At 38.8% G+C, this 144,179-nt stretch overlaps 3 protein-coding genes across 3 annotated transcripts; all 3 read right to left on the bottom strand.

Moving 5' to 3' along the window:
• Nucleotides 1-26,265: 26,265 nt before the first annotated feature.
• Nucleotides 26,266-105,643, bottom strand: LOC150083670 (uncharacterized). Its single transcript, XM_090377431.1, has 12 exons — nt 105,528-105,643; nt 62,333-62,396; nt 43,039-43,231; nt 42,781-42,927; nt 42,037-42,065; nt 40,437-40,497; nt 39,392-39,505; nt 34,525-34,623; nt 34,245-34,364; nt 34,057-34,140; nt 32,542-32,619; nt 26,266-26,379 (listed from the first exon to the last, which is right to left on the bottom strand). Exons 3-11 carry the CDS (start codon nt 43,217-43,219, stop codon nt 32,564-32,566), a joined length of 891 nt encoding a protein of 296 aa, XP_090233557.1. The 5' UTR covers nt 43,220-43,231; nt 62,333-62,396; nt 105,528-105,643; the 3' UTR covers nt 26,266-26,379; nt 32,542-32,563.
• On the bottom strand, nt 82,409-83,083 carry LOC150083672 (uncharacterized). The gene has a single exon (XM_090378561.1). The coding sequence runs from the start codon at nt 83,081-83,083 to the stop codon at nt 82,409-82,411; it is 675 nt and encodes a 224-aa protein (XP_090234687.1).
• LOC150083671 (zinc finger MYM-type protein 1-like) lies at nt 83,195-84,135 on the bottom strand. The gene is made up of 2 exons (XM_090378560.1): nt 83,988-84,135; nt 83,195-83,889 (listed from the first exon to the last, which is right to left on the bottom strand). The coding sequence occupies exons 1-2, from the start codon at nt 84,133-84,135 to the stop codon at nt 83,195-83,197; spliced, it is 843 nt and encodes a 280-aa protein (XP_090234686.1).
• Nucleotides 105,644-144,179: the final 38,536 nt, after the last annotated feature.

Below are 144,179 nucleotides of genomic sequence, written 5' to 3'. Positions count from 1 at the left end.
CTACACACACACACACACACACACACACACACACACACACACACACACAGCTTTGTGTATCAAGCATGCCTCCTCATTTTGTAATTGTGCTTTATTCCCTAAAAATTAGTAAAATACTTAAAAGGTGTGAAAAGAAAGCATCCTGGTGAAGACACTACAGATTTAGAGAGAAAAAGAAAAGCAGTATCGATAGACAGAGGCAGACTGGGTCAAAAATTCTTACCCGGGAAAATATGTAACGGCCTCATATTAGCTAGCATTTATGGCCAAAATTACACTGGCTTCCATCATCTTCTGGCCTCCGGCCCACCAGGGTTTCCCCGGTAAGACATATGGCCAGTCCACCTCTATCAATAGAGAAAAAATATGAAATTGTGAAAAACTTTGAGCTAAACGAAAGGCCATGTGATATTGCACGTGTTACAGGCCTAAATGAGACAACGCCAAGAATTAGAAAGAATGCAGAGAAAATAAAAACTTTCATAGCAGGAACAACTCAAAGTGTAACGAAATTCATTAGATCAAGACAAAGAATTGGAAGAGATGGAACGTCTGTTTGGATAGAAGATCAAACAAAGAACAAGTTTGCTTACGATAGACGCAAAGGCATTAGCAATATTTTATTATGTAATCATCATCATCAGCCATTTTCAATCCACTGCAGGATGAAGGCCTCTCCAGCAACTTTCCAGTTCCTTCTGTTTTGAGCACTGGCCATCCATTTACTACCCACAAACTCATGAATTTCATCTATCCATCTCTGCCTTTGTCTTCCAGGTTTTCTTCTAGCTTCTCTTGGATACCATTCTGTTATTTTCCTAGTCCATCTGTCATCATGTCTTCGAGCTGTGTCCTGCCCAACACCATTTTAGTTCTTTAGTTTTGATAAGAATGTCCTTTACTTGAGTTTGCTGCCTAATCCATGTGTTTCTCTTCTTATCTAACAGTCTGATTCCCAATATAATTTGTTCCATTCTTCGCTGTGTAGTTCTCAGCTTCTCTTCCGTTCTTTTGGTGAGTGCCCAAGTTTCACTTCCATAAGTCATGGTGGGGAGTATACATTGGTTCATTATTTTACGTTTCAGACAAACTGGGATATTGCCCTTCAGTATGTGACTATATTTCCTGAATGCTATCCATCCAAAATTTATTCTTCTCTTGACTTCCAGCCATTTATCATTATTACAGCTAATAACTTGTCCCAGATAAGTATATGACTCCACCTTTTCAATTACTGCTCCTTCAATCATTATTTCCCTTTCTGTGGCATACTTGTTCATCATTACTTTTGTTTTAGCCATATTCATCTTTAGTCCAAAATCCTTACTAACCGTGCATAACTGCACAATGTCATCTACAAATCGTAAATGGTTTAGGTACTCTCCGTTCACATTGACTCCTTTCTGCGACCAGTCTAATCTTCTGAAAGCTTCTTCAAAGGCAGCAGTAAACAGCTTCGGAGATATTGTGTCTCCTTGTCAAACTCCTTTCTCGATTTTAAATTTCCTACTGTCTTTGTCTAGTCTAATAAAGGAGGTAGCACTGTCATATATTTTCTTCAAAATCATAATACATGGGGTATCCTTGTCTTTGCAGTGCCCGAAACATTTCCTTATGCTGTATGGAGTCAAATGCCTTTTCACAAATGCCAGGCATAATGGTGTTTTATATTCATTTGCTTTCTCCATTAGCTGTGATATTACGTGAAGGTGATCCATAGTTGAGAATCCTGTCCTAAAGCCAGCTTGCTCTTTCGGTTGATTCTCATCAAGTATTCTTTCTAATCTGTTAGTAATGACCCTTGTGAACAACTTGTAGATGTGGGATAACAAGCTAATTGGTCTATAATTTCCAATTTCTGATTTATCTCCTTTCTTATGCAGCAAAACTATGATTGCATTATTCCACTGCTTAGGCGTCACACCTTTTCTAATGCACTTTGTGAAGAGCCTTGCCAGTTTTTGTGTTATGTCTCTTCCTCCCAATTTTAACAACTCTACAGTAACGTCCTCTTCCCCCGGGACTTTCTGATTCTTCTTTTCTTCAATGCCTGTTCTACCTCATCAGGAAGAATATTGGGTATGTCGTATGTGTTGCTACTTTGCAATAACCTTGTATAATTCTCTATAGTAGTCTTCTGCTATTTGAATTATGCCTTCTCTGCTGTTTATAAGTACACCATCGCTATTCTTCAGTTTCAGTATCATTTGTCTTTCTGTATTACTGCTCATGGCTACTGATTTAAATCCTTTGTTTTCCCTTAATGCTTGTTCTACTTTTCTTGTGTTAAATCTTATGTCCTCTCTGAGTCTCTTTCTAATGGCTTTGCATAACTCAGTATACTCAATTTTCTCCCTGTCAGTGTTTTTCTTGCTTTTCATTTGTCGTCTTTGGTTCATCATGACAAGTGTTTCTTAACAAATATTTTCTTCTTTCAATTTCTTTTTCCCTATAAGTTTCTTGAGCTTTATCACTTTCAGAAAGTTGTAATATTCCTCGTTGATATCTTGGTCCTGAGCAGTCTGCAGAAGCTCAAACTTGCTCTTAAGTTCCAGTACATACTGCTTTTTCTCCTCTTCTGTTATCTCAAAGACCTTTGTATTATTTACTCGAGTCAGTTTTTTCCTTTCCTTTCCTACATCTGTATCAAGTGTACATATTACCATTCTGTGATCACTTCCAACATTTACCTTATTCAGGACAGTAACATCATTCACAATATATCTTCTGTTAGTGAGGATGAAGTCGATTTCATTAGTAGTTAATCCATTTGGACTCTTCCATGTGTCCACTTTATGTTCACCCTTTTATTGAAAAAAGTGTTCATTACTGACAGTCCTTGAGATTCTGCAAATTCCACAAGTCTTTCATTTCTTTCACCAATTCCAAAATTTCCTATAGTTCTCCTTTCTGCACTGTTTTGTCTTTTTCCAACCTTAGCATTGAAGTCCCCCATAATAATAGTGTAGTGGGTTTTCTGCTCATCTAGAAGACTCTCAATTTCGGCGTACATTTCTTCAACCTCTTCATCATCATGGCTCGATGTTCGTGCATAAATCATTATAATCTTTAGCTTGTACCTCTTAGAAATCTTGAGTATTAGTCTTGACACCCTTGATGATGTACTTTTGAATTCCAAAATGTTGTTTTTTAAATCTTTATGGACCAGAAACCCAACTCCACCTTCACTCCTTTCACTGTTTCCATTGGTGTACAGCAGATTTCCACTTGATAAACTTATAAGTGATTCATTTCTTCTTCTTGTTTCAGCCAAACCGATGATATTCCAATTCACATTTTCTAATTCCTTTTCCAGCTCTAATATTCTGTCTTCATCGACGAGTGATCTTACATTATAACAGGCCAAGTTCAGTTTCCGTGCATGGCACCCTCTGCTTCCACTCTGATCCTCTCGCTGCCGTAAGAGGGAGAGTGAAAGCTGCTGGGGACTGAGGGCCATTTGTTTTGTCGTGCTGTCATATGCTGGAGGGTTTAGTCTTTTCCTCTTCACGCTGACCAGGCATCTTGAAGAGAACCATTCTACACATTCGTTGCCACCTAAGTGACGTAACAGGGCTTACCATCGAGAAGGTGTGCATGAGTGGATTTTAGGGAGGCAGGCCAACCGGACCTCTCCTAAATCTTCTGTAATAGAGAGATATTGGATCCATCAGTGTTTTAGGCTGAGTGTCTGATAACACACAGGATACCTGTTCCCCTCTAAGCCCCTATTATGTAATAGTTGTAATAAAATACTTATGTATTTTATTACGATTATTTATTGCGTTTGGTAATGTTTTGGTCACAAATTTGTGTTCAATCTTGGGTGGTCAGCACCTACAAGGACTGGCTGTACCATTACATATATGGTTCTACCTTAGTTCATTGGTAGTCTTTCATCCACTAGTGGTTGTTCACTTAGAAAAATACATTATATTTTATATAATATCGGTGTAAATACACCATAGTTAACCCATATATTTGAGCTACGATTGTAGCGTAGAAGGCATCGTTTTAAATGTATCTCATAATGTGGTTGCCTTCACAACAAGATAGCTACTATTGAATTACTTCAAATAAATAACGCTTCTCTAGTAGAGAAGGCTACTGTTATTTATTTTCAGCGGTACCACCACCCAGACGATCGTTTCGAAGCTTTTTGGCTTCGTCATCAGTGGGCGGGTAGGTACCCAGGTAATACAACAAGCCATCTCAGTTGCGAAGTTTTATCCACATTATGAGAGATGCCAGAAGGTTGTGGTGGTAATGTATTTGGAAAATTAAATGCACTAGGCATAATCCTTATGGGTTTTGATAATTAACTATATAATATCGGTGTAAATACACCATAGTTAACCCATATATTTGAGCTACGATTGTAGCGTAGAAGGCATCGTTTTAAATGTATCTCATAATGTGGTTGCCTTCACAACAAGATAGCTACTATTGAATTACTTCAAATAAATAACGCTTCTCTAGTAGAGAAGCGTTATTTATTTTATTTATTTGATAATATTAATTATCAAAACCCATAAGGATTATGCCTAGTGCATTTAATTTTCCAAATACATTACCACCACACCCTTCTGGCATCTCTCATAATGTGGATAAAACTTCGCAACTGAGATGGCTTGTTGTATTACCTGGGTACCTACCCGCCCACTGATGACGAAGCCAAAAAGCTTCGAAACGATCTTCTGGGTGGTGGTACCGCTGAAAATAAATAACAGTAGCCTTCTCTACTAGAGAAGCGTTATTTATTTGAAGTAATTCAATAGTAGCTATCTTGTTGTGAAGGCAACCACATTATGAGATACATTTAAAACGATGCCTTCTACGCTACAATCGTAGCTCAAATATATGGGTTAACTATGGTGTATTTACACCGATATTATATAGTTAATTATCAAAACCCATAAGGATTATGCCTAGTGCATTTAATTTTCCAAATACATTATATTTTATACATAGTTCAGCATACATTCTTTAATGGAAGCCCTTTCGTCAGCTGATGAGAAGACAATAAACTTAGAAAGGGCTGTTCTGGTGTATGATTTTTTAAATGTATGACATTTCAGGTGATAATATACTGTTACAGAGATATTATTTTTCTTCTACTTCCCATAATGTACATACTCAACCATATGTAATTATATGCCCTACACAGGCATTCTGTCTTTCACCAGTAATGTATCGTGCATTGTATTGCATAAGTCAACTTGTTGCCAACACCCTTTGTGACACAACTAACTTGCTTCTTTTTCCAATAATTACCTGAAATAGTGCTAAAAGAAAATTTACTCATAAAATGCTTAATTGCATAAGCCATGTAACAGCAAAACACACAATGGTTAGGACTTTCATATCAAGTAACCACAAAAGCATGCAGGTCCATTGTGAATTTTGATGCTCCCTGTTTAGAATTTATATTTGTGGCAATCAAATAAAATTTTCTTGAACCAAAACTTTTTGAAGGTGACATACAACAAACAAATGAATTTTATTAAACAAAAATATCAGAACCATACTTGTATGTAGCATTTCTTCTCTGCAATAAAGAACTGATTTCAAACATGTGTAACTTAGAAGAATGTTCAAGAACTCATGCTAAATATTAAATGCAGATTCAGCTTCCTACTGTTGCAACACATGCATCTTTGGGGAATGTTTAGAATGCACAAGTACTGCCACTGTAAGACAGGCTGAATTAGCTTGAAGATTCTGTACTTTATGTAAATTTCTTCTTTACAGATTTACACTTCTGGGAATTGAGCAGGAAACTGCATATAGCAGAAACAAGACTTGTTACTTGCAGTTTGAGATGTCTTCCTCTGGAGTGTCTTCAGGCCAGATGTATAGCACAAATCATTGTCCGAAAAATCACAGCTGGTTAGTTTGAGGATCCCTCAGTGCATAAGGATAGGTGGAATTGAGTAATTTCAGTAACTTGACTGAAGAAATTTTCCATTAAAAATCCACTCACCATTAAAGGATGGCTCACCTTTAAACTTGCATAGTGAGTCTTACATCCAGCAACCTTTCCAATAACAGCCAGTAGCTCTCTTCACCATATTACTATCTTGACACTTTTCTAGCATGGCTGATTTCAAACTCCTCTGAAATACCAATCTGCAAATTGCAATAAAAAGTCTTGAGAATACCTCTCACCAAGCATTAATTATGAAGATAACAACCGAGATGTCAACATGTTTACATTATAACAATGATTATTTATTCAATGGAAATGAACTTTTTTGGTGATTGACATATTAGTTTCTTGTAAGATAATATTTATAAAAAAAGAAGATACTGTAGACAAAATATCTGAAATTATACTAATGTGCCAGAATTGTATTTAAAATGTGCTCCTCATTTTTTGCATTAACATTTTAATGATTTGTGGATTGCATATTGATTAAATTGCTAATCAAACTTCACAAATTTTCACTACATTGATCGAAACTTAAACATGGTACACCTTAACAATACAATTTAAAAAGATATTAGTAACTTAGGCAGAACTGTAGATAACAGTATTTGTCTCAAGTTCAAAATAAGCCCAAGAGTTATGGTCAGATACTTGCCCTGCAGTCTTCAGTAGGAGCAAAAAGATCATCAATATGATGAAAATCAAATACAGTAAAGCATATAAATTTTATCTGGCATTGTTTGGTATGAGTTGCTATGCAGTAAATGAATGTATACAACAAAAATAGCTAAAATTGCTATTTGTCATAGTTGATATTTGTAACATTGTTATATGAGACTACATGTGCAATGCATTATGTGAAATATCTCTTCGTATATCAGTTTTCACTAATGGCATTCTGCTATCTATAGGAAACTAGTAAACCCTGGAACAGGCTGTCATAACAGCATCTAATTTTTTAAACAAATGGTGGTAAACCTCTCAGCAATATCATTTGTTTGAATGTACTGAAATATTGCAGCATCTCATCAAAAAGACTGACTTTTGCTTTGTTGTATGAATATGTAGTCCTGTGATTTTTTTTGAAAATCAGGTTTTTTTTTTTTTTTTTTCTTAATCAGTTGGAAAAAAATTCTCTTCTGATTTTTTTTATAAATTGCTATTATTTTAAAGTGAATATATGATCTGAATAAGGGGTTCAAGTTTAAAAAAGCATGAAATTGTTTTTAAATAATATTTTTTCTCTTTATAATTTAAAACATTTTATGTGAACTTTAAAATTTTGGTCCTTTTTGGGACTTACGATGTCAGCCATAAATCCTTGTAGTTCCAGTTTTAATTTGTGTGCGATAAATTTTACTATATACATTTTTGTAATATTTTGGTTTTTTTTAACATGACGGATCATGGGTTTTTATTTTGATAATTCAAGCTGAAGAAAGCAATGCAGTGGATTTTAGTATTATGTTCCTGTTTTGCTTTTATATATCATTTTTCATACATACTTTGATAAATATTTTTTTTCCAATGTAAATGATTTGTCTGCTTGTAATATAATCATTTCAGTTATGTATAATAAGTTGCTATGTGTATTGTAACTAAAAAGCTTTGCCCATATAAGGATGTCTCTTTAAAAGAAAAAAAAAATTAACCATTGTTAATCTGACTGCAAATTCTTCTTTCCCATTCTTGAAGCTGCATCTATCCACAGTCCATAGTCTCCTTGTATTATGTTAAAATATGTACAGCCACACTATATGAAGCATTAGTCATTGGGAAGGAGAGGGTATTTAATACACACAGAAAATTTTTCTACATGTCCTGCACTTGGTGGAGATCAGTTCTAACGGTATAATCAAATATGCACAAATGGCTCCAAAACAGAAACCACAGTAAACCTGTCATCAAAGTTTCTAAGTACAATACAGTTGCAACTATCACCAATATTTCTACAGTTGAACTGTAAGCAGTGCAGTTCACTGTAAACAGAATGTGGCTTGTAGGCTTGTGGGGTAGAATTTTTTTTCAGTATAGTCTGTGCTTGCTAACAGGAGAGTCTGCTTTTACAGGGGTGGGATACACTTAAATAGAAAGGGTGCAGGAATATTTGCTGATGCTATCGAGGCAGTGTTAGATGGGTCAAAAATCTGCTAGCTTGGGGGGATTCACAGACAAATATTAACAGTAGCTGCAGGCAGAAGCAAAGCGATTCTTGCACTGCTTCTATTGTAACAAGCAGCAGCCTAGAGAGAAAGTTGCTGGGGACTTCAAGAGCTGCTGGGAGTCATCATGGAACAAATAAATACATGGGCTGTGTTAGGGTAACTAAGAGTAAGAACAGGTGCATGTATATTTGCATGTACACCAATGCTAGAAGTATAGTAAATAAATTTGAAGTGCTGATCAAGGCATCAAAGGCAGATATTGTTGGGTTATCAGAGACATGGTGTCACACAGATATAAGGAATGCAGTATTGGAATTTGAGGAGTACAATGTGCACAAAAAGGATAGACAGGGTAGGAAGGGAGGAGTTATGTTGTTAGTTAAGAAACACAAAATCTAACAAAGTGCATCCAGTTGACATGGGTGGACAGTGCAATGTTGATACAGTTTGGTATGACATAAACACTGCAAAAGGGAAAATGAGGGTAGGAGTGTGTTATAGGGCTAATGACTTTGTACAATGAACAGTTGTGCAGAGAATATGAGTGGGTCAGGAAATCAGAATATCTTGTAATGGGGGATTTTAACTTCCAGATATTGACTGGAACTTGTGAGTTGGTCACTCACACACTAGCAAGACTTTTGTGGATTTATTGGAGGATTGTTTTCTACAGCAACATGTTCGAGGGGCAACCAGATGGACTAATACCCTTGATCTGATTATCAGCAGTGATCACGCATGCATTAGGCATTTGCAGATAAATGAACCACTAGGTGACAGTGATCAATATCTACTGATGTGGGATTTATTTAAAGATGTAACTACCATCGAGGGTAAAGGGAAGGGTTTTTGTTTTCGTAAAGGTGACTACAGTAGCCTCAGGCAGTTTTTGAATTCTATACAGTGGGATCAACTGATGATGTTAAAAACAGTGAATTCTAAATGGGAGGCCTTCAGGGAATTAATCTTGAAAGCTACTAGGCTTTTCATACCAACTAAGAAATACAGTTCAAGATTTAGGCCTAAATGGATGTCAGATGAACTAATGAGGCTTGTGGCCGAGAAGAAAAATGCGTGAGTTTGCACATAAATTAGCAGGTCACAGAAGTCTATGGCTGATATCAGATAGTCTGTAATCAAGTCACAAAAGAGGTTAGGCAAGTGAAGGATTATGAGAAATTGTTGGCAAAGGATGAAAAGAAAAACAATGAAGACTTCTTTACTTATGTAAACCCTAGAAGGAAGGGGATGAATCAGATTGGTCCACTTGATGTTGGCGGTTCGACTGTTTATGATGATGCTCAGATAGCTGACAAACTGAATGAGTATTTTGCATCTACATTCACATAAGGAATTCTGTAAGGAAAGAGGACAGAAGTTTACCGAACTCTAACAGGGAGCTAAATTATTTTGTTATAACGTAAAGCAAAGTGGAGGAGAAATTGTTCAAGTTAAACATAAAAAAGGCACCAGGGGTAGATGGAATCTATACAGTTATATTGAAGGAGGCAGCGAGGGAAGTAAGCAAACCCTTAGCCATAATTATGAGAGCATCTTTAAATTCAGGGGACGTCCCCATGCACTGGAGATGTGCAAATGTAACCCCAATTCACAAAGGGGGTGCAAAGGGTGATGCAAATAATTATAGACCTGTTAGTTTAACTTCTCTTCCAGGGAAAATAATGGAATCACTGGTTGAAGAAATTATGCAGGATCATCTAAACAAGACTACAGTTATAGTTCAGAGACTGCATGGATTTATTAAGGGGAAGTCTTATCTGACAAATTTGATTGGATACTACGATGTAGTCACAGAGGAATTGGATGCAAAAAAATAATTTTGATATCATATACTTGGATTTGAGGAAAGCTTTTGATACCATTGCACATGGAAGACTGCTGTACAAATTGGAGCGGTATGGCATTTTAGGGGCAAGTTGCTGCAATGGATAAAGGGATGGTTGAGTGGGAGACAGCAGAAAGTGGTAATAAATGGACACTGGACTAATGTTATTAGTGGAGTCCCTCAGGGTTCGGTGCTGAACCCATTGTTGTTTTCTGTATTTATTAATGATATCGATGAAGGTATATCAGGCTTAATGTCCTGATAAATAATATGATAAATAAGTTTGCAGATGATACAAAGGTCGGCAAGGTTGTTAATGATAGTAAAGACAATATGCTACTGCAACAGGATCTAGAAAAGTTAGGTAGATGGGCTGAGAAGTGGCAACTGAAGTTTAATTTTGACAAATGCAAAGTACTTCATATGAGCAGCAGTAAACCAGGGGAAACGTATAAACTGTGTGGTACTACAATCAGGAGTTGGAGAATGAAAAAGACCTGAGGGTAATTGCGCAGTCGGATATGAAGTTTTCTAAGCAGTGCAGATGGGTTGCCAGAGCAGGTCGTGGAGTTTTGTCAATGATGTATAGGAATTTTTGCTAGCAGAGACAACAAGGAGGTGATTATACCTTTGTATAAGGCAATGGTCAGGCCACACCTTGAGTACTGCGTACAGATCTGGAGGCCTCATTTTAGGAGGAATGTAGAGTTGCTAGGATGAGTACAGAGAGGGGAAACAAGATTGGCGAGAGGAACAAAGGGGTTCTCTTACTGGGAGAGTCTTAAATTCTGTAGGTTGCAGCATCTGGAGACTGGGCACCTGCACGGTGTTTTGATTGAGGTGTACAAGGCATTGAATAGTTTGAGCAGGCAGGCTTAATGCTGATGGGATGCTTACACTTGCTAAGATTAAGAACCCGAGGAGCATAGATTCAAATTGAGGAAAGACTTGTAGAATAGATGTGTGGAAGTTTGCCTTTAGCCAGTGGGTAGTTGATTGCTGGAAAAGATTTCCATCTGTTGTGGAGATATGGCTTAAATAAATTTAAGGCTAAACTGAACTGAACTAGACAAACATTTGGAGTAACTGGATGGGTGAAATGGAAACTTTTTTTTTTTTTTTTTTGGCTGATGCCATATAAGTTTGCTTTCTTGCATCATATGCCTCAACTAATGCTAATAGCATTTTTTATGAACTCTCTCAGTGTTACACAACCTTTGCAACAGGGTAATAACAAAATGATTTTCTGGCAATTTTCACAAATATTTTATGATTTTACAAGAACCTTCCTTTTTTTTAAAACAGAATTTTAACATTAGTATTAACAAATTTTCAATTTATCCACTTCCACAACAGTAGGTGGAATTTTATCCTATGTAAATTACACTGATTGAAAGAAGTTCTGCACATCTGTTCTACAACCTTTTTTTTTATTATTTATTTAAATTTATTCCCCTTTTGTCATCTGAGAAAGGGTAAAGGTGCTGTCAGTGTTTTTGCAATCTTTTGAATGCCTTAAACTTCAATTAGGTCATCAAAGATGTCTCGTTTCTAGATGGTGCAATTTACCGAACTCCAGTCTTCCGTAGTACAAATGCCCTTTTTTGCCCTCATCTAATCTAATTGCTCCTACTTTTCCACCTGAATTGCCCCCTTTCTTGGTCAAAATGTGTTTTTCAAATATGCATTTGTTTTGCTCTTGGTATCAACCTATCAACTACTGAATTGATTGACTATATTAAACATTGCTTTGCAGACTGCTGGTTGAAGCAAACTGAAAATAGAATCAGCAGAATGTGACCAACACACAATCCTGTCGAATTAGTTTTGGTTTGGCTCTATTCCTGCTCTATCAATAAATAGTTCTTCTAGATACATCAAGAAAGTTCGAAAAATATTCCTCATTTTGTTCAATACTTTGTAACAGCATGCCTTACAAACTGTGATACATGGATGTCAGATAATGTACGTTCATTTAATTTTCTTCCTCTTCATTGCTGCAAACCAGAACGTTTTCTCTGTTACAGAATATCTTGACCTGAACTTTCTTCTGCAGCATCTAGATTTTGTCTATCTTCTCTCTTTAAAAAATCAGTAATCTAGGTTTGTTTGCTTTTGCTTGATAGATCTTTCTAAATTTCATGGTATGGAGCTAAACATTTTTGAAGTTCCCTTTTGAACTTTGTGCTCCTTTCAGTCGAAGGATCTGTATTCAAAAGATAATATTCTAATTACTCGGCTAAGTTTATGCCTTCCCATATGCTTTTTATTGTAAAATTCGGAACTTTATAATTTTAATCTGCACTATCATCCTCTGAATTATTATTAGCCATATGATGCAAGGAAGCTTGAAGCTTATGCTGCACCAGCCAAAAAAAAATTTGAGTACCCTGAGAGAGAGAGAGGAGTAGGAAAGAATCACCAGAAGAGAGAAGAATGATGATATCCAGCTCAGGACACTGGGTGTGCCAAGCCCATACAAGATGTGAGAATTTATTTGGTTTACCTCCGATGGTATTTCCGCCAAATCCACTTTGCCAGCCTCTTTTTCTACCAGTAATTCTTGAACTTCTTCAGTAGTCGTATCATCATGAAAACCTACCGACTTAGGGCTGGAGTTTAATCCACAACAGAGAAATTATTCTGCTACTGTTCTTAAGGGCAAAGTTTAATACATACCCAGAAAAATTTATAAACAATCACATAAAAACCAAAATAACCTTACAAAAACCTTAAAAGGCGTGAACTGCACATTTCGAAGTCACAATTTTTTATAGTCTCAGGCAAGCACAAACACGGGGATTTTCCAATATATATTTTTTTCTTTTTTGCATAATTACTAGCGAGTCGACAGCAGGAATTCACAAAAAAATGGAACTGTTGAAAAATTACATCCAACATAATAGCAGGGTTTTCCCCACACAAAAGCTCAAAAATACCATGTTATGTGAGGGTAGAGCGAAACCGTGTTATATAAATACTGTGTTGTGTGAGGATTGCCACAATTTATCAATCGTGTTAGAGCGAAACAGCGTAGAAGTATAGTGTTATATGGGGGGTTGCCTGTATATTGGTTTCACCACTTGTCACTAATTTGGAGAGGTGTAGATTCAAATCCTATCACAGTGGAGTGGAGCAAGTTTCCACTTTCTGCATACCTGAAACAGCTGTGGGTTGTCGGTGATGAAACCAACTTCAGTGGTCTGTTTTAACATTCTGAACAGTTCTGCATTGTGAAAATTCTTTGGAGTGTAGCTGTACCTGTATTAACATGACACTGTATCACAAAGGATCAGTAAAATAGTAATTTCTGATGAAATTGCTGTTTCCAGCCTAGTGTCTACATTTAATCATATTTTATATTGAGCACCTTTGAGATGTTTGTAACAATAGCTAAGAGCTAGAATAAGAATGTTTCAAGGAGAAAACTAATGGTTTTCTGCCTTATTAGTGGAGTGGAGCAGAGCAAGAGTCCACTTTCTGCATACCAAAAAGGTATCCAAATTGTGTTAATGCCAAGGTGATCAAACTGATTTGAGGAGGAAAATGTGAAACTGTCATTTCCATCTCAGAGTCAAATCCAACTTGAACACCCTTAAGATGTTTTTTCACAACAATTGAGAACTCGAATGACTTATTAATTCAAGATAAGAACTGGCTGCAGTCTTTCTAGTTCAGAAACTTTCCACGCTACATATCAAACTTAGTGTCTCCAGAGGCGGCTAACTTTTTTTTTTTTTTTATGTAACCCCAAACACGAGAGGTATTAGAACCTATAGTACTTAGTACCGTGCTTGGATTAACTGATGTCATTAAAGCCCATAGAGATTATACGTGATACTCACCCTGCCCCCCTCAATTAGTGTCTCAATAATTTGATAACCATATCCAGAATTGACTAAGTTAACAGTGATTTTTAATGTTGTCTGGCCTGTGGTATTAGTTTATAAACAAAAATGAATGGCATAACTATTAGTGATCCTGTTCAGGTTGCTGACAAACTAAATATTTCATGTCTACATATGATAACAGCAAAAAGTGAAACAGAAATGGTTGAAAATAAAAGTAAATATGGTATGTGGGGCTGATGGGATCTATCTGATTATATTAAAAAAATAAAAATTAAAAAAGCAAATGTATTGGAAGCAAACCTTTAGCCATAATTATGACAACTGCATTCAGAGAGAGAGTCCCCATGAAATAAAGATCTGAAAATCTCTCCAATTCACAAAAAGGATCAAAAGGTGAAGTGAGTAATTAAAAACCCATTAACTTCTTAATCACATGACTTCTGTTCTAGTCTAAATAAAGGAGTTACTGATTAAAGTAATGGAGGACCATCTAGACAGGAATGCAGTTATATAGCAATCAGCACAGATTTCTAAAGTGATCTTGTTTGACCAATCTGATTGTTTATTATGATGCAGTAACAAAGGAACTGGATGCAAAAAAAATCTGACATTTAGATTTCAAAAAAACTTGATACTGCTCCACATGAAAGACTGCTAGAAGCAGTGTGGCAGTAAGGGCGAGCTCTGCTCCGAATAAAAGGATGGTTGAGAAGTGGCAGTTGAAGTTTATGACAACAAATGCAAGCTACTGCATATACACTACTGCCACTTTATTAGGTACACCTACCTAGTAGTGTGTTGAGCCTCCTTTAGCCTTCAAAACAGCCTGAATTCGTCTAGGCATGGATTAAACAAGATGCTAAAAACGCGAAGGAATGGAATACCATGCAGACGTGTGTGTTACGCAGTTCCTTGAGATTACACGGAGGTATGGGCCTGCAGCGAACAGCCCTTTTCAGCTCATCCCAAATATGTTCAATAGGATTGAGATCTGCTGACTGAGCGGACAGCTGCTGCAAAGAAAAGTCATTGTCATGTTCCTGTAACGATTCCAGTGATTCGGGCTTTGTGCACTGGTGCATTATCTTGCTGGAAGTAACCATCTGGCTGAGGATAAACTGTCAGCATGAAAGATGCACTTGGTCAGCAACGATGTTTAGGTACGATGTGGCATTCAGACGTGAATCTGAGTATCAATGGACCCAATGTGTGCCAAGAAAACATTCCCCACACCATAACACTGCCCCCGCCACCTTGCATAGTAGTTGTCAGACATGACAGGTCCATGGATTCACGTTTTCGCCAAATTGTGAGCCTTCCATCGACATGATGCACCAGGAACTTCGACTCGTCAGACCAAGCAACTTTTCCAATCCTCGATAGTCCAGTGCTAGTGTTGCTGTGCACACAGGAGGCGTGCTCTCTTGTTCTTCATTGATAACAAAGGTACGCAATGTGACCGTCGGCTGTTGTAGCCCATTTGCAACTAGTGGTCCGTTGCAATATTTTGTTCTGTGCACCAAGGTTGTATTCTGTGACATTGTGGCCCGTCTGTTTACTTGCACAATTCTACCCATTCTCCTCTGACCTCTCTCTTCAACAAGCGATTTTCTTGGCACAGGAGTGCCATTGAGAAGATGTTTTCTGTTCGTTGCACCATTCTCCATACACCCTTGAAACTGTGGTGCGTGAAAAGTTCAAAACTGTTTCAGAGATGCTTTATCCAGTGTCTACTACCCTGTCACATTCGAAGTCCGTTAGATTCCTTTTCCCCATTCTTGCTACGGTTTGTACACTTAACTGATACTAGAAAAGTTCTGCTGCATTTTTATCCACAACTGTGGTCATGTGACTTGCAACGTTTGGGACTAACCATTTTTGTGCACAGCAGGGGTGTATAAGCCTGCTTTCTTGCCTCGTGCCCTTGCTAATGCTAATAATACAGAAGTGGTTTGTGGAACACATGATATTGCTCATCTTGATTGGCCTCCTAATTTGCCTGACCTTGATCAAATGAAACAGCTGTGGGATGTTTTGGAATGGAAAGTCAGGCATATGAACATACAACCGTCTGTTCAGACAACAGAAAGCCTTGCAGGCAGCATGACTGCAGATAACTGTGGACATCAGATTCCTAGTGGAGTCAATGCTTAGGTAAACAGTGGCTGTTATCTGTGCAAATGGTAGCCCAACATGGTATTATGTAGGCAGTTGTAATGCAGTGATCACTGAGTGTATATCCATAGATGGATAATGTTGACATCTCACGCATCTAAATACTGATAGATTGCCATATTAAATCCAGGGCAAGCCAAAAAAATAAAACATGAAAATCACTATTAAAAAGTGAACCTAGTCAGTGCAACTGCTTTTGTTGACATTCCTGATATCTTTTACATTCCAAAACCGAGATCCTTACATAGGGTGATTTAATATCTTTATATACTGAGAATAGCGTTGCATTAGGAAAACTAAACTAGCTCTTGGCCTGGTTGCATCACGCTTGGCATGCAACGCATCCTGGATATGTCACGGCATAGGCCCTTGTGAGAGGTCAGAGAGCATTAGCATTAGTAGAGGCATTTGATACAAGAAAGCAAGCTTATGCAGCATCAGCCAAAAAAAAAAAAAAAAACCCACTTCCACTTCACCCCTCTGTTCGTTCAAAATACCTGTCCAGCTGAGCCTTAAACTTATTTAGGCTATCAACCTCCACTACAAGGGATGGAAGGCTGTTTCACCAACCAACCACCCGCTGACTAAAGGCAAATTTCCTCACGTCTCTCCTACATCTGTCTTTCCTCAATTTGAATTTATGCCCTCTCAGGTGATTATTCTGAGCTAGAGGAAGAATCCCATCAGCATTGAGCATGCTCAAACCATTCAAGGCTTTATACACCTCTATCAGATCACCTCGCTGGTGCCTAGTCTCCAGACACTGTAATTTGCAAAACTTAAGCCTTTCTTCGTAAGAGCACCCCTTTGTTCCATTCACTAATCTTGTTGCCATTCTCTGTACTCGTTCCAGCAGCTCTACATCCTTCTTGAAATGAGGCCTCCAGACCTGTATACAGTACTCTAAGTGTGGCCTGAGAGAACTGTATACCCAATTACAGAAAACACTGCAAACCGTAACGCCACCCTTCATTTCACAGTCGCCTGATATTTGATGATATTGGATCCAGGCAGTGAAATTTCCATTCTGTGGCATCCTACATATGTTCATTTGGGCTCATATTGGACAGGTTTGACAGTAATGGAATCAAGGAGCCCATTGGAATGCTTGTCAAACCAGTTCAACACTTGCATCCCTGTGACGAGCATTACTTTTCAGACATTATAACCTGTGGTGGTTTAAGATCATGTTTAGTGCACTCATCTGTCCACATGATGTATTTGGAAATCTGTAGTCAGAAAAAACTTCAAAACCATATAGAAAACTAGCCAGCTGACCTTTGAATATCCTCAAGTAGCCATCTTTAATTATCCATGGAAGTATTAACTCGCTGGCTAAATGAAAACTTCCTGTGGTCCAGACCAGATACCTTTCCCTGTAATTTGAATTTCTGCTATGTGATGTGGAATCATAACTTAACTCGCTGGCTAAGGTGTAAGGTATATTGTTGTCATGCGGCACCAGGGGTTTCCCCCATCTCCGCGTTGCTTTCTTTGTGGGTGTACCAGTTTCCTGGGAATGCCAGAGGTTTAAAAGTGTGTGGGTATTGTACCTGTGTAATGTCGTGTACCGTTGTTCATCTGGTCATTTAGCCGCTGGAGCCCAGCGTTGCCCCACCTTCACTCCGTGGAGGCAGACCAGGAAACACCAGTAGACTAAAATTTACTCTGGCAGGTCCTGCCGCTTAATTTCCAGAGATTTCGGCGGCTAGGACCTAAAAAAAAAAAAAAAAAACTTATGTACACATACACATATATGCACATATACACAACAGTGGTATATAATATATACGCATCCATGCAATCGTAATTACTTTGGATGTTTGCATACAGCACGTGTGCATGCATTCATATGGCAGGAGTAGGGCAGTGCGTAGGATAATTAGGCCGAGACTGGGCGAAGATTATTTTTGGGCTATATTAAATTTAGTGTGTAGGGTGCTCGCGTTGTGTATAGATAGAGTTGGGGAGGGGAGGAAGAAGGTTGGGGGGAAAGGCAGAAGTATGGGGGACACAGAAGGGATTCCCCCAGGTGGTCAGTGAGGCATGCCCATGCCTCACCAGAAAGAAAAGTGGGGTAGCAGGGGAACGAGGCGACTGGTCATCTCGTCCTCCTGCCAGGAAGGAGTATTAAAGGAGAGCCAGGTTAGTGCTTGGCTCAGGCCGCCAGAACAGCTGCTATTCATCCTTCATTCAGATTTTTTGTCTATCTTCATGGTTGCTTGGTAGGTCATCTTTGGTGTTATGCACATTTTGGCTTCTAGCCATTATGTGGCTAGTGTGCATTTAGGTCCCGTCTTCTTCTGTACAAGGCTTCAGCGAACTTTGAGAAGGCAATATATTCCTGTCTCCCGTCCAGGGGGTGTTGTTCTCTATCTCTGGGCAAAAAGGTGATCCGGCTGATGAGCTGGCAGCGGAGGTCATCATAAAGCTGGCATTCATGCATAAGGTGGTGCCAGCTCTCCACAGCAGCAAGTAGGGTCATCTGTAATGCCCAGGGCTGTAAGTTTGGCCTTAAAGGCACCATGTCCTGTTAGCATGAAGGTCGTGTGGAGTCCCGGCGTGAACCATGCTGGAGCCATTGGATAGAGTTTGCCAACGTTGGGGAAGAATCGTTTGGTGACTTCTCCCTTTGGGGAATTCTCCCATCTGGTTTGCCAGGTTTGCATGAGATGATTTGTAAGTCTCTTTTTCTCAGTCAAACGGTGTGTGGTAGGACCTGCGTCGAAGCCGACGAAGGTGCAGGCTCTTCCCTTGGAGAGTTCGTATAATACTCCACATTTAGCTACTTCGAGGTCTAAAGGTAGGCTTCCCGCCAGCACCTGCAGCGCGTGGGTGCTAACTGTTCTGCAGGCCGGGTTATAGCAAGCAGCATGGCTCTATGGATAGAGTCGAGGATTCTGCGATTTACAGCCATGGTGACTTTGGGGTACCATGCTCCGGAAGCATAGGTAGCTATCGGCAGGAAGGCGGCTTTGTAAAACAGCTTGAGGGTCTTCTTTTTCAATCCCCAGTCTCTTTTTGCTACTCTGGTAACAAGCGTGTATAGCCCGTATCTTCTTACGGATGTATTTCAAGTGTGCCTGGAAGGAGAGAGTGGGGTCCAGTATTACTCCCAGGTATCTAAGTTCCTTGGACAGTCGTAGTGTGATACCAGCAATCTTAATCTGTGAGGGTCTCCTGTAATCTAGGGCACCCTTGAGGAGAGTGGAGTCCGTTTTGGTTGCAGAAATCCTAAGGAAGTGGATATTGGTCCACTCTTGCAGGATTTCAAAGGCATGATTTGCCTTTCTTTCCAGCTGGATTCTGCTGTTTGCCTCTATCATCAGGATGAGGTCGTCTGCAAACGCTTGTGAAGACAAGCCGTCTAATCTTCCTGTTAGCAATTGGGCTAACGTGAATGTGTTTCTTATGGTGATTGTCTGTTTCTAGGGAGAAATGCTGAGATTGGAAAGTAGGATGGCTCTAGAGATAGTAAATGGGTGGTTCGAGATCCTGTTCAGCCATCTCAAGAGCCAGTATTCAATACTAAGGAACGCTTTCAGGTTGCTCGGTGGGGCAGAGGACCAAATCTGTGACGCATACAGTGGGATGGGAAGTATACATTTCAAGATATACTTTTTAACAAGATCTGGGTTTCTAATGCCAATTAACTCCTGTTTGGCAGCCCAGAGCGCTGCATATGTTTTTGCTTTGATGAATGTTAGTCCCTCCTCCCATTTTAGGCCAAGGTCTACGTGCGATTTAACCATTGGAACTTCGCATCCGCTTACCAGCATAGAGATATTGTTCCTGCTCCTTTTCTTTGTAATTGTCATCTGGGCGGATTTGCTTGAGTTTAAACATAGTCCAATACAAACGAGGTAATGCTCCAGTTCATTTATTGTATTATTGGCTTGTTGATTCGTTTGCTTAACTTGTGAGGAAAAACACCTCCCTGTGGCACTCCCTGCGAAATGGAGTAATGGGCAATAAAATCGTCATTACGGATTATGAGACGTCTTTCCTTCAAGAATGCTACATAAAATCTTCAGGAGATTGCCTTGTATTTTGAAGTAGAAAGATAAAATTTGTTCCAGAGCCGTTATCGAAATATTGTCAAAAGCTGCGGATATGTCTAGAAAGATAATATCGAGCTGTTCCTTGTTGTTGAGAGCTTTCTGCATCGGAAAAGAGTCTCAAGGAGATTTTTGATGGTTGATCTTCCAGATAAGATGGAGTGTAGGTGCAGAGGACGATGCCCGAAGCAGTGTTGGGTGAGGGCTGAGAGAAGGGTCTTCTCAAAAATTTTCAAGATGGTGCAACTAATGGCTATGGGTCTATAGTCTTTGGCGTTTTTTGGTTTCTTAATTTTGGGAATGGGCCTGACTATGTAGCTGTTTCGTATACAGGGGAGAGTACCTTTTTGAATGATTTGATTGAAAGTGTGATGCAACACCTCAATAATGTAAGGGCTACTGATTTTTGCCATGAAAAGAGGGAAGTTATCAGGACCAACAGTTGCTTTATTAGGAAGTTCATTTATGGCTTTCATGTGGTTTTCTTTGGTAATTGTGATGGTTGTTAGAGGTGTCTTTCTTAGTAAGTTTGAAACGGATTCTTCTTTTTCTACGATTAGGTGAAGGAGATCAGTTATTCTCTTCCTGTTTTCTTCTGTTGCTAATTGGTTGGGCGCGGGCGGTTGTCCAAATACCTTCTTGGACCATTCGGTAAATACCTCGGCAGTCATGAGACCCTTTTTTCTGTTATCCCAAACGATCCTTTTTTCTTGTTTGATCTTTGATAGTACATCTGCGTAATGTGCTTGTCTTTTCAGCTTTATAAAGTGAGCACTCTCTTTTTTGTACAGAATGTGGTCATTAGGATGTCCTGTTTTCAGCCACTTCCTGTAAAGTCTTTGCTTTTTACGAAAGACATATTTTATCTGTGGATTAAACCAGTTTTTGGATTTCCCGGTTATCTTTATGACCTTCGATGCTCCTTCATAGGCAATTTTTGTGAGCTTTAAGGCCAGTAGCTGGAGAGCTTCCTCTGCCGGCTTCGTGCTTAGTTCTTGCCATTTGTATTCTCGAAGTTCTTTGAGAATGATGTTTGGCTTGATGTATTTTAAAGAACAGGTCGTTCTGTGCATGTCGTTAAAATTTCCGCGATCCCTCTGATTGGTTCCAGCAACATTGAGTGTGGTCTCTACAGCTATGGGACTGTGGTCTGACTTAAAGCAAAACAAGTGATGTGCTAATCTAATGCTGAGTGTATTGTAATAGGCAACATCTAACCGCTGAGTCCTTCTAGTTGCTGGAGTAACCAGCTGTTTCAGATTTAGTTGTGCAAGAATAGAGTCAAGATTTCTTTTTGAGTCGGTATGTTTTGGAATTGGCATGTTAACATCTAGAAGAATCGTATCTACAGCTTGATTGAGGTTAATGGTAAGCCATGCAAGTAGTTCATTTCTTGAATCTCTGGTGTGTTCAGGAGGCAGGTATATAAGGCAGATTTGTAATTTTATTTTCCCATTGAAAAAGGTAGCACAAGTGGCTTCAAAATTATCTGATTTGGAGAGGTGTTCCTTTGAAGACTGATATTCATCTTTATACAGGATCATGGTTCCTTCACCCCGTTTTTCAGTTCTTCCAGTGCCAATACATTTGAATCCAAGCGGATTAGAGAGAATGTTTAGTTGTCCGTTTCAACAAGGCAAATGTAGTCAAAGTCAGCCATCATCATGCAGGTTTGTAGCGCGGGAAGCTTGTTGGAAATGCTTCGAACCTTCTGGAAAAACACCGCAGGCTGCCAGTCACCTGGCTAAGAGAACGGGGAGGATTTGGTTGCTACTGTGACGTTTCAGAAGGCCTATTTTATCTTATCATCCATCTATCCCTGTATGGTTTGACCAGTGACCCTGTCGGCCAGTCCTGAAAATTCAGTAGCAACGAGGACTGTCCCATCGGGCACGTAACAACAAATGAGGCGTAAGCAGGATGCCTCGTCTTTAATTGTTTAACTTCCACTGTTAATCCAAACTCAGTTTTACACATGTCTTTAATGTTACTGGGCTGCGTTGCAGGGCCTAATCTGGAGATAAAGATCTTCTCTCGTGTAGGAACAGCTGTAATATTATATTTGGCCAGCCTATTCAAATCTCGGTTGGATGTGCTACGAACGTCAGTACCGCGACCTTTGCGATTAGAAAAGCAAAGTGCTGTACACTGCCAGACATTATTACCAGTAGTGTGGGTCCCATTCGAGGTGTTGCCACTTGTTTCTGGCAAAGGCGAATGCATAATACTATTGGAACTGGGGTCGTGCAGTCTGTAGGATACTTCTGCTGTCCTGTTTTTTTTTCCTTAAGTTTTCGCTGATGATTTGCTCAACAGTGATTGAAATGAAAGCAGGTTGAGGAGGATATGATGATGGGACATGAGAGGGACGGAGCCTTTGAGGCAGCCGAGCTCTGACAGTTGTCCGCTCCATCTTCCTGTATATTCCGAGTGGCACTTGCCAAACCGCTGGACTGACAACTTTCTTTATCTGTGGCGCGTTGTGGTATCTGCGCGGTGAAATTCTGAATTGCGGATTTCTCCTTATACAAATTTCGGTAGCCTAACCTTAATATAATATTTGTGTGCAGTTAGGTTATGGAAATTTGCTAAAGTATGAAATGTAAATAAACCGAAGTTGGCTAAATACGTGCAGCTCACTGCCGATGCATTCACCGTGTAGTCACTGCAAACCATACTGCAGCAACCATATTTTGCAATTCTGCAACCATACTTTGGCTAAGTCCTGTAGCCACAGGACTTAGCCAAAAGATCAATAACAGTCTATTTACCTAGGTAACCAGTGTCAGTGTTGAGATCGTTTTGGTACTACCATGGACGTCTATGCGAGTTGACTATTAATATCTACTATTATTTAATATTAATTAATATTAATTTTAATATTAATAACGTGCCTCACTCTCAGCTCATTGCACTTATCCGTTGTATTTAAATCAGTTGAAAAAGAGACTCGTTAGTCTTGAAAGCTACTGCTACTTATTATATATTTTATTATATTATATTAAACTGGGTTATCATCGTATGTATATATTTTTTCTTAACCATGGACCCCAGTACAGCAGGCCCATTCGTTACAATTGACTATTAATCTGTGGGTTACATTGATTCATCCTGTTTTCATCATATTCTGGCGTCCACAATATAAAATTTGATATTCAATTCACTTTAATAATAAGTTCGTTAGAAAACGAAAGAAAAGTCAATTTCTCAATGGGTTATTAATCTTTTTACAGGGTAGCAATAATCACAGCCTCTAACAAATTAGCTCATGTTATAAAATAATTATGACTCCAGATATCATGCCACTCCAAACATTTTGGAGTGGCATGATATGCTTTATTTTTAATACAGTAATAACTGAATTATAAAATGGGACCATGGAACTGTTAAAACATTTTCATTTTCTGTCTGTCATTAAGGTAATCTAGCCCTTTAGAAAATATTCTATAGGTGCAAAAACAGAATATGTATTCAATACATTCTGCAATTGCTTGATAATCGAAACACATTTCACATCATAGTTGTTGCATTTTCTTTTTCACATGAATGATTATAATTTTCATTTTAATTCCATACTAATTAAAACCATAGCTTTTTATGTCCATACTTTTTTTTTATTTGAATAGTATCTCACAAAATGAAAAGCGATTAAGTAATAAAGATATCTTGCTATTTGAAAACAGGAAGAAAAAACAAAATTTTATTTCTTTATACAAAACAAAATACATTAATTTGTAATGCATCATTATTGGTTTCGATGACTAATTACAACGAATAATTTTAATAAATGTCAATATGACTCATATACACTATAAAGTAGATTTCATCCTATAGTAACAGAATCCTAATCATGACTTCAAAAGAGTTCTTCAAATAGGCCTCTGGGGTTGGCTATACTCATACTATGATTTTTAGTGTTTTCCACCAACCATGGAATAAAACGAAAGACGAAAAAAACCCAAATTTTTAAAATATTTAATATTTACAATAAATTATTTACGAACAAAATATTACTGATAGTAATTTTAAAATAAAACAACTGTGATATACAGGATAATAATAAAATGCCGAATTTAAAATGCAATAAAATATACTAGGTTAAAAGCGCTAAAATACTAACTGAAGCTTTCAAAGGCTTCTGCCTTCTTTCTCAACAGTGTAATTTCTGTTCTGCGGTGCATCATTAAATACCAGCAGGTTCACGGTGCATCTCACGTGAACGTGTACTGTTCCCGTCAGAACCGGAAGTGGCTCGGGAGCGTTTCAGGCAAAAACGTTCATCCCCTCCAAGGATTACCGCCTCAAAGAGGGGATGAATGCGTGTGCCCCTATCTCTATTTATATTTTTCTCAGTAGAACTAATTCGCAAGCTCTCGAGCCACTTGCGGTCCCAAAATCTATGCGCCCGATCAGTGATGACCGCTTCATCTGGGGAGATTTGATGTTGCTTCTCCCAGAAATATTCAGCTACGGCGGATTTGCCATAGTCTGCATTTCTTATCGCATTTGTGTGCTCCCCCAGACGATCTTTGAGACGCCGTTTTGTTTCTCCCACATAACACTCCCCACATTCCGGGCATTTAATACTGTATACGACCCCACTTATATTTTCATTTAAGACAGGGTCCTTCACCTGTGACACGATTGTGTGCAGCTTCCTGCCTGGGAGCTGCACACAACGTGTCTGGTAATTCCTTAATACGCGAGCTAAACGCTCGGATAAACCCGGATAGTAGGGAATGTATGCGGTGGCTATTGGCGTGAAGGACTCACTTCTACTCTGCCCTCCACTAATGTATTTCTCTATGATCCTCCGGGGGTAGCCACACTTCAAAAGATCCGCCGTAACACGTTCATACTCCAAGTTTCTATCCTCTGAGGTACTACAATGGGATTTTGCCCTATCCACTAATGCTCTTTACTACACTGTTCCTGTGATAATTAGTCTGCGCTGAGTTGTAAAGTGAATATTGGCCCCTGCACATAGATTTTCTAAATACTTTTGTTTTCAAATGCTGGCCTTCTCTACAAATCAGCACATCCAGGAACGGCAAAACCCCTCCTTCCTCTACCTCAGAGGTGAATTGTATGAACGGGGAGACGCTATTAAGAAAATTCAACGTATCATCCTCACTCCCTTCCCGAATAACTGAAAACGTATCATCAACATACCTTTTCCACGGACGCATAGGGAGAACTGTAGTGTTAAATAGTCTGGACTCGAACTCCTCCATCGCTAAATTAGCTACGTGTTACGGCGGATCTTTTGAAGTGTGGCTACCCCCGGAGGATCATAGAGAAATACATTAGTGGAGGGCAGAGTAGAAGTGAGTCCTTCACGCCAATAGCCACCGCATACATTCCCTACTATCCGGGTTTATCCGAGCGTTTAGCTCGCGTATTAAGGAATTACCAGACACGTTGTGTGCAGCTCCCAGGCAGGAAGCTGCACACAATCGTGTCACAGGTGAAGGATCCTGTCTTAAATGAAAATATAAGTGGGGTCGTATACAGTATTAAATGCCCGGAATGTGGGGAGTGTTATGTGGGAGAAACAAAACGGCGTCTCAAAGATCGTCTGGGGGAGCACACAAATGCGATAAGAAATGCAGACTATGGCAAATCCGCCGTAGCTGAACATTTCTGGGAGAAGCAACATCAAATCTCCCCAGATGAAGCGGTCATCACTGATCGGGCGCATAGATTTTGGGACCGCAAGTGGCTCGAGAGCTTGCGAATTAGTTCTACTGAGAAAAATATAAATAGAGATAGGGGCACACGCATTCATCCCCTCTTTGAGGCGGTAATCCTTGGAGGGGATGAACGTTTTTGCCTGAAACGCTCCCGAGCCACTTCCGGTTCTGACGGGAACAGTACACGTTCACGTGAGATGCACCGTGAACCTGCTGGTATTTAATGATGCACCGCAGAACAGAAATTACACTGTTGCGAAAGAAGGCAGAAGCCTTTGAAAGCTTCAGTTAGTATTTTAGCGCTTTTAACCTAGTATATTTTATTGCATTTTAAATTCGGCATTTTATTATTATCCTGTATATCACAGTTGTTTTATTTTAAAATTACTATCAGTAATATTTTGTTCGTAAATAATTTATTATAAATATTAAATATTTAAAAAATTTGGGTTTTTTCGTCTTTCGTTTTATTCCATGGTTGGTGGAAAACACTAAAAATCATAGTTTAAAAGAGTTGTTTCCTACGCAGGTCATTTCCATTAAGAGAACCACCGATTGATGTACTGTACATTGAAATTATTACCTTTATTAACAGTATTACGTTTTGGAACTTCTGTCATTCCACTGGTAACATGCACTACTTCTACCAATGATCAGGATGTCTAGGAAATAAAGGGAAAGGAGATAACATCATTAAACAACAATTGATCCCTGAATGGTCAATAAGAGTAAACAAATAATCCCATTCTACCCTATGAAAATTCTCATCTAATTATATATACTGTACATTTCGATTTTAATTCCTTTCTTTTTTATTTTTATAAATTTATGCTCTGTTGCGTTCATAATGCATCTGGTTTCCTCACTTCCCACATTTCTATTTACCGTCATATCTAAATTTTCTTATATACCGGGTGGTTATAAAATAAGTTTCCCTATTCAGGAGACCCTAGTGTCAAAACGATTAGAGATAGCGCTGTGAAAATCGGTGGATATGTCATTTAGGATATGGGGAAGCGATCTGTAGAAGAAAAAAAATTAGTTAAAATTTACGCCACCAGGAGAGAAATTGGCACTGTAAACATGAGATGGAATACTTAACTTGGAATTAAATTTTAATATCAGAACTTAGAAATCTACAGATATTGTTCTATGTGCTTTCCTTCACTTGAGATGACATTCTGAAAACGGAGGATTGCGTTTGACAGTTTCGCGTAGCATCTCATTGAGGACGTTGGCTACATGTTGCTTAATGCTTGCTTTCAAATCGATAAGCGTCTGTATGCCGCTACAGTAAACTCTGTCTTTCAGGTATCTTTCCATAGCCAGAAATCACAGGGATTGGGATCTGCTGATCAGGCTGGCCAGAACTGTGGAAAGTCTCTAGATGCGATCATTTCCGAATGTTGAACGGAACAATTCCTTCACTTGTCGACCAACGTGTGGAGGGGCACCATCTGGCAAGAAAACTACCCATTGCCTTTCTTGCAGGGCGGGAATAATATGATCTCTTAGAAGAGCGCAGTACTGTGCACTAGTTACGGGACCATGAGGTGTAGACTCTTCAAATAAAAATGATCTCATTATAAACCCTGCTGTGAATCCACAACATACTGTAATGTATGGACTTTGTAGTGGTCTTTTATGCACAGCAGATGGACGAGAAGTTCCCCATATTCGGCAGTTTTGCACATTTACAGCCCCATGAAGAGTGAAATGTGCCTCATCAGACCACCAGATCATTCGAGCACATGTATCGTCAAGTTCCATACGAGCCACAAATCATAGAGCAGAAGTCTATTTGTTGTTGCTGATCACAAGACTTTAGTTCTTGCACTACGTGAATCTTGTACGGGAACCAGCGTAAAATTATTCGAAGCACTTTATGTACAGTAGACCAAGGAAGGTTCAAGTCTCTTGACAGCCCTCTGGCACTACTGGTAGTGTTTCCCATTCTGACTATGGTAACCGCACTTCATCTACTATCTCCATTCCGATACGTGGTCGTCCCCTGCCTGAAATTACACCTTACTCCCCGGTCGGTCCCTTCAAATTTCTTTATTAGTTTTTTTAAGCCGCAATGATGTCCAAGATGCAATCTTTAAGTTTCCAATATTCACATAGTGCTGCATTAGCGTTACTATTATTTTGGTAAAACATTTTTACTAAAAGAGCACATTCTTTTTTGTAACAGCCATAATGGTATTGATGGTGGCTTTAGCCTTTCTGCTTTTATCTAATAGGATGTCATTTGCGTAAGCAGCGTGTCTTGAAGTAAATGAGAACTTTTACATATGTGCAGCGCCGTTTCCCCTGGTGGCGGAAATTTAAACTATTTTTTTTTCTTCTACAAACTGCTTCCCCATACCCTAAATGACATACCCACCGATTTTCATAGCGCTAACTCTAACCGTTTTGACACTAGGATCTCCTGAAAAGGAAAACTTATTTTATAACCACCCTGTGCCTATTCTCCAGCCGCTGCAATTTGCAGAACTTAAGCTTCTCTTGGTAATAGGATCCCTTCATTCCCCTCACTAATCTTGTTGCCCTTCTCTGTACACCCTTAAACAAATCTACATCCTTCCTAAAATGAGGCCTCCAGACCTGTACACAGTACTAAAGGCGTGGCCTGACCATTGCCTTATACAGAGGGACAATCACCTCCTTTTCGCTGCTAGCAAAATTCCTGTATATCATTGACAAAACCCCATGACCTGCCCTGGCAGCCTGTCTGCATTGCTCAGAAAACTTCATATCTGACTGCACAATTACTCCCAGGTCTTTTTCATTTTCCACACAGTTGGTTCGTTTCTCTTTGATTACTTCTACCCATATGCAGTACTTTGCATTTATCAATGTTAAACTTCAGTTTCCACTTCTCAGCCCATCTGCCCAAATTTCCTAGATCCTGTTGCAGTAGCACACTGCCATTACTGTCATTAACAACCTGCCAACCTTTGTACCATCTGCAAACTTCGATACCAAATATATACCTTCATGAATATCATTCATGAATGTATATCAGATACAAAACACAGTGGACCCAACACTGAATCCTGTGGGACTCCACTAATAACATTAGTCCACGAAGAGCAGCACCCATTGATTACCACCCTTTGTCTTCTCCCACTCAACCATCCTTTTATCCATTGTAGCAACTTACCCTTAATACCATCTCTGCTCCAATACAGTAGTCTTCCATACGCAACAGTGTCAAAAGCTAAGGATAAATGGGCCTGTTGTACTGGAATCCATAGGATAACAAATAATTAGGCGTATGACCAGTAAAATAAAATATCTTTAATCACAAATAGATAATTGTAGCTTTCGAGGCTGAATGTGCCTCTTTGTCAACTGAGGAAAAAAAAAAAAAAAAAACAGTAAAATAAAAGATATTTTATTTTACTGGTTATACGCCTAATTATTTGTTAGTGTCAAAAGCTTTCCTGAAATGCAAGTATATGATATCAAAATTATTTTTTCATCCAGTTCCTTTGTAACCACATCATAATATCCTATCAAATTTGTCAGACAAGACTTTCCCTTAACAAACCCATGCTGTGTCTGAATTATTACTGCAGTCTTGTCTAGATGATCCTGCAATGCATCTTTAACCAGTGACTCCATTATTTTACCCGGAACAGAAGTTCAACTAACTGGTCTGTAATTACTCGTGTCACCCTTCGATCCCCCTTTGTGAATTGGGGATACATTTGCACATCTCAAATCCATAGGGACCTCCCCTGAGTCCAAGGATGCTGTCATCATTATGGCTAAAGTTTGCTTACTTCCTTTGTCACCCCCTTTAATATAACTGGATAGATCCCACGTACCCCATGTGCCTTTCTTTTGTTTAACTTCAACAATTTCTCCTCCGCTTTGCTCTCAGTTATTACAAAATCATTAAGCACCCTGGTACAATTTGATAACCTTCTGCCATTTTCAAACCTTAATAACTCCTCATGTGTGAATGTAGATGCAAAATACTCATTCAGTTTATTTGCTATCTGAGCAGGGTCATCAGTCTCTATTGGAAACAGCTGGTGATTAAAAGGTTATTTTATTATGATTATTTCCTTTGATAAGTCCCAACAGTGTAAATAGTTATTTCCTATTTTGCAACACATTTGAATAACATAATAAAACTGAGAAAAATTATCATTGAAAAATGCGTGTGTAACATAAAATTTTCATTAAACTTTAAATAAAATGGCACTATTTAATAAACAAGATAGTTAATGAACGCAATGCTTTACTGTTCAGGAACATTCGATAAATAAAATAGCTGCATTTTTTCTGTGATAATAGCGAAAAGTAAACAAGTAATTATCTTATTAATAATTAATTAGTAATTAATTGTTAACAAGACATGACATTCGCAATGTCATGCGCACTTCCTTATTTTACCTGTCTCATTGACAACTCTGCTCGTGGCTTCCCTTTAATTTTTTTAAAATCCAATTATTCTACTCTGCACGATATTATATTTGTATGTGCTGCAAATTTAAATTTACATTGCATTAACATTTTTTAGCCCTCTTGCAATTATTAAGTTTGTGTATTGCCAGAGGGCTAAAAAATATATTTTTTAATTTAAAATGCAGCTACAAAAAATCTTATTATATTTTGTAGCTGAATTATTATTATTATTATTATTATTATTATTAAGAAAGAGAAGAATGATGATATCCAGCTCAGTTTTAAGGTGCATACACGTTTTCTCTTTTGTAGCCGAAATAAATAAATAAATAATAATAACAACAACAACAACAACAACAACAATAATAATAAAGCGCTGTGCTCTACACGATACTTGTCATAATCTGACCATAAATCTTTTAATCCTTCTTCATTCGTGCTTTATCATAGGATATCAGTTTATTTAATAGATATCATATTTACCCATTAGAATGCCCTATGGTTCGCATTGATAACAGTAATATTAAGACACGCCCTTACCGATAAAATACATAAGTAGAAAAATAAATGCTCTTCAAGATCTTTGATACGTTTTAACCGTTAGTCATCTTTATCACATGTTCCATAAATAGCCAATAAGATTTTTAACTGATTGGCTATTTATGGTATATGTAATGAAGATAGGAAACTTTGGCGCAACTTTTATCTTAAAAGTTTTGTAAATATTAAATTTAGTTTTGTTTTTGAGGTCGGGTGTTTGACCTAATTTCGTTTGATAGGAAGTGTAGGAAGAAACTGTAGGAAGATTAAAACTCAATAAATAAATAAAACGAAACATATAACACAAATTCGAAAGCTTTTCAACATTACATAAAATGCATTCTATGCAGGACCAGCTTTAGCGGGCTTTTGTAATGGAAGCACGGTTATTTTGATGTTAAAAGTTTTAGAGCAGAATACAAAATATACAAGAAGGTTTCTGGTGAAACAATTTACGTTGACATAATTATACTTAATCCTATATTTAAAATAATTCTTTTTAATGATACTAAACTCAGTATTCATATGCAATTCTGGTTTTGATAAATAATAATAATAATAATAAATGCTGGATAACCACCGAGAATCAAAAAAACCTCTGGAAAGGTTAAAGAACTCCAGAAATAGGGGAGGGGGAGAATCAAAGATCCTAGAGTTAAAAATTTTGTATCCAAACATTGCTTTTTGCCATTTATTGGCAATGAAGTGGCACAATCTGACAGTTGTTTCGATTCTGCTACCATCTCATCAGAAATGAACAACCATCAAATCAGTGCAGACCTGCCAAAATAGGATTGAAAATTTTTTTGGTGTCATTATGATTAATATAGCCATAAATTTCCTAGGCAAATCACCATCGAAAGGGAAGCATTTTCACTTCCCTGGATTTGAGATAACTTTAAATGTTTGTCCTCTTAGACCTTTGCGTCCTACCTATCGACATAGAAAATGGACACAAAAAACATCCTTCAACCGCCTTAGAAGTGACTCAAGTGAGAGGGGTGCACCATCTTGTTAGAAGAGCACATTGTTGTCGGGATCATCCTGAGTAATTTGCGGGACTTCATACATGGAACCGGCGATTGTTCTTTCTGTGAAGAACCGGCGGAAACCATTCTGCAACTTGCAGTACAAAGGCACGTTAACTTTGGAACTGTCTCGGACGTGTTTCAACGATGTGTTTTTCACGACCCCACACTTTTGCGCTGTGAGAGTTTACCCTGCCTGTGTACTCGCCACTAAAAACAAAGCGTTTATCTCTTCAACTTCTACCAACTTAGTAAACATATCCATACAAAATGTCTATCTGATCTAGTCGTCGGGCGTAATAGAATATACCTCTGCAACTTGTATGGTTTAAGATGCAACTTCTTAAGCAACACTCTCAACGCTGGTTTTTGTGGTACCTCAAATCTGTGCTTGCCCGATGAAACTCCTCCTTTCCTCAACGATTTCTTTTCTTACCAAAGGGCTGCCTGTCTGCTGTGGCACAGAGAATATCCGTAGCTATACCAATCATAGATCGAATGTCTGTTAGATGGAACTTCACCAAACCTTGTTCGAAATTTCCGCTTAACATGCGTCGTAGATTTCTTTCATCCAAAAAAATGCTTTGTGCTCTTCCTGCACCAGTGTATGTAACCATTTCTGTTTACATTACAGCAGTGCTGAGATGGCTGCTTCAGTAATCAATAACAAACGCTCCGACTTTATATATTTTTACCACTGTCAGCACACGTTGACTGTGGTGAATCCATTCACAAACCTCTTTTAAGTTGTAAAACTACTTTTGTCTTACTCTGTATAACAATAGATACAAGTTTAAAATTACTTTACATGTGAAATGCTGCAAAAATCCTTACCATTATTGTACCTGATGGAGCCTTACAGAATAGACCAACTCGTTCGTTCGTTGTAAAATGGGACTTCCTGGTCTGATTCTATATATATATAAAAAAATAAAATAAATAAAAATAAAGAATAAGAAAAAAAAAACAGTTGCTGATATTTTAAATACAGACGAAGAGAACATCACTGAATACAAATTATTGATATTATATGAAAAGTACGTAAATAGTAAGGATTTAACTGCTCTCCAAACGAGTGAAAAGTGGTGAAACCACTATAATGTCACGGAGGACGACTGTCATCTATAAAGTTATTCATACTGTTGCATTTCTAGAAAGATCTTATCACGTAAAAATAGTGTCAATTTTAAAGGCGAACACCCTCGCTATCGTCAGAACGTTGATGTGTCAGGATGCCAGTTAGGGACGGTTCTTAGCACTACCACTAAACGAAAAGTATCATCTTGCATGCATTCAAACTTGCGCCGGCCCTCTGTAAAATTACATGATAGTGCTGACCAGTGTAGATTTGTTTAGAAATTTCGCTGATATCTTAAGACCACGAGGAATCAGTATATCATGTCTGTACGCTGCGTGTAGTCCGCACTCGGTTTCCCTGTTATTATTAGCTATATGGTGCAATGAAACCTGAGGCTTATGCTGCACCAGCCAAAAAAAAAAAAAAAAAAAATTCCCAAGTTACCCTGAGTTTTCCGGGAAGAAAAAAAAAACATGCAATCCTAGTCCGAGATACACCAATTCGACCACGGTGTGGACAATTCCATATCAGCTGCCAATGGGAATCAAATCGTGGACATTTCCACACTGCATCTGGATGCATTTAGAGCATGTCCTATTACACAACCTCCCAAGAAAGGCAGGAATCCCAGTTTTTAGAATGTGGCGTATATTCATAGTTTATTAAGCTTCTCGGTCGAATAAACAAGTATATCCTATAAAATTTTAAAAATTCTAACTTTCAGGATTTAATATCTTATCATAAGGGTAGCAGTAATCCTAGAATAACATACTAACTGTGCCGTACCACACTCAAGGTAGTAAAAAGTAGAGAATGCGGTGAATAGTTGAGTAAGGATTGTTGCAGGATAGATGTGTGGAAATTTCTTTTCTGCCAGTGGGTAGCTGATGGTTGGAAAAAAATTTCCATCTGGTGTTGTAGAATTGGGTAGTTTGAATAAATTCATTTTAACTTCTTTTTTTTTTTACGGGAAACTCATTAAGGAATGACAGCGATTTAAGTTGAAAGCTTCAGAGAATATTCCAAAGCCATAATGTTTTCCACTTCCATTGATAGAAGTTAATATTCTATCCCAATTCTACTTCTACCATCCATTTTAGCCATAATCTTTCACGTGTAGTGCACTGCCTTTCATCTAAAGAGACAACTGTTAAAAGTGATAACGTTTTCTAAATGAAAACACACCACCATTTTGTACTATCATTATCCCTCTGATGGTGAGTTTTGTGGTTAATATAATGTTGCATAATACTATTAAATAAATATCTTACCGATGGAACTTTTCTGAAATTGTTGTAGTTGCGGAAACAATCGCGGAGAAGCGAAAAAACTGTTGTCAAAACATGTTAACAGATCTGAAAATGAAAAAGAATCAATGAGAAAATAGAAAACATTCCGTATAATGAAATGTCTGTTACAATGAGGGAAACAAAAGAATGCTGTCATCAAAAGAGCTCACCATTATTCGGTTCGGCAGTATCCATGATAGACAATGCTTCTAGCGTTGGCGACAAAGTTTCGGGGTCAGTGTTAAGACAGTATGGATCTTCAAATGCTTTTAGAAGCGACAAGTCCTTATCTGTAAAAATTAACATGGATTGGTCCATTACATGAATTGCACATTCCATTCTATTGACCAATATAACTTTTCACTTGGCCCTTTTAGTTCAAGTTAAATGTATTTACTCGAACTAAAAGGTTCTTAGTAAACTATATTTACTCAAGTTAGATTTATTTACCTTTCCACTCTTGAAGATCATCCACTGTGGATTCCGGTGGAGTTGGTGAGTAGGGTGTCAAAATGGAAAAACAGTCTCCGAATGAGGGCAAATCACCACCTGGATTTTTAAAAACAATACAAAATGACCATAGAATTTAAAGAACATTTAACAAAGGCAAAAAAGCATTTCACATAGAAACTAGATTAAAATAACATCAAAAATGAAAGGGAAAAATAAAACTGTATTGATTTATAGAATTTAATCACAAAATTATGTTCTTAGTACATCAATTTATTACTGTTATGGTAGTTTTCTTAAAGTCACATTCTTTGAAAAAACTCTTATCGTATTCAACAGATTTATTATATTTTAATTTTTCTTTTAGGAGAAGCGCATTAGATATTAAAGAAAAAGAAAATTCAACCTAATCAACATCGAGAAGTAATAATTTCACTAATCTGAGAACTACATTACTGTTAGTTAACAATAATTAATTAGTATTTTGTGTTCATATATATAACTTTTTACACAGTGATTGAAACTCCATTTAACTGTCCCACGAAACATTTCATACGCCAAATAAAACTGCGTATTTAATTTCTGTGTGGAATATTTCACAACAGCTATTACAGCAACAGTAAACTGGTAACTCTGTAAAACTTTTAAAATCAAGTTTTCATGCTTCCATAAACAGTACTGCGTGATTGACAGGAGACTGCCTTTTGTGTGCATAGATAAACATAAAACGAAAGCAGAACGATTGTTAACTGACAAAGGATTTTCTGAGAAGCAAACCATCTGTCGCATTTTGTATTCTACAAGATATTTATGAGATAAAACATGTATATCTGTTCCATTCTTGAATTGTCGCAATATATTAATACCAATTAAGTTCAAACGTTTCCACATTTATCCAGGGAAGGGTCAAGATTTACTACTTTGCAACTATTAAAAACTAAATCTAAACTGGATTTCCTCAATTCATAACTCATATCAACATAACGTACAACGCGTGCTTTTTGAGAACAGAGAAAAAATAGGCAGAGTAAACAAATGAAATAGGCAGATTAAACAAATACTTATGGGAGACCGCCTCACTGAGCGCTGTCGCTCGTATTTTTTTTGAATACATTATTGAAAATGGGCTCACATCTGGTTAGTATGGGCTTAGCACACCCAGGGTCTGAGCTGTATATCATCATTTTTCTCTTTCTTGGTGATTCCTTTCCACCTCTGTCTCTCTCAGGGTAACTCGGGAATTTTTTTTGGCCGGTGCAGCATAAGCCTCAGGCTTCCTTGCACCATGTGGCCAATAATAATAATAATATATGAAAGTTGTGGGGACAGTGGAAGCTGTTAAACTCATTTATGGGTTAAATCTGCTCATACATATGACCAGATCGCGAGGATAACGCACCAGAAGCTAGTGCAAAAATACCAGTTAGTCAAGGAAAGTGTACCATATTACAAGTACGAACCCCAGGTTGTACTAAAGATATCCCTACCTGCAAACTATACTTGGTCGCGTCATAATAACAGGCAAGACGATCCCGCGTAACTAACCAGACATAACCCTTATCGACAAGAAGGAAATGGCTACCTACCTGATCGACATAGCGGTGCCCAAAACCAGCCATCTCCAGAAAACTACGAGAAAAAGATAAGAAAGTACACAGACCTAAGGCTGGAAGCCAAGGAAATTCTGCCATATGGAACAAGTAATGACCATCCCAATCACTGACTAAACCACCAGAATGGGTGCCAGAGAACCTAGCAGCAATAGGCCTCGCAGAGAACAATTACATAGAATTCGAGAAAGCCGCGATCCTGTACACCTGTAGGAAAATCAGAGAGTTCCTCGACCAATAATGGTAACGGTAACCGAATATAACCACCCCACGCATCCGGAACCAGTACCGTGGTGGGGGGAACCCATTAGGAGAAGAAAGGAAGAAATAATAATAAAAAAAAAAACACTGCTCTTCGTGGACTAATATTATTAGTGGAGTCCCTAAGGGTTCGGTGTTGGGCCCATTGTTGTTTTGTATATTTTTGTCAATGATATTGATGAAGATATATCAGGCTTAATGTCCAAGTTTGCAGATGATACAAAGGTCGGCAGGTTTATTAATGACAGTAATGGCATTAACAAACATTAGCATACTATCCCTCCGAAATTTTTCGGGGAGATAGTATGCTATTGCAACAGGATCTAGAAAGTTGGGCAGAGAAGTGATAACTGAAATTTAACATTGACAAATACCAAGTGCTGCATATAGGTAGCAGTAACCGCAGAGAAATGTACCAACTGCGTGGTACTACACTCAGGGTGGTAGAAAATGAAAAAGACTCGGGAGTTACTGTGCAGTCGGATATGAAGTTTTCTGAGCAGTGCAGACAAGTTGCCAGGGCAGGCATAGGGTGTTGTCAATGATATACAGGATTTTTGCTAGTAGTGAAAAGGAAGTAATTATCCCTTTGTATAAGGCAGTGGTTTTCAACCTTTTTTTAATAACGGCACCCCTAAGTAATTTATTTTATTTTGTGGCACCCCCTACTCAATTTTCTGCCTGTTAGATCCGATTCACTCTCTGTATATATATAAGGCAATGGTCAGGCCACGCTTAGAGTACTGGGTACAAGTCTGGAGGCCTCATTTTAGTATCTATAACGAGTACAGAGAAGAGCAACAAGATTGGTGAGGGAACGAAGGGGTTTTCTTACATAGAACGGCTTAATTTCTGCAAATTGCAGTGTCTGGAAACTAGGCACCTGCGAGGTAAGCTGCTTGAGGTATATAAGGCCTTGAATGGTTTTAGCAGGCTCAATACTGATGGGTTCTTCCTCTTGCTCAGGTTACGAAAATGAGGGGGCATAAATTCAAATTGAGGAAAGACAGTTATAGAATAGATGTGCGGAAATTTGCCTTTAGCCAGCGGGTAGTTGATTGCTGGAACAAATTTCCATCCGTCGTTGTGGAAGTTGATAGCTTAAATAAATTCAAGGAAGAACTGTACAAATTTTAGAGCAAATGGATGGTGAAATAGGAAGGGAAATGGGTTTTTTTTTCATATTTTTTGGCTGATGCTGTATAAACTTGCATATATACCATCAGCCAAAAACGCTAATGTTAAGAATTTTTTGGTCAAAACAAACCCCTTACTAGGCATCGGGGCTAGTAAGGATAACAGTTACAAAAAATTGTTGTGTTATATACAGAGATATTTACAGATCTATACAGAATTATATGCATTCTCGTAGTTATATACAAAGTTAATAGAGTATTAAGGTATTATTTTGATTAGATTACAAATATAATCAAAATAAATCTATTTTGATTAGATTTGTAATTTGGTTTGTTATTTTGATTTCGATGGATTTGTAATTTGTAATAACAAATCTATGAAAACTGAGATTAGATTACAAATCTATGCAAATGAGAATAAATCCTGATACAGTATATTGTGTTGATTAAAAAATACAAGGACCAACACTATCTAATTGGACCAGTGCGTTATGTCGCATATAAGTTAGATAGTTGGTCTCTGTATTTTTAACCAACAGACACAGCATATCAGGATCTTTTCTGTTGTTATAGATAGCCATAATTTCATTGGAAAATATAATTTTGGTCTATCAAGCCTATTGAGTTTGCAGCACAGTGGGATGAGTACTTGCTTATCCAGATCTCTCATGCTCCTAGAACATTTCTTAATATGTTTAATATTGGGTGCGTTCAGTCAGCTGATTAATTGCAAGAACACCTTTAAATTTTGGGTCGTACTGAGATTCTTCTAAGATGGTAAGCATAAAGGCTTTGAAATGGTAATGTAAACCAGCCACCGTGTCGAGAGAATGAAGAATCCAATACTTCAGCCTAAGATATTTGTCTGTATACGTGTGAGGTGCAGCAGACTCAATTATAGAGGAAAATTAATATGACTTTCTGTATAATTTTTAACTTTCCTATTTGTTCTTGTCATTTGTGCCGTATTGGTGGGATTTACTGTGGCCCTTTTGCTTTCAGATATATTTTCATTTCAAGGATTTGTTCATTGGCCAGTGAATTAATTTTGTGGGTATGCTCATGAAGGTTAGACGTTATAAAAATTATGTCACAGACAGACAGATAGAGAGAGAGAGAGAACTGTATTTAAGTAGCATACTTCGTTGCCCTCGTGTGAAGTACAGTTGGTAGAATCGCCGGACTTCTCACACCTGTGAAAAAGACGTGAGAAATTTTATGGTCCTTTTTCACAATGTGACTGAGTTAGTCGGTCTCAAGCGAAGGTCGCATGGTCTATTCTTCCCGAAAATCCCCTCAGGCACCTGCGAGGTGATCTGACTGAGGTGTGTAAATCCTTGAATGGTTTGAGCATGCTCAATGCTGATGGGATTCTTGCTCTTGCTCAGAATAATCGCCCGAGAAAGCATAAATTCAAATTGAGGAAAGACCGTTGTAGGATAGATGTGCGGAAATTTGCCTTTAGCCAGTGTGTGGTTGATTGCTGGAACAAACTTCCATCTGCCGTTGTAGAAGTTGATAACTTTAATAGATTCAAGGTAGAACTAGACAAACATTTGGAACAAGTGGATGGGTAAAATTACAAGATTTGTTTTTTTGGCTAATGCTATATAAGCTTGCTTTCTTGCATCATGTACTTTTACTAATGCTAATGTTAAAGCAGCGCACTTCCCTTTTGCATTACCTTTCTTGGAATCAGGCTAAACAGTACGACATTGGAAATACACACCAGCTTGGAAAGAGCTTTAGCACGATATGATAATGATATATTAATGAAAATAAAATAATTTATCGGTCTACTTCTTTTGAAACAACAAAAAGGCAAAAAAAAATCTGAAATTATATTATGCCTTTACTTACAATTCCAATTCCTTATATTCTGTAATGAGTCTGCATCTTGACAGGGTGGAATATATTCAGGGCTGGTATTAGCCAACTGTCTCACTGGTTCTGGAATAAGTGTTTCCTCGTGGCCTGTAATCAAAATTTCCTTAATTATCTTCATGAAAATGTCGTATTAAATCTCTTCATCAGATGAACAGTTTTAATATCCCAATTCATTCAATAAATTTATTAAATTGATTAATACATATTTCTGCTAGATATCTGTAAGAAACTTAGTTGTAGAAACTGTAAGAAACTTGGAAGTAAATATTTTATTTGCATTTAACGATTTATTTTTCTAATAATTTTTGATTATTTCTACTTATCATAGAAAACATGCCTCTAATTCGTACACCGATATAGGAAATTAAATCCAAATATATATATTTTTATATATACAGTACTACATTAAAAACTATTAAATTCAGTTAGAAATATTACTGCGATCAGTGTGTGCGTAATACGTACTAAGTTAAACATTTTCTGATACTGATTTTTCTTTTTTTTTTCTTTTTTTTTTGTATGCTACAAATTTTGGTTGGTGTACTACGCATTTATTTATTTTTTTTATTTCTTAAAAAAAATGGTGCCCTCTGTTCTTTAAATCTTGCACTAATATCACGTGATAGTATATTTTTTACATATCTGGTACAGCGCAGACGATACAGTATTGTTTTCATGTTGTGTGATTAGTTGCCGTTGTGCTTCTTCTACTTTGTGAAGTTGTATATTCGGGAGAATTATTTATGTATATTATTTGCAATCAGGATTATTAAAATATATATATGTATATATAAATAAGAAACGCAAAGTGAATTTTTATATTGTGATTGGTGACTTTCATTAATGGCAACCAAGGCAAGCGATTAATCGACATTACCGCAAAGGCTTTCATAAGGTGTATTGAGGTAATCTGCCTAATTTTATAAAATGTTGATATTGAATAAGTTGATGGTTCCTAAATATCAGTATAGAAATATCATATAAAAAATCTCTGAAAATTTTTAAAAATAGAACTTACAATCCATTAAAGAAGTTAAAAATTCTTCTGCTTTTTTTTCTTTGGAACTTACTGCCGGACACTAGATAAATAAACCATGGAATCAGTTATATTTTACTGTAATGCTTTATATATATATATTAAATGAGTAATATGATAGTTGATAATTATTAATATACTGAATTTATGGGCTAGTGCCATTACAGTGACAATAGATACACTATGTCCATAATGTAATATATATACCGTATTATTAGTTTATCGGGAAGATTATCGTAAGAGATATACCCAGATAAATCTATGGAGAACGCGTAAGTGAAGTATGTTACATATACACAAAGGATCATATACAAAAACTTATCACTGTATACCTACAATTTGGGTGACTTCTCGGGTCCACCACCCAAACGAAAAGGAAAAAAAAAAAAAAAAAAAACGATAAGGGGTTCTGTTTCTGTAATGATCAATATGCACTAAGGCAAAACCAATTATGAGGTTATATAATAAATAATAGAATTTAGGATAATATAAAATATAATAGAAATTTTCAGGTTATGTAACAAATAATAGAATTTTGAATTTCGAAATTATATAATACATAGTACACATTGATTATCGTTAACCCGACAGAAAATGAAGGATATAAAGCTAAAATTTTTGTATATTATCCTTTGTGTATATGTATTCACTTATGCGTTCTCCATAGATTTATCTGGGTATATCTACAAGTTACTTGTAATATCTAATGAAATCTAGAGAGGTACACTAGATATTAATTGAATAATTGCATATTCATAAATATTCAATTAATATCTGGATAATATCCTATCCCGCCGTTTTTCTCACTTTGAAATTTAACCTTGACATTTAGAATTAATAAAAGGCGATACGAATTTGATGTTTTGCTTTCCAATAGTTTTAATAAAAAAAAAATTGCACTGAATTTGGAAAATGGTAAATATTAAACTTAATGTTCATTTTGAAAAGTTGGGTTCAAAATTTTAAAAAAAATTAAAAACCAAAATTATTATACCGACTTTTCTTATGAACAGTCTATATCGTATTAGAATACGAAAATTACATAAAAAAATTTAAATCATAATTAATATAATACTGGGTAATAGAAAATTAATTTTATAACTTTCGTGGCTTATAAATTCACTAGTGAAATAAAATTTGCTAGTGAAAGACACAAAACAACAAATATTACTGCAGTTGAGTCGCATATTTTACGACTTAATTTTTTTTTAAATTATCTTATTTAAGTTTATTTAGTTAAATAAAATTAAGAAAGTTTGAAATAAGCGCCTACACAGCCGTTTCGGCGCTTATTTCCGCTTTTGAAAAAAAAGCGCCGAAACGGCTGTATGGGTAATATAAACACATTTAAAATAAATAGCATACTTTTCTTTAGGGAGCAAGATTTAAAAAATAAATTATTATTTTTTAATTATTTTTAATGATATCTAGGAAATTTTTAAGCAGTTATAGAAATAAATGAAATTTAGCTCCAAGACTGTTGAATTGCTAAAACATTTTGAAATTTGTGTACGTCTATATGTTATATATTAAAAAAAAAAGAAAAAGTGAAATCGTAATACACTTCTGAAGTAGAACTTACTTTTTCATTCTTTTTTCCAGTTGTGGTTTCTATAACATAAGAGGAAAAGAAGTTAGAAATTTGAAATCAACCTTATGTCATTGTAAAATTAAAAATATAAGTACAAATTGCCAATTGAATCAACTTTTAAGAGTTTGTCCTTCTTTTGATGGAAAGATTTTTTTTATTTTTATTTTAAGAATAGTTTAAACGAATCAATAATATGGCAATAGCCTAGTTTCCATATAAGACCTACTATAATTTTTTTTCATTGAATATTTTAAACATAAAAAAATATGGAGATTTCCAATCAGACCTGCAAAAATAGCCTATTGCCCAAACTTGTTCAGTATAACGGTCACTCAGTATTGCCATCTGCTAATACTTACTCAAAGGGACATAAATTTAAATTGAAAAATAACGTTTGTAGGATAGATATGTAGAAATTTGCTTTTAGCTAGAGTCATTGATTGTAGGAATAAACTACTACCTGATGTGGTGGAAAACTGAGTAGTTTGGAGAAATTTAAAAGATTGAACAAATTATTAGAAGGGATGGCAAATGATATGCGTTGTCTTTTTTTTCTTTTTTTTTTTTTTTTAGCCGATACCGTGCAACATTTTGCCACTATTAATACTAATACTCCGAAACGTTTTAAAAAGCTACCGCTATTCCTAACCCTACTCCAACACACGGACGCACCCACGTACACACGAAATGAACATTAAAATATTACAAAACAAAAAAATCAAATTACAGACTTACTTTCTTTTTTTGCCATATCCAATTTCCACACCCTGTAAGTTTTGGTTCGCCTTTTTTTTACCTCTGATAGTTCACGGCGACTATTAAGTGCGCATCTGTATGTCGCTTTGAGCTTCTTATAGTCCTTTTCCCTGCTTTCTAGTTTACCTGCGAAAAAAACGATAGTTTTAGATATTATGAACATGGTTTTTTTTTTTTTTTTTTTTTAAACCAGAATTATCAATTTCGCTTCTACAGTTACAATAAAATTATATTTACCCTTGTGCTGGGCCCACATTTTGAATAGAATTGTATCTTGTTCTTGCCAGCGACCGCTAGCCGCATGGGGCCAAGGAACCCTAAATAGACCTTCCTTCTTGTCAATCCAGGACAGACCAGGAATATCCTTTTCATCCAGGTGTTTCAGATGCCATTGTATGATGGTTAATTTCTTCCTCATCTTAATGTTTTCCTAGAAAATAATAAAAAACAAAAAAATTTAAAAAAAAATAAACACAAAAGATAGGAGTTGAAGGGAAAACTTCTGCACGCGATGTAAGAAGTGTAAAAAACAAAAGACTAAACTGAATCAATTTAGAAATAATTTGAAGGCCGTAACGTACGGTAATCCTTCCCCGTGAAGAATACAGATATATGTGCTATTTATGGCATGGATACACTCATGAGCCAAAACATTATGACCACCCCTCTGTCCATGGACGCATCCCACATAGCCTACTAGTTACCAAATCAAGATTGATTTCTTGATTCACGGAATCAATATGAGCCCAATAGTTTGGAATTCCTTGAAAGACTCGTGGCCCAAGGAATATTAAGGCAATACAATTTCGATGTTTACAATTTACGATTGAGAAAGGATGCATGCTCTTTTCCAGATCTGCTAAAGAAAATAAAAAAAATACTAACGCATGAAGTACTTTTTTTTTTTTTATAAAGGGAAAAAAATTAATTTCAGTTTAACGAAGTCACTAATAGGTAAAGGAAAACTTTCACTGGCACGATATTTCGGCTTACATTATAAACTTCGAATTAAGTAATGGAGAGTGAAATCTAAAACCTGAGCTAGACAGTTTTGATATCCAAAGCTTGACAGTGAAAGTTTATTTTTACCTATTGGTGACTGAAATGAATTTTTTCCCTTTATAAAAGGAAAAAAAAAAAAAAACTTCGTGTATTAACATTTTATTTTCTTTAGGTAGATCTGGAAAACAGCATCCTTTTTTTAATTGTAAATTGTAAACGTCGAAATGTCTTAATATTCCATAATCCAGACAAATCTTTCAAGTAATGCCTACTATTGCCGCCATCTTGATTTCGTGTCGCTGCCTGTAGTTGAGTAGGCTATAACAGCGCCTAGGCGTGACATCAGCGACTGGCGAAGAATATAGTCATGGCATGTGTAGTGCCAGTCAGTTCGTCAGTACGAAGCCCGTGCAATGGGGAGAGCTTAAGAGAATTTGAACGGGGAATAAGTTGCGGTGCTAAGAAGGCGGGGGCAAAATTTTATCAGCAACTGCAAGCATTGTCGGCTGTTCGAGAGCCGCTGTAGTGGAGGTGTGTGGGAATGATCCAAAGAGGGTCACACAATCTCCCAACGTGCTGGGACGGGCAGACCACCACTTGTTGACAGTCGAGGTGAGCTGCGGTTGGCATGTACTGTCCGGGCAACAGGCGACTCACAACCAGGGCCCACAGAGAAACGTTTCGGACACACTATCCAGCTGATGTTGGATAGTGTCATCAGAAAATAGTCACCTGATCTAATGAATCAAGGTTCCAGCTCCATCATGCTAATGGACGGGCGCAAATTTGACGGCAAGCAGGTGAACAGCTGCAACCAGACTATTTGTACCATTGGTACGAAAACAACGCGGCGGCCGTAGTATCATGGTTTGTGGATGTTTTCATGAGCATTACTGGTTCATCGTCTCATTCCCATTCAACATCATGAACATGCCTTCACCTCCATATCCTAACTCGGCATTGTTTTGGACCAAGTTTTGCCTTATATGGTGACTGTGTATCTAGATGGCACTGGACTCTTACATAAGGACAACGCCCAGTGTCACAAGGCCCACTTTGTACAGGAATGGTTTGAGGATAATGTCTAAGCATTTTGTTTGCTCCTGTGGCTGCCAAATTCTCCCGGTATCAATCCCATCGAACGTATGTGTAGCTGAAACACTGGATATTGTTTGTTGTTATGCCCAGGTTGGAGGAATAAATAGGCAAATAGCGGATGTGCAGAAATGAATATTTCTCGGTTCGTGCAAGTCCTTATTTTTACTCTCCCTTTATTTTGCACTGTTTCCACTAATTTTACTGAAAAAAATTAACGCATTTACCTTTAAGAAACAAAACTGTCGCTTGAATATAATAAAATCGCCATTCCATTGATATAAAGCGTTATGTATGAAGTAAAGAAGAGTAAATTCCATCCATGTAGAATATTAATATTATTAATATTAATTGTAGAATATTAACTACACTGATATGATGCCCAAAAACTGCACTATGAAAAAAAAGGGGGGGTATTCGCCATTACATAAAACCATGTAAGTAGCAAATTTCTATCGCTAAAGGAATGTGGCTTAATTAAGGTAGATACGTAGATTTTCACATTTCGACAGAAAACAAAATAGTTTTGTCATTAAATATTCATCCGAATCAGATAGAAATTAAAAATGAAGAGGGACATTATGATGAATATACACCAACAAGTTTATATTCATCATAACGCTGAGTAAGCATTTAAAGCCGTTAAGAACAGTCTTTCCCAACCAAATGTGTTTGAAGAAAACAGAATTCTGTTTTCTTCAAACACATTTTGCGGCGGAAAAGACTGATACCTTTAGAGCAAAAAACACTGGCAATTATTTTAAATCTGTGTATGCATGTCACTACACAAAGTGTAAATAGTAAGTGCAAATTGCTGTAATTTTTCTTCATTTATTTTTTTCTTGCTGTGTGAAACATATGTGTATGCAAGTTTCAGGTTTTCAGGGCATCCCTTGAACGTTGGCGCCCGGGTGCAGTGCACCCATTCACCCTCGGGATGCCCCCCCCCCCCGATAATATGTATCCTTCGCTTCGGGGTTTTTTTTTACCTGTTCGAATAGTAGCTATCAAATTCCAAGAATTCTTTTTAAAAATGTTTTACAGTCAATTATTTATTAAGAGATGCATGCTGATTTACTCAGCAGTCTCAGTCAGATCATCACGCAGCTCTGTAACTTGTAGAAATTAAGTCTCTCTCTCCCAGTAGAAAATTCCTATGTCTTTGCGCTCTCCAATCGCAAGAGGACGACGACGTCTCCTTAACAATAATTGTAGAGCAAGTAAAATTTTATTTGCTTGGAGACATTTTCTATCTATGCGCACATATTGGAGAATCTGTATTTCAGTTATGTCTATTTATCTATCTGTTCTCTTACCTGAGGACGATGGACGTTCTTATCAACGCATAAAGCATGAATCTTGCGTAAAGCTCGACAAACACTGTAATACCCTATGCAGTTGCCAAACAGCGTGGTAACATTTCGTACTTATCATGTTCTGTGACCTTTGTCTCTATCCTGAGAGATTCCACCACTTATGCTTGCTTTGTTATCAGCCACTCCCACAGATTCGTAACATTGGGGGTGGAGATTATAACCAATCCGAACAGTAATCACGATAAATGTTATGGAAATAAGCGCCAGAATAACAAAATCATTTAAAATTAAAACAGAATGGACGCTGGAACGCCACTGCTTCATTATATGCATCGGCATGTATTACTTTGACAACTTTCCGTTTCGTACAATTTCTGTTGCGAGTCCTCATTTTCAGTAGACCACAGTCGTCTTAAAATCTAAGCTCAAAATGGAATGTAAAATTTTTTCGTTGCTGTTCACACAGGCTGAAAAACTGCTGAATCATGAATGAAAAGACTCTAATAAGCATTTTTAGTGAGAGCTACTGAATCTGGTTTCGATGCGGGAGGGAAATAGAATTTTCTGTAAGGAATTGCCTTCTAAGGTTTAATTGCTGATGGCCCTGCTCAGGTTTCTGACAAACTGAGTAGGTGATTTGCATTTACATCCACACAGGAGGCATTTTTTTAGGGAATGGGATGGAAGTTTATCAAACTGTAACCGGGAGCTAAATGATTTTGTGACAACTGAGAAGAAAGTAGAAGAAAAATTTTTAAAGCTAAACATAAAAAAGGCACCTGAGATGGATGGGATCTATTCAGTTATATTAAGGGAGGCAGCAAAGGAGGTAAGCAAACCCTTAGCTATAATTATGAGAACATCTCTGGACTCAGGGGAAGGTCCTGTTAGACTGCACATGTGCGAATGTATCCCTAATTCAAAAGGGAAATCAAACGGTGACATAAGTAATTACAGACTGCATAGCCTAACTTCTGTTCCAGGGAAAATAATGGAGTCACTGGTTAAAGAAGTAACGCAGTACCATTTAGACGCAAATGCAGTTATACTGCAATCACAGCGTGAATTTTTTCAGGGGCGATCTTGTCTGACCAATTTGATTGGATACTACGATGCAGTAATAAAGGAACTAAATGTAAAAAATAATTTTCATATCATATGAAAATTATGTACTTCGATCTCGGAATTTTTTTACTGTTATGTGCAACAGTATAAAAAACTTATACTGTTGCACATAAAAGACTGCTGTACAAATTGGGGCAGTGTGGCATTAAGGGCAAGTTACTGCAATAGATAAAGAAATGATTGAGTGGGAGAAGACAGAGAGTGATTACTAATGGACACTGATCTTCTTGGACTTCTAATGTTATTGGCGGAGTCCCCCAGGGTTCAGTGCTGCGATAATAGTTGTTTTCTACAGTATATTTGTTGATGATATAAGTAGTAGTAGTAACGGAGGCATGTGATGCAAGAAAGCAAGCGCATGAGCTTCTGGAGCATCCGCCAAAAAAAAAAAAAAAAAAAAACCAACAATTTCATACATCCATTCCTTCTAAAACTTTGTCCAGTCCCTCGAATTTATTTAAACTATCAACTTCACAATAATAGATGGAAGTTTGTTCCAGCAATTAACCACCTGCTGGCTAAAACCAAATTTCCGCACATCTATTCTATAACTGTCTTTCCTCAGTTTGAATTTATGCCCCCTCAGCTTCGTAATCCGACCATGCGGAAGAATCCCATCAGAATTCAGCGTACTCAACCCATTCGAGGTAGTATACACCTCAATCAGATAACCTCGCAGGTGCTTAGTTTCCAGCCGCTGCAATTTGCAGAACTTAAGCCTTTCTTGGTAAGAGAATCCCTTCGTTCACCTCACCAATCTTGTTGTCCCTCTCTGTACACGCTCAAGCAACTCTACATCCTTCCTAAAATCAGGCCTCCAGACCTGTACGTGCAGTACCCAAGACGTGGCCTGACCATTGCCTTATACAAAGGGATAATTACCTCATTTTCCCTACTAGCAAAATTCCTGTATATCATTGACAATACCCCATGATCTGCTCTGGCAGCCTTTCTGCATTTCTCAGAAAACTTCATATCTGATTGCACAATTATTCCTAGATCTTTTTAGATCTTTTTTCATTTTCTACCACCTAAGTGTAGTACCACATAGTTGGTACATTACTCTGGGGTTACTTTTACCCATATGCAGTACTTTGCATTTGTCAACGTTAAACTTCAGTTGCCACTTCTCAGCCCATCTGCCCAAATTGTCCAGATCTTGTTGCAGTAGTACAATGCCATTACTGTCATTAACAACCCTGCCAAACTTTTGTATCATCTGCAAACTTCGACACTAAGCCTGTATCAAATATCTTTTATCAATATCATTGATAAATATAGAAAACAACAATGGGCCCAACAACGAACCCTGTGGGACTCCACTAATAACATTAGTCCACGAAGAGCAGCATCCATTGATTAACACTCTCTGTCTTCTCCCACTCAACCACCCTTTTATCCATTGTAGCAACTTACCCTCAATACCACATTGTTCCAATTTGTACAGTAGTCTTCCATGCGCAACACTGTCAAAAACTTTCCTGAAACCAAGTATATGATATCAAAATTATTTTTTGCATCTAGTTCCTTTGTAACCACATAGTATCTATTTTATACGAATTTGTCAGACAAGACTTTCGCTTAACAAACCCATGCTGTGTCTGAATTATTACTGCAGTCGTGTCTAGATGATCCTACAATGCATCTTTAACAAGTGACTCCATATTTTCTCTGGAACAGAAGTTAAGCTAACTGGTCTGTAATTACTCGTGTCACCCTTAGATTCCCCTTTGTGAAAACGGGATACATTTGCACATCCCCAGTCCGTGGGGACTTCCCTTGAGTCCAAGAATGCTCTCATAATTATGACTAATGGTTGCTAACTTCCTTTACCTCCTCCTTTAATATAACTGGATAGATCCCATCCACCCCAGGTACCTTTCTTATGTTTAATTTCAACAATTTCTCCTCCACTTTGCTCTCAGTCATTAAGCACCCTGTTACAGTTTGATAAACTTCTGGCATTTTTCTCCCTTAATAACTCCTCATGTGTGAATATGAGGAGTTAATAAGGGGGGAAAATGCAAAATACACATTCAGATTTTATCAGCTATCTGAACAGGATCATCAACAGTCGAACCATCGATATCAAGTGGACCAATCTGATTCATCCCCTTCCTTCTAGAGTTTATATAAGTAAAGAAGTCCTTGCTGATTTTCTTAGCATCCTTTCGCAAAGATTTCTCTTAATCTGCTTTCGGTTGCCTAACCTCCTTTGTGACTTGATTACAGACTAGCTTATATCTGCCTATGGCAGATATAAGCTAGTCTGTAATCTGTAAGCTAGTCTATAAGCTAGCCTATATCTGCCTATGGCAGATATAAGCTAGTTCTGTGTTGTGTGATAATTTATATGCATCCCGTGCATTTTTCTTCTCTGCCACGGGTCTCATTAGTTCATCTGACATCTATTTAGGCCTAAACTTTGAACAATATTTCTTAATCGGTATGAAAAGTCTAGCAGCTTCCACGATTTCATTGAATGCTTCCCACTTAGAATTTGCTATTGATGACATGATCAGTTGGTCCCACTGTACAGAATTTAAAAACTGTCTGAGTCCACTGTAGTCACCTTTACGGAAGCAAAACCCTTCCCTTTACCCGTGATGGTAATTATATTTTTAAGTAAATCCCACATCAGTACACTGTGATCACTGCCACCTAGTGGTTACTTTATCTCTAAATTGTTTATACACGAATAATCACTACTGATAACCAGATCAAGAGTATTACCCTCTCTAACATACTGCTGCAGAAAACAATCATCCAATAACTCCAGAAAAGGCTTGCTAGTGTGCGAGTGACCAATCCACAAGTTCCAGTCAAATTCTGGGAAGTTAAAATCCCCATTATAACACAATCTGATTTACTGGCCCATTCTATTTCTTTGTACAATTGTTCGTTGTACTCGTTAGAGTCATTAGGCTTATAACACACTCCTACCCTCATTTTACTTTCCCAGTGCTTATGTCACACCAAACTGACTCAACATTGCACTGTCCATCTATGTCAACTAGATGCACTGCCTTAGATTTTATGTTCTTCTTAATTAACAGCATAACCCTCCTCCCTTCCTATCCTGTCTGTACACATTGTACTCCCCAAATTCCAATTCCGCACTGCTTATATCTGTGTGACACCATACTGATAAAGGTATATCAGGTTTAATGTGTCCAGGTATGCAGATGATATATTAGGCTGGCAGGGTGGTTAATCTAGTACATCAAGGTATGCTACTTGAACAATACTAGAAAAAAAATTAGGCAGATGGACTGAGAAATTTCAATTGAAGTTTAACATTGACAAGTGCAAGGTACTGCATATTGGTAGCAATAATCCCAGATTAACGTACCGACTGTGTGGTACTACACTTAGGGTAGTGGAAAATGAAAAAGATCTGGATTGGGCAGTCAGATATGAAGTTATCTGAGCAATGCAGACAGGCTGCCAGGATAGCTGATGAGGTTTTGCCAATGATATGCAGGAATTTTACTAACAGCGATATGGAATTGATTATCTCATTGTACAAGGCACTGCTCAGACTTCATCTTGGCGTACAGGTCTGGAGGCATCAATTTAGGAAGTATGTAAATATGCTGGAAGGGGTGTTGAGAAGAGCAACGAGATTGATGCGCGGAACAAAGGGGTGGTCTTACCAACAAAGGCGGCTCTGCTTACTGCAGCATTTGGAGACTAGACTCGTGCTCTGAGTCTGAACACCTCAATCAGATCACTAAGTGATCTGATTGAGGTGTTTTAAGGCTTTGAACGTTTGAGCATTTATTGAGCAAGCTCAATGTTGATGCCGCGCTTTCTCTCGCTCAGAGTACAATACTCACAATATAGCCAAAAATTCAAATTGAGGACGGTTAGTTGGTTGCAGGATAGATGTGCAGAAGTTTTCTTTCAGGCAGCAGGTGGTTGGTTGTTGGAACAAACTTCTATCTATTTGAATCGTTTGAAAAAATCCAAGGAGGAACTAGACAAACTCTGTGGGAGTGGGCAGGTGATGCAGGATTTTTTTTTTTTTTTTGGCTAATGCTGGATAACCTTGTTTTCTTGCATCATTTGCCCCTAATAATACTGATAATAATAGTAATGCCAGATCTGTAGTCAAATCTTAAATAACTCTGGAATCAACTGATTCTACTTTAAAACTAAATTTCGTATTATGTGTAAAAAATAAATTTAAGAACCAAAATAAACTTATCTTCAATTTTCATGTATGAATATGTTAAGATTGAAGATAAGAATACTGTATTCTGAATGTATGTTTCATCACGCGATACTGAAATTTCTTAAGATACGTTTATATCCAGATACATGTATCAAAACTTGTGTCGGCACATTCTCGCAACTTGTATAAATGTAAGAGGTATGTCACCTGTTTACATTTATATATACCAAATAAAATAAATTTTCTGTTTATACTCCGGGACGACCAAATGGTCAGAGGAGTTCCAAGATAGCCAGAATACAAGAAACAGCACCGTATTCAGCAGTCACGGGGTAGAACCCCGGTCACTCAAGGCACGTGTACTTATGCACCCGCGCGCTTGACCACTAGGCTACGGCGGCCTCTCTGCTGAAAGCAAAAAAAATTCACGAAGCAAGTGATAAATGGCAACTTAGTTTGCATTAAAAAAAAAAAAAAAAAAGTATATGGCGAGAACGATACTTTTAAGGTTCTAAATGTTGTCTTTGTTTAGTTATATTAATTAATAATATTGTTTTTAGATACTTTAGCATATATACACAACACATATCCACACACTTTTAAATCTCTGGCTTCGACAGCGTACTGTCCTCGATACAATGAACATACGCGGAGATGGGAGAAGCCCTGGTGCTGTTAGACCCGAAAAATACTTCATACTTCATATGCATAATGCGTCTATTGTCCTCACCATGTCCGTCCGTCCGTCCGCATGTAAAAACTCAACTCCTAATGGATGTATTGTCATGAAATTTTATATTTGGCTCGTTTAGAACGTTTAATTTTTTTGTATACATATCGGATAGGCTATTCCTTTTACTGTATCTAAAGCAGGATATCATGTTTGTTTCCATGTGCTGGCTGGAGAAATGAATTCGCAATATGTCGGTACGTATAAATGAAATTTTCTATAAATGAATTAAAATTATTCAGCACATTAAGAATTTAACGAGGTTTGCGATCTATTGCGGTTAAAAAAAATTCGCGAATTTCACATAAAATTTTATGATATGGAAATGAGCTACGTAGGAAGTTAAGTTTTTATGACGCTCCTAAATAGGAAAATGTCGTTGAAACTTATAATACTCTAGTATTGTGGATGAACTGAAGGTTGGAAAGCTGGAGGAAGCCTATCTTATAATAGAACAAGGGAATATTAAACAGAATTTCCTTCTTTTACCAAAATATAGTTCATAATTACCTGGACATGTCCCTTTTAAAAACTTTGCCCATTAAGCAGTGCTACTGGTCCATTTCCTTGCTCTCACCTTTTCTGCTTATGAAGGTGTTGGGTAAGCAGTGGTTATCCAGTTATCTGTACTGGCTTGATGGGTTATCAGAGACATTGATACCACGCTTTAGACCCTCCCACATATACGGAGAAACAGCAGCGAGTGGCCAATGAAGAGATTGCCAACCTGCATTCTCTTCGCTGTTTATCAAAACTAAGTAGCTCTCCTACGCAATTTGAGCAAATTCTGATTCTAGGTAATTTTATTACCTGAGGGAGGACCAAGTTTGTTGTGATACTGTTGAAGGAAACGAGACGAAGCGAATAAATTATATTAAATGAACAGAAAGTATAAAATAAAAAAATAAAAAAAAAGAATAAATAAATCAGTCCAGTCAGTTATAGCTGAACACTATACACATTGATCTAAAATGAGCGAAAGATATTTAACATCCACGTGTTCTGTTGAAGAATCTCAATTCTTGTGTCGGAATTGTACTTTTATATGTGAGATCGATACTTTATCTAATGACCTAATATAACGAAACCATTTATATGATGAAAATAAATATGAGGACATTTAATTTTCGCTTACTTGGGATCCCTTGTTTATTTTATTAATCAGAAACACAGAATTACATTAAGAATCTGCAGATAAAGTAACCACAAAGTGGCAGTGATCACAGTGTGCTGATGTGGGATTTATTCAGAGGTAACTACCATCGGGGTAAAGGGAAGGGTTTTTGCTTTCGTAACGATGACTGCGGTGGTCTGAGACAGTTTTTAAATTCTGTACAGTGGGATCAACTGATGATGTTACCAACAGAAAATTCTAAATGGGAAGCAGTCAAAGAATTAATCTTGGGAACCACTAGGCTTTTCATACCAACTAAGAAATATCAAGGTTTAGGCTTAAATGGATATCAGATGAACTAATGAGAAATGTGGCAGAGAATAAAAATGCATGGGATACGGATAAATTAACAGGTAACACAGAAGCCTATGGTAGATATAAGCTGGTCTGTAATTAAGTCACAAAGGACGACAGGTAGGCAAAGGCAGATTACGAGAAATCTTTGGCAAAGGATGCAAAGAAAAACAGCAAAGAGTTCTTTACTTATGTAAACTGTAGAAGGAAGGAGATGAATCAGATTGGTCCACTTGATATCCATGGTTCAACTGTTGATAATCCTGCTCAGGTAGCTAACAAACTGAGTGAGTATTTTCCATCAACATTTACACATGAGGAGTTATTCAGGGAGGGGAATGCCAGAGGTGTATTAAACTCTGGCAGTGAGCTAAATGATTTTGTAAAAATTGATAGCAAAGTGAAAAAATTGTTGAAGTTAAACATAAGAAAGGCACCTGGGGTGGATGGGATCTATCCAGTTATATTAAAGGAGGCAGCAAAGGAAGTAAGCAAACCCTCGGCCATAATTATGAGAGCTTCCTTGGACTCAGGGGAGGTACCCGTGTACTAGAGATGTGCAGATGTGACCCTAATTCACAAAGGAGGATCAAAGGGTAACACAAGTAATTACAGACCTGTTAGTTTAACTTCTGTTCCTTGGAAATTACTGGAGCCACTGGTTAAAGAAGCACTGCAGGATCCTCCAGATAAGACTTCAGTTATAGTTCGACACAGCATGGGTTTGTTGAGGGGAAGTGTTGTCTGACCAAATTGATTGGATACTATGATGTGGTCACATAGGAACTGGATGCAAAGAATAATTTTGAAATCTATTCTTGTTCTTAGTAAGACTTTTGATACTGTTGCACATGGCAGACTGTTGTGTAAATTGGAGCAGTGTGGCATTAAGGGCAAGTTGCTGCTATAGATAAAGGGATAGTTGTGTGGGAGAAGACAGAGTGGTAATCAATGGACACTGCTCTTCGTGGACTAATGTTATTAGTGGAGTACCCCAAGGTTCAGTGTTGTTGTTTTCTGTATTTATTAATGATATTGATGATGGTATATCAAGCTGAATGTCTAAGTTTTCAGACGATACGAAGGTTAGCAGAGTCGTGAATTACACTAATGACAGTACGCTACTGCAGCAGGACTTAGAAAAGTTGAGCAGATGGACTGAGAGGTGGCAACTGAAGTTAAACATTGACAATTGTAAAGTACTGCTTGGTATCAGTAACCGGGAGTAAAGGGGGGTATCAGTAACCGGGAGTAATTTCCCCCCTTTACTCCCAATTACGTATAAGGGGGGAAATTAAGGAGGAAGTCTTTGATTCTTATTTTGTTGATTATTAATTAAATATTCTTTATTTTGTTCCCTATTATTTATATAGACCTCTTTTTTCTTATACCCCCACTTACACATCTGACTTAGACTTCACAGGAGAATTCCAGATTCAAGGGAACTTCTCAATTACGTATAATTCTCTTCGGAAAGGCTGAATGTTCAAAAAGCACACGTTAATTTATAACATAACATAGTTTATTTACATATATATATACAACATGATAAAGCGATCAAAACTTAGGCACATACTAATATTATCCAAATTTGCCTATGTAGCATCAGATATATATACAATTAAGTATTGGTTTTGCACTAGAAGGGTTATTTCTTTCTACACAACATAATCAATATCCTTACAAAAACTGCTATAGTTTCTTCTTTCTACACACATGAATAATAATTGCTTAAGAGGTTTAGTTAACACCCTTTATATACAACCTATGCAAATCAAATTCTTACCTTATAAATTGATTTAGGAATTTCACTCTTAACTTCTGATTTAATTAATGCCCCTTTTTGTCTTGGGGAATATGATATCACAAATTTTCTCTAATCAAGATGAATCGTACATTTAACATCAATTTCTGGACTAATGCTTGTCCCAAAGGGTTAGCTACATTCAGAAGTTCTTTTTTTTTCTGTATTTCTCTACGCTTCCCTTCCAAAATATATCATACATGTATGTTAGACAATAACTAATAACAAATATCCAATTTCCTTCCCTTACCTTTCTTACACGTGTCTAATTATACATTACTCAAAACCCAAAACTGTCATCTGACTTATCTCTATATTTATGTATATTTATTTATACCTTTGTACAACCTTCCCTTAACATCTTTCTAAATTTCTACTAATCTGATATTAGAGTTCCAACAGTCCTTTATAGGTAAGTGAGAATACCTTATAACTAGTCACTTACTTAATTTTACGAATCGGATTTCTCCGTTTTGGGGCCTTCAGCCCCTTGTCTGGCAGTGGCATCATCGTTTGCCAAGGGCATTCATCTCAGGACTTCTAGTTTCTCAATGGGCTGTAGTGTACGTCTGGATAGGGCATCACTGTGTCTCTTAGGAATTTATGGGCTCGTCTTCGATACTACTACTTAGCCTATGGTTCAGCTATTCTGGAGGACTCGGGATTACAACTTTACCTTCTCAGCTCACTTATCTGCGCCTTGCCTTTATCACTGCTTTCAGATGATGGACTAGGGTTATTTCTTTCCTTGGCCTTTATCACTGCCTTCAGATGATGGACAAGGTTTATTTCTCCATACACTTCAGTCGTTTGCATACGGGCCACTACCCTTGCCTTTCGACGACGGACAGGCTTATTCTCCTTACACTTCACTCATTTGCATACGGGCCACTACCCTTTCCTTCCTATACGGACTAGGCTTATTCCTCCATACACTTCATTCATCTGCATACGGGCCACTACCCTTGCCTTCCAACGACGGACTAGACTTATTTGCATACGGGCCACTACCCTTGCCTTCCGATGACGGACTAGACTTATTTGTATACGGGCTACTACCCTTGCCTTCCGATGACGGACTAGACTTATTTGTATACGGGCTACTACCCTTGCCTTCCGATGACGGACTAGACTTACAGTGCACTCCCGCTAATCCGAACCCCGGTAATCCGAACGTCCGCCTAATCCGAACACGTTTCGGTCAGCGGAGAGGAAATTTTTTAGTTCGCAAAATATATGTTAAATACGTTAAATTTAAATGGTATTAATGGTACAAAGACATTTCGAATTCCACAAAAAATTGTATTTTATTGTAGTACTGTCCTAATACAAAATTAATAAATCAGTGTTTGACATGGCCTATTAAAACTACAGATCAATACTTATACACCAAAACAGGAACAAAAGCCATTTTTCAGAAGTAACAAACTCTGTTAATTTCTTTTGACGTAACGACGAAAATCGATTAGAAGATGCTATGTTTTGCCACCGGTTACACTCTCCCACAGCTCAGCAACCCAATATACAACATCTTTTAAGTTCACTTGTTTCATTTTCTCATGTAAAGAAAGTGAATTGGTGTTATCTTCTATCAAGGACCTCAGATATTTCTTTCTGTATGCAAGCTTGATAGACTGTAACACCCCCTGGTCCATGGGCTGTAATAACGGTGTTACATTAGGCGGTAAGAAAGGTGCCTTTATATCCCCTGATGTAAACTCGGAAACGTCTGGGTGGGATGGCGCATTGTCTATGAGGAGAATGGCGCGAGGTGACAAATCATTTTCATTGCTGAAACGTTTCACTGCTGAGACAAATTGATTATGAAACCACTCAATGAAAAGCTGTCCGTTCATCCAAGCTTTTTTTTGCCATTTGTAATGAACTGGAAGATTGTTAATGTTCATATTTTTAAAAGCGCTCTCGGCTTCGCTGATTTAATGATCATCATCAAAGGTAGCTTGGGATTTCCTGAAGCATTACTTCAAGCTATCAACGTCACTCACTCCTTATTCATTTTAAAATCTGGGGTACGTTATTCGGCTAATCCGAAATTCTGCTAATCCGAACAGGGCTCGGTCCCAATTAGTTCGGACTAGCGGGAGTCCAGTGTATTTGTATACCCTTGCCTTCCGATGACGGACTAGACTTATTTGCATACGGGCTACTACCCTTGCCTTCCGATGACGGACTACTCGACTGTTCTCTTCTATCATGAAACTCCTCTAACTTTTCTTAACTTACTGACTGTACTTAAACTTATCTAACCCTTCACTACTCCATCTTAACTTTGTCAGATCTTTCCCAACTGGCTGACAGGACAGGACAGGACTTATCTAACCCTACACAACTTATTACTCCATCTTAACTTTGTCAGGACTTTCTCAACTGCTGACCTCAGTCGTTATCTAACCCTACACACTTATTACTTCATCTTAACTTTGTCAGATTTTTCTCAACTACTGACCTGAGTGCTTATCTAACCCTACACAACTTATTAACTCATTTTCCCACTAACACCGACAAAAACTCAACTCTGTCTTTCCTAACTCATCTTCACAAAACACCAACAAAAACTCAACTCAGTGTCTGTAACTCATTTCCATAAACACCCACATAAACTCAACTCTGTGTTCTTTTTAACCCATTTTCACAAAACACTAACAAAAACTCAACTCAGTGACTTTTTGGCTGCGCGCACTCTCATTTTGTTTTCCGAATTTGTGTACCGCCCTTTTGGGTTGGCCCACCTTCGCTCAGAAATTTAACCACTCGTACATCAATATTTAAATTTACATCCCGACTATTCGCTAGTGTGGGTTTCTCATGCTATCTCCATCCCTGCTAGTTTAAACCTCCCATTTTAATATCACTATTCCTTTCCCAGGCCGTCTGTTCTCTTTTGAAGAAGGCCGACATAGATGGTGTTACTACATTCACACCTACTCTAAATTTCTGCGGGTCAAGCTGTCGCAGACTACTAGGTGCTAGCCCTATTGTCTTGGACAAGGTATTAGTCGGGTACTCACTTCCTGTTTGTCTCCGATCAAAGGGATGTTCCGACTAATTCGGCTCAACTTTCTATTGTTTTCGAACGACCTTACCCTTTTCGTCGCATATTTACTGATGGCTCTGCTACCCGTTTTAGACCTTCAGATTTGTTTACGGACTTATAGCTGAGTGTTTATCCATCTGTTGGTAGAAATTTAGTGCAGTAATTCTCACGACTCTCCCTTCCCTTCGATTAGCCCCTTCCTTAATTTAATCTCCCCCATATTTTTAACGATACACTTTGTTCAATTTATTTGATTTGTTATATTTTATTTAACAATATAACTATTCCTAACGTATCCTTTCTTATTAAATTTCTCAGTTTGGGAACGACGATCTGTTATCTTTATATACAATTTACTTGTAATATTTTACATCTTACAGTTCTCTCGTTATGAAAAGGACCTGGGGTTAATTGTGCAGTCAGCTGTGAAATTTTCTGAGCAGTGCAGACGATTTGCAGAAGTAGTTCACAGTGTCTTGTCAATGATATACAGGAATTTTTCTAGCAGGGATAAGGAGGTGATTATCACCTTGTAAAAGGCAATTGTCAGCCCCACCTTGCGTACTGCATATAGGTCTGGAGGCCTCATTTTAGGAAAGATGCAGAGATGCTCCAACGAGTACAGAGAAGAGCAACAAGATTTTGAATGGAACAAAGGGTTACTCTTGCGATAAAAAGGCTTACGTTTTGCAAATTACAGTGTCTGGAGACAAGGCACCTGCGAGGTGATCTGCTTGGATGTTTTGAGCAAGCTCAGTACTGATGTGATTCTTCCTCTTCCCCATATAAATCGCCTGAGAGGACATAAATTCAAATTGAGGAAAGACAGTTGTAGAATAGATGTGCGGAAATTTGCCTTTAGCCAGTGGGTGCTTGATTGCCGGAACAAACTTCCATCTGTCGTTGTAGAAGTTGACAGCTTAAATAAATTCAAAGTAGAACTAGACAAACATTTGGAGCGAATGGATGGGTGAAATGGGAAGGGTTTTTTTTTTTTTTTGGATGACGCTGTATAAGCTTGCTTCTTGCATCATATGCCTCTACTAATGATAATGCTAATTGTTGCATTCGGGATGAAAAACACGTGAATTTAAAACTTCCTTATAACTCATTCCGGGTTCGTACGATAAAGTAGGATTTTTTTTTTATCTGCTATTTTTCTATTCTTTCTAACAGCAGTGATAGGAACCCTTCACCCCGACGGCATGTGCTTGCCAAAGGATTTCCCTGAACCTGTGGCCATCATTTGTTTTCATTATAATTTTTCTTTTCTTTTCTTGTATTTCCGAATAACAAGAAAAGAATACAATAACATTACGTTATTTTGGTATTTGCGCTTACGCATTATAAACAACGTCGGTGTATATATTTTTCTTTTTTTGCATTTTTATTTTGAAATGTAGCATTTTATATAAAATGAATGTGAATGAGAGTTCACAGTAAGCAGTCTGTTATATTTTTAAGTTTCGCCTGAGTATACATGATTGGTTAAATGCAAAATACTGCAAAGTATTTCTGATTATAGTATTAATTAAGATTTTCAGCTAAATCTTATAATTCAAGCTAACACTTTTACTTTATTATTTAGCTTTTAGAAAGAAAAAAAAATAGAGTAAAATGGAAGGACTTTATATTAAACGTGTTACGTAATATACGCCTTGTTTTTCCAAATTGCAGTATATTATTTTATCATCAAATACGGTGGGACCTCGATTGGGACCGAAACTGGCTTTGATAACAGAAATATTGGGTAATGAAAATCCAACTTTTTCGTTAAGTATTTATTACAGTATTTATTACTTACAGTAATTGCAATAAAACGTAAGTATGGAGCAATCTTAAAAGATTTTATTAAACAAAATACAGTACAGTAGTGTTTGTAAATTGTGCATTATATGTAGTATGCTATTTGAAATTGTATTCTCTCTCTCTTTTGGCATTTAATAAAACTATTTAAAAACATAAAGTTCTTAATTCGTCTGCTGATAAGTTTACTTTTTTATATTAAACTGTTGTGGTTATTATTTATATAACAAATTAGCATCGAATATTGTGAATGTTATATTATGCGCAAAGCGTTTCCGGTTGTTATACTTCTGAGATAAGTTTTCTAAACGATTAAAATAGTCATTGTCGATTACAAGTTTTAGTAGATGTACTTCGGTTAATAAAAACTCGGATAATCGAGATCCTTCTGTAATAATCAGGGATTAAATGTATGTGCAGTGTACTTCTTAACGGGAGGTTTAATAACCGAAGTACTTGCCTCAGATGCAAGGCTGTAAGGGGTACAAAAATTAATGGAATATATGATTTAGTTAGTTTGCGAGTTGACCGTAGGTCTGAATAGTTGCTCGGCCGCAGAAATACCTCATCCAAAAATCCTTCGAAGGATCAAAATATATGCCGAGAAGAAAAAGTCCATCCGACTTTTCCTTCTCGTATAATGGCCACTTGGAGAAGGAAAATGTTCTATCCGCCGTCATAATTGTCTTGTTATTGTGCTACTCCAAAGAAGTGACGTGTCGTGTCCTGGCATGTTAATAAAAGTAAATTTTTACTTTCGTTTATATATACAGTCGAACCTATCAAACCCGACATCCTTGGGGTCTAGTCCTTGCCGGACCTTGTAATTTTCCGTATTTCTGGAGGTCATGTTACACTCATGAAAAAAGCCGCGAAAAATATTGCATTTCTATACTGCAACTTGCCCTCCGTCGCGGCTTAGTCGTCACAATTACATCGCCTACGGCCACTCGTTTGGAGAGGTCGGGTTCGATTCCGGTCTGCGACTGGAGGAATTTTTTAGGCCTCTTTGGTGGGACTATAGTTAACTAATCTCAGACGGAGGAGGCAGGGTTTTCCTGTTAGTTATTCCCGATTTTTCTGCCCGCAGCATACGAACCGTGAACATACACACAAGTTGTATATACCAAAAGGCACAGGGCGGGTATTAGATTTAATCGCCCATTATGGGAGGAGGAGGAGGAGGGGATAAGGATGCGATCCGCTACGGAAAGGAAGCGAATTATTTTCTTACCGATAGCTGCAGTTGCGTGGTTAATTATGTCATGTCGTACTGCAACTTATTGTATATAGCTGTACAATGCAGCTTCCATTTCTTGGAAAAGAGTAAAAGTGCATGGAAAAGTACAGTAAAATTAAAATTATTATCCCTTCCGATAATATGCAGTGCAGACTTCTACGAAACTGCTGTGTAAACATTTCAAAAGGTATATACAACAGTGTTTCATCGAAGGCCTAATGTCCAGCGTCTGTGACTGTACAGTACAGACAGTGGCCTGTGTATGCTTTTGAAAGTCTACTTCCTTTAAACTAGAATCTTTCAACACAATTTAATTCTTAAGTCTGAAAGAAAATATAAGAATGTGAAGGATGCCTGATGACATCTTAATCTAATAAGGCCACTAAGGAAATAAAATGTTATTTTGAAATCGGTACATCTGTCCGAAACATTTTTAAATGAAATGTAAATTGTGCAGTTCCAATTTCGATAAATTGGTGGATGAGATGGAAGATTTCACTTCAGTACACCGAGGATTTATTTTGAATTATGTTTTTATTATTAATTTGAATTTAAATGCTGTGTGTGAAAGGCATACATGGAATATCCTAGATCACTAAATCTGAATTGCAAAGTAATTGACATTTAGCCTAAAATTTGTGAAATTTATTGGATTCCGCCCGATTTATTAAACTTTAATAGTAATGAATAAACGAAGTGGGCTCTATACTCACCTTGCTGACTATCTTTCTCCAAATGACGGCGTTTTGAACTCAACTTTGGAATTCTTTATCGAGTCTAGAAGAAAAAAAGAGAAGTAAGGAATTAAAATCATTTTATCACGTGGAGTTAAGTGTTTTCATTACTTTAAAGTTGAGTTAATTTTTATTTTGTATTTGGAAAAGTCTTAAAATGTTTTATAAATACATTTTTTGATATTTAAGATTCATATATGTACCCGCTTTTGATTTTAGTAGTGCAGATGCCCTCTTACGCAATATATAAACTTTGCTGATCAGTTTTTAATTATCTTTCTTTTCATTTCGTGGTCAGCATACTTTAAAACTTTTTAGTTAATTAATTTTATCTGTATGGAATTAGTTTAAAATAGAGATTAAATGGTATTGATTCAAATTTATTTAAGCTAGAGTGATTATAACAATTTGTGTAACATTAGTAATTCGATGCAGTGCATTTACCAAAAAAAAAGAAAAAATCCGAGTCCTGTATTAGATTGGTATTACCACTGAAGGAAAGAAAGGAGGAAGGAAGGAAGGAAGGAAATATAGGTTTTAAAAAATCAAGAAACAAATATAAGAGATTTTCCATCTCGTGCTTGTCGTTTAGAATGGGTTTATCCCGGAAGTCACACGAGGGTACAATCTTTTTGAGGGCGGGAATCGCTAAAAAAGTCTACACCCTCTTAAATGACCTCACATTAGAGATGGTTTAGCATTGATGACATGTGCAGAAAGCTCACCATAAGAGATAATGCACGAGTGGCAAAGTTTCCCAGTGGAAAAACCCTATATGACCTCTGCCTGACACAGACTCATTCATTACCGGGAAATAAAACTCTACAAAATGTGCCACCAGTCATTACCGGGATTTAAACTTCATTTTCCTTTATTAACAAAAATACCAGTGTAACTTTGAAAATGTATATGCATATACAAAGCAAAGCCTTGCTTGTTTAATATCAGCAAGCAAAAATTAAGAAGGATTTGGCATAAGTTTAATTGTGCGATATCTGACAATCCATCCCATTAGTGATATACTCTTTTTTTAATATCGAAAATAACTTAGATAGACTCGCTCGGTCATTGTTAGCAACATATAATAAAAAGTTATGCTGTCTAAACTTCAAACATCGCAAAGTTTTCTAATTGGCTACAGTTACCAAAACTTGCTTAACCAGATGCACTGAGATGTTCGGTTCTTTTATTCCAACTACTCGTATAAACTTATAGTTTGTTATCGCGAATGAAGAAAAGTTCAGTAGTTATGTTGTGCAGAATGGTTATTCTGTATAGTCATTTTGTGCATATTGATGTTACTAGTACAATTTGGTCATAAAGTAACTTAATTTGGGGCAGTAATTTAATTGGCTATAAATATTGCTCAAAATGTCGGCCCTCTGAATCACTGACAGCTCCGATTCGAGTAATAAAATTATGGTATCGGGACATATGCATTATCTCTATTTCTATCGCCCTCTTGTTGTACCATGTCTTTTGGGTCATCTTTCTGGACGTAACCCTTTAGTAAACTTATAACCAATAAGAAACAGTTAAAATCTGGAAAGCGAGATGGCTCTCCAGATTTGAACCATTTCAAAACTTTTATTTCAAAAGTTCAATGGGTATTTCTTCTACAGAAATATTCTCTTAGTAATACAGTAACTCCTTGTCTTCGCGTGCAGTAGCACAGTGGTTATAATCACCGGATGGAAAAGGTCCTAGTTCAAATCTGTTAATGACATGAGTTGATGGGTTGCTTTTTTTCTCTCCGTGGCTGAGTTAGTTGGTCTCAGGCGTAGATAGCAAGGGTTCTTCTTTCCCCGGAAAATCTCGAGTTTCCGTTAGAGTTTAACGGCTTTGGTTATTATTTTTATACAGATGTCTTAGATATTTTTAAACGTCTGTACACCAGCCCTTCCCTCTTGCATTGCATCCACCGAAAAGTGAAGTTGGGGATAATTCATTTATTCGGTTAATCTCAGGTGGTCTCTACCAAATATCGAGGGACGGCCGTTTTTTGTTTTTCATTAGTAACGCATCCAGTTTAAACTTCGATATCAGTGCCTTCAAGGATATCAGAAATTCGATATCAGTGCCTTCAAGGATATCAGAAATTCGATATCAGTGCTTTTAGGGAGGCTGTAGAATTATTACCGTTTTGATACTAACAAAATAACGACGGACAAATGAAATGTGCTGTTTCAAAGCGAGCATATAATATATTTAGGGCAGGACGTTATGTGGTTGTTTTGCATGAATATTAAATTACTATATTTAATAACCACTCTTATACCAAGTGAAATTAATAATATAGCTTATTAAGCTTATAGCCCAAACCACTATACATTTGAGATGACGTTGCAGGTATCTTACCAATGCCCGTCATCAGACCATACTGCTCACAGTCTCCTGCTGTACATCAGAAGCATGCACATCGGGTTCTGGTAGCATCGACAAGGAGGAGTTTGTCAGCAGCATGGTCTGATGATGGACATTGGTAAGACACCTGCAACGCATCTCAAATATATAGTGGTTTGGGCTATAAGCTTAATAAACTATGTTATTAATTTCACGTGGTATAAGACATGTAGACATGTAGACATGTATAGTATCTTATGTAGGACGGCACCTGAACGTCAATTCATCTCCGCCTTCGTACACTGTGATGATTACAGAAAGCACTGTAAAAGGCCAGAAATGTGTGTAAAATTATGTTCGTGCAGTGTGTGTGTTGTTGTGTTGTTTAGTTGTTTCTGGCCGTTTTGTCACCAGGCAGGCGATCACCTGGAAAGCCTGCCCAGTGTCCGTCTACACCACGGGGAGGTAGGCCACAACTACGCATGTATTGCGACCGCCCTCTAAACGCTCTGGTTTACCAGCTCTTACTGCCCTAGTATCAGGGCAAAAACAATAAAAATAAAAAAAAAAAAAAAAAAAAAAATAAATAAAATAATAATAATAAAAAAATAAAATAATAAATAATAATAAAAAAATAAAATAATAAATAATAATAATAAAGTACTTATATGTAAGAAAATAATAAAAACTAGATAATAAAATCTGTCCATCGGGCAGCCCAAACCCAGGGAACCAGCAAAAATAAATAAGTAAATAAATACAAATAAAATGTGAAAAAAAAAAAAAAAAAAAAAAAAAAATATATGTATATATATATATAATAAATTTTTAAAAAAAATAAATAAAAATAGAAATAATAATAATTAAAAAAATTAGAAAACTATTTTTGGTAGAAAAAAAATTAAATAAATTAATTAATAAAAAAAATAAATAAAAATTAGAAAACTATTTTTGGTAGAAAAAATTAAATAAATTAATTAATAAAAAAAAATAAATAAATAAAATATAAAATTGAAAAAAAAAAAAAAAAAAAAAAAAGAGAGGGAAAAAGTATAGATATATATCTGATCCCGCACTGGCCAACGTGGTATTAAGGTAATCACGTGGTATAAGGTAAAATGCAGCCATTATCAATCCACTGCAGGATGGAAGCCTCCTCAACAATTCATGTTGAAGGAAATTGACCATAATCTGCCACGCCGGTCCAGTGCGTGCTGGCAGATCGACCGTATTTAGCAGTCAGGGGCTTGAACCGCGGTCTACTCAAAGAGCGTGTGCTACTGCACTCCCACTCCTGATTACTCGGCTACGGAGGCCTCGTAGTATAAGAGTGGTTATTAAATATTGTAATTAATCTTCATACAAAGCGAGCATCATTTTGCAAACTGCGAATTGTACTGCTTTATACTATTCCTTACATGCGAATTGTAGCATGCGCTGTTTACCTTTGACGAAGTGTTTTAGAAACATACAAACAAGTTAATTTGCATAACATTGGTTGATTTGTTCGGGTTTTTTTACATATTTTCTTTTGAAGCCTGGCAATTATTATGTTAGTTATTATGTTATCTTGTATGTCGATTAATATGTTTACATCAAATCATTAACATTTTTAAAGTTAAATTACTGTATAATCGCCCTGTATAACAGTTGATAGTTTATCAATCTCTGAATTTGGATTATTGAGCATCAGAAGTTGGGAAAACGTGCATGTTGCAGACCTTTGAAAACCAGAAACAGTGGTTGCCATCAGGACGGCAGAACGAAATTGGAAACAGAGTCCTTTCTGCCTGCTAGATGCGATCGCACTGCTTAGGGCAACGCTGTTGAAAATGTTGAAGGTTAGTTCCTTGCAACGTGAAATCAGTTGCACGCGACCCGCATGAACACCTCTGCCATAATACTAGTACCTTGATCTCTCTCTCGCTCTCTCTACTTACATTTTACCTGCACACAAATAAAAAAGAATGAATGTTTGTGAGTGAGTGAACGGTCTTAGTCTAAAACAGAAGAATGGAACCCACCCCACTAACCCTGCTCCTGCCCTTGCTTGCTTGCTGCTGTCTTGGCTGGTTCATCCCTTGCCACACCCCTTTTAAAAATTTGTAAATTTAAGTTAAAATTACACACAGTATCTGGAAAATAAATTATTTTAGGCCTATGATATATATCCAGTGTACAGTGATGTTTGATTAAGCCCAAGGGCATGAGGCATCACTATGTTCCTTGTAAATTTATTGTATTGAGTGGTCAGGGGCGCGCCGTCCACGTGTACAATGTGTAAAGTGTAAAGTGTGTTTAGGGTCGAACGGCACCAGGGGTTTCCCCCATCTCCGCGTAGTTTACATTGTGGTGTGATACAGTTCACTGTAAAGGCCAGAGATTTAAAAGTATATGGATCTTGAGGTGTGTGATATCGTGTACCGTTGTACAATGTGTGCGACTCACACAGGCGCCAGGAGGCTAAAGGTAAAATTCGTTGAATTTTAGAATATATAAATATGCCTTTTTCTTAAACCTTCTATGCATTTAGGAAATATGCCTTTATAATAAATATTCTTCCTTAAGAAGACAGGTTAAGATGACATTAAAACAGGACTACAACAAATACTTGGGCTTGCTTATTAAAGAGTCTTTGAGGCAAAAGATATGAAGCGTATATTCAGCTATTTTAAGGGAAAAAATCAAAAATGCGGCTGTAAACACGCTAGATATTGCCAATGGCTTGTCATCTTTGTCTGAGGCTGACTATCTTGCTAGCAGCTTTGAATAAATTTACAAAACAGATACAGACGACGACGGGATGGAAGGTAACGAAACTTTTCCTCTCAACTACATTGATACACTAAGAGTACAGTATTTGAAATCAACCAAGCAGAATTGTCGAGCACAATCCACAGTATGAAAAAGGACCTCGCACGAAGTCCAGATGGTATCTTTACCGTTTAATGGAAAATATGTGGAACAACACTGGTAAAGCCATTACTTCACTTAATAAAATTGTTCTTTGAAAGTGGAATCTATCCAGCTCAACTAAAAAAAGGCTTTTGTTACCTCTATTTACAAAAATGGAGACCCATCCTCACCAAACAACTACAGACCAGTTTGTCAATTAAACACACTCTCAAAGATAATTGAATCCATTGTAATGAAGCAGCTGTTCAAATTTATGAAATTAATCTGTCGGACTATTCTCACGGATTTATCAAGGGTCGTTCCACCTACACAGATATGATTTCGTATGTCTCGAATATATCCCAGGTGCTTGACGAAGGAGAACAAGTCGACTCCATTTTCCTTGACTTAAGCAAAGCCTTCAACAATGTAATTCAACAGAAACTACTGTAATTAATAAACTGGATCATTATGGTCTCAGAGGACAGACACTAAACTGGATTGCAAACTACTTGGAAGGTAGAGAAATGTCGGTAATATTTAAAGGTAAAATCTCATATCCTTTTAAACCTGACATTCGTGTCCCACAGGGCTCATCCTTAGGCCCACTGTTATTTCTTATCTACATCAACGACTTGCCAAGTACCCTTGGAGACTAACAAATAAAAATTAACATATTTGCAGACGACATAAAAATTTATAAAGCAATTCGCAATACCAGTGACTGCATCATCCTAAACGAATAGCTCTTCAACGAATTATTCAGTGGCTGAGGGAGAACAAAATGGTAGTCAATGAAAAACAAGGCAATCAAAAAAGTTAGTACAGCCAAAAATTTAGGTATCTTTATTAAAGAATTACTTTCCTTTGATATTCATGTCTCAAATTTTGTAAAGGCAGCTAGCAAAAAACTAGGCTGCCTTAAAAGAATTAACCGAGACTTTAATCAATTGGCACTTTTCATCTTTCTCTAAAAAATTTATGTGAGGCCAGCCCTAGAATTTGCCTTTCAGGTCTGGTCCCCACATGCAGCTTACCAAAAATTAGAAATTGAAAATATTGAAAAAAGAGCAATACAGTACGTTTGTTTTAAAAGTGGCTATATCCAGTATCTTTTGGCGTCTCCGTAGCCAGGTGGGTAGGAGCAGCAGTGCGTAGCACACGCTTCTTGATTAGACCGGGGTTTGAGCCCGTGACCACCAAATACAGAGGATGCGGAAAGGTCAGGGAATGACCACCGCATATCCCCGGAGCAATATGGCTTTAGTTGCTAATGCTCCTAAAAATCAAACAACGACGACCAGTACCTTTGTCTTCCATTTCAATGTCATTACTTTCCTGGCTCTTTTCGCACATTAACTTTTGGTGTTTATTGAAGGTAGAATAAATGTTTACAACAAATGGTAATCTTCAGAGTACAAAAACAAATCCAAAATACGTCCAGAAAAAGTAAATACATACATTGGTGTTCAAAGAAAGTGCATCACTTCTTAAAATTGTAATTGTCGTCCGAATAACGTACGTATATGGCAATATTTCTTACAGATTGCATCAGATAAGATTGACACGCGTAGGTGATGACGTAATATTGCATCAGCTGTTACTTTCCGCTATATATGCACGCACTGTAAGAACTGCGGTCATTTCTTGCTTGTGTCAGGATGGCGAGTTACGTGCAGTTGACGCCACGAAGAAAGAGTGCTATTGTTGCTTTACGTTAGGAAGGATGTTCTTCTTGCAATATTGGTTATAGAGTGTCTTGTAATCAGTCGACAGTGGATAGATTTCTTTCCAAACTCACGAATACTTGTTCTGCTGATAGGAAAAAAGGAACCGGACGCAAACGAGCCTCTACGCCAAAACAGGACCGCCTTATGCCTTAAAAACCGTAAAGCTTCGTCTGAACTGAAAAGAGAATGGGGAGAACATACAGGAATGGTAGCAAGTGAAGTAACAGTCAGAAGACGCCTCTTCAAAAATGGACTTGTAGCTTCATCCTAAGAAGAAGCCCCTCCTCGCACAAAAAATGAAAAAGGTCCGATTAATTTGGTGTAAGGAGCATGTCAAATGGATCCCGAGCAGTGGAAGTCAGTTATTTTCTCGATTGAGAAAAAATTCAACCTGCATGGCTCTAATGGGAGACAAACGATTCGCTGTAGACGTGGTGAAGAATACCATCCAGACTGTATGGTGTCTACAGTGAAATTCCCTACCAGCCAAATGATATGGAGGTGCATTTCGTATCGCGTAGTAGGTCACCTGCAGTTTATAAAAGGTCCCGTAAATGCCAATGGATACGTGGCTATAATGGAAGGCATATATTGCTGCCAACCATTAGAGACCATTTCAACCTGCCAAGTAACTGTATCTTTCAGGACGACTCTGCTCCTCTTCATCGAGCGAAAAGTGTAAGTAGGCACTCCTGTAGTTACTTTAGCTTCATTTCTACATTAGATGTTCGACAGTAATGTGTTTACATTTGTTACAGGTGAAAAAATGGTTGGAAGAACGGTTGAATGGTTGGAAGAACTTAGCTGGCCAGGAAACAGCCTGGACCTGAATCCTATACAGAACTGTTGGCATCGTGTGGAATCTGCAGTTGCCAGAAAGAAACCAAAGACCCTTCGTGCACTTTAGGAAGCCATAATTCGTGTTTGGAACCACGAACTATCAGTTGATTATCTTCAGAAATTGATCTTGCCAATGCCTTGACGGTGTACTGCTGTCATCAGGGCCAGAGGTGATTCAACTAAATATTAGTTTGCACCTGGTGAACGTTTCATTTTGTTTTCCATTTAAAATGATAAACTGAAGAAAATTGAGGGCTTTTGATAACATTTCAGCCATAATTGTTGTGTTTACCAAAACTGTTGTATAAAGTTGGTTTATCAAAACTGTTTTTGGTAAACAGCAGGATTTCAAAGGTTATTTAGTATATTATAAAGTTTATATATATAAGGGTTTATAATAATAATCAAAAAAAATATGATATAAAAAAATCAAACTATCCTCTAATAGTTTGATTTTTTTTTAATATTATAAATATAATTATTTGAAAGTTTGTTTTATTAATACTGTAATTAGTAAATTTCATAATTGTTATTACAAGATCTGCCTTGAAAACTACGTCAGAGGGTACCATGACTCACACGGAAATAGCCGATGGCGATTCCCGGATGAGTCATGATTTTATCCCTTGAAGAACCTGTGGCATGTATTCCAAGGTCGACGTAGTAGATAATCCTAGCTCACTTGGAGATTCTTTTCTTTGTCACCGTTGTAAGAGTGCGCCGATCTTAAGTTACAATTTGAGTCACTGAAAAAACGGGTGCTTGCCCTCGAAAATAATGTAACTGGGAGCTCGTCAGGGACTCAAAACTCTAGCAACATACCAAGTGAGGCACTCCCGATTCGGGCCCCAGAACAGAATAACCAGGTGCGAACTACTCTGGTTCAAAAGGACTTTGTTCTGTTAGGAGACTCCATTGTCAGGTAAACGGGAAATATTTTTTGTAATAAGGATAGGTGGACTAGAACCAGGGTATGTTTGCCGGGAGCAACTATTAATGATGTCACCAATAGATTGTCAGATTTTAAGAATATTATTATTCATGTGGGGACTAATGACATTAAGCATACACGATCTGACGATTTGTTAGACAAATATAGGACCATGCTGAAGAAATGCCGCGAGTTAGGGTCACAATGTATATGTGTCTGCAATTCTGCCCAGGCAAGATAAGAGGAATTATATGCTAAAAGCCTTGTGGATTAACTAAAGACTTGAAGGACTCTGCAAGGCTTTTGGGGGGGGGGAAATTTCTATCAGCTTTGCAATATGGCTTTAGTTGCTAATGCTCCTAAAAATCAAACAACGACGACCAGTACCTTTGTCTTCCATTTCAATATCATTACTTTCCTGGCTCTTTTCGCACATTAACTTTTGGTGTTTATTGAAGGTAGAATAAATGTTTACAAAATGTTTACATGATATTAGGTAGAAGGAATCTGTTTTGTAGAGACGGGATACATTTAAACAAAGGTGGTGCAAGAGTTTTTGCCAGTATTATTGAGGATTTTTATTACAAATAATTCAACGAGAAAAATTTGCAAATTTATAGCGAATGATCAGTGATTGGCAAAAGTGCCGGGTGTCTTGGAAGAAACTGCGTATAAATATTCAATCTCTCTGACAGTTGGCGCGTCCGTAGCCAGGTGGGAAGGAGTAGCAGTGCGTAGCACATGCTTCTTGATTAGACCGGGGTTCGAGCCCGTCACCACCAAATACGGAGGATGCGGAAAGGTCAGGGAATGACCACCGCATATTCCCGGAGCAATATGGCCTTAGTTGCTAATGCTCCTAAAAACCAAATAACAAACAAACAAACAAACTCTCTGACAGGATTTCACAGAGGATGCAGAATTATAGCCTATTATTTATTCATTTAAGTAATTAATTGTTCTGAGAAGATGGGGACATTGTAATATGCTGCGAGTACTTCAATCAGTTAAACTCGTTTCATGTACAAGTTAGTTCAATTCATCATTTCTGTGCGTAGCCCACTACTTAAGTAGTTATAAATTGGCATCATTAAGTATATCTCATATTGTGAATACCTTCACAACGAGTTGCCATGATATTGCACTACGTGGAATAAGTAACGCTTCACCATAGGAGAAGACTATTGTCATTTCATGTGTAAAAAGTTTTTTTTTTAATGTTAAATACGTTTTTACTGGCATTATTCCAAAAATTTTGTAACGAAAAACCGAAAAGCGTTACGGAAGTTACGTCATCTTAAGCTTCCGCCAGAAGCGAATTATTGTAATTTGTATTGTTGCAATCATACTTGTATGATGACAACAATAATTTATCTTCTTTTTTTTTTTTTTGTCTCGCTTTTTTCCATTATATATGGGATCAGCGTTTTTATTGTTTTGGCGTGCAATTTTTACGGCCGGATACCCTTCCTGACGCCAACCCTCATCCTTTATCCGGGCTGTGGATATGCGGTGGTCATTCCCTGACCTTCCGCATCACTCCGTATTTGGTGGTCACGGGCTCGACCCCGTTCTAATCAAGAAGCGCGTGCTACGCACTACTGCTCCTGCCCACCTGGCTACGGAGGCGCCAACAATAATGTATCTTCTACTGGACCAAATTTAATGAAATTTTGCACGGAGCTTCATCTTAGCTCTATACTAGAGGAAAAACTTTCAAACGTCTGAAAATTGCAGTAGTTTTTCCAGGATAGTGGAAAATATGAACATCTGATCAAGGAAATTTTCTCACGTAATAAACGAGATAATGTGGACGAATAGCACATCGTTGGAAAGCTAAGAAATTTAGAAACAGAAATATTAAGGTTTTAAGATACAAATAAAACTTTCGGAAACTGGGAAATGCGTTAATTCGAAAACGCATCTGGTTTCAAGTCACCTGGTGCTTTCAGATTGAATGTAATTTTTTTTATTTACAATTAAACTCTGAGGCTGGAAAAGAGTTCTGCACATTTATGAAAATATTCTTCAACTTGGACATGTCATCAGATTTTTCGATAAATACTACAAGTAATGGAACAACTGTAGATGGTGTATTTAGTCGTGAACTAAAAATCTCTTCAGTGTAAAAATTATATATCCTACTTTAGTCATCACAGACCAATACTTTCAGTAACCGATATGTAATTATTATTAATAAAATAAAAACATCGTTATATTATTATCCACGAATTTTATTAATATCTGAAAATTAAAACGTTTTAACGCCTGCCGATGACTCTTAAATGTAAAACACATTAAATATGTTAGCGCCAGGACACATTATGTACGAGGTACAGAATTTTTAATTTTATACTTCATTAAGATACCTTCCTGACGCCAACCGTCATCCTTTATCAGGGCTGTGGATATGCGGTGGTCATTCCCTGACCTTCCTGACGCCAACCCTCAGAAAGATTCCATAACATTGTTATATCAATAGGAGAAGGAAAAAAATATTTTTTTTAAAGTTTTATTTTTCATTGTGATAGATCTTTCCCAGCGAAATGAAGTCTAGAAAACTGGACAATTCATTAATTGTTCAGTTTAATTCTGTTAATCAATTCTGTTCATCTAGTTATTTTGGATGAGCGGAATTAATGAAGAAATTCAATACTCTCATGGCAGAATATGTGCGTAAAATTAAAAAGTCAGAACTATCGGTAACCATTCTAAGGAAATAAATGTCATATTCATTTGTAACAAAGTCATTCTTAACTTGATTGTTCAGTATTTCAGCTACATTGAGTACTTTTTGGATACGAACAGAGATTGCACGTGATTTTCCATTTTTCTGTCATTGTGAAATACTGTGGTAACGTGTTTCTTTGGAAGTGTTGTGAACGTGCAACTTACTAGCTAAGGTACCAGCCTTCATATTCTTTAAAGAGATGCGAACAAAGTTAAAATGCCGTTTCAGTTAGAAAAAAGATTCAGAGCAGAATAGTCCTCGTGGACAGCACAGTTGGTATAATCACTGTCTTCTCCCACACCAGGTGGAAAAGACCTCAGTTTGAATCCCGTCAATGACGCGAGAAATTTCTGTGTGTTTTTTTCACAACGTCGGCCTTGCCTGTGACCGACTGAATTAGTCGGTCTCAGGCGAGGGCAGTAAGGTTTTGCTTCCAGAAAATCGATCACAGAACACACGCAGTTTACAAACATTATATACGGTACAATATGGCCTAAATTGCAGATGTGCCTAAAACCCTACGACAACAACAACCAGCCAGTCGAAGAAAGCCTATAATGCTTTGGATGAAAATCTGCAATGCACGAAGGTACAATCCTAATGACGTTTTTCCAGCTGCTAAGCTATAAGCTTGTGGATCGAGCCTATGTACAATGAAATTCAAGAAACATGGAGAGTATGTGGGTCATAATCAGTTTTATTTCAACTGGTGGAGCTTATGTTTCCAGTTGGAAGACACATTGGCTGAATGCTATATCTGTTAATGATATCTACTGTAATATGGAGCGGATGAAGATTTCAAGGATCACTTATGTAGGTGGCCTAAAGATGAAGAAGCTCTTACCCTGAAGACGGCATATATTGAGTACAAATATTGATGGATGCTCAGTAATGTCAATATTTTACATGCACATATTAAAAATTCTTTCTTATATTATCAGTATAATGTCACTATGATTAGGGGAAATCTTTTGTAATACTTTAAATGAGATTATCGAAAAAGCAGCATCTTTATTAATTTTTTGTAACATTTTAAGAATATTTTAAAATGTATCGTTTATAATTAAATTATAAGGCTAATTTAATTATAATTAAATTAAAGTTTCTTGCGACGCCCGACTAACTGGTTAAAATAAATTTATTAAAATAAAAATGATATATATACATAAGATAAAACAGAAATAAAATAAGATAAAAGCGTTAAAATACAACAAGATAAGAGAGTTAAAGAATATATAATAAAAGCGTTAAAATAAAGTAAAAAATAGTAGCTTTCGAAGCGGAGTGCCTCTTCATAAGCTGATGAAGAGGCACTCCGCTTCAAAAGCTACTATCCATGTATTTTAACGCTTTTATTATATATATTTTAACTCTCTTATCTTGTTGTATTTTAACGCTTTTATCTTATTTTATTTCTGTTTTATCTTATGTATATATCACTTTTATTTTAATAAATTTATTTTAACCAGTTAGTCGGTCGTCGCAAGAAACTTTCATGATACTTACTGCCTTATTTCTTAATGCGTATTTACTGCATTCTTAAACAAAGAGATCAAAAATATATGAAGTAATTTAATTAGACATATTTGATATAAACAGCAATTAATTTTTATATACATATTTTAATTATATACAATCTTTGACTTTCCGTTTGGCCAATGCATCAGTCTTTCTAAATAAGTTCATCAGCATGGTACACTATATCAGACGTTGCAGCTTCGATGGTCTGTTCATTCACTATATTGGCGTTATCAGTTTTTTGAACAGTTCACGATTTTCGATTTAAACAAGTCACCATACCTGCATTCATTTTTCAATAAATTACACTTCTTCTAGGCTTCTTCAGATAAAACATCGAATGACACACGTTACAAGAGCGTCGATATCTGAAAGCATGGCCGCTATTTTGAAAAGTGATTATTAGTTTGCATGTTGCCAATTTTATATGAGCAGACATAGTAATAAGTGCGTAATTGGTTCTTATATCTATGAAAATGAAAATTCAAATTATTTATGGACTCTCCTTAACAATAAACATTATGTGGCTACATATGGTCCCCCATGATTATCTCTTTCTGTATCTTAGTTTTGGTTTTGGTTTCGTATCTGTTTTTTTTTTTTTTTTTTCCTGTTTACTTATACTTCTTGGATAATTTCCTTTGTGAAGGTTAAGCTCTTACATTTAATTCACAATGTTTCCTGGCCAATTTGCTATTATGAAATGTCTTCCTTTTAGTTGCTGGAGTTTGTACGAAAAGTAATGGAGGCCTGCGCTTTACTTATCGGTTGATGTATGTATGTTCAGTACTGGTGTTGCTGTTTTTATAAGGGTTAAATATAAGAAGGAACGGGTGATAATGAGAATATGATGCAGAATGGAGGTGAGCTTTCTTTGATTACGAACGATGAGTGCACGACGACACCAGACGCCTGTACAAATTATATTATATTAGGGTCATCCGTATATGAGTTTATTACATATACTCATATATGTATTTTGTCTGTAAATTGCGTGTGTTCTCTGGCCGATTTGCCTGTTTTGCTGGACGAAAAATCCGTGTTCCAGGGGGAAAAAAACCTTCCTATCTACGCCTGAAACCGACTAATTCAACCACGGAGTGGAAAAAGCCCATTAAAGTTCCTCGTATCATCGATGGGATTCGAACCAGGGCCTTTTCCACCCGGTGTGGGGAGGACGGTGACGATACCACTGTGCCACCAGCGTAGACCAGACGCCTGTACACTAGGTAATAGTGGGAATGAATACAGCTTTGTATAGCGTTTGCAGTGAGCGGCGATTGAGGCCTCAATCGCCGCTCAGACCTACTGATCCTGAGACCGACTAACTCAGCCACGGAGTGAAAAGTGCCCATAAAAGTTCCTCGCGTCATTGACGGGTTTCGAACCCGAGCCTTTTCCACCCGGTGTGGGAAGGAGGTCTGAATAATGAAAAATAATTCACAAACGATGGTGGATGATGTTACCCGATAAAAAAGAAATTGATCAGTTCAATATGGTTCGTTCATTTCAAAATATAACCATTTAATAATACATGTGACGAGTGCGTCAGATTTCATATCATAGGCTCATTTTCATATATGAGGTAATTCAAAAAATAAGTTACACATGACCATTGTAGCCCAAGAGACATTTATTGAGGTATTTAACATTATGCAATAGAAAGCACATACTTTGCACTACTTTTCCACATAGTTCGATTTCATGATGATAGAAATCCACTCCTTGGTCATTCAGCCACGGTCGAACTGCTGTTTGGACCTTCTCATCGTTTGCAAATCGTTGTCCCCCCCCCCCCCAGATGTTCTTTTAGCTTGCCGAAGATGCAGTCACAAGGCGAAAGATCGGAACTGTACAGCAGATGTTTCCATACCTTCCATCCAAAACTTTGGAGCAAGTGTCGTATTGTGCGTGCATTGTGTGACGTGGCGTTGTCCTGAATGTGAACAACACCTTTGCTTAACTTTTCAGGCCTCTTGTTTTTCATGGCTGTTCGCAAAGACCTTAATGTTTGGCAGCATTGTTGTGCCTTTTGCCATAAATACCGTGTAAACAACTCCTTCACAGTCGAAAAACACAGTGGCCACGGCCTTTCTTGCTGATGGTGCAACTTTGAATTTCTTCAGCACAGGCGATATTGTGTGTCTCCATTCCATAGACGCTCTCTTCGTTTCTGGGGTGAAATGATGCACTCACGTTTCATCGCCAGTGATGATGCGGCGCAAGAAGTCATGGCCTTCCACAGAATAGCGTTTAAGGAAGACTAGAGAAGCCAAAAAACGTTGACCTTTGTGTTCGTCTGTCAGTGAACAGTGAACCCATCGTAAACAAAATTTGCGATAGTCAAGATGTTCATGGACGATGGAATGAACACTGCCTATTGAATATCCAAATTCCTTTGCCGTTTCTGCGACTGTCAGTCTTCGATTATTACGAATCATTTCATCAACCTGCATCACGTTGTCTGCAGTGGTTGACGTTGATGGCCATCCTTTTCGATCAGCATCTGTCAATTCTGTGCGACCACTTTCAAACTGCTGGCACCACTTCACTATATTTGGACGTGACATTGCATTTTCCCATACACCGCTGTTATTTCACGATGAATCTCAAACAATTGAGACTTTTCGCCCACAAAAATCGTACTATTCCGCGTACCTCGAACTTGGAGTAACATTCTAGCAGCCATGCCATTATGAATGCTTGCTCCTACACAACTGTTACCGCTCCGTCAACGAAACTCACCTACCAGGGGGCACACGATATGAACTCTATTCCGCGAAGGCGCCACATTTGTTGCGCAATTATACCAAGAGATGGTGGCAGGTGTAACTTATTTTTTGAATGCCCCTCGTATGTAGATATGGGAACTCTACACCACTTCGTCAGTCCACGTGTTTTCGCGAACATTAGACAGTACAGATGAAAATAATTCAACAGTTCACTTGACATCACAAAACGAACTGAGCAATTCCTTGTATATTTCTCAAGTCGAAATCGATTTGGTTGGTGTGCTTCTCCCGAAGCATACTAAGTTTCTGCTTTGGGAGAGGATGGCTAGGTTGTTCCTTCAGAAATTAGTTTTCCTACCCATTTATTATAAGATATAATGATCCCTTATAGTCAGTGCTCTGCGTTTCTAAATATTTGGCTGTGGAAGTTTCAAAATACCTGCAATGTATTGTATCTGTAGACTGCATGTGTTTTTTCTCTGCTCGGTTTGCCGGATGATAAACCCGAGGTTCTGTCCAGACCGATTAACTCAGCTACGGTGGGAAAAAAAAAAGGGGGGGGGGGATGGAAATTCCTCACGTGATTTGAACTTGAGCCCTTTTCTACACGAAAAAAAAAAACCCACAAAGGATGTGATGACGGTGTGGAAGAACGATGATTATTACTACTGTACTTAACCGTGAGAGCGGTGCTTCTAAACAACTAATTCATTAGTTGATATGGACACCCAGGCACATCTCCATGTTTTCGGTATCTCTCCCCCAATTCTGTTTGGGGGAGAGATACCGAAAACGGGGACCACCATCATCAAGCAAAAAGGTGCTGATGAAATCTTAAATCTTTTTTTCAGTTTTCAGACTTTATAAGCACACTACTCAGTCTTCCTGAGACCGACTAACTTGGTCACTGTGGGAGAGAAAAAAAAAAGGCCATAAAAGTTATTCCTGTGAGAGATGGAATTCAAAACCATGGCTTTTTCATCCGCATTTGAAAGATAGTGAACATAGTTATTACGTTACACATGACGGCGGAAAAACTCAAAAAGAGACATCTTTTGTCCGAAACACTCGGTTCACTCAATTTCTGACTTGATAATTATTTCTAGATGAAAAATCATGATGAAGTCCTGTTCATGTTATAGGATGAGCTCTGAATTGTTTATGCCCTTGAAAATCGTTTCTGTCATTTTAACTCTACTTCGGGTTGTTCCAGTAATTTTGGGTCATTGCTAACTTTTCACTCGACGTCTTTAAGCATCATGTAGCACGAATTACTCCTTAAATGTTTATTACTGTAATATTCCCAGACCTGTGACTAATAACTTCCTCTTGCTGCAGTCTTGCACAGCAAGATGGCTAGCACACATACCTGAACTAGCTAACCTTGATCAGAACCTCCTCCCACGGAGAAATAATTTAACGATTATACTTCATTGCATAGGCAATACGTAAATCAACTAAAACTTCATAATTGCCTCTGTAGAAGTCTGTCTATTGAAAGAAATAGACAATCTAGTGTTCCCATTTGCTCAGTATCCCATCTGATTACAGACGGTTAAAACCAAGCAGGATCTGAATGAAACTTATGGCCATTTCATGACATATAATTTAAATGGAACGTGATGCAGTGAATACTTTTTTTTTTTTTATCCTATGATGTGAGCAATACCCGAAGGAACCAGCTTTTTTTCTTTTTTCCTGCTTCCTTCGTGTATCGTAGCTGTGAGGTCCAACCGGAGAGTACAGCACCATCGTAATATCCAAGTCCGAGACGGGATTCGAACCCGCGACCTTTGGGTTGCTAGGCAGGCACTTTACCCATCCGGCTAGCCCGGTCAGCAATGAATACTAAATAACGGCAAAATAAAATGCTTTTTTAAAGAGTTTTTTTTCCCGAAATTTTTAATTGTTGAAAATAAATTTATTATGCATAATAGCTCGAATAATAAAAAAATAAATAAATAATTATTCAAGCTAATTATCTAAGCATCCATGTGGTAGCGAATTCAAGTGACTTTAAAGGTGGACAGGCGGTGGATACCATGGCACAAGATAGAGTTTGGAACCTAACATTCCGAAAACTGGGACATCGCATACAAGTGGAAGGCAATTAGTCGTTCCGAGATTCAACATTGAAGAGGAAAATTACGTATTTTTAAAATACTGCTTCCGTACGCTAAAGGTAGCGTCCCAATCTTTTCATCACTAAAGTTGATACACATCGATGACGTTACGTTACAAAAAAGTAGCCTCCAGAAGAATGAAAAAAAAAAAAAAAAAAGAAGATCCTATATTCTCTTTTCATGAAATGAAAGAACTTGAGTATGGCACTAATTCAGACAACGTTTTGAAAAGGACTGCAATGTCCAAAATGTGGATAGTCTGATGATTCGGGCGCTGTTTCGTGTGGTCTGGATAGAATAAAATAAAATAAATTCTAGAATAAAATAAGTATATACAAATAAAATCAAATCAAATCCAGAAATTAAGAGAGGTAAAAGAGAAACATCAAATTAAAACTATTAAAAAATAAAATCATATAATAGCTGATAAAATGGATTATTAAAAGAGACAAAACAGGCATAGGAGGAGCCTGCAAATCGTAGTGCTTCTTTATCGACCTAACATTAGTACAGCGTCTAAGGGAAGGCTTGAAATAAATATCAGGTCATCATGCGACAGCCCTACATCAGTAAAAAAAAAACATGGAAAAAATTGTTGAAGAATATAAAGAGGAGTGAAAGAAGGAAAATAAGGCAAAATTTAGTAGGGTCAACGTGGAAAATTCCTTTTTATTGGCTGTTTTGGGAAAGGTTTACATGACTTACTGTCTGGAAACTTTGGGTTCTTTCATTTCCCAAAACGTAAATTGGCCACCTTTATATTCAATTTGAAGACAAGATAGAATAATGTCTCTTAACCTATGCTGCCTTGTCTGTTACTTTAATCAACCCGTCTCGTGTTATTTCTTGAATAGGTAGTAGAAGCAGAGCGACCCTTCGTGGACTAACAACAACAGAATCCATATGCTGTCGTCAAGGGTATATTTGTATATCATTTTTGTGTACAATAAATACAGTACAATATTACATTTATTATTGTCAGTCCACAAAGTTATCAGTTTTTACTGATGGATTCCTCCATTTAAAAGCAACAAAGGTTGTTAATGTTTATCTCCAGTTTTGCAACAGACTGGGTATAGGCAAATGCCCAAACTTGAGTACAAGTGAAATTGCATGAGTGAGTATACAAAAGCAAAAAAGGACGAGTTAATTTTGGAGCACTGGTTTTATGAAAAGAAACTGAGTACCATCAGGATAAGAATACTTTCTAGTATCAATATTTTTATCAATTTCTGACAAAAAAAAGCCATAAAAGGAAGCAATTAATAGGATACGTTTGGTAGAGTAGTAAGAGGTTTTCAAGGGTTTTAAAATACTGAAAAACTTGGAGAGGGTTAGTTGTTTACTTTTTGTGTCAAAGCAACTAAAGATCATGAGGCACCGACATATCATGTCTATAAAGTGAATGTATTCTGTTTTATATGAAACATTTAAAATATACCATAAGATAAAAGCGCTAAAACTAGATTGTAGCTTTCGGAAGCATCCGCTTCCTTTCTCAACAGTTTTTCTGTTTTGTTTTAGTTATTCTGTTTTAGTTTGTTTTTCAGAATGATGATAGACTCGTGGTTCCAGGATCAGAAACCATGCAACCCTCCCTATTAATTTGACCACGGTCCGAAAAACGTCCATAAAAATACAGATTATTTGAGCAGAAAGCAAGTTTTATACTTCTGACGGCTTCTAAACTAATTTTATTTTGTAAATAAGCTGCTTATACTTATTTTGTGTCTTTGCATTAGTAGAAAAAGAATAAGCCTACTGGTTAAAAGGTGTTCCATCTATCCAAAATTTAGTTGTATCCTTTAAGATTGATCACTGAGGAGTGGCAAATTATTTATTCTGAATTATCACATGAAGATTATTGAAATTTGTTTTCAAAGCGATTGCATCAGTAGCTACAACATGCTTTCAGCCGAAGAAAATAGTAAAATATTGAGTTTTGAGCAGAGCCGGCCCCAAAATTTGCGGGATCCTGTTTAAGAATTACTTGCGGGGCCCTAGGGTCAGGGCCGGCCTTACAGTTTTGGAGGCCCTATGCAAAAATTATTTTTGGGCCCTAGACAAAATATTTTTCTATGAGATCTATGAGTTGTAACATTTTTTTTATATTTTCACTTATTGTATAAAATAAATAATATAGTTAGGATTGAATTTGTTGAAAAGTTTTATAAAAAACAATTCTATAATGTAAATGTCAATATAATTAATTTTAAATAGACAGCTTTCTTGCTTTTTTGTTTGCAAATTCTGCTATTATTTCACTATAGTCTAAAGATTGACAAATTTCACTTTCAATTGAAATGACTGATAGGTCTACCAGTCTTTCTTGAGTCATTGTAGACATCAGAACTGATTTTATTAATTTTAACTTAGAAAAACTACGCTCACCAGAAGCTACTGTCATAGGAATGGTCAATAGAATTCGTAGAGCGATAGAGGTATTTGGCAATACCTCATTCAATCTATTGCTATGTATGTATTTCAGTACCTCTAAAGATGATAATTGTGAAGGTAAAACATTTGACAGGGTCCTAAGCTCAGTAAGAATATTTTGGCCATCCAAGTCACTCTCAGCTCCGTTTTCTGGATTAGACAGAAACAATTGCAAATGATTACAAAACTTTAGCAGTTCTTCGTCGCTTAAAACTTTTAAACTATGAATATCAAATAAAAATCCGAATGATTCTTTAAATTTTTCCAGCTCTTGAAATCGTTCAGTAATTGACATTATTGCTTGATCTAACAGTACATTAAAGAATTCTACCCGAAACCGTTTTTTAGGATCACAGATTATTTCATCTTCTGCCTCAAAAGAGAATTGCTTTTTTATACGTCTACATCGGACTGACTCGGCAGAAGGGAAAACAGCTTCTTCAGGAGACATTTCTAATTCATTAGCTAATTGTTTGGCTATTCTCTGCGAAGTTTGAAACCCATTTTCCTTATAACATATTAAAAAGTTCTTTGTCCTTTCCAAAAGTACCAACACTGTCTCTCATTGCACGTGCTCCCCTTGAAAAACTTTGCTCACAAGATTCACCTGAGTTAGAATATCATACCAAATGCATAGCATCACGAGAAATTTAAAACTTTTAAGTTCTCTTGCCAGGGAAAGAGTTTCTGTTCGATATTTGAAATCGACGGTTGTTTCAGAAACATCAATTAGTGCGTCATAAATGTCACATATTTGGAATCTAAGAGCTTTGACACTTTCAACCCTGCATTCCCATCTTGTTTCCGATAGTTCATTTATTGTAAGATGTTTTACCTGTACCTTTAAAAGATTCCATCTTTGTGTAGATGCGGAAACTAATACGTAGATTTGTTGTATAACACCAAATAATGACTTCGCAGAATTTGATGACCCAACCATGTCACATAAAATCAAATTCAAATTGTGGCATCCACAAGAAACATAAAATGCCCTCCGATTGATTTTTATTACTCTTGCTTGTACCCCTTTGTTACAACCTTTCATATTATAACCATTATCATAACCTTGACCGCGACAATCGGAAATTGGTAAACCTAGTTTTTTCAACTTTTCCAAGAAAACAGATCCCGTTGTCTCATTAACAGGTAAAAATCCTACAAACCGTTCAACAATTTCTACAGGTTTCCCATTTATTTCAACGAAACGTATTACTACAGTCATCTGCTCTTGATGGCTAACATCATCCGGAGTGCAGTCTAAAATCACGGAGTAATTGATTTATTTATACTAGCTGTTATTTTTTCTAAGACGTTCTTGCTAATTAGATAAATAAATTCATTTTGCATTCTTTTACCTAAGTAATGATCATGAATTTCAGAATTGATGATTCTCCGAATGTGTTCACCTAAAACTGGATCAAACTTCGCAACTAATTCCACCAGTCCCAAAAAATTCCCGTTGTTACGAGCATGCAGCTTTTCCTCGCTACCACGGAAAGCCATGTTTTTCTGTGCCAGAAACTGTACGATAGCTAAAATACGTTCTAGTACACCGCTCCAATGTAATTTTTCTTTCGCGATCGATTTTTGCAATTCCTTATCAAGTGTTTGATTTTTGTTTAAACGATTTTCAAACTCAATCCATTTCCTTTGTGACTCTATGTGTTTCGTTGAAAATTCATGTTCTCTTATTAGTGCAGAAAGGTTCTTCCAGTCTTTAAATCCAATACTTGAAAATTTGTTTTTTTGAATCAGAAAACAACTTGCAACAGAAGCAAAAAACACAGTCAAGATTTTTAGAATAAACCAGCCAACGACGGTCCATTAATTCACCATTTAAAAGTTTCCGAGTGTAGTATGACACAGAAAAGTGCCTATTATTCTCATCCAGAGGAAAATCAAAGTTAATAACCCTATTTGGACCTTTATCAATCAAAAAGACTAGTTGACTATTATTCAGAAGTACTGGCCACATAACAATATCACTCCAGTCAAGTGCACATGATTCTGATTTTTCAAACTGAGTTTCTGTTAAGGATGTAGATGGAACTAATATCATTACTGGTGGGTTTGTAAGTGGAGTTGTTTTCAAGCGTTCTTCAAATCGTGACGCTTCAGTGGTGTTTTTTTCGGATCCAGTATCTTCTGTTGTTGGGGGCAAATACTCCAAAATAGCGCCTTTTGAAATCAATGCTTCCTGCAACATTTTTCTCTTTCGTTTCTGTGCACCTGATTCAAACTTTCTTTCTCCGATGTAAGACATTTAAGGGTGTGTTAAATCAAATCAATTAAAGGAATCCTGCAAAGAAAGCATGTTTAATCTAATAAAATTAAAATATACTCTTGTTAAAATTTATATAATAAAAGCATTTCATCAAATACCAATGTTTACTTGCAAGAAGACTTGTTTATAATTATTTTATCCCCATTTTTTATTAAATATTATTGAATTATTTCTTTACTTTTCCTTGCTAATAAACTTAATTCATTTCAAAATCCAGTAAAATTGTTTTAAAACAGGATGTTATACGTATATGTTGAATTCCTAACCTTTTTCCGTAGTTATTGATTTTATAAGAATATAAATGCAAAATATTCACGTCCAAAAAATTGTAATACGATTTTTTTAAAAGAAATTAGTGATTTCTAGGTAATAATAAACTTGGGAGAAATTTCATTATTAATTAGAAGTTATTTTTATTCAAAATAACATTACGAGGTATTTTATAAATATTTTATAAGTTTAGTTTCTTCAAACTGTTCATCGACACCTAGGTAGGTGTTCATTTCTCCTGAAGGACTTTATTATTAATAAGGAAATTAAATTGATATTCGGACCTTCCCTTAAACTACAAATTGATCTTTCGAGGAGTATCTCGCCACTGATAAATGCGGATTTGCGATTGAAATGTAATTCGATTTATTTAAAAAATTGTGTCTCAAAAAGAAGACCGAAACATTAATTTTATTTTAACCATACGAATAGCTCGTCATTCCTGGATAATTGTATCATCTCGAATTACCAACAGAGCCACATTTACCGTAAGGCGCAAGCTGGGGTCCTCACTCTCGCGGGGCCTCGCTTTAAAGCGCTCAATAACTTCTTTATGAAAAACAGTCTAGTTACCAGTGGCGTAACTATCGTTGTGCAGGGGGTACAATGTACCCGGGCCTATTAACGGTCACCATTTTTGTGAATTTGGAAAGGAGGCAGTAAAACAAACGAGGGAACGTGAGAGAAAAGAAACGTTAGGATTTTTGTGAAAAGAAAGTGTGGCAGAGTTAACAGTAATTCCATTCATCCGAACACTGTTTATTACTCGGTCATCATTATTTAACCCATTTGCCTCTGTAACTGGGGGCCCCCCTTGAATTGGAGGCCCTAGGCAGCTGGCCTATGCCTAAGGCCGGGCCTGCCTAGGGTCCTGTGCAAAACTTATGCAGGGTGTTTTTGTAATAGTGATTTTTTTAATTTTTCAAAATTTTAACTAAGACATAATTAAATAATTTTATATGATACTGAACAAAAATTTTAAATACGAATAAAATTTAATACATTAATCAACAATATTGTTTTGAGCGTGGGCCCTGTTCGACAGAACCGGTTGAACATGTTTGTGGCCGGCACTGGTTCTGAGATTGGGTTGCGTTTTCAATAGCAAGCACCATGGAATGTCAATATGTCATGTCTGTAAGTTGAATTTATTGTCGTTTGGGAAAAAGGTCCATAAAACTGCTTGTTGAGATTAGATTATGAGCTAGGTCATTGTATACAGTATGGAAGAACAGGGTTCAAAACTGGTTCTGAGATTGGGTTGCGTTTTCAATAGCAAGCACCATGGAATGTCAATATGTCATGTCTGTAAGTTGAATTTATTGTCGTTTGGGAAAAAGGTCCATAAAACTGCTTGTTGAGATTAGATTATGAGCTAGGTCATTGTATACAGTATGGAAGAACAGGGTTCAAAGCTACTATATTATCCAAAAGGGATAAGAAGTGATGAGATAATATGATGAGTTTTGGAATATTTAAGGATGAAGGCTTCAAAAGAAGCAATCTTTGTGAAAATTTTCAAGCTTTCATTGGCACGCACTGGTAAACAAACTGTTTTCCCAAGTAAATAAAGTCGAGTTGACATATATTATCAAAAATATGTGTCCGTTTATAATCAACCTGTTTTCATACAAATGAATATCTACAAAACCTTCATGATAATGGAACTTGCATCCTGATTCAGTTATGAAGTGATATGATTGGTTCTTATCGAGACCATTGCTGGAAAATCATGAGGTATGTAAGATACTGATGTTTCACGCGCTATTGGCAAATCGTCAGCACCTAGAGACTGAAAAACGCTCAAACGAATTTTTAATATTGTACGGACAAAAAAAACAATGACAATGAGAAATCTTAATGACAGTGTGTCTCACGGCTCTCTAAATTAACGAGGTGTGTAATTTATATACCATTGTTGCTAGAACAGTCACCACAACCGTTATTGGAACTCGGTTTTTCATCCCAGAAATGAACAAACAGGAAATACACGTTCAATATACACAGGTCATTTCAGGAAGATAATGGGTAAAAATAGTGGTTTAATCAAAGGTTTCTTTCCCCAACTGCCCAATGATTATCTTTATTCTATTTCCTCATTGTCTTGGTGTTTTTATTATTATTATTAGGCGCCTCCGTAGCCAGGTGGGCACGAGCAGCAGTGCGTAGCAAACGCTTCTTGATTAGACCGGGGTTCGAGCCCGTGAGCCACCAAATATGGAGGATGCGGAAAGGTCAGGGAATGACCACCGCATATCCCCGGAGCAATATGGCCTTAGTTGCTAATGCTCCTAAAAAAAAAAAAAAATTATTATTATTAGCCATATGGAGCCAGGAAGCCTGAGGCTTATGCTGCACTAGCAAAAAAAAAAAAAAAAAAAAAATCCCGAGTTACCTCCATCCATACTCATACAAGACGTTACCGGATTGTATGAACAAATTTATATTTCAAAACTATTAAAAGGTAAACTATTACACACCTGAGATAGCAAAGGGCACATCGGCACTACGTTCTCAGATTTTGAAAATGGCCTACATTCGATTCCGTTTCCAAATGTTACTAATATTTGAATATTACTATGTTACCAAAAAATCGAGACAAAGAAAAAAAGATAAACGTTTACCAATCAGATTTTAATACTTTGTAGAACACCTTCTTTGTCCTAAAGTATACAGCACATAGTCTTTGCGGAACTCGTTTAATCAGCGACTTTGGCCATATTTGCGCCGTATATATAATGTCGGTAAATTGCGTATGTATGGGTCGATTTGTCTGTTTGCTGGACGAGAAAGTTTCCGTGAAAAAAAAAAAAAAACGATGTTTCCCTCGCCTGAGACCAACTAAGCCACGTTATGAAAAAGACCCATAAAAATTTCCCCTATTAGCGACGGGGTTCGAACTTAGGTCTTTTCCACGCGCTGGGGGGGGGGGGTTACGTTGATTCTATAAACAGTGACGCGAGAGCTCGAACTTAGGCGTTTTTCACACGCTCTGAAAGAACAATAATCGCAGTACATAAATGCTATATAAAAGATTTATTACATACCACACGATTGCTTTCAATATTTCAAAGGCTTTTGTTGGCGTATGACAAAAGTTGTCTCCAAGCCTTCGACTGTGGGTGTCTGCGTTAGCGCCAAAGCAACTAAAGTTCTGAGGCATCATTATATTATAGTGGAGATGGGGGAAATTCCTGGTGCCGTTTGACACTAAACACACACTATGTCTGTAAAGAGATGGGGGAAACCCATGGTGCCGTTAGACAACTGACACAACACTATGTCTGTAAATTGCGGGTATTCTGTATTCGATTTGCCTGTTTGCTGGGCGAAAAACCCGAATTTCTGGGGGAAAAAACCATGCTTGAGACAAAAAAAGTCTATCCAAGTTCTGAAACAAAGTCCATAAAAATTACTCGAGCCATTGACGAGATTAGAACTCAGGCCTGCCTTTTCCATCCAGTGTGAAGAGAACGGTGATTATGTCCACATGCTACCTGCAAGGGTTTCACTCTTTGGCGATGGTTAAGATCGCTGGTTATCCACACTGTGAGAAAGTCTAGATTCCAGTCCCTGTGTACGGGAAGGTTACTCTGCGTGTAGCACAGTTGTTATAATTACCCTCCCATTCACACAGTGTGGAAAAGGCGTGGATTCGAATACCGTCAATAACGCAAAAAAAAACTTTTGCATGTTGCAAAAGCAAAAATTTTTGCCATATTTTTCGCTCCTTGGGCAAGAACTATATGTTTTCGGGTTTTTTGTTTTTTTTTTTTTCCATAAAGAGGCAAGTTTATCATAGAATATACAATTTACAAATGCTGTATATATTGAGACTTCATTATTTCAGTTGTCTTTCCAGGAAATCAAAAGCAATTATTTAATCTATTTTTGACATTTGGCTGACAACCTCTTTACTTCATTCTGTCAAATTTATTTTCTGCCTTTAGGCCTGACGCAGACGAGTGGTGAGCAATGAGAGTACAATATCATACCCTTCGAGTGGACCGTCGTTCAAACCCATGACTGCTAAATACAATTAACAATTGTATTCGTGATTTATTGTAAACTCGGACCTGGTGATCGCAAGAAAATCACTCTTCCCACTTACTTCACATTAGATTTTCGGACTTATTTTAATCTGCTGAAATCTACACTTTCTCAATGTAACATTCAAAAGAGGAAACCATTTTTCTTGGTGGTATGCCAGTTTCAGTAATTACAGCTGCAGTGGCATGTTTGTGCACAGGAACATGCTTAGGGTTCCAGATATTTAGGACCACAAAAGGTTTAAATATACATTCGAACACAGAAATTTTCTTACAGTAATGGCCCTGGAATTCTCATAACTTCTTGGGCGGGCAAGGGGGGTGGAGAATTGATCTAAACGCATTATTGTACAACTAGTTTCCCCCTTTCGACCCATCTAGTAGAGATAGCAGCATTCGTTATCGCTAATGACCATATTGTTCGCTTTAACTGCAATAAATAAAGAAATGAAGGACACTCATTTGATATCACAGTCCTGAGCCCCTGTAATTTTCCCCTTAACAACAACCATTTAAAGCTGATGTATATGTTATCTTTCTTCTGGGTACCTTGAATCAAATGATCAAAACTTAGTGAAATCTTTTCACAAAGGTTTGATCCATCTTTGAGCAACCTTGCCCACTATTGAGCCATCTTCTCTCGCCATCGCGTTATTTTGCTGCATATACAAATGTAAAATGAAAAAGATCGCGATTTTCTGTTCTTGTTTTCCTTGATTAAACTACTATATTCTTAAAACTTGCCTTGCCAAAATTATTTTCATGTAAATGAGATCCTTGTATTCTGCATTCCACTTTGAACTCATCTTTTATTAAAACTTGGGGTTCCAGCAGGTGTGCTATGGCCTTTAAGAATAAAGTACGGTATATCAAAATCTACCTTACATCAAAATTCTTAATACTTCTTCTGTCCATATGAAAGCTTCCAATAGTTCCAAACAAATAAATCTAAATTTGATTTTGATAAATGTAGGGCTTGCTTTACCCAGCTATCAATCACACGTTATGGTCCCTTGCTGAAACTACTTGCGCCATATTCTATCCATTATTTTATCGACTCAGTTTTTTTCCCGAGACCGACTAACTCGACCGAATTAGTCGCTCTTGGGTGAGGACTGCTTAATTATCAGAAACAGTGGTTTTCATCCAACATGACAGGCAAACTGACCATAAAACAGACTGTTTTTTGATTGACAAATTCGAGTTGTCAACCAAATCCTTTAACTGTTCGCTGCTAGAATGAACTTGATTATCACTAGCGCTCATGAGTATCATGTCTGCATGTATTGTATGGTTGATTGGCCTGTTTGGAGAGATGAAAAAATCATCGTTTCTACGATCAAATAACAGGCAAACTGCTAAATGATTTCATAAAATACATTCAGCTTTATAGGTTTATTGGAACAATATTAGAATTTGTATTGAACATTTGGCAGCCAACAAAGTAGTACACTCTTAACCAGGGGTGGGCAACAGCCGCCGTCGCGGGCCACATCCGGCCCGCGACGACGTTGAATCCGGCCCCCTCGGTAAATGTATAAATATAGAAAATCCATACCTGACTACACTCGCCGTAAACGTTCGGCTTAATTCTGTTCAATCGGGAATCGCGGCCAGTACAACAGTAACCAAGTGATTCTACGCAGCGTCAAAGAGTTATTTCCTAATTATTATTGTAGCATCGATCGAACGAAGTTCCTTTGGGTTTGACTTCTTATTGAAAAAAATAATATTGGTGCGAGATATTTTATGTTTTATGCCTTTCTAATTATTACAATTTTTAATTTAATATAATTTATAGCCCATAAAATGAGCCAATTAAAAAAAAAAAGAAAAATTGATGCCGAATGCCGCATTTTCAATGATAATTGGACATTCAGATATATTTTTTTTAAAATACATTAATAATTTGGTAATTCAAGTAATATAACATTTTTTAGGTTCTGATTTTTTTTATTAAATCGTTCAATCTATTCCGGCCCGCATAATGATGCGAAAATTTCATTCGGCCCGCATCATGATACGAAAATTTCATTCGGCCCGCTGACGAAAAAAGTTGCCCACCCCTGCTCTTAACAATGAACTAACTTTTTTTTGTGTGAACGCGTATGTACATGAACTCCTAACAAGCGTACTGGCTGCCATGTACTTGTTATTTAGTCATATGGCCCAGAATAATTTTATTATTGTTATTTATTAAAGAATTTATTTTTTATTTATGAATAATATGTATATTTCTCTTCAACTACTGACACTTGCAAAAATGGATATCCTCACCTCTGGCCACCCTGCTTCCATCTATTGTCGGTATTTTGAACTATGTTATCACATACAATACATAATACTGTGCTTGCTTTTATTATCATTAAATTAGTTTTAGTATTGGTAAAATGATGCAAGGGAGCAAACTTATATAGCACAAACCAAGAAAAATAAAATACATGTATAATAAATTATTATTATAATGTGTCCAGTCCTTTAAATATATTCAAACTTTCTACTTGTGTATTAGAAAAGTTTTATGTTCTGTGATTCTTGTAGTGACTCAATTACAGTGGTATATACCAGAACTTAATACAGTTCCTACTTCTGTAAGGGGCCACCTCCGTAGCCAGGTGGGAAGGAGCAGCAGTGCGTAGCACACGCTTCTTGATTAGACCGGGGTTCGAGCCCATCACCACCGGATGCGGAAAGGACAGGGAACGATCACCGCATATCCTGTAGCAATATGGCCTTAGTTGCTAATGCTCCTAAAAACTAAATAACAACAACAACTTCTGTAAGACTAGTGGAAATTTATAACAATAATCAGTTACTCGATGGCTAAAGAAAAATTACCACACCTTTAACCTGTAACCGTTCTTTCTCAATTTAAAGTTGTTTCCTCTCGTGGATGCTCTCGAGGAGCAGCAAATTGCCATCAGCAATTTGCTGCACCATTACTTTACTGAGCTCTTTCAAAGCTTTGAACACTTCAATTAGACCTCCACGCAGTTGTGTAATTTCCACGTGTTGATTTATTTATAGAACTGAAGCCTTTTTTGTTATGAATACCTCTTTGTGTCCCAACTTTTCTTTGTACTCGATCTAACAGATATACATCCTTCCTAAACTAGGCCCTCGTGGGTAGCACAGTTGGTATAATCACCGTCCTTCCTCAATGTGGCTGCGTTGGTTGCTCTCAGGCGTGAGTAGCATTCATTTTTTCTCCCGGAAACTCGTGTCCGTGCTGGCAGTATTCCCGTGTTTCATTGCCAGAACCCCATAAACTATTCTGGCAGCCTGCCTGCACTGCTCAAAGAACTCCATATCGGACTGTACAGTTACCCCTAGGTCTTTTTTCATTATCAACTACCTTCAGTTTTCAATTGCCCAAACACGGTCTTATGTTATCTTAGAATTATTAATGCTACCTAAATGCCCTCGGGGATAGAATAGTTGATATAATCACTGTTTTCTCCCACACCTGTTGGAAAAGCCTGAGTTCAAATCTCATCAATGAAGCGAAGTATTTTTATGGGTCTGTTTCTCAACGTAACTGAGTTAGCTAGTCTCAGGCGAAAATGTACAGTTTTCTTCTGGAAATTGAAGTTTTTCGTCCAGCAAACGGGCAAATCGACCACAGGACGCAAGCAATTTACGTACATAATGTAAACGGTACGATATGGTCTTGTCGCTGTGCGCCTAAAACCCTACTACAACGACAGCTGCACTACTTTCATTTATCAATATTATACTTTAAATGCCATTTCTAAGCTCATCCGATTAGCTCTTGTTGAAGTTATATACCCCGATTAACATCATTAAGCAAAAACAAACCGTGTATCATTATCAAAGTTAGCCATTAAACTTGAAATACTTATATCAAGCACCGAATCCTGTGTGATCGCCACCCATAATATTTATTCATCATTCTGTTTCTTACTACTTACCACCTCTCTCTCTCTCTCTCTCTCTCTCTCTCTCTCTCTTGATACATTTAAAAGCTCTGGAACCTTAGCTTGCAGTAGCTATCTACTACTTCAAATTACCAAACGTATACATTGCATTCTACAAAAAAAGCGAAAACCTATCCAAGAAATGCATTTTACTCATTAGATTATAAGTAAGGTGCTGTTGTATTATATAATTTTATACTCCACATGATTTGAATTTTCTGAAGCTTGAAATCGTGTTTTGAGGTCATATTTGGATTGACAATGTTATATCAAGAAATTTTCAGTAAAAATTTAAGCAATAATGTTGAAAAAATAAAAAAGCTTCGTTGTATCGTAACGTTTGGACACCAGACATGTAGAATCCAAAGAGGCAAAACAAGTTCAAATATATAGGTCACAGGGAACCACTGTCGTCACGAGTTGCAAAACAGGTAAGCAGCATTTTCTTTGAAAGTTACAATTACCATTTATTTATAATCAAATCACATCAGTAGCATGTAACAGATTTATCCGTTCCTTTTCTTTAAAAAATAAGTGCAAACCATTTAAATCATAACAGGATATTACGGGAACGATCGTATTTAGTAAGCTAGGTTGGTTCAGGCTCCTGGAAATCTTATTACTATATGATTTTAAATTTATTATGCAAGTCTTTAATTAGTACGACTTTACAGGTTGTTGTTGTTCTTAGTATTTTTCTCTCCTTCCCATCCACACAATTGTCACGCCAGAGCTGAAAATTGAGAATTACATGTATAAACTGTTAATAATTCAAGCCTGCTGAGAGACAGGTACAAATGAAGCAAACTGTAGGACTGATAGTTGTATAGATCACAAAGATGTGGGAAACCAGTAGGATACCATATACTATGTCGAAGCCTATCAGAGGTCTGTGAAATCTTATTGGTTGTACTGTCAATATGACCATCAAAGTCCTGTTCGACTTCAAGAAATCACAACAGAAAATTGCCAGCGCAGCTTCCAAAAATGCGACGGCCGGTTTCGGTATGCTCATGTATCAAATAACTCTATCTGATTCATTCGAACTTTCTCTCCTGACTTCTCGTGAATTGTAAGATACCAGTCTCTAAATGAAAAGGACTTGGGAGTAGCTATATGCTCTAATATGAATTTTTTCAACAGTGTATAGGACAGGCTGATAGGACAGCCAATAGGATTCTGTCAGTAATATATATAGGAATTTTTCCAGTAGAGATAACGAAGTGGCTATTCCATAAGCCATAGTTTTATTCTATCCGTATCTTTTGATAATCTCACCGAAATATAATAACGTACTGATTACCACTTCCCTCTTTCAGAAAAAAAAAAGTGTCCAGGCGAAGGTATACACCGGACAGTTGGCAACTGTAAACACTAGGCAGTTAGACAGAAGCTCAGAGATGAGCAGCTCATATCACTCCAAAAAGCGCTCATCTCATTTAATGCCAGAATTTGGTTTTCATTTCTTTTTTTTTTTTTCTTTTTTAAATCAGACAGCTGAGATAAGGAATAGTTTGTTCGAGCTTAGCTTAATCTTACACTAGAATGCTGAATATTGCTGATTAGTGAATGAAACAAAGGGTTGCTCTTACGAAGAAAGGCTTAAGTTTTTCAAATTACAGTGTTTGGAGACTAGGCACATGAGAGGTGATCTGATTGAGGTGTTTAAAGCCCTGAATAGTTTGAGCACGCTCAGTGCTGATGGGATTCTTCCTCTTGCTCAGAATAATCGCCTGAGAGGGCATAAATTCAAATTGAGGAAAGACGGTTGTAGGATAGATGTGCGGAAATTTGCCTTTAGCCAGCGGGTGGTTGATTGCTGGAATAAACTTCCATCTATCGTTGTAGAAGTTGATAGCTTAAATAGATTCAAAGCAGAATTTGAGAGACATTTGGAGCGAGTGGATGGGTGAAATAAGGGTTTTTTTTTGGCTCGTGCTATATAAGATTGCTTTCTTGCATCATGTGCCTTTGCTACCTCCGATGTTCATGTAATAATATAAATACATGCGTCAAGCACATATTAATATGATATTCATTGTTTATTTACGATATTATGTTTTTATTCTTACTGTACATTGAGCAGTTACTTTTATAGGTACATATACCATACTGCCTTCCTCCTTTAGTCTGGATTCGTAGCGGCATGGATTGAACGGGGTAGCGAAAGCTTTCTGGTCCATGTTAACCCAGTTGCTTCGACATTACCATAGCCACTAGGTCCATTTCCAACAAAGTTTCTGGCTGGCACGTTAACGAGACATGGACCACCTCGGACCACAGGGCTATTACATACCATCTTTTGCACTCCTTGGATCCAACACCCATAAGTAGGTACAATATTAATCGATCTTCGATAAATAGTGTAAACTGGGAACTCTTTGCCAGTCCTCTATACAAGAGACAAGACACAGTTAACCTCTGTAACCTAGATGTCGATGAACACCAGAGGAGACAGTTAAGTTCGGAACCCAACTCAAACATCTGGGTGTTATTCTAGATTCTAAACTTTCATTTTAACTGCACCTGCAATATCTACAGACAAAAGTAAGAAAATACACTGCCCTTGTTGCTCGAGTGAACCGGCGTGACTGGGGCTTCAAATGGCGCACCCTCTCACTCCTATATAAAGCTATACTGTATTCTTGCCTGTGATCACTTATGCTGCAGGGGTTTGGTTTCCCCAGGCAGTCATCAATCGAAACCTAAGAAAACTGGATACCATCCAAAGAAGCATCTTTTTAACAATTACCCATGCCTGCTGTACAGAGAAGGCTAACCTAACCTGGTCCTCCACGTTCTTGTGGCCGTTCTTTCCCCCCCTCCTGGATCTGGAGATTATTCGTCATGGTCTTCACTTTTGTGTCTCCAGGAGCTTCCCTGCCACCTATTTGGGCTTCACTATAGATCTCACCGTTGATTTCAAGCTTGAGAAAAAGCGCCTTGCTGCATTTCTGCTTCAGACTTGGCAGACTAGATAGATTGATTCACGTAATGGTCCTATCACGAAAAAGGTTTTTCCCAGCATTACTCAAGTCTTTCCTTAGCCTTCTGCCTGATTTTCTTCTGGCCTTCACACCACCTTTCTTCTAATGGGGCATGGCTCTATCAACAGTAAACTGTTCTCCCTGAGTATCTCAGAGAATCCGCACTGTCACTACGGTGGCATTGAAGATTGGGACCTTGTGTATTAATGGTCCTCATATAAAGACCTAAGATCTATCCTTTATACTACTATTCAGGAAATACCCGCGGGCAGGAACATCTCTTCTTAAACGACGAGAACTATTACAAAGCCTTCTCACGATTTATCCAAGATCTATTCGTACGAAGATCAATAATCCCATGTCCTGGGTCACTGGAAGCCAGTGACTCCTAGTTCAAAGGCTCCCTCCGCTGACCTTCCTGGGCACACACACATTGATTCTCCAACCTAGACTACCACTTCCTGTACCTGTCCTAATCTGGAACAGGCTATTCTTCCTGGATCGTCTCACTGGAAATAATACTCTTGCAGCCGACTTCACTTCCTGGACTTGTCCAACAACAGACAACCCTGACTAGACCACTGTCGACCTAAACCTAATTCTAACTAGCCTGACCAAAACAATCACATGACCAGTTAACTCTCCATGAGGATAGGATCACGTTAACCTAACCTATGGTAGGGTATGATTATCAACTGAACAAGCTATTCCTGTCTTCCAGGGTAGGATTACAAACCCTGACACCAATCCTGTGTACACTGGATAGGATGATCTTGGTATCCCAGCCACATGGCTGGGTATGAATTCATGACTGCTAATTGGTTAAGCTAATTCCTTGGGTAAGATCCGATCGGGACTGCTAATTCCTTGGGTAAGATCCGATCGGCGACTTCACTCAGCACTCTCTTGGGTATCTTTTCCTCCTCCTATCTTGGGTTCCCCATGTACTTTTCACTGGCGAGTCCAAGGCTGTATTCTCCAGAGAAAATGGTACAGACCGACGCTGAGCTCCTCAACCAGACGGGTTTGGAGGAACTGAATTACTATCGACATCAGCTGTCTGCGTGGGTAGCACAGTGGTACCGCCACCGTCCTCCCCACACCGGGTGGAAAAGGCCCGGGTTCGAATCCCGTCGATGACGGGAGGAACTTTTGTGGGCTTTTTTCACTCCGTGGCTGAGTTAGTCGGTCTCAGGCGTAGATAGCAAGGTTTTTCCCCTCAGAAACTGAGGTTTTTTCGTCCAGCAAAACAGGCAAATCGATCAGAGAACACACGCAATTTACAGACACGAATACGGGTTAATGTAATTTCATTTACGGGTAACCCTAATACAGTAATTTTTTTTTATCGACATCAGCTAAGGTTTCATATAGTAACATCATAAAGCCACAGGAAAAGAAGTAGATATTGTTATGAATTACTGGGATAAGATGGCTGACGCTGTTCAAACGTTGACGCTTGAGAATAAGCAACTAAAGGCTAAGCTAGAAATTTTAACGGAAGATAGAGTTTATAAGCCAAAAACGTATGCGGACGCTGTGGGTTCCCAAGAAACAAAAACCAAGACAAGAACAAAAATTTTAAAGGCTAAGTTATACAAGTATAAATCGAGTGACCATGACAAGTTTGAACTGGTGAGCCGAGTTGCCCGGTTCTAACTAATGTGAAGGTGATTTTAGTGATGATCCAGTTCTTAGTGTCCTTATTTATAACCTTTGAAACCGACCAAACAATGGTACTCGACTGGAAAAGAGATCTACTAACACCACACGAACTGAAGTTACGCTCGTACATCTCAGACAGGAAATCTTTCTCGACATCTGGATCTACATCGTAGATGATGAGACGTTTGCCGGGCTTCTTGGGGACCTCGGTCTTATAGTTCTCATACGTTGAACATTTACGCTCTTCAGAACAGGCTTCACAGACTGCAAAACAACTTGTTTCACGGCCTCACTGGTCTTTAGAGTATCTGAGTCAGACTTTATCAGAACGGCGTTCACAACCGACTTCTTAGGAATTGAGCTCTTCTGGCTTCGCACGACATCCGCGTACGACGTTGACAGAGGACTGGCTCTTCAACATTGCCTTTAGCGACTGGTTCTCGGCGTATACTTCGATAGCCTTGGCTTCCAGCTTGTCCCACATTCCCAAAATGGCGCACATAGCCGCTCTGTTGACTTTGTTCGAGTGGTTGAACATGTAGTCATGGAGTCGCTGACGCACAACTTTCATGTCTTTGAAGTTTTTCTGTGGATCTCCTTCCTCATCGGAGGAGTCCTGTCTGAGCCGCTTCGCGGCAGTTCTCTGAAATGAATCGACAGCCGTCGAGTGGAAGAATCTCCTTCCATCAAGTCTTCTTGGTCTGCAACAAGTCGCTCAAGCACTACATGTGCCGTACCTGGCATTTCGGTCCTTGCTCTGCCATCCGCAGTGGCAGAACCGCCAGTAACAACAACGTCCATCACCTCACTGTCCAATGCCTTAAGAGAAAGCTTATTCTGGTAGACATGGTTGTATTATACAATTTATGCAACAGTACTTTTATTGATTACAATGGCTATATGGAAACAATGTTCATATCCAGAATAGTCCCACACTACACAAGTCACTTTTGAACGACAAAGTCCGTCGATCAAGGCCTACTTAGCCGACCAGGAGTCCTCTGGTCGCCCACCCCGGACTGCGTGGAAGTGCGGCCAACCACTGAGTGTTCCAATAAGAGACTTCTTATTAACTGCACAGGTTAATAAGAAGTCTCTTATTGGAACACTGAGATCACTCTAATAAACGCTAGATCAAAGCAATAAGAACACTGTGCACCCAGATGGCTAAAATGGTACTGGGGCGCTTGGAGAGGGTCAGAGTGTGTTTAGTGTCAAACGGCACCAGGAGTTTCCCCCATCTCCGCGTAGTATACATTGTGGGTGTGGAACAGAACACTGTAAATGCCAGAGGTTTAAAAGTTTATGGGTTTTGTATATGTGTAGTGTCGTGTACCGTTGTTCCTCTGGTCATTTAACCGCTGGGCCCCTAATGGGTTCCAACGTTCACACTCTGCCCCGTGGAGGCAGACCAGGTACACCAGTATTATAGTTATTTACTCTGGCAGGTCCTGCCACCTAATTTCCTGAGATTTCAGTGGCTAGGACCTTAAAAAAAAAAAAAAAAAGAACGCTGCAGATAGGGGTCAGCCAAAAGGATTACTGTTTATGCAACTGATGTTGTTATTAAGTTTTTGGGTGTGGGGCTCAGGCAATTAGAGATGGTTCAGACGCTGGTTATAAGTTAGAGAAGGGGAGGGAGACTGAAGGCTGGGGGGAAAAGACAGAGATAAAGGGTCCATAGAGAAGATGACTCCCAAATCAGTGGAGCAGGCCCATTCCCCACTAGAGGGAAAAGAGGGATGGCGAGAGGGCAGGCGACCAAGGGTAATCTCCCCCCTGCCTGGGTGGTGGAGAAAAACAATCACGCAAGGGAGCATGGCAAAGAAAGCTTAATGGCAGCAGCTGAGCTGTGCTTTGGAGTGTTACAGCTGAGACGAAGGTCCCATCCCATCTTATCTTCTTTTTCAGAGTCTGGCAAGGCTGTCACACTTGGGACTGTACGTAATGTATCCCACCCGATGTATACTTGTCATTACGAGTTCGGAGCTTTCAGGTCTGGTCGTCAAGCGTGTCGTTATCACTAGACTGTGTCACTAGTACGGATCTCACCGCGGATTTGTCCTTTTGTTAAGTTAAAATGGAGAGGGTCAACTGAACATTCACACATCCGAAGGATGCTGATATCTATTCAAAGGTTTGCTCTCCTATGCATTATTAGAGCATGCAGGACCGCGGCCATGGATGCGTTGTGCGTCTTTGCTGGGAATATGCCGGCAGACTTGGTATGGCGCAGTATGCCTGTACTATGCTCTCCGAAGAGAAATCTCCAGAAAAATATTGGCGTTAGGTCGTTCCCGGTGGGGCAGGCTGCCGAATTGCTGGATTTGACACACGAACGAAGGTGGATTAATGATGAATTGGAGGCCATCTGGGAAATGGAGTGAACCAATTCTGAGAAAGGTAGGTACTTGTATGCCTTTATACCTTCAGTTCTTACTGTGAACCGGGGACGACGTTCCTGTCTCCAGTTCGGTCTGGCAGTTGTTCTGTTCTCACTGGACATGGCCTGAAGTCAAGGCTGTTCCGGCTGGGGCTGTCTCCAATGGAGCTATGTGCTTGCGGGGGTGCTGTAGAGAGGCTTCCACATGGTGCTTGAATGTCCACTATATAATGATATTAGAGTGAGATTGGAGCGAGGGACGCTTGCTCTCTCTCTCTCTCTCTCTCTCCTTTTAATTTAAAGGAATTGTTTGAAAATCGGTATAGATATTTTGTTACTTTGCAGAATTTGCTAAAATCGCGTATCAGAGAAGTAGGGCGATGCCCAGCTAGAAGTAGCGACGTACCTCCTGGTGGTGGGGACGATAAGTTGTGGTGTGGATGTGATAGTCCCGTCCCTAGGCCAAATGGTCGAAACTAGTTGATTAACTAATGTCTTGTTTTTTGTGTTGACCAGTTGGTCTTTGTGTGTTGAAATAATCCTACTAAATTGGTAGACAAAAATGCACGAAAGAGAACGAAGTCCACATATGGGTGAAAACCCGGGTGGCGACTTCGGATGGAAGCTCACTCAAATGACAAATGTCCTTTTTACCTGGCGGAATTAATGTTCCACTGATAACCGGGTAAGACAAGCCTAATGCTCACCAGAAATCTACAACAGTGTCATCAGTTATTTCACTGGAAGGAAAATCACTATCAAGGTCCTCTTTCATTGCATAAACAGGTCCACATCTAGAGGCTGCCCTCAAGGTTCCATCTTAGGCCCGGTTTTATGGAATATGCTGCTGGATGAATGACTCTGCAACACCTTCCAGCTTAACGCCATGTTCGCGTACACGGGCGATCTGGCCATTCTCGTCGAGGGTACCACCCAGGTCGTCCTTGAGTTGTGGGTAAATGACGTCCTATCTGTTCTTGCACAGTGGACAGAACTACATAAGCAATCTTTACCACCAAAACGACAATATTCCTCATCAAGGGAATTCTGTACATACGTAGACCTCCAGTTATTATATTCAGGGAGCGTACTTCAAATCCTGAGGCACAATAAAATATGTCAGAGTCATATGGGACCATAAATGAACGTATGTATGTTCATTTATGAAGAGATGTAGATTTAGATTTAGAAGTATGTAGAGATACTCAGTAGGGTAACCTGCAAGGACTGGGGATTCAAAGGCAGAACCCCCAATCTTATGTGTGCTGCTGTTTTCCCTCCAGATAACAACTTATGGTGCTCCCATCTGGTTTCGCAGAGTAGACAGAATAACATTTGCAAACAAAATCAACCAAATCGAGTGGCTCTTCTTATTACGTATGACCATGGCTTGCAGAACCACATCCACTCCAGCTCTCCAAGTGATCTCCCTCTAGATCACCACATTGCCTTCTGTGGCCTCCTACATGCAGCAAGATCTAACATTCAAACTAACTTTTTCACTATATCCACCCTTGCAGAGGACAATCATGTTTTGGATAAGAAGTGTTTGTGGTCAAAATTTACCAATTTATGGCAGATCAGCTGGTCCTCTGGATGAGAAGTCACCTATAAATTCATTCCTGACATTAGCTACTTAAACAAACATAACTTGGCCTGGTTTACTCCAAACCTGGACACCACTTTTATGTTGACCTGTCACAGTTCCATTAAAGTTCGTCTCAAACAGCTTGGCCTTGCTGAAGATGGCATCTGCGTGTGCAGTGAGGGGGGAAGACGGGACCCACCTCCTTCAGACTGCATAGTTTACCTTGACCTCAGACAGCTGATTCTCCTCCAGCCGTTGATCCACCTTATTCCCTAACTGGCAACAAGGAAGCAATCAATGCCTTCATACAATTTTTATCGTTGTTTTCAAGCATAGAAGAAATCTTTGGGCCACTGCTCCCACTCTTGCAGTCCTACCAGCCCTAGAATAGACCACCTTTGCCTGAACCCTGTTCTGTTCTCTCAGGCGCTGAACCTCAACCTCATACTAATCCTTCGGGGTTGAAACCCTTTCTTATGACACTATTCTAGCGTGGGATTTCTCCATGTAGGCACCTCCTTGTGCCTGCGCCCCTCTTTGGGGAAGGGGTGCCTTTCTCTGTTATCTTTTTGCACTCACTCCTGTCTCTGTCATGTACTGTTTCTGTCCTCACTCACCTGTCTGAATGTTCTCCCACTAGTGGCCTCTGATTTCCTACTCGCCTGAGGGATCCCTCCTTGTGGTTGTCCCCGCAACGCTTTCTTCCCCTTCCCATTTCCCCAACTTCTTTTCTTGGCTCCTCTCCCTCCTTCCTAGGCAGGAGGGGTTGCAAATATGGACGAAGTCCCCCTTCAATTTGATGTCCCAAGTAACATAACTGTTGATAAGACGGGGGTGAAAACTGTAACTGTGAAGACAAGTGGACATGAAAAGAGCCATTATACAGTTGTTTAGCTTGTTGTACCGACGGAACCAAGCTGTCTGCTATGCTGATTTTCAAACGCAAAACAATGCCAAAAGAAGACATTCCTCGAGGAGTGATTGTCCACGTTCATGACAAGGGTTGGATGGGATGAAGATCCGGTTTGAGAAAGTTTGGAGCAGGAGACCAGGTGGGCTCTTACGCAAACCCCCTATTGGTGCTTGATCAGTTCAGGGCACACATAACAAAAAATACAAAGAAGAAGATTGCTGCAGAGCAAAAAACGAAACTTGCCATCATACCTGGAGGCTTGACATCCCAGCTCCAACCACTTGATGTCAACATTAACAAACCCTTCAAAGCTGCCATGAGAGACGAATGGAACCAATGGATGAAGTCTTCTGGGGACAGTTTGACACCAGCAGGAAGAGTGAAGAAACCAACTATAGGAGAAGTTTGTACTTGGGTGAAAAGATCCTGGGATAATATCAAGATTGATATCGTTGTCAAGTCATTTAAGAAGTTTGGCATTTCAAATGCTATAGATGGAACTGAGGATGAGGCAATATATGAAGACAGTGATTCGTCATCATACACAGATGAAGACAAGCTAATAGATGGGAGTTTTGACAGTGATGAGTTGTATGAATTTTATGATGAATAAAACTTGAGTTCAATAACTTTATGTAATACATTTTTTTTCAAATTTCAGGCCCCAAAATTAAGGTGCGTCTTATACATGGGGAAATACGATATGCCTTGTCACTGAAATCCTTGGAAATGAGGTGGCAGGGCCTGCCAGAGTACTTAATCTACTGGGTGCCTGACCTGCCTCCTCGTGGCAAAGTGTGGGCAACGGTGGGTCCGAATAGGGGCTCAACGGCTAAATGGTCAGAGAAACAACAGAACATAACACTACACGACGTTCCACACTCTTTTTAAATCTCTGGCCTCCACAGAGTTCTGTGTCACAAAAACAGAGTACACAATGCGGAGATGAAGGAAACCCCTGGTGCCGTCAGACAATTAACAGACTTTACACTGTACTTTGTCACGACGTTCTGTTGCCCTTCACAAGTCTTCTCAGTCTCTGTTGCCTCTCGTATCAACCAGCTGTTTCCAATAACAGTATCTCCTTGACTGGAGGTTATTGGACCAGTCTCGATACATTCGAGACATAGTCGCACGTAAAAATCCCAGCAGGGTTACAGTTTCCGAGATGCTCATACCAGTGTGTCTGGCAATGATTACCATGCTACGTTCAAAATCATTTAAATCTTTCGTATTGCCCATGCTCGTACAGAATTTCGCACATACAGCATCCCTACTTATCTGCCACATGCTTTATACTCACGGTTCGAACACGTTATTCTATTACTGAACGAGCGCTCCATTTCATAAAAAAGATCGGTGTACCTAATAAATTGGCCAGTCACTATATATATTATAATTATATAAATAAAGGTTCTTTTTGTTATGAAAGTTAATACAAGAGCTACTTTGATATACAATTTAAGAATACCGAGATAAAGACAAATAATTACTTTTTAAAAAAATTATAAAGTCTGGATACAATTAAGAAATATCAGATTTAAATAAATTAGGATATTAAAAACGAAATTTCCATCTCATATATATATATAAGATATATTACGATAATAATAGTGTATTAAAACCAGGAAAGGTAAAAATAAAATAAACGGATAAGGCAAATATAAATACTAATTTAATTTCAGGTTATCTCTTTTACCTTGCCGGCATTCTCAATTTTTTCCATGATAATTACAATTTACAGGTCAGCACCCCAACCCAACACACTGAAAATAAATATTACATATATATATATATACACCATAATAAAATTTATATACAACAAAAATACAGTTACATATAAACATATACAATGAAATGATAATAACCTCAGATGTCTTATATACACTTTAGTTACAATAAATACTAGGTTCAATAACCTAATTTCACTGAACAGTGTTTTCCAATCGTATCCATCGGTCGGTTTAGTATAATGACGTGTCCATAATTTTCTCGACCAAATGACTATTTTATGTTTCAGCACGTTGGGACATAAAAAAATCATATTACATTGTATTTTAAAAAAATCCGACTCAAGGATGTTAACCTCTCTCCTAATTTTTCTCCCTATTATTCAATAGTAGTCTCACCAAAGCAGGCCATTACAGAAATCACTATAATGTGAGAATTCTGGATACATGGGTACTTAAGGTTATTTGGGTAAAATGTTAAAGAAGCAAGAACTGTCACAATATAATATAAATAATGTAGAGAAATTTAACTAATATCTTTGTGGGCGACTAAAATAAAATTTAATGAATGAGGTCAAATTCCGAGTGGCCTTGATTATTATAACTGGATAACAGTTAATGATGTTTTCAGAAAATTAGGCAGAATTTTGCATGATTTCTGTGACCCTGACATTTGACCTTCGCCAAAGAACTCATCCCCATGTACATTGGCTCTCGATATTCGAAAATAATTTACGATTGAAGAGAATGTTTAAGAAAAGGTCTCTGGGATTAAAGGTACAAACCTCTTATCCTCCTTTGCTGATACTCAATTATCTTTATTTTTACAATTTTGGTTAACGTAAAGTCGTGATACTTTATTATCTACTGAAAAGTAAGGTCCCAAGTAATAAAACAGATGTTACATTAATTAATAATTAATGACACACGCACTATAAACGATGAATACTATTTGTATTTACATTCTACATTGACATTCTGTTCCATTCTAACATTAATATATAAATATTGAAATGTTTGTTGCTTGCCAGTTCATATACAATATAATATTATATCTAATATCAACATTATTTAAATTAATTACGTACCCGAAGACTTTTAAGTAGATAAACTTCAGTACACAACACAACCTTTCATCACATATAATCTCACTATGCGGCCTTCACTGCCACAGAAGTTTTATCTTTTGAGCACTTTAACAAACCCTTTTATTTTGGATTTTCCGCTGCAGCATCTCTTCCTATCCTCATCGCTTTCCTCTAGGTGGCGTTCCCCGTTCTCCTTCCCTCCCTCCCCCAAAGTTAGGCACTGTACAAGGAAGTACTCTGGGAATTTCTCAGAAGCTAGCAACTACCTTCGTCTCATTGGCTGTTATAAAGATGATGTAATTTCTTCCTTGTAGACATTCTGACCAATGAGAAGCAGATTGGAACGCCAGTTGCATCGCTTACAAACACTACAACTTGTAAATTAGATTAGTACGGTTACTGTTTGTATTAAATATTATATATATATATATATAAAAAAAAGATAACTATCACTGCTGTATATCTGGTATTGAAGTTTGATACACGTTAAACATCGAGTTCATTTTAACTTAGCATTCACGTTTACCCTTTACCTGCGTTGCCATGGAAACGAAATAGCGTGCGCCACGAACTTTGAAAGGCAAAAATAATAATAATAAAATAATTAAATTAAATAGGTAAATAAATAAATAAATAAAATGACATAAATACATAAATAAATAAAAATTCAATAAGTACATAAATAATAATAATAATAAATTGCTCATAAACCGCAAAAAAATCTAAGAAATGTAATATTTTTATAAAAAAAATGCAAAAAATACATTTGTAAAATATTTTCGATTGTAAGAAAAAGTAATAAATACATTGGTAACAAACTGTGATGAATAAGTTGTTATAAACAGTAATATCTATTTGGCCCGCGCAGTAGTAGCACAGTTGGTATAATCGCCATTTTCTCCACAACGGATGAAAAATACCGGTTTGAATCCCGTCAATAACACTAGGAATTTTTATGGGCATTTTTCACAACGTGGCTGAGTTAGTCGGTTTCAGAGAAGGGTAACATGATTTTCTTCCTGGAAACTCGGGTTTTTCTTCCAGCAAATCGCAATTTACAGACATATTATATATGGGGCAATATGGCCTAAGTTGCTGATGCTTCTTAAAAAACAAACAAAACAACAACAAATATATGAATGTTGATTGGTGAATAATTACGCTGCCACTGTTTAAATGTTGCCATGTACTTGTAATTATCTGAGAACCAAAAGATACCTGGAATGATATAATAAAATATTGCAGATGCTATTTTTATCACGATCTCGTAGAAATTTAGTTATACTTTTATATTTAAATACGAGGAACATTAAATGCTAAATGCTGTGATGTGGATTTTTTCCAATGGCGATTCTAAATTTCATGTTTAGCATGAAGGTTTATCGATTTCTCTCCGTGGCTGAGTTAGTGGGTATCAGGCGTAGATAGCAAGGTTTTCCCCCCAGAAACTGGGTTTTTTTTCTGCAGAAAATCAGGCAAATCGACCAGAGAACACATGCAATTTACAGACATAATACATATACGAGTATATGTAACAAATTACGAGTGGCCCTAATATAATGATTTGAAGGTTTATCGAAATCAATAATACTTTGGTTCTGTGGATGGAATTAGGTTTGAAAAATTTTTCCATCGAACAGAACTAGAGGGAATACACGCAAAAGAACAAGAAAAAAAAAAAATCAGAAGGAAACAGTTTGGAATTGAATGGCTGCTAGCTGGCTGATGCACCTGTTCGGACTGAAATTACAGTAGTGCCCATGGAAATATCTGTGGAAAAGTCATTTAATAGAGACTGTAACTAATTCAGAGTAAAAGGAATTTGTGAAGGAGGGAACTCTATTGCTTTCTTTTGAACAAATTATGGAGAAAACCTTACTTCGATGAGGCTAATTACAATCGATGTTAGGCTATAATTAGCCTGAGATTGGCTAATTACAGCCACAGTCGAAGAAGAAGCTTTAAGAATCCTGAGCAGGGAGTGGACCGAGAACATTTCATGGATGAGCTTTGAACCCGAAACCTCAGTGATTCTGGGGTGGCAGAGGAACAGTTCCGAATGAACTTTGAACCCGAAACCTCAGTGATTCTGGGGTGGCAGAGGAACAGTTCCGGATGAGCTTTGAACCCGAAACCTCAATGATTCTGGGGTGGAAGAGGAACAGTTCCGGATGAGCTTTGAACCCGAAACCTCGGTGATTCTGGGGTGGCAGAGGAACAGTTCCAGATGGAGACTGTGATTTTGACTAGAAATAAAGCCAGGGGTAGACCTGGCTTTAATTTTATTGTTCAGACTTCCGGTGAGATCAGGAGAATCTTGATCTCCTGGGCCAGAATTTTTGTGAATTGGAGCCCCTACAGGGTGAGGGACCGCACCACTCCGACATAGTGTTTTTAGTGCATAGCCTTTGACCATGTTACGAAGCACTGTAGGAGTGAGTCATTCTGTGGTTACTATTCAAAGAAGGGACACTCATATAGAGACTGTGAGAATCGTGGTGGTTCTCCTAAATGCGTCAACTGCTGGAGGAGGAAACTTCCCTCTGACCATGCTTCAGCTGATAAGATGTGTCCAGCGTTTTCTCGGTCGTTAGACATCGTAAAGCGTCGAACAGATTATGGAGATTAAGAAGGCATGTTCCATAATGTAGATAAAAGGTCAGAGGGCTATGAATGTGGCCTCGCAGTTGGCGCAGCTTATTGATGAGAGGCGAGTCGACTTGGTGTTGTTGCAGGAGCCGTATGTACTTCAGAATAGGGTTGTTGGATACCCTAAGAGATATCGAGTGGTGGCTGCTTCTCAATCCCCATCTTCAGCTATTATTATAGCGGACCCAGACCTGACGGTTACTGTGGTTTCTTCACTATGTGCAGAACATGGTGTGTGTGCTGAAGTTATTATGGGGATAGGAAAGATATATTTGTTATCTTTATATTGTCGGCCATCTGAGTACATGAAGGTGTTTGTGCAATACCTCGAGCAGGCGATTCACACACTACGTCAGACTCGATTGATAGTGGGTATGGATGCAAATGCTGGATCTACTCTCTGAGGTGCCCAGGGCTCTGATGAAAATCTGGAAGAGTTTTTAGCTACTTCTGGAATGGTGGTTATCAATGATCCAGAGCAACAGCCTACCTTCTCATCAGTAGTGGGGGAGTCGTACATTGATGTCACGATGTGCTCTAAATCTATTTTAATATCTGTTAAATGGTGGACAGTGCATGAGCATTTAACGACCAGTGATCACAGAGCGATCACCTACAGTGTAACAATTGATTTTCGAATGAGATGTTGGAATGAGACCGGAAGGTTTCGGACGCAGATTGCAGATTGGGTGAGGTTTTTCGCCCAGTGGCGGTCCTCAATAAATGAATGGTGTCAGTGGAATAACCTGTCTGCGACAGGAAAGGCGAACGGATTACAAATGTTTTAAAATACGTGAGTGGTGTTTTGTCCCCCAAAGAAGAGTCGGCCTTGGAGGTCAGTTCCGTGGTGGACGGCTGAGCTGACGAGTCTGAGGCATGTTATGCAAAGTGATCGAAAAAAGTTTCAGAGGGAGAGAAGAATTTCTCTTTTTGACTTGTGAATGAGTTAAAGAGACAATACCAGGACAAAAGGAATAATTATACCAAGACAAGAAAAATTTACAGTGTAAGAAGGCATCATGGCAGGCTCCATCTATAAGCGTATTACCCACAAAATCTATGATGGTGACATGATGTCCACTATGGTGATATCTGAGAGGGAGACTGTGGGATGGGCGGATTCCATCTCATGTGTCCTTGATGATTTGTTTATGCAAAATGCTATAGATAATGTACAGCAAGCTGAAATGGTAAATTGTAATGAAAATTATGATACAGAAGAGAGCGAGCCTCACTTCTCTCCCGTTGAGCTAGGGATTGCTTTACAGCCGACCAAGGATTGAAGGCTCCGGGATTGGACCAAATTGAAACTGTTGTTGTTAAGCAGGTGTGTCGAGGGAGTCCCGACACAACGTTGGAATTGTTTAATTCTTGCCTTTTAGAAGGGGTTTTTCCTTCTGTCTAGAAGAGGGTGGTATTGAGGATAATCCTCAAAAGTCCTGAGAGGCCCATGAATGAGCCTGGTTCATATCGTCCTATTGCACGTGTTGGGTAAATTGCTGGAGGGGCTGGTCCTTGGGCGCCTGGTAGCCCGCTATGGTGCTCAGGGGCTGGCGGTCACCAATTTGGATTTAAAGTGGGGTCCTCTTCGGAGGACGCCATTAGTCAGTTAATGAAATAGAGAGGGATCTCTAGGGCGATTTTTGGTGTCAGGTCGTCAGCTGAACAGCCTGGTCGATATGCCCTAGGCTTGTTCTTGGGCTTTAAGAGGGCGTTCGATGCTCTGTGTTGGGACAGTGTTCTGTGCAGAGCTAGAGCGTCCCTCTGTCCAGGAAATCTTTACCGCCTTCTGAAGGACTATTTTCAGGATAGGCAAGTGATGGTTAGAACTTCTTTCACCGTGTGTGAAAAAGAAGTTTATAGAGGTTGTCCTCAAGATTCAGTCCTGGGGCCAACTCTTTGGAACTGGTTACTCGACGAGTATCTAAATTTGCATCGTGTGGATGACATGAACACTGTAGCTTATGCGGACGATTTAGTCATCCTGGTGAGTGGAGATTAATGCCGGGTGCTGGAAGAGCAAGTTGAAACTTCATTGTCCCAGTTGCTTAGCTGGGCTGATCTGCATAAGCTACAAGTTTCTGAGGATAAATCCGTTGCCGTTCTGCTGAGGGGACGCCTCAGCTCGAACAAGTTGCCTGTTTGTCGCTCTGGAGGTTTCTCTCTGAGAGTGGCGAAAAGAACAACGTACCTAGGTATTTGCTTGGGAGAGAGTGTGATCTTTGTAGCACATGCTACTTATGTTAGAGACAAAGTAAAACGGTTGTATGCCAAGCTCCAGCGAGTGACTCGCGTAGATTGGGGCATAGAGGGGGACACCCTCCACCTCCTTTATGATAACAGCTTTATCCCAATCTTGACTTACACGGTTGGGGCTTTGGGGAGGGTCAATTGAACATTCACATATCCGAAGGATTTTATCTTCTGCACAAAGGTTTGCTCATCACTATAGCCTGTAGGACTGTGGCCACTGATGCATTGTGCGTGCTCATCGGGAAGATGTCGGCTGAGCTGGTGGTGGCGCAGTATTCCTTGCGGTTTGCCCTGAAAAGAGGGATCTCTAGGGCGATTGATTTTTGTGTCGGGTCGTCGTGCCCGGTGGGGCAGGCGGCGGCTGTGATGCTTGATTTGCGAACTGAACGAAGGCGAATCAGTGATGAATTGGATGCCATCTGCCAAATGCAGTGGACCAATTCTGAGAAGGGTCGGCACTTGTACACCTTTATGCCTTCGGTTCGTGTAGTGAGCCGGGAACGACGTTCCTGGTTCCGATTCGGGCTCTCGGCTTGTTTTGTTCTCACCGTACATGGCCTGAGGTCCAGGCTGTTTCGTTTGGGGTTGTCTCTGGTGGAGCAATGTGCTTGCGGAGAGCCAGAAACTGGCCTCCACATGATGCTAGATTGTACATGTTATGAGGACATTAGAGTACAGCTGGAGCTAGGGATGCTCGCTCTTACTGAAAATAATTTAAAGGAATAGTTTTGGGTATTTTCTGCAATTTGCTTAAGTTGCATATTTAAGAAGTAAGGCGATGCCTAGTGAGAAGTAGAGACCTACCTCCTCGCGGTGGGGACGGTAACTCGTGATGTGAGCCTGATTGCCCATCCCCACTGCGAGGCCAAATGGTCGATAAATTAACTTGTTTTTTGTTTTTGAGTTGACGAATTGGTCTTTGTGTTTCACATAATAACCTACTAAACTGGTAGTTGAAGAAATACGAATGAGAACTAAGTCGCATATGGGTGAGAACCCAGGTGGCGACTTAGGATGCAAGCTCACTCAAGTGACCAATTCTCTAAAGGGATTTAAACCCAGACCTCTCCAAACAGGTAACAAGTAGTGTAATCACTATACTGTCACGAAGGAGGTAGAAGAAGCAGTAATATGCTTAGACCAGTGGTTCTCAAAATTTAACTCACACTGCACTCGGACATTTCTCTTATTGAAGATCCTCACTCATTCATTCAGAATTACACTTGTGTGCAAAATTTAAGGACCAGTCAAGTTTTCTCCTGTAGCTTCTCATAGGAGTGGCCTGGAGATATGACCACCCCCTAATGTCGATGCAGGCTTTGCACCGCCTGTCCATACTTAGAACAATGTTGTTGATAGGTTCTTGCGATAACATCATCCATTCCTCTGTTAGCGCCATCCTCAGCTAGTGAATATTTTCTGGTGGGTGTGGACGTGCCATTAGGCATCTCCCCAGAGGGTCCCATATGTGTTCGATGGGTGAAACGGGCAGGCCAATCCATACGAACAATGTTCTCACTTTCCAAAAGCATGTCAACAGCTGCAGTGCGATGGGGCATGGCGTTATCATTCATAGACACGAACTCGGGGCCAATGGCACCTCGGAACAGACGCACATGGGGAAGGATACTTCAGTACAGTAGCGTGCACCGGTTACAATACTGCCTTCCAGTATCTGGAGTTATGTACGTCCATCGAAGGTAACGCCTCCCCAGACGAGAACACCTCGACCGTCATATGGATCCCTTTCAGTGATGTTTGCGGGGTGATACCGTGTGCCAACCTCTCGCCAGATTAGCTAATGTCCAGAATCGCTGCTGAGACTGAATCTACTCTCTTCAGTAAAGAGTACCTTAAGTAAAGATTTTTTGGTTGTAACCTTTAGAAATAGTGTTGGTCTTTAATAAGATAGGCTATAAGGCATGTCGCAGAACGAATATTGATGGTAATATTAAAGTGTTGTTATAACAAAATGTTAAAAGTGAATTGTATTAAGGTATTAACTGATTGTATTAACTTGTAGCATAGAGAGCAAGAAATTATACCCATCACAGTCCTATTATACACTGAGTGATCAATAAATTATGACCACCTACGTAATACTTCGTAGGTTCTACTTTTGCCCTCAGTACAGCAGCTATGCGACGTGGCATTGATTCAACAAGATGTCGGGAGCGTTCGGGAGGTATGGCCAACCAGGCTGTGTGTAATGCGGTCAGAAATGCAGGTATAGAGGTGATTGGTATATCCAGACGCCTGATATGCCTTTTCATAGTGTCCCACAAGTGCTTAATGGGATTGATATCGGGGTTCAGTGGTCAATCGATATTCTGGATGTCAGAACTGTGTTCCTCAAACCGTTCCTGAACAAGTGCCCGATGGCTTGGCGCATTGTCATCTTGGAAGACACCATCGCCATTCGAGAAAAAGTGTAACATAGCGGGGTGTACACAGTCAGCAAGCAGTTGACAATAGCGGAGACCAGAGATACGTTCTTCCACATGCATCAGGGGTCCAAGTTCCTGCCAGTGAAACATACCCCACACCATACAACCGCCTCCACCGGCCTGCACTTTTGATACCATGCATGATGGCTCAAGAGCCTCATGTTGTTGACGCCAAATCCATACACGACCATCGACGTTCTGGAGTAAATAACGTGACTCATACGACCAGCACACAGTCTTCTAACGTCCAACTTGCATGCTCTTTGCACTAGGCGAGTCTTTTACGCCGATGAACCTTGGTTAGGAGAGGATGCTGTAGGGGTCGTCTGCTGGTATAGCCCATACGTCCGAGCGTGCGACGCATGGTCATGCCAGATATTGTTCCGGGTTGGCCCATGTTATATTGGGTAGTCAACTCTTGAACAGTATTGCGCCTGTTCGCCTGTACGAGTCGTCGGACCCGTCGCTTACCTCTAACATCAACCTTTCGTTAATCTTTGTTGTCGGATCGTTGTTTGACCATTTTGACGCCAGTCCTGGTACACTTTAACTACGGCGGCTCTCGAACACCCCACCAGTTCATCCGTTTGGGAAATCGAGGCACCAGCTCTGTCCTTTATCAAAGTCCGATGAATCCTTCCTTTTACCCATCACGTTAACTCTAAATTGTTCTCATTCGGATTAAGTAACACTCCTCTCTGCAGTTGTGGTGCTCAAGAAACTGTTGAGCACCTCGTCTTTTATTGTCCTCTGTATGATGATTTAAGACTGGACTTTCAACTTCTCACAAATGTATTCAATTGCTCTGAAATGCCAAGACTAGTTACCTGTCCTGAGTATTATGCTGCCTTCTCCACCTATGCGGAGAAAATGTTTAAACGGAGGAAAAGAATTCTTACTCCTGAGGTTCAGTGAAATACTAACCTAATGTTAATTGATAGAAAAATACCGCCGTCTGTCGGTTAGTTGGAAAGATTTTACTGGGGTTTTTTTTGTTTTTTTTTTAACTTTAGATGGAAGGGTTTAGGGCCCTTTTTATTGTTTTGGAAACCAGAAATTGTAACTATTATTTTGAAGTATAAATCTTTGTAACGATCGGCTGGTTGTTGTTGACTGATAACTTTGGCTTGTTTGTAAACTGTTTCCGTTTTTGGATTCTCTTACCTAATGTACTAATCAGTCTGCTGGACTCCAAAGTCCAGTGTTTATTTTGTATCATTATCATTACCATTGTAAATAGCCTTTATGTATTAAATAAATTTACAGTGATGATGCGCGAAATTTACTGCATACTGCTGCCAGAAAAGGTTGGCGAATGGGCAGGTAAGCCCTTCCCCAACCCTTCCATCTAAAGTAAAAAATAAAAAAAAACAGTAAAATCCTTCAAACTAACCGACATCTCACTTATCGCCATCTCATCCACCGCAGCGTGCGTCATTTGGTAAGGCAACTACCCAATCCGAAGGGGTTGTAGCGCTACTAACAAGTGATGGCGTAGAGCTATTAGGAAGCCCACAGAACTGCTGCTCTTTAGCCGCCATGGCAGAAATCCGTCAACTTGGCCTGTCCATCGCAGATAAAAGCCCTGATCTTACTCAGAATGAAATTAAAGACGACGGGAATATCCTGCCTAACTATAAAACAACTGAAACGCCATCATATATCATAGTGATATATGATGATATATATATCATATATATATATATATCATCATATGATATATATATCATAGACACTAGTGACTCGGAAAATGAAGACCCCTCCCCACAGCCTGCTAGCATCCACACGCCAGCGGGGCAGGACGGAAAACTGAAATACTCCTAGCTCAAATTTTAGGCTGTAATACAAGCCCGGAACAATGTGAACATAAGAAAACAAGTGACGACCCTCAGGATATTAGTAACATTTTAGACCACATTATGGAAGGGAGCTGTAATGAATCTCATAGAGAAAATAAAAACGAAGCGAATCACAACCAACTAGCCCACGACATACGGAAACAGGAAGACTCGCTTGAAGAACTCCTTCTCTCCATTTTCAAAACCCTCCAGGTAATCCAAAAGGAAAATCACGAACTTAGAGAACAAAACATGAAACTAATTGCCAATCAGAAAGTAATGGATAAGAAACTGGACACCGTCCTAGCACAGCTACAAGATATTAATAGACCAGATAACCAGACATCTGAACACTTACGAGCTGGCCCTGCTACCTATCCTAAAGAAGCAAAGAAAGAGCATGATACTCGCCTCAGGACTACCTTCCCGGGTGAAGCAAAAACAGTATTGCTTGTAGGTGATCCCTGCAGAGAACAGACGCCCTAAAATTATGGAAAGTACAAAAAACTACTTTCCGAACATTACAAATCCAGACTGCAGAACAGAAAACAGAGCAGAGACAACTGTCGCTAGCACTGCGTTACCAGAAAACCAACCCTGCATAGATATGAATCACTGCCCCAACATAGAACCATATGCACCGAAACAAACTATCAACGCACAGATGGTTACTCTCCCGTCAAAACTGGCTTACCAAAATACCTCGTGCCTACATTCAAGCATAAGTTGTGACACCAATGAAAAACCCACTTATGCTGATATTGTCTCCCAGCAGCCACTCTTACAACAATCGCGACCTAAATCCCCTTTGGAAGTGACATTAATGAAGGCCGCCGTAGCCTAGTGGTCAGGCGCGCGGGTGCATAAGTACACGTGCCTTGAGTGACCGTGGTTCAAGCCCTTGACTGCTGAATACGGTGCTGTTTCTTGTATTCTGTCTATCTTGTGAACTCCCCTGACCGTTTGGTCGTCCCGGAGTATAAACAGAAAATTTAATTTTAATGGCCAATGATCCAACTTCTCACCAATATAGCTCTGTAAATAGAACGGTTACCCAGAGGGCTAGGCCCATTCAAGGAGCAACCCCAGCATGGCCCAACAAAGCCATACCAGTCGACCAATCGAACATATTGGAGACTATATACAATATAACATCCATCCAAAGAAAATCTAAAATCTTCATATCGAGACTCGGGCCTTCAACAACCGGTGCCAATATATCTAAGTTCTTTGGGGAGCAAATAGGGATCAAGGTCGCTGTGAAACCTTTGAAAACAAGGTATCCCACCTATGCTTCATTCATTATTACTTGTGACAAACATGATGTACTAAAAGTACTGGATAATAGCACCTGGCCACCGGGAACTCTAATAAAAATGTATAAAGAACGGACCTCTTCCTCACCCTACCACATGAGATCGAATACAACAGAGGGATAGCAACCAACGTCAACTCCATGCCAACTTGTCCTAATACTTCCCCTTAAATGCTTCTACCAAAACGTACGCAGTATCAGCAATAAACTACACCCTCTGCAAACAATCATGTAGGCAACTGGATGTAATAGGCCAGCCTCTCGATTATCTCAGCCTCCATAATTTAAAGGATAACAGACGCGGCGGAGGTGTTGCATTGCTGTATTTATCTAGTTTTAAACAATTGAGATTTCTGGTGACCAAATCAGATAACTTCGAAGCCCTATGTGCCACATTTAGAAAGGATGCCCTACTACTACAAATTTGTCTGGTATACCTACCCCCCGATCATACAGAAGATTCCCGGAGTGAACTACAAGCATGGATAGCAGCCAACCTAGCCCCCAATACCCCAACCTTCATTATATGCGATTTTAACATGTCTACGCCTAGACATGATGAAGCCACTGAAGATCTCAGAACAGTTGGTGGTACATTTGGCTTAGTTCATCAAACCACACCTTCTACCAGGGGAAACCAGACACTGGATCAGTTATTCCACAATCTCCCGCACCTTAATCTGACCACTGAACATTACAGCTTCCCTTCTGATCACTCTCCCATCACGTTTGAGTTCAACGTTACTAACTACTCAAACGCTGGCGAAGCATTCGGGAATGAAGTGCTGACCATCAAATACTTAAACCCAGAGATCATCTTGGCACGTCTCACAGAAATAAACTGGAAGGATCTACGGAAAGAACCAATGGACATCGCAATATCTAGCCTTGCTAACCAGCTAGTTGAAATTGCCACCCAAGGAGCATCCAAGCAAATAAAATTATCTGACAGATCCAATGCATGGTTCAATGCTGAAGTCAGAAAAGCATTCAAGAGGAAACAAAAAACTTTCAGAAAATGGAAAAGTTTCAATACTCAGCTGACTACCAGATGTACAAGAAAGAGCGGGCAACCTTCCTTAAATACAAAAGAAAAGCAATCCGGCAGCTGGTACTCAACAGAATAAATCACTCCAAACGTATTGCATCCAAATGCAACAAAGTTTTCCATATGGAAGAGAAGATATTTCAGGAATGGGTATCTTTGACTTTCAACGAGGTGCCATCAGACCCAAAAACCCCAAAACTGGGCGATTTCCTCATACACTCCAGCCAGCCCCTTTCAACTATATCTCTAACGAAGCAACACCTTATAAATACCATCAGTAGGCTTCCCAATAAAACTACAATTGGTCATGACGGTTTTCCTCTATTCATAGTTAAAGTGTGCAGTACCTTCATTGTGGAGCCCCTTCTGTCAATCTTTAATCAGATATTAAATTCCGGATAAATCCCGACAATATGGAATCACTACAGGGTACAACCCATACCCAAACGAAGAAACCATAAGGACTTCAGACCGATCTCGGTGGGCTGCACTCTATTAAAAGTGTTTGAGAAAACTATCTTATCAGCACATCGAACAATGCTTCTCTCATAGACCCCAAACATCTGCAACAGCGATCCTCAAAAGATCTACATATACAAACTTACTAGACACCCTGTTTAAAATTCAAACTGCTCTTAACAGTAAATCTCAGCTGGACGTCATCTTCCTTGATATTTCATCTGCTTATGATAAGCTCTCATCTACATTCTGGAAAAATACTTTGGCATTACAGGAAGCCTGTTAAAAGCCATCAACCTCATCCTTACGCCAAGACAACTCTTTTTTTTTTTTTTTTTTTTTTTTTTGGTAGTTGTTAGCGCATCGGCTTCTGTGGCCATAGTGCACCTCCCAAGGTTTTTTGTAGTACTTTGATCCAAGCCCGAGGCGGGATTCGAGCCCGCGACCTTTGGGTTGCCAGGCAGGCACTTTACCCACCTGGCTAGCCCGGTCGGCTCACAACTCATCATCAGCCATAAATCCTTCAAACAGGAGCGCGTTATAACGTGGGGAGTACCGCACGGAGGTGTCCTGTTCGGTTTGTGGTTCGCCCCGGCCCTTGAACCTTTCCTCGCAAGGTACATTGATTTCTCATCATATGCAGATGACCTCAAATTATATATAAAATCAAATGACCCTGAACAAACCACCTGATAAATTAGCGAGCTGCCGTCCTGATCAACAGCCTTGTAACCTATCTACTGCAGATAGGTCTGGAGCTAAAGATATCTAAATCATCCCAAATCACATTTACAAAAAAGATAATCAAAAATGACATCACAGCCTATCACAACGGAGTGCAGATAAGGAAAGTGAAGTCTCACACCGACCTCGGCTTGACTTGGGACGAGGGCCTCACTTTTCAAAAACATTTTTCGACCATGAAAACTAAGACTTTTTCGGCAATGTGGGCAATTCGACAAGAGCTGACGGGATTACTCCACGTCGATGTAGTCGGAGGACACGTCCAGCGGTCCCTACAACCAATCGCACTATATGCATCACCAATCTGGTCTTCTGCACCGACCTCGTACATAAACAGATTCCTGGCAGTCGAGTACTGGGTAATGCGACGGATGAACAGAGTCACGGGCAGCGCATTCACCATCCCCAGGGATGTTTTATATGCCAACTTAAATATCGCTCCCTGGAGAGTTCACATTGCATCCAGGAATATTCTTCTGTCTCAGATGCTAACTGGTGTGATTGATGCCCCCCAGTCTTCACGGAGTTATCGCTACTGCACGTGCTGGACGCAGTAATGACAATCCCTACTTATCGTTGCATTCTACACTATCCAACCTGTGCTGTCTGAAGAACTTCTTTCCGAACAACGCAGTCCCCCTTTTCAATACATTGGCAATAGATCCTGTGAAATACTGTGAAGGCAAGCAGTACAGAGTGAAGAGCCTGTCTGAAGCTTACAGCTTGCTTGAACTATAGAAGTATGAAGAAGAAGCTTGAACTAGAAAAAGCTAGGAATTTGAACTTTATAAATAGGAAGGAATGACCAAAATATAAAATAACTGTTGGACATCTACTTTTAAATGGTACTGTGAATAATTTCCTCTTCTAAAGTTGTCGATAATTACATTCTGTAAATAATACTGTAAATGATTCGCACTTCTGTAAATATTGTAAACATGATTTGTAAATATTGCATTGTAAAAATTGCCATTCTTGCATTTTTGTACACCCTTCTAGCCGGTCGGCTGTGTATAAGGGGTGAAAGCAATCACTTGCTATAATAATAAACGGATTTAATAATAATAATAAATAGCCTTTATGTATCATCGTCATTGTCTATACTGTTACCTTGTAGCGGCGGATAGGGGAAACCCTGGAGCCCGCAAAACTTTAATAAAATACTTTGAATACTTTTACCCATCACGCTCGGAATTTTACTACCTACTGAACCACTGACACCTTATCTGTGCTCAACGGGTCGCATTCAGTTTTCATAGGGGTAGTCATGATCACTCAGTGTATACTTCAACTCTTATTTGTATTTTCCCAGTTCTTGTGTCGCGCCAAACTGATTCTACATTGCACTGACCATCTACATCAACTAGGTGCAGTGCCTTAGATTTCATGTGCTTCTTAATCAAGAGTTAAGAAGCACATGTACGGAAGTGGACAGGATGAGGTATTTTATTCTCTTATCTGGATCTCCACCACATTTGTACAATAACTGGTTGTGCAAAGCAGTTCATGATAGTGATTGTAATGCGACCTATGTAGCAGCATTCGAAGTTCATGTTACTTCCTGATTCAATACAAAACCAAGATGGAGGCTTATGGCACTGCCTCATTGAACCAAGATGGAGGCTTATGGTACTGCCTCATTGAACCCAGATGGTAGCTCCTGATCCTGGATGGCAGGTACTTAAGCTGCTTTAGCGGCTAATTTTAGATGGCTCTACGCGCTAAGGCAGTATAATGAGTCAACTACAGACCAGTGCCGGATTTACATGTAAGCTAACCAAGCTACAGCTTAGGGCCTCACATTACAAGGGGTCTGTCTCTATCTTAAAAAAAATCCTTTTTTTTTTAATATTGTCACAGGTGAATAGTAAGAGAGAAGGGCCTCATAGATGTTATAGCTTATGGTCACAACAAGTTTAAATCCGACCCTGCTACAGTCGCTCGTTGCTCTGCTTAGTGACCGTTTCTAAACTACCTTAGCGACTTACCTCAGACTGAGTGTCATCGTGCCGCCTTAGTAACTAATTCCAAATAGTGGATCATTGCTGCCTTTACTAGCAGATCCAAGATGGTAGCGCACTGTACTGCCTCAATGACTTATTTCAGATGGCTCTTGCTCTTTCTGCTGTCTAAGTTGTTGTTGTTGTTCGGTTTTAGGAGCATCGGCGACTAAGGTCATGTTGTTCCGTGTATATTGTCTGTAAATTGTGTGTGTTCTGAGGTTGATTTTCTGTTTGCTGGACGAAAAAACCATGCTATCCTCGCCTGAGACCGACAAACTCAGCCACGTTATGAAAAAGATCCACAAAAATTCCTCTTGTGATCGACAGGATTCGAACTCAGGTCTTTTCCATCCCGGGTGGGGAGGATGGCGATCCTTCCAACTTTTCTACTGACGAGGGCATCTGCTACCTAAGAGACTTCCTTTAAGACCCTGCGGGCGTGGATTACAGAGATACACTGATATATATGATCTTGGAAAGAACAGTGTGCTATTTTAAAGGATTGCCAAAATAGTTCTGACCCATCTCCACGCGGATAGGACGGAAACCAGGTGGTTTCCGTTACACGCTGCAATCCCCTGGCCAAACACAACACAAAGAACACAATTCAACATTAATTAAGATGACCACTATACTGATTGATCTTCATCTGTACTATGTCTTCACGTATTACACGGCGGAATTGCCAAAAATTGTATGGGACCGCCTACACGCAAGAAATAAATAAAAAAAAAAAACCCAGCCCTTTCTGTAAATACTGCGCTCCCCATATTCAAATTCTGCATCCCCTACATCTGAGTGGCACCATGTTTTTGATATTCTTATAATGTCCCATTTCATGACTTCAAATTCGTCGGATATATTTATTACATTCCTAGCATTAGTACAAGCAAGTAACGTGTGCCTGTTTTTGCTTTTAGTGCGATAACCCACCCCGTATATTTTCTTGTCACATAAGTATCGCCAACAGGCCTGGGTAGAACTGCAGACACTTTCAGATTTAATCCTAACTCGTGGGTCGCAGCTTTTATTGACTTGTACTTTTTTAGTAAATCCTCATATCGGCTATGCCGATTTCATGAGTGAGTTCTCATGCGAATAAAAAGTGTTTTCAACATCTGTTGTTATACATCTGTTATCATTTTGAGCAGGTTTTGGTGAATCATCACGAGTTTAGGTTTTAGTGTAACATTTATTGACCCACAAGGTATTTTTTTTTTTTTTTCTTTTCTTTTTGGGCCTAGTGTGGCGTTTCATTCTATTTATTCAGCTTAATCACCTGCACCATAGCATGATACGCCACTGCTCACTCGTTTGCTCATAGTTTTAAAACCACTAGCTTGGACTATACCAAAGCGATTTGTTTTTGTGAAACTAAGATGGGATTGGGTTTTAGGATTGAAATTTAGGAGATTATCCAACTGCCCTCGTCACAGGGAAATGATTTGGTGATTAGCACATAAATAAATAATGCAGGTTATTTGAAACGTTGTAGTTTCTTTGTAAAGTAAAGTTTCTTCTTTTCTTGTAAAGTTTTCTATATTTATCAATGATATTGATGAAGGTCTATCAGGCGTAATGTCCAAGTTTGCAGACGATACGAAAGTTGACAGAGTTGTTAATGCAATACGCTACTGCAACAGGATCTAGAAAAGTTGGGCAAATGGGCTGAGAGACGGAAACTGAAGTTTAACATTGACAAAGAGCAAAATATTCCATATGAGTTTTTTTTTTTTAGTTGTTTCCGCATCGGCTTCTGTGGTCATAATGCACCTACCAAAGTTTTTGCATTTTACACTGATCCAAGCCCGAGGCGGGATTCAAACCCACGACCTTTGGGTTGCCAGGAAAGCACTTTACCCACCTGGCTAGCCCTGGTCGGCGCATATGAGTAGAAATAACCCCAGAGTAGCATACCAACTATGCGGTAGTGAAGAATGAAAAGACCTGGGATAATTGTGCAATCAGGCATGAAATTCCGTGAGCAGTGCAGACATGCTGCCAGAGCAGCTTATGGGATCCTAGTCAATGATATACAGGTATTTTGCTAGCAGAGATAAGGAGGTGATAATCTCTTTATATAAGTCCATGGTCAGACCACACCTTGAGTATTGCGTACAGGTCTGGAGGCCTCATTTTAAGAATGATGAAGAGTTACAGGAACGAATACAGGGAGCAACAAGATTGGTAACAGGAACGAAGGGGTGTTCTCACGAAGAAAGGCTTAAATTCTGCAAATTACAGCGTCTGGAGACTAGGCACCTGCGAGGTGATCTGATTGAGGTATATAAGGCCTTGAATGGCTTGAGCAAGCTCAACTTTTCCTCTTGTTCAGATTACGCAACTGAGGTGCCATAAATTCAAATTGAGGAAAGACAGTTGTAGAATAGATGTTCGAAATTTTCTTTAGCCAGCGGTTGGTTGCTGGAACAAACTTCCATCAGTCGTTGTGGAAGTTGATAGCTTAAATGAATTCAAAGACAAACTTTTGGAGCGAATGGATGGGTGAAATGTGGAAGGTTTTTTTTTTTTTTTTTTTTTGGTAAAACTGGAAAGTTTCCAATTTGACAAAATTGAAAGTGCATTGTGTAATGCATTATTATTCAGAAACTTCGTGAAAGAACAGACTCTTAAGGTATAATTAATCAATAAGTTATTCTAAAGCAATTCATTATTACCACTCGAGCCGATCAGCCAGTCTTTCCCACACCGGTGGAAAAGACCTGAGTTCGAGTGCCGTCGACGAAAGGACGAATTTTTATGGGCCTTTTTCCAGAATGTGACTGAATTAGTCGGTTTCAGGTGTGGCTGGCATGTTTTTTTTTTTCTCCCGGAAACGTTTTCGTCCAGCAAAACAAAATCGAACACAGAACATGCGATTTACAGGCAGTATACACGGAGCAATAAGGTCTTAGTTACCGAAGCTCCTAAAAACCAGTTACCACAGCAACGATCAGCCAGAGAAAGAGAGGTGGGCCGTGAAAGGTCACTCAGTTACAAAGGTCAGAAGATAGAACGTACAATGGCGGATAAAAAAACTGCATCAATTGTGAATTTTGCAAATAATGTGTTTTGCGCTGTATTGTGGGTTTCAGAAATGTTCGAAATGCATTTGTTAGATGGGATATATATCTCTGTGATTGAAATCCAATAAAAAGACACCACCTAATTGCCATGAATATGTTCCCAAAGGGTAAAATGCATAATTAATGAAAATATGAGAAATCATGCAAATTGCAATCATGACAACCAAACATACATTTTATTTCATTTACGTGTACAAACTGAAATGACATGTTAATATAATAGTATTATGTACTGTAAATCAGCAAAATAAGTCCTGAATATTTTGTTGTTCCTCCTCGAGCTGTAGTTATAGCCTTGCAACCATCTGGCATAGAGTTAATCAACTTCTGGATATACTGTTGCCCAATTACGTGGTACCACACCCTTATAATGCTCTCCTGCAGCTGAATCTTACTTGTTGGCTTCTTCTGAGCAATTTTAGACGACATTGTGTACCAGAAATTTTCAATAGGGTTGAAATGTGAACTGTACCCGGGCCAGTCCAACACTCTAATGCCAGAATTTCTGAGGTATGATTGCACCTTAAGGGAGAAAAACGAACGAGAGAAAACATTGGTGTAAGTATGTTTTAAGCCTTGTGAGACAAGAAGATAAACTCATCATTAAATCTAAATAGCATAAAACTTACCAATTTTGCTGTGTGGCAAGGTGCTGAGTCGTGTTGAAAAATGCCGTTTTGGACGTCTGTCAGGTGATCCCTAATAACAGGTTTCGGGCACTTCTCCAAGACAGCAGTGTTGGTTTCTGTATTCATCGTTCCGTTAATATACTTAATTTGCCCCACCCCTTTGCTTGTTATGCATCCCTAGACCATGTGACCGGCGATACTTTACAGTCGGTGTTATGCAGTCAGGATAGTATGCCTCCGATTTTCGTCTTTTGACATATCACTTTCCATCCGAGCCATGCAGGTTGAATTTGTCTGCACGTTTAGCACAGTGGTATCGTCACCGTCCTCCCCACACCGGGTGGAAAAGGCCCGGGTTCGAATCCCGTCGATGACGCTAGGAACTTTAGTGGGCTTTTTTCACTATGTGGCTGAGTTAATCGGTCTCAGGCGCAGATAGCAAGATTTTTCCCCCAGAAACTGGGATTTTTTCGTCCAGCAAACAGGAAAATCGACCAGAGAACACACGCAATTTACAGACAAAATAAATATATGGATAGATGTCAACATTTACAGGGGACCCTTTTATCCTAATTAATTAATGCACGTTGAATTTCGATTCGTCAGAAAAGATGACGGTGTCCTATGCTCTTTTGTCCATGAAACATGCGTTTTAATCCAATCAAATTGCTTCTTCCTCATTTGTTGGGTCAACAAAGGCTTCTTTTTGGACCGATAGGCATGCAGTCCACATTCCGAAAGCCGTCTTTGAATAGTTCGATCAAAGTCCAATTTTAGATCGGGAGTCCCAGGAGCTATTACGAAGGCATAGCCGTTTCAAATATCGACCTTGGGAAGGCGTAGTCGTTCTTTTACGGCCTGATCCAGGTCTTCTCTTCACATCAACGGTTTCACGCTTTAATTTCAGCACCCGGGATACCGGCGGCTGCCTATTTTATCAGCGATAGCATGCATAGAAAGCCCTTCCTGGGATAGAGCAACAGCTACACTTTTTTTTCTTGGTGTCAACTGAACATAAGGAGCCAACGCCTATTTATAGAAACAGCTAATGCAATACCTTGCAATTACTGTCTGATGCAATAGAACGTTATCTGACGTAATACTTTTGCTTTGTGATAAACAAAATGACTGTAATCAAACAATATCTTATACGTTTCACTACAAATGTTACTTTTTTTGAGGTGATACAGTTTTTTTTTGCTGCCTCTATAGAATAAAAGCTTGCTTATAAAGTTTTTACGTCCCATTCCACGAACGTGTCCAATGCAAAACTTTGAATTTCTTCACACTTTTCCTCTCCACACCAGGCGGAAAAGAGGCGAGTTCGAGTCCCGTTGACGACGGGAGGAATTTTTATGGGCCTTTTTCAAAATGTGGCTGAGTTAGTCGGTCTCAGGCGAGGTAGCATGGTTTTTTCTCCCGGAAATTCATGTTTTTCGCCCAGAAAACAGAAAATCGACCTTAGAACCCCCACCCACCCAATTTACACACATTATACACGAAGCAATATGGCCTTATTCGCTAATGCCTCTAAAAACAAATTACAACATTTTTTCATTGGTTTCTCCACAGACTGGCAACATAAACAACAGATTATCTAAAAGGAAGGGGCTGAATATGATTGGTCCACTTGACATCGATGGTTCGACTGTTGATGATCCTGCTCAGATAGCAAACAAACTGAATGAGTATTTTGCATCTACATTCACACGTGAGGAATCATTACAGTTTGAAAATGGAAGAAGGTTATCAAATTGTAGCAGTGTGCTTAATGATTTTGTAATAACTGAGAGCAAAGTGGAGGAGAAATTGTTGAAGTTAAACATAAGAAAGGCACCTGGGGCGGATGGGATCTATCCAGTTATATTAAAGGAGGCGGCAAAGCAACTAAGCAAACCCTTAGCCATAATTATGAGAGCATCCTTGGATTCAGGGGAGGTTCCCACGGACTGGAGATGTGCAAATGTATCCCCAATTCACAAAGGAGGTTCGAAGGGTGACACGAATAATTACAGACCAGTTAGTTTAACTTCTGTTCCGGGTAAAATAATGGAGTTACTGGTTAAAGATGCATTGCAGGATCATCTAGACAAGACTGCAGCAATAATTCAGACACAGCATGGGTTTGTTAAGGGAAAGTCTTGTCTGACAAATTTGATTGGTTATTATGATGTGGTCACAAAGAAACTGGATGCAAAAAATAATTTTGATATCATATACTTGGATTTCAGGAAAGCTTTTGACACTGTTGCGCATGGAAGACTACTGTACAAATTGGAGCAGAATGGTATTAAGGGTAAGTTGCTACAATGGATAAAAGGATGGTTAAGTGGGAGAAGACAGAGGGTGGTAATCAATGGGTGCTGCTCTTCGTGGACTAATGTTATTAGTGGAGTCCCACAGGGTTCGGTGTTGGGTCCACTGTTGTTTTGTATATTTATCAATGATATTGATGAAGGTATATCAGGCTTAATGTCGAAGTTTGCAGATGACACGAAGGTTGGCAGGGTTGTTAATGACAGTAATGGCAGTGTGCTACTGCAACAGGATCTAGATAATTTGGGCAGATGGGCTAAGAAGTGGCAACTGAAGTTTAACCTTGACAAATGCAAAGTACTGCATATGGGTAGAAGTAACCCCAGAGAAACGTACCAACTGTATGGTACTACACTTAAGGTGGTAGAAAATGAAAAAGACCTGGGAGTAATTGTGCAGTCAGATATGAAGTTTTCTGATAAATGTAGACAGGCTGCTAGGGCAGGTCATGGGGTTTTGTCAATGATATATAGGAATTTTGCTAGCAGGGAAAAGGAGGTGATTGTCCCTCTGTATAAGGCAATGGTCAGGCCACGCCTTGAGTACTGCGTACAGGTCTGGAGGCCTCATTTTAGGAAGGATGTAGATTTGCTTGAGCGTGTACAGAGAAGAGCAACACGATTGGTGAGGGGAATGAAGGGATCCTCTTACCAAGAGAGGCTTAAGTTCTGCAAATTGCAGTGGCTGGAGACTAGGCACCTGCGCGGTGATCTGATTGAGGTCTATAAGGCCTTGAATGGGTTGAGCACGCTGAATTCTGATGGGATCCTCCCACTTGTTCAGAATACGAACCTACGGGGACATAAGTTCAAATTAAGAAAGGATAGATGTGCGGAAATTTGCCTTTAGCCAGCGGGTGGTTAATTGCTGGAACAAACTTCCATCTGTCGTTGTGGAAGTTGATAGGTTAAATAAATTTAAGGAGGAACTGGACAGGCAATTGGAGGGTATGGTGTGATTTTTTTTTTTTTTTGGCTGATGCTGCATAAGCTCCTACACTTGCTTTCTTGCATCAAGTGCCACTACTACTACTACTACTACTACTACTACTACTACTACTACTACTACTACTACTATTATAATCAGCCCCAAGTAATATACACTGACGGAATCCATCACTAATCAGATTGACTTTTAGAGACTATAAGAACTTACAGTAACTGCAATTTGTGGAATAGGCATCGGTTTAAAGAATGATGAAAAACTTTGTGTTAAAAATCTAATTCAGAAAATCAACAATAAATATTAGAACTAAGTATATTCCGCAAAATGCTGTTATCTGAAAGTATTGCTTGAAAAATACCTATAATCGTACCTGCCCAGAGTGGTTTACGTAATTTGTTAGCGCCGGACAGATCAAAAATTCTATAATTCAGTTAACACAAACATTAAAATAAAGAAAATTATAATTATTAGAAGAATTTAAATGTAATAAAGTTCATTAGAGAAAACAAGAGAATTAAAATGCATAATATTGAAGAATATGATGTCATATACACTTCTCGACAAAATTAAGAGAACATAAATGTAACTCATGCAGCATGCGATGAAGCGGGACAAAATTTTGTATGGTTTTGTACTATAGAATAGCCATGAACAGAGAAGACAGCAAGACACTTCGGACAGGTATACGGGACATTTATAGGGGTTGTATAAGAATTAACAAAAAGTTCACATTCAGAGGTCGATACAAGATGCTCAAAATATGGACACTGACATCATTGTAATCATCGGCGTATGATTTCTCTCCCGTAACGGCTAAACAGTCCTGACAGCGGTGACCCATGCTCGATATAAGGGTGTCTGGCCACGGCAGTCGTTGGATATCTTCAGTTTCAAGATATTCCTCCCTCACTTCAGCTCTATGTGCAGTGGCGTTGTCGTTGAAAAGAAAATCTGAGCCAACCGCACCCCTAAAAGGTCGCACATAGGGTTCGAGGATCTGTTCTCGGTACCTCTGCGCAGTTACGGAACCCATATCAGAAACATGAAGAGGGGTGCTGTCCTTGATCATTATTTCGTCCTACACGAGAACACCGCCTCCACAGTAAGTGTCCGTTTCTCTAATGTTGGCAGGGTGGTACCACCTCCCTCGTTGTCTCCCTAAGAAATTTATTTATTTATTAAATCAGTTTATTGACCTTATAAATATGGTCTGTGCCCCTGTACCCCTTACACGGCCATTCAGCCAGGAGGGCGATCCGTAATACAATTAATTATTTCCATTCCATATAAACAAACAAGTTTACATTATACAATTGGTCAACTTACATAAATAACAACCATAAATATGAAATATTTACAAATTTCAGTAGCCGATTTGTAAACAAATTTACAAATTTAGGTAGAGCTTTTTCAGTGGGAGTACATGTCAGAGCTCCATCCACGTGAAAGTTTCCTGTAGTTTCTTTGTTCTGTATCCTTTTGAGTCACAGAACTTGTCCAGATCAATGGCTAGTCTGTTGATCAGCTGGATAGTGTTTCCGTGGAACAAAGCACTTAGGCGACCTAGATTGTCTAGCCCTGTTTGAAGAGGAAGCCTAGGGTCCGTCTGGCAGTGTCCTGCTGTCCTTGGAGTCCTAACGATGTCATACATTCTGGGAGCATCTATGCGTTCGGTTATGAGTTTAGTAAGTGTTAAAATATTTTGTGCAGCAATCTGATGTTTCCGCGTTTCACGTCTAATTTCGAGTAGAGCACCGATCTTTAGGGCCTGACGTAGCTCAGTGGTCAGGAGCGAGAGTGCATAGCACGCATTCCTTGAGTGGACCGGGGTTCAAGCCCGTGACTACTAAATACGATAAATATTTGTATTTACGATTTATTGTAAGCTCTACTGACTTGGTTGTCATGCCGGAGTATAAACTGAAATTTAACTTATCTAGAGATAGTATTCTGTCTCCCTGTTATTCTGTTAAGCCATTTAAGGATCCAGTACTCTAACCCGAGAAATTTGAAGTGGGTTTTGGGCGCTGAGGACCAGATGATGGAAGAATATAATGGAATGGGATAAAGGCAGCGTTGGACATATCGGATGATTAGCTGAGGATCATGTGTTCCTGTGAGCTCTTGGCGTAGCAGCTACATTGCTGCATAGGTCTTCGTTTTGGTGGCACTAAGATGCTGCTGAAATGTGAGGCCCTCATCCCACGTTAAGCCTAAATCCTTATGTGAGATGACTTTTGCTACAGGTTCCCCTGCGATACAGATTTGTATGTTGTTCCTTAACCTTTTGTTTGTAAAGGTCATTTTGGCCGATTTAGCTTGATTAAGTTCTAGACTGACTGAATCGAGATAAATTTCTAGTTGTTGTATTTTTTGACTGGCCAGTTTATTGATGGTAGCTGCTTGATTAGAATTAGATGACATTATATAGAATTTAATATCTGCATAAGACAGAAAGTCCTGCTGTGATGCAAGGAAGGGTTCAAGGGCTGCAGCGAACAGTAAGGTGGAAAAGACCCCTCCCTGTGGTACTCCTCTAGTGACCAGGCACCTATATTGATGAGTGATTAGAAGCTGTCTATGTTTTAGAAGTGCTTGTAAAATTCGTAGAGCATTACCAGTCACGTTGAAATAGTTCTTCAAGATATGTATTAATGCATCAATACTGACACGGTCATATGCTGCTTTTACATCAAGTTGCATCAAGAATCAGAGCAATATGGCCTTAGTTGCTAATGCTCCTAAAAACCAAACAAACAACAAAACAAACAAACAGCATCAAGAAGATGACATCAAGTTGCGCTCGGCCGCTGAGGGTTCTTTGTGTTCTTGTAAGTGTGTCAAGCAGGTTGTTACTGGTAGACCTGCCTTTGATTACTGTGTGGAGGTAGGGAGGCTTGTGGTTGAAGCAATGTTCTGTAAGTGCTGGCTTAATGGCCTTCTCGAAGAGTTTCAGGAATCCACAGCTGATGGCGATCTGCCTGTAGTCCTTCGGTCCCTTCGGAGAATCGTTTGTAGGCCAAAATAGGACTCCTCAGAAAAGAGACTGTACCTCATTTGTCAGGGCTCCAAGTCACATACATGTTCATGGCATCAGTTTCGACGAGCTCTGCAGTGGTTTGGAGTTAATGGAACAAAGCGTAAAGTGTGTTAGTTGTCTGACAGCATCAGAGGTTCCCCCCCCCATCTTCGTGTTGTATTCTTTGTAGGTGTGACGTAGAACTCTGTGGCGGCCAGAGATTTAAAAAGTATGTGGGGAGTGGTTTGTTGTGTAGTGTTATGTTCTATTGTTTCTCTGACCATTTATCCGTTGGCACTTATTGGGACCCACCGTTGCCCACCAGGAGGCAGGTCATAGGTTAATGGAATTTAAAGTATTTGTGTATTGCACGGCGGTCTCCAGGGTTTCCCCCTATAAGCCGCTGATGCATCTGACAAGACATAGCGCCAATGCTGGCAAGTGTGTGTGTGTGTGTGTGTGTGTGTGTGTGGGTTGTGTTGAATGTTGCGTGCTGGCACCTGGCATTTTGCAGCCAGGGGGCAGAGGACACTTGGTCTCCCGCACCCTGACTCCCATTCCAAGCCACGTGGAGGCAGCCAGGATCAACAACCAAAAAGTAGACTCTTATTGGGACTATCAGGCAAGCCTGGGAGCCCCAAGGTATTCAAAGAAAGGAAACAAGATTTAGGTGGAACAGTATGGGAAATGGAAGGGAAGGAAAGTGGACAGAAAGCAAGGGGAAGAAAGAAAAGACATCCCCTGAATAATAAGAGAAGTGTGAAAAAGTTTACAGAAAAGAAACATATAGTGGATCAATTTTAACACAGCCTTAAACACCTAAAAACCTTAAAACTAAAACTACAATGTTTTATGGTGCAGAGCCAGCAACATAGCTATTTACATATATACACCCAAAAACCTTAAAACCAAAACTACAATGTAAAACCTTAAAACCAAAATACAATGTTCTTTGGTGTAGAGCTAGCAACATAGCTATTTACATATATACAATTATTCCAGTCTGTCAACTGCAGACAGAGTCAGAAATTCTCTTTGAACTCAATTCTAGACCACAAGAATAACAACACAACCTGTTGTCAACTTAAAAATTGGTTCACAATCAAAAAACAGCTTAGAAGAATGAATCCAAGCAAACCCAATACACATGGCCATTCAGTCCACACAGTTCCCGATCAGTTGAACAAACCAAAAGCGTCCATACATTTGATATAATTTGCCAACCACCAGAACAAACTATTATATTAGACCACAAGTTATACTTTACAGATGACCAATTGTCTAAAAGTTCCATAGACCAACAAAACCTCAACATCGATTACAAAACCCATTCTTTTCCGACAAACAATCCAGGTGCAGCCCAAGCTCCCAGAAAGACGCAGAAGACACTGACAATTTATTTACAAATGTAAATAGACACCATCAACGTTAGTCTGTCTACCATTCTCCAACAATCCATCAGGCAAAGATGTCCAACTATCAAAATATTCATTAAGAACTATGCTATGTCTCAAGTCACAATTCCCTAAGTCAGTTTTTTTTTTTTTTTTTTAAACGTCCTCAACCCGAACGACCATCAACCAGTCTAACAGTCACAATACCTCATTTCAGCATTCATGACAAAACAGCTGTCACATCGTTATCCAATTGCAAACAATTTATCGGTATTCAAAGCCAATTACCCTCAGTTGACAGAATAGTTAGACTTCAACAGAAGGTTAATGGAATACAAATCAGTGGCTTTCTTGCGTAGAGTCCCCTTGAATTGAGCCTTCTTAACACAGTCCGGTTGGAAATGTTTTCGCCTGTGGCCGCAGCAACCTCAAGAGACAGTTGATGACAGGAGATCGCATGGTTCCGTCTTGCTATTAGAGACAGATAGCGGTCTGTTCTGGTTGACGTAGCTGTCGGGCGACCCTGGTCAGCTTTTCTTTTAATGGTTCCTGTCTCTTAAAACTGCTTCCATAAAAAAAACTATTTTATTGGGGTCACCTGGAAATTTAATTTCAACTAGCCATGTGTATTGTGCCTGTAAATTGCACGTGTTTTCTGGTCGATTTGCCTGCTTTGCTGGACGAAAACCCCCAGTTTTTCCGGCGGGGAGGGAGACCTTGCTGTCTGTGCCTGAGACAGACTAACTTAGCCACGAAATGAAAATAGCCCATAAAAATTCCTCATGTCATCTACGGGACTCGAACTCAAGTCTGTTCCACCGAAATGGGAGGACCGATTCTACTAATTGTACTGTCAACTAGGGCACCCGTGTAGGTATGCACAGTCTAATATGATAGTTGGCTGTTTAGATATGCACAAAACGTCCATATTAGGGCCACCCGAGAACGAACTCATCAACCCCTATGTCTAATGTGTTCATAAACAGTTTTAAGTTCTGTTCCGGTGAAAATAATGGAGTCACTGGTTAAAGATGCATTGCAGGATCATCTAGACAAGACTGCAGAAATAATTCAGACAGCATGGGTTTGTTAAGGGAAAGTCTTGTCTGACAAATTTGATTGGATACTATGATGTGGTTACAAAGGAACTGGATGCAAAAAATAATGTTGATGTCCTACGTATTTGGATTTCAGGAAAGCTTTTGATACTGTTGCACATGGAAGACTACTGTACAAATTGGAGCAGTATGGTATTAAGGGTAAGTTATCTACAATAGATAAAAGGTTGGTTGAGTGGGAGAAGACAGAAAGTGGTAATCAATGGACGCTGCTTTTCCTGGACTAATGTTATTAGCGGAGTCACCCAGGATTCGATGTTGGGCCCACTGTTGTTTTGTATATTTATCAATGATATTGATGAAAGTATATAAGGCTTAATATCCAAGTTTGCAGATGATACAATGGTTGGCAGGTCGGTTAATGACAGTAATGGAAGTGTGCTACTGCAACAGGACCTAGAAAAGTTGGGCAGATAGGCTGAGAAGTGTCAACTGAAGTTTAACATTGACAAATGCAAAGTACTGCATATGAGTAGAAGTAACCTCAGAGAAACGAACCAACTCTGTGGTACTACACTTAGGTTGGTAGAAAATGAAAAAGACCTGGGAGTAATTGTGCAGTCAGATATGAAATTTTCTGAGCAGTGCAGCCAGGCTGCCAAAGCAGGTCATGTGGTATTGTCAGTGATATACAGGAATTTTGCTAGTAGGAAAATGGTTTGGTTTAAATTTTATTGGCGCATTAGCAACTAGGAAAATGGAGGTGATCATCCCTTTGGCAATGGTCAGGCCACGCCTTGAGTCCTGCGTACGGGTCTGGCGGCCTCGTTTTAGGAAACATGTAGATTTGATTGAGCGTGTACAGAGAAGGGCAACAAGATTGGTAATGGGAATGAAGGGATCCTCTTACCAAGAGAGGCTTGTAAAGTACTGCATATGGGTAGAAGTAACCTCAGAGAAACGAACCAACTCTGTGGTACTACACTTAGGTCGGTAGAAAATGAAAAAGACCTGGGAGTAATTGTGCAGTCAGATTGGTAATGGGAATGAAGGGATCCTCTTACCAAGAGAGGCTTGTAAAATACTGCATATGGGTAGAAGTAACGTCAGAGAAACGAACCAACTCTGTGGTACAACATTTAGGTTGGTAGAAAATGAAAAAGACCTGGGAGTAATTGTGCAGTCAGATATGAAATTTTCTGAGCAGTGCAGCCAGGCTGCCAAAGCAGGTCATGTGGTATTGTCAGTGATATACAGGAATTTTGCTAGTAGGAAAATGGTTTGGTTTAGATTTTATTGGCGCATTAGCAACTAGGAAAATGGAGGTGATCATCCCTTTGTATAAGGCAATGGTCAGGCTACGCCTTGAGTCTTGCGTACGGGATCCTCTATCAAGGGATCCTTTATCAAGGGATCCTCTTACCAAGTAATGTCATCTTTATAGGATGTTTCTTGTTTACAGTGCGAGATGATCTTCTGCTCCTGGATACCCAAATGCAGGCTTGCATTTGTGGATGGACTCTAAGTGGAGATAATGTTAATCTAAGTGTTAATATTAATGTTTCTAAGTGTAATTGTTAAGTTAATGTCATCCTAAGTGTATGTATTTGCTATTTACATGTAAATAATTGTATAATGTTGCTTTTGTTTCAACAAGTATACATTATTCTTAGTTGGAATTTTTTTTTTTTTATTATTATTGTTTATTTTTTATTTATTTTTTATTATTTTTTTATTTTTTCGCTGGCCTCCAAGTTTGGGCAGCCTTGCGGGGCGGGATTGCTGACAATACCACATGACCTGCTTTGGCAGCCTGGCTGCACTGCTCAGAAAAAGACCTGGGAGTAATTGTGCAGTCAGATTGGTAATGGGAATGAAGGGATCCTCTTACCAAGAGAGGCTTGTAAAATACTGCATATGGGTAAAAGTAACGTCAGAGAACTAAATTGCGTGTGTTCTCTTGTCTATTTGCCTGCTTTGCTGGACGGAAAAGCCCAAGTTTCCAGGCAGAGACTTGCTGTTCACACTGGAGATCGACTAACTCAGCTACGGAGTGAAAAAATCCTTCCATAGAAGTTCCTCGTATAATTGACGAAAGATTAGGTATGCACAGTGTCCTGGATGTTATTTCGTTCCTTTTCGAATATAGCCTTCAGATCTGTTAGTCCTACCTATTTCGCCTTGTCAAGTGATCCCACAAAATTTCAATGGAATTCATGTCCAGCGACTGCCGTACAAGTAGCATCTTCCATGGCGCTGTTTGCACCCTTTGAATGTGGCACTCTCGTCTTTGATTAGTTCTGTAGCTGTTTAATTACAGTACATTGCGGAATAAGTACATTACAGAATGTTACAGAATGAATTTTATCCATAAGAGTTCAGGTACACAATACAGGAAACAGGATTCCGAATTTATATATGCTGAAAGTTGTTGAACGATATTTCTCATTCCAACAGGACGCAGCGACTACAAACGCCGCTTGCACATCAGTGAATCTACCGACAGAATGCTGTGATGCCCTCCTTATTACGCGGTTTTTATGGCCTTTCCAGTCGCTCGATCTGTCACTTCTGATGTTTATCATAGGGATGCACGCAAGAATAATATTTGCGGGAACAACTCACAAATTAGTGAATTCTTGCCTACATTAGCAAATTAGTCGCTTCAAGCACATTTTTTGACAGTTATATTTAAATTCTGTATTCGCTGTTAGTAAAATTTTCTTGTATTACAAACTGAGTTGCAAAGTAATTGGATAACCCTCTCATTCTCGGCAGGAGATTGATTCTTGATATGTTATTGGGCAATCAATAAGTTTTAAACCCTGACTTTAAATATGCTTGATGAATAAAAACTGTAGTTTTATTACACTCTCATAAATGTCTGTGCCTTATTGCGCAGGTCCAGCTCAATACAATGATGTACTTAGGAAAAGACAGTTAAAACATTCGACCCAAGAAAACCATGGATGTCATGAAATTGGAACATTGGACCATCATCAGATTTTTGACAAAATAAGAGAATAGACCAAAAGTTATTCATGAATGCATGAAAGCTGTGTATGGTGACGTTGTACCTTCTGGATACCTGATAAAGCTATGGTTTAAGCAGTTTAAATGGGGTCCAGAATCCATAGAAGATAATCCCAACGGAAGTGACAACTACAGATCCTTAAACTCGAAGATTTCGAAGAAATTTTTACGCCCTGGGCTAATGACATGTGTCCTCTTATAATCAGTGGAATATTTTTAGTGATTAATACTAGATATTTGTTTTAAAAGTAAATGGAGATTTTATTGCCCATAAAAACAATAGAAATTCCTATAAAACTACCAAATATATATATATATAAAAAACACAAAGGAGTAAGGCATCCTAAAAGGTCCCTGGACTACGTCTTAGCCATTGAATCCAATGGTTAAGACGGCATTGCACATAGTCTTATCAGATGTAAAGCGTCTAATGCCTGTACACTTTTTCGCACAGTAGTTCCTTTGAAACTACTGAAGCATGCGTTACTTGAAAACAATTTAACATTTTATGCATTTTCATATTAATATTTTGTAAAATTATCCCTCCCCCCATGCCATTAAACAAGAATTGCCATTAAACAAGAAAAACAAAAAAAAAAAAAAAATCGAGCACTCTGTTCATAATGACGGTTATTCCCAAAAGTCAGGTCAGCTGTCAAAAAATGCAATTTTAAAATTTTCCTCTTAATAACCAAGGGAGACATGATGTGTTCAGGAAACTCGGCAGAGTCATCAAAAAAAGACTTCTGCCTCCAATCAGGATCGCTAATTCCCTGTAAAACCTACACTGAAACCTTAATTGAACTCTGAAATGAATGTAAAAAGGTGCTGTGCCATCTGTATGAGACATAATGTAAATGAACATCATATATTCGATAATAGACACACTTAAGCTAATCCCCACGAGTATAAAATACTTTTCCATGTTATTTTCTGTTTAATTTCCATGTCTTCGTATCTTCGCTATTCGACAAAATTCAAAGAACGAAAAACAAAGCATAAATGCGTCATTATACAATAAATAGGCTGGCATTTCACGCAACGTCAGCCACCTCTTTGTATGCATATTTCCAATTACACAATTTTTAGTTCAGAGAAACTATTACATTAGGGTCACACGGAAGTTATTTCAATTACCCATGTGTATGTGGCTGTAATTTGCGTGTGGTCGATTTGCCTGCTTTACTGGACGAAAAACCCGAATTTCCGGGTGGGGAAACCTTGCTATCTATCCTTAAGACGACTAACTCAGCCACGGAGTGAAAAAAACCCATAAAAGTTCCTCGCATCAATGACGGGATTCCAACCCCAGCCTTTTCCATCCGGTGTGGAAAGCATGATGACGACCGCTGTGATACCTGTACTGACGACCGCTGTGATACCTGTACAGACGAGAAGAGAATCTTTTGCTAGAGTGCACAACAACAAAAAGCTTAACTGGTTAAAGTTAAGGTTTTTTTTTTGTTGTTGTGCACCGCAGCGAAAATTTTAAGTTTCTCGTCACTGGGCACTCTTCGTTAGTGTATGGAAAGTGCTAACTTGTTTTTTCACCAGTGGCTGAATTGGTCATTCCACGACAATGATTTTAAGGTTGCCTTCTTCCAGAATTCTGTGAGGTGTGTGTGTGTGTTAAGCGCTAAAGTAACTAAGGCTATGAGGGGTCAGTATATTATGTGTCTTTAATTGCGCATGTTCTTTGGTCGGTTTGTTGTTTGCTGGACTAAAAACCCGGGGTTTCCGGGGAAAAAAAAAACTAACTCACATTAGTCGGTCTTAGGCAAGATAAAAGTTCTTCACGTCATTGACAGGATTCGAACTCGGACCTATTCCATCCGATGTGTAAAAAAAAAAAAAATATATATATATATATATATACCGGGTAGTTATAAAATAGGTTTCCCTATTCAGGAGACCCTAGTGTCAAAACGGTGAGAGTTAGCGCTGTGAAAATCGGTGGGTATGTCATTTAGGGTATGCGGAAGCGATTTGTAGAAGAAAAAAAAAAAAAAAGTTCAAATTTATGCCACCAGGGGAGGAATTGACACAGTAAACATGAGATGGAATACTTAACTTAGGATTAGATTTTAATATCAGAACTTAGAAATCTACAGATATTGTTCAATGTGCTTTCCTTCACTTCAGATGACATTCTGAAAACGGAGGACTGCGTGTGACAGTTTCGCGTAGCATCTCATTGAGGATGTTGGCTATATGCTGTTTAATTCTTGCTTTCAAATCGACAAGCATCTGTATGCCGCCACAGTAAACTCTGTCTCTCAGGTATCCCCATAGCCAGAAATCACAGCGATTGAGATTTGCTGATCGGGCTGGCCAGAACTGCGGAAAGTCTCTAGAAATGATGCGATCATTTCCGAATGTTGAACGCATCACTTGTCGACCATGAGGGTGTAGACTCTTCAAAGAGAAATGGTCCGATTATAAACTCTGCTGTGAGTCCACACCACACTGTAACTTCTGTACTTTGTAGTAGTCTTTTATGTCCACAGCAGATGGACGAGAAGTTCCCCATATTCGGCAGTTTTGTGCATTTACAGCTCCATGAAGAGTGAAATATGCCTCATCAGACCACAAGATCATTCGGCCCATGTATCGTAAAGTTCCATACGAGCCACAAATCGTACAGCAAAGTCTATTCGTTGCTGATCACAAGACTTTAGTTCTTGCACTGGGTGAATCTTGTACTGGAACCAGCGTAAAATTATTCGAGGCACTTTACGTAAAGTAGACCAAGGAAGGTTCAAGTCTCTTGACACACCTCTGACACTACTGACTGGTAGTGTTTCGCATTCTGACCTGGAGGCCACTGCAACCACCACTTCATCCACTACCTCCGTTCCGATACGTGGTCGATCCCTGCCTGGAATTACACCTAACTCCCCGGTCGCTTCAAATTTCTTTATTAGTGTTCGAAGCCCCACTGACGTCAAAGGTCCTTTACGCAAACCTTTAAGTTTCCGATATTCATGTGCTGCATTAGCGTTACTATTATTCTGGTAGAACAGTTTTATCAAAAGAGCACGTTCCTTTTTTGTAAGACCCATAATGATTATTGACAGTGGCGTTGGCCTTTCTGCTTTTATCTAACAGGATGTCATTTGCGTAAGCAGCCTGTCTTGAAGTAAATTACAACTTTTACATATGTGCAGCGTCGTTTTTCCCCTGTTGACGGAAATTTGAACTATTTTTTTTTCATTTACAAATCATTTCCGCATGCCCTAAATGACATACCCACCGATTTTCACAGCGCTAACGTTTTGACACTAGGGTCTCCTGGATAGGGAAACTTATTTTATAACCACCCGGTATATATATATACAGTATATACATACTGTATACATATGTTATTTATTGAGTTTCTTTCTTTTTTTTTTTTTTTTTTTGTATATGTGTCGTTGTTGTTTTAGTAAGGTTTTAGGAATACTAGCGAATAAGGCCATATTGCTCCCGTATATATTGTCTATAAATTGCATGTGTTCTGTGGTCGATTTGTTTGCTGGACAAAATACCCGAGTTTCCGGGAGAAAAAAAAAAAAAAAACGATACTATCCTCGCATTAGACCAACTAACTCAACCATGTTGTAAAAAAAAGCCCATAAAAATTCCTCACGTCATCGACGGGACTCGAATTCAGCTGTTTTCCACTCAGTGTAGCAGGACAGTAATTCTACCAACTGTGCTACCACGAGGGCTAGGTACATGGTTTTTGTTATTGGATATATCTACTGGCTTATCTTGCGACATATTGCAAAGACAGAATGTGGTAGTATTACTTATATTCAGTAGCGTAGTTACCCTTTTTCTGGCCCGGAGGCAAAGAACATGTTCGGGCCCCTACATAATTAATGAAAATTGCAAAAACAGGAGACAGCCAAAGGCGTCGGGCCCCTAAAGGGCCCGGGACTGGAGGCAAATGCCTTGCCTGCCTACATGGTAGCTACGCCACTGCTTATATATACTAATTTTGTGTAAATAAATATGATCTTTATTGTAAGGTTCCTAGGTACATGCAGGTACCCTACCTTTACAAACCCTTCACGGCACTAAGCCAGGGGTTAACAAGCGGCAGAGATATCATCTCGCCGGAAATGTAATAAATACATAATAGGATAAATAAATAGCATACAGCAGATTGAATTTAGTTAAAAATAAAATATAATAACAATAATACATCAGATTAAAATAATAAAATAAATTAAAATAACACGTGACAGTTTTCTAGAATTCAAGTTTCCCTTAAATTCTTGCCGAGCCGGAGCGATCTCACATCAGTTGATGGTTGTGGAACACACGTGCAGATCCAGGATGCGCCGTCTGTACTTTTTGTCATCGACGATTTTGCACAGGTCGGCGTCCAAGGACTGAGCTAGATGGAGTTTCTGATAAGGGAGGAACCGATCTTTAAAATGTAACCTCGACGGAAGAGCAAGAAGCTTGGGAGTGGAGCGGAGTGCTGGTTGAGGGATTCTCGAGTACACAGTGTCCCAAATGTTGGGTGCTGAGATTCTTCCCGCGATCATTTTGATGGTGACGGTTAGTCTTCTTTCGTTCATTAAGACTGCGAATCTGGTTAAATTCAGTGCTTTGGCCATCGGTGTTGTGTGAAGTTCTGGTGGGAGATGACACTTCCAGGTAGCCCACTTCAGGAGCCAGTATTCCGCGGCGGTCAATGGTTTGATTGTTGTGTCTGCGGCCGAGCCCCACAACTCTACCCCATACAGTATACCACCTCTCATAAGAACGTATATCGTCCTGATATACGTTCTTATGAGAGGTGGCGCTGACCAAGTACTGGCCAGACGCACGTTTTTTCAGTGCTCTTCAAAATGTTAAAATTTAGTGGTGTATTTGGATATTTCTGTTAAAATATCAAGTCTACTGGATTTCTATTGGGTTGGCGAATTGACTGATGTTATTTTTGTGACAAACTTCTAAGGCAAAGCTAAATTACGGACGTTCATAAATTTCAGCTTGACCACGTTGTTACACCGTACGTTAAGGAAATATGGCCGCCGAACCAGCGTGGACGTCTGTCGCAACGCTCCGTAAAAGTTCTGTTTAAATATGTGGTTAAACCATAGTTTAAGTTTTAGATTGTGGTCTCCTTCAAAGATGCTGTTTAGAGGATCTCCCTGGTAAGAAATTTTGAACATTCTATTGGGAATTTAGCAGATTACTAGCGTTAGTATCTATATCCTTTGTTTGCCAGACTGCACTGGTCACCATGTGGCTGGCAGCAAGGCTATAGAAAGGCGGCGATATAACGCGGTGGCCACGCTAGTACGCTGCAATTGACTGGGAAGGGTGCCCCACCAGTGTAAACCCGAACTGGAAGACTGTTCCAACAAACTGTACCCTCAATTGTGTAAAATGAACTTAAAAAACATGTATTTAGTGACTCCCCCCCCCCACCATAGACTCTACATGGTTTTTGTCTTCAAATTGTGATGTATTTAAGTTATGCAAATATAAGTGTCGCTAACGCCTCCAGCTCCCTGAAATACCCCCCACAGAAATCTGCTCCGTTCTGGGAACATCTCTTAATTTGACTGTTCCCCCCCCCACATCTGTATCAGTGGGGGATAGCCCAAATCTGCTGCCAGCTGTAACTCAGCTACTATTATAGCTACGGACTTGTGGCAACTTCCATTCATCATCAACTTGGCAGTCCTTTCTAGCTGCTGACCCAGTACCCGCTAATCCGAAGTTTTTCCGATTATCCGTAAAACCCGAGAACTATAGAAGGAAAAATGGAAAAAACACCTGCAGATGCCCAAATGGGACCGGGAATAGACCCAGCCAGCGTGGACTTGCAGGAAAGCCCAGACAAGGTGAGGAACACCCCAGCACCAAAACGCAGAACAAGAGGGAGACGCGTAGCCAGACAGAGCAAAAAGAGCAACAAGACCCTGCAATACCACAGATAGACCTGGCAGGTGATAGTAAAAAACAGGACAAACATGTCCTGGACCCTAACATCCCTGAGGGCCCTGTTCTCCAACAAATACTTGTGCTCCGAACGGCACTCGAAACACTTTTTAAAGAACAAACAAATAGAATAACAACAGTGCTTCGGGCCGACATAGTCACCATATGGAGCAAACTAGAGACCATACTTCTTGACACTCAATCAAAGTATGAAATCGCAAACGCCAAACTGGAAGTCTATCAGGAAGGAAGGGCGAAAGAAATGCCACAGCGCGCCCCGTCCTACTCCGACGTGCTGAGGATCAAAACACAAGAACCGCAAGTGTTAACCGCAGAAAACATACCCAAACGAAAGACTCTCCTGCCAACACCACATTTGGTCATCCTCCGACCAACCTCCACAGAGGAACATCCCACAAGCGAAGAGGTAAAAAACACTGTCATTACAAACCTCGCAGGCGATCTAAAAACGACTAAAATAAAGTCAGTCCGCAAAACGCGTAACATAGGTGTGATAATTGAGACACAGACAGCAGAGGATGCTAAAAAGATAATTACAAATCCAAAGATTCAAACCCTTGGCCTGGAAGCAGCGCCACCAAAAAGAAGAGGACCGAGTATTGTAATCTACGACACCGACAAGGATCTGACCCCAGAAATGTTGCAGGATGAACTCTATACAAGAAACCACCAGCGAGATCACCCAGACATTGAACCCACAAGCCTAATAACACCAAAACATCAAACGAGATCCAGATCAGGCATGGTCACAAATTGGGTCGTGGAACTATCGCCAGCTGCGTGGAAAACCATCAGCCAGCAAAACAGAGTATTTATAAACTGGGGCAGCCACCGCTACAGGGAGCATGTGTCTGTACCCAAATGCTTTAGATGTGGCCGCTTTGGGCACACAACACATACCTGTGCCCAAACCCAGCCTACATGTGGCCATTGCGCTGAACGAGGCCACGAATTTAAATCATGCCCAAAAAAGGACAAACCACCTATGTGTGCAAACTGCAAGTCACAAAAGCTGCAGGCGGATCACTCTATCAGGGACAATAAGTGCCCTATATACCAAAAAGCAAGGAGTACATACCAATTGAGACTCGATTATGGGTACACATCTTAGACCATATAATAACAACAGGGTACTATTTGCACAATTAAACGCCCAGAGGTCCAAGGCAGTTGCCGCGCAGCTGACCAGGACAGCAAACGAGGAAAACCTGGATATCTTGCTCATCCAGGAACCATATACGCACAGTAAGAAGGTCAAGGGATATCCCCTGAAGTATAAAATCGTGCAAACTGATGATGAAACGCCATGGGCCGCCATTCTAATCAGAAATCCAGACTACACAGTCACCAAAATCACAAATTACTGTCTCTCGTGGGCTGTATGTGCCCACGTCATCACTGCACTGGGCGAATTTTATGCAGTATCGCTTTACTGTCGGCCAGGAGAAGATATCCTCCCAGCTATAACTTACCTGCAAAATGTTCTGGAGGAATTCCCGAACGCTAAAATCGTAGTGGGCGCTGATGCAAACTGCCGTTCGCCCGCGTGGTTTAGTGAAACCCCGGAGCGACGTGGCGCGGTTAATGGACAACACCTGGAGGAGTATCTGGCAAACAGTTGCTATATGATCCTTAACAAACCAAACAACCTACCAACATTTTCAAACACGATGTGGGAGGCCACGATTGATGTTACTTTGGCTACCAGATCTCTAGCGGACCACATTGCATTCTGGACTGTCAGAGAAGACTGGACCTCATCTGATCATCGAACAATTACCTTTCAACTAAACCGGAAACTAAATAGACAAATGGTACATAGACAAATGCAACACAGATATGCTGTTGAGAAGGCAGACTGGCCTCTCTTCCAGGAGTCATTACGTACAGCTGCTCAAGCACTTGACACAGAAGGACTAGACCCAGATAGACACCAAGCTAAAATTGTCAAGCTTATCACAGATGCAGCAAACAATTCCATAAAGCGGAAAAAACCTACTCCGGGAGCTGTTCCCTGGTGGTCCCCAGAATTACAACAACTCAGACGTGTGGTAAACACGTGCCGAAAAAATTTTCAACGTGCCAGGCGTAGCTGGCCTGCAGTAGAGGTGGAAGCACTACGACAACAGTACCGAACGGCCAGGAATCAATATACAGCAAAGATCCGTGAACGAAAACAACGCTCCTGGGAGCACCTAGTATCCACAGTTGGAAACGACAACCCCTGGGGAGTGGTCTACAGAGTGACCACAAATAAACTCCCCAGAGGCGAAGTCATCCCCACAACCAAGAAGCCACAAGGGGAGTACACCAAAACGTGGCAGGAATCCATCAATAATATCCTAGATGCCATGTTCCAGAAACACCAGGATCCAACCACCCCAGAACAAACATCGCTCTGCCTAAGAAATAGTACCTACACAACAATCGAAGAGGAGGAGCCCTTTAC

This window comes from Mastigoproctus giganteus, chromosome 7 (genome assembly GCF_048544385.1).
Source record: "Mastigoproctus giganteus isolate SK-2022 chromosome 7, ASM4854438v1, whole genome shotgun sequence".
NCBI classification, from domain to species: Eukaryota; Metazoa; Arthropoda; class Arachnida; order Uropygi; family Thelyphonidae; genus Mastigoproctus; species Mastigoproctus giganteus.
Note: the sequence above shows the minus strand (reverse complement) of the source record. Positions and strands in the feature narration are given on the sequence as shown.

Excerpts from the sequence above, each read along its gene's own strand:
- LOC150083671 (XM_090378560.1), bottom strand. The coding sequence starts at position 84,135 with ATGGCTTTCCGTGGTAGCGAGGAAAAGCTGCATGCTCGTAACAACGGG. Across the intron at positions 83,890-83,987 it reads AATTCATGATCATTACTTAG|ACTGCACTCCGGATGATGTT; the intron begins GTAAAAGAATGC and ends CCGTGATTTTAG.
- LOC150083670 (XM_090377431.1), bottom strand. The coding sequence starts at position 43,219 with ATGAGGAAGAAATTAACCATCATACAATGGCATCTGAAACACCTGGAT. Across the intron at positions 42,928-43,038 it reads AATGTGGGCCCAGCACAAGG|GTAAACTAGAAAGCAGGGAA; the intron begins GTAAATATAATT and ends TTTTTTTCGCAG. Across the intron at positions 39,506-40,436 it reads TTTAACTTCTTTAATGGATT|GCCACGAGGAAACACTTATT; the intron begins GTAAGTTCTATT and ends TTTTGATTACAG.
- LOC150083672 (XM_090378561.1), bottom strand. The coding sequence starts at position 83,083 with ATGTCTCCTGAAGAAGCTGTTTTCCCTTCTGCCGAGTCAGTCCGATGT.